The following is a 144179-nucleotide window of genomic DNA, read 5'->3' as shown; positions in this document are numbered from 1 at the left end:
TGTTTAATATTACATGGCAAATGCAAAGTAGCGGTAAATTACAAAGGCAGTAAAATAATGGGGCTGAATTTGCGGTCGGAGGCTTCCCGCGGGCGGATGCCTCCGAACCGCAATAAAACTACCCACCTACCCGATGGTCCAGGATCCACGGAGACTCACGTTCCTGGGCCTCTACGTGTAGGCCTGCGTAAAAACCCACGGATCCCAGGAGCGCAGGTGATTCACACGCATCCCTGGGATCACGTGAGCTGGCCCAACCAATGACAAAGGAGGATTCCCATCATGCTTATGGGGATTCCATATATGTACGGAATCCCCATAAGCTTAATAGGAATCATCAAAAAAATACATTTAACAACACTGAAATAAAATAATCATCACATCTTTAAAATTAATTAAAACACAATTTAATCAAACATTTAAAACAAAAATTATATTTAAAAAAAAATAAATGTTAACTAAAAATAACACCAACTTATTTTTCAGGTTTTTGAATGTTAAAATTATTTTTAAAATTATTTTAAGATGCATTTTCACTCTTATGCTGGTAATAGAAGGCCCCATGCCTGCTGTTACCAGACATAAGACTTTCACGGGCATTCGCTGGGCAAATCGCCCAACACTCCGTCAGCAAATTCTCTTTTCCAGGGATGCGGAGGATCTGTCGGAGGCGCTGTCTTTCTGATGAGACATTAAACCGAGACCTCCGTCTGCCCTCTCAGACGGACGTAAAAATTACCATGGCACTATTTTGAAGAAGAGCAGGGGAGTGATCCCCAGTGTCCTGAACGATATTTATCCCTCAATCAACATAGCAAAAACAGATTATCTGGTCATTATCACATTGCTGTTTGTGGGAGCTTGCTGTGCTCAAATTGGCTGCCGCGTTTCCCACATTCCAACAGTGACTACACTCCAAAGATACTTCATTGGCTGTAAAGTGCTTTGAGACGACCGGTGTTTGTGAAAGGCACTCTATAAATGCAAGTCTTTCTTTTTATTTTTCAACAATCCTGAACCCGACCTCTTTTCGCTTTGAAATTGGATCTTCTCGTGGATTTTCTCCCTAAAAGACCATTACCAATGTTTAATTTTACTGCACAATGTACATTTCTATCCACAGGTTAGCAGCAATAACAGCTTATTTGTTTAGTACATGCTCTCTTAGTCACTTATTTGGAAAAGCCTAAAGCAACTCATACAAGCCAAAGATTCCCATGTGCTCCACTTGTAGCTGTTACCTAGCTAGCATCTGCAAAGTACCATAATGTTCTTCTCGGCTTCACAATGTGCTTCTCGGCTAAGCACAGAACCATAATAGGCCATTTAAAACTTCTGCTTCACCTCTCACTGCTTTGCCTGTTGAAATATGCTCATGAAATCTAAAGCACAAGGGTTAGCACATGCAGCCGTGCGTGGCCTTTCTTGAACAGTTATGTTGGAAATCTTTTACGAGCCATTTAGCAAGGGCTCTCGGTTTTATTGTGTTCCTAACACAGATGAGACTGCACACAGGGAGGTTAAAGTAACAGTGACCTCAGTTTTTATTAAGACACTCCAGAGTGAGGAACAGGCCTTAGGGGCCGGCTTATATACAGTGCTCCCAAGGGATGCTGGGATCCCTTGGGACTTCAGGGGATGCACTCCCTGGTGGCGGAACATGGGAGTGCATGCTTTACAGATACACAACAGGTTTTGTAGCCAAGTTAGGTATATCAGTAAACATCAATGCAGTCAAATATTTTCAAGGTATTATTCAAGTAGGTTTTTCCACAGATCTCAAAAAAAACATATTGAAACACAACGACTGTTCCAATGTTCTCCTGGCCAGCCTCCCACGTTGCATTCTCCGTACACTTGACTATCCTAAACTCGGCAGCCCATATCCTAACTCGCACTAAGTCCCGTTCACCCATCACCCACTGTGCTCGCTGACCTACATTGGCTCCTGGCCTGGCAATGCCTTGAATTTCACATTCTCATCTTTGTTTTCAAATCCCTCTATGTCCTTGCCCCTCCCTATCTCCAGCCCTACAATCCTCCGAGATCTCCGCATTCCTCCAATTCTGGTCTCATGTGCATCCCCTATTGTAATCGCTCCAAATGGCGGCCATGCCTTCAGCTGCCTAGGCCCTAAGCTCTGGAATTCCCTCCCTAAACCTCTCCACTTCTCTCACCTCCTTTAAGACATTCTTTAAAACCTACCTCTTTGACCAAGCTTTTGATCGCCTGTCCTTATGTGGCTCGGTATCAAATTTTGTCTGATAACACTCCTGTGTAGCACCTTGAGACATTTTACTACGTTAAAGGAGCTGTATAAATGCCAGTTGTTGTTGTTGATGATTGTGTTTGGGTCTACTGTCTTGTCATACCTTGGCTTGAGGATCATAAAACAAAATCTCAGAGAAAAGAACTGGTTGGAAACCACGGGGTATGTTTCCCTCATCTGGACACCACAGCCATGTTGAAACTGGTTCCTATTGGCTGTTCCAGTGCTTTTTCAACTCTTTACTTGTGAGGGTTGCTCTGGTTTCTGCATAAACACCAGGCAGAGCGATTATATACAAAGAAAGAAAGACGTGCATTTATACAGCGCCTTTCACGACCACTGGACGTCTCAAAGCTCATTACAGCCATTGAAGTACTTTTGGAGTGCAATCACTGTTGTAATGTGGGAAACACGGCAGCCAACTTGCACATAGCAAACTCCCACAAACAGCAATAGAAACATAGAAACATAGAAAATAGATGCAGGAGTAGGCCATTCGATCCCTCGAGCCTGCACCGCCATTCAATATGATCATGGCTGATAATTCCCTCTGTATCCCTTTCCTGCTTTCTCTCCATACCCTTCATCCCTTTAGCCGTAAAGGCCATATCTAACTCAATCTTGAATATATCCAATGAACTGGCATCAACAACTCTCTGCGGCAGGGAATTCCACAGGTTAACAACTCTCTGAGTGAAGAAGTTTCTCCTCATCTCAGTCCTAAATGGCCTAAGCCTTATCCTAAGACTGTGTCCCCTGGTTCTGGACTTCCCCATCATCGAGAACATTCTTCCCGCATCTAACCTGTCTAGTCCCGTCAGAATCTTACAAGTTTCTATGAGATCCCCTCTCATCTGTCTAAACTCCAGTGTATAAAAGCCCAGTTGATCCAGTCTCTCCTCATATGTCAGTCCTGCCATCCCGGGCATCAGTTTGGTGAACCTTCGCTGCACTCCCTCAATAGCAAGAACATCCTTCCTCAGATTAGGAGACCCAAACTGAACACAATATTCCAGCTGAGGCCTCACCAAGGCCCTGTACAACTGCAGTAAGACCTCCCTGCTCCAATACTCAAATCCCCTAGCTATGAAGGCCAACACACCATTTGTCTTCTTCACCGCCTGTTGTACCTGCATGCCAACTTTCAATGATTGATGAACCATGACACCAAGGTCTCGTTGCACCTTCCCCTTTCCTCATCTGCCGCCATTCAGATAATATTCTGCCTTTGTGTTTTTGCCCCCAAAGTGGATAACCTCACATCTATTCACATTATACTGCATCTGCCATGCATTTGCCCACTCACCTAACCTGTCCAAGTCACCCTTGCAGCCTTTTAGCATCCTCCTCACAGCTCACACCGCCACCCAGTTTAGTGTCATCTGCAAACTTGGAGATATTACACTCAATTCCTTCATCTAAATCATTAATGTATATTGTAAAGAGCTGGGGTCCCAGCACGGAGCCCTGCGGCACCCCACTAGTCACTGCCTGCCATTCTGAAAAGGACCCGTTTATCCCGACTCTCTGCTTCCTGTCTGCCAACCAGTTCTCTATCCACATCAGTACATTACCCCCAATACCATGTGCATTGATTTTGCACATCAATCTCTTGTGTGGAACCTTGTCAAAAGCCTTTTGAATGTCCAAATACATCACATCCACTGGTTCTCCCTTGTCCACTCTACTGGTTACATCCTCAAAAAATTCCAGAAGATTTGTCAAGCATGATTACCCTTTCAGAAATCCTGTTACTGCTTTCCAAATGTGCTGCTATATCATCTTTAATAATTAATTCCAACATTTTCCCCACTACTGATGTCAGGCTAACCGATCTATAATTAACCGTTTTTTTCTCTCCCTCCTTTTTTAAACAGTAGTCTTACATTAGCTACGCTCCAGTCCATAGGAACTGATCCAGAGTCGATAGACTGTTGGAAAATGATCACCAATGCATCCACTATTTCTATGGCCACTTCCTTAAGTACTCTGGGATGCAGACTATCAGGCCCCGGGGATTTATCAGCCTTCACTCCCATCAATTTCCCTAACATAATTTCCCGCTTTATAAGGATATCTTTCAGTTCCCCCTTCTCACTAGACCCTCGGTCCCCTAGTATTTCCGGAAGGTTACTTGTGTCTTCCTTTGTGAAAACAGAACCAAAGTATTTGTTTAACTGATCCGCCATTTCTTTGTTCCCCCATTATAAATTTACCTCAAACTGACTGCAAGGGACCTATGTTTGTTTTCACTAATCTTTTTCTCTTCACATATCTATAGAAGCTTTTGCAGTCAGTTTTTATGTTCCCAGCAAGCTTTCTCTCATACTCTATTTTCCCCCTGCTAATTAAACCCTTTGTCCTCCTCTGCTGTGTTACAAAGTTCTCCCAGTCCTCAGGTTTGCTGCTTTTCCTGGCCAATTTATATGCCTCTTCCTTGGATTCAACACTATCCTTAATTTCCCTTGTTAGCCATGGTTGAGCCACCTTCCCCGTTTTATTTTTACTCCAGACAGGGATGTACAATTGTTGAAGTTCATCCATTTGATCTTTAAATGTTTGCCATTGCCTATCCACCGTCAACCCTTTAAGTATCATTGTGATAATGACCAGATAATCTGTTTTTGTTATGTTGATTGAGATATAAATATTGGTCAGGGCACCAGGGATAACTCCCCAGCTCTTCTTTGAAATAGTGCCATGTGATCTTTTATATCCACCTGAGAGAGCAGACTGGGCTTCGGTTTAACGTCTCATCTGAAAGACAGCACCTCCGATAGTGCAGCACTCCCTCAGCACTGCACTGGAGTGTCAGCCTAGATTTATGTGCTCAAGCTCCTGGAGTGGGACTTGAACCCACAATCTTCTAACACAGAAGCGAGTGTACTACCCACTGAGCACAGCTGACACTTTATGCATATAACTGACATATATTTGAGGAATATGACCCTGAAGGTAACTCAGCAGTGTTACTGCCAAGGGTAACCTGCTACCTCTTCACTGATGCCCACTCAGCCAATAATGGATCACGCTTTGAATGAAGCCTCAAATTGATTGTTTAGTTTTATTACTGGACTAGGTGTTGTAAAGCATGTGCAGCTGAACTCAAGAAGCTGGCACAGTTCCAGGTATGAAATTTAATATAATTTGCATCAATTTTACATCTAAAAGCTGTAAAAAAACACACACACACAGAAAGTCAAATATTTACTGTCCTCAAACCTCAGTAGAGTTAATTAAACTTAAGTAGAAGCAGTGGTCGGTATGGAAATTATTGAAATATCAACAGCATAAATTTAATTGCCCCATATTTTCATGGCGAACAATGTTTTTGCATGTTTAGTATTTCTGTTGATTATCAAGAAAAAGTCTTTAGAAACTTTAAAATGATTGCAGTTTAAATATGTATGAAGTTTTATTTCTATATAATTATAATTATCAAAGTATTACATAAATAATGAATTTATCTCACTTATCCGGCCTTCACATACAGAAGGGAATAATGATCAGGTCCTTTTTCATGAGGTCTAAAAAGACTCATTACTAAGTTTTTCCTTTAATCAATATATGCATGTCTGTACTTACCTTTGGTAGTCCCAACTTAACCCGGCAATAGCAAACTTTTGTAAATCATTGGGCTGATGGAACCAAAACGGTCAGTGATCTTTCTCAATTCAGAACCGCATCAATAAAAATATTGAACATTTCCTTCTCTATAATTTAAAGATGGAAATCAGTTCCGAGTGTTTGGTGCCATACTGTATGCTACAGAAAATAGTCTACTCCTTTTCATTCAAAGTTGTTCAATTCAAATCATCTAATGCTTCATGTTTTAGCCCTGAAGTTCCAATTTGCTCTGTTTTGACATTGCTTAATTTAAATTATGAGTTAAGTCCATTCTTTTAACACAAAAAGCAAGTACGAATGCTCAAGAGTTGGTTGTATCAGCCACTCATCATCACTTTAGTAATGGCAACATGTGTAAAGACTGCAATAACACATGTCTTGTTATCTCAAGGGGTCCCACTGTTATTCTGCAATGGGCTCTCTCGGAACTGCATATAGTTGGTGTGGGGAGGCTATCAGCAGTGCATTCACTTTCTATTTTATGGTCTAATATCGGGTGAGATATATTGCTGATGGGAACCTCTTCAAGCACCGTGCTGAGGCCACCATTTGACCTTCTAACCAGACAATGCAAAACCAGGGAATCCCAGGTTCATCATTATGTATCGAGGAAGGAAGAAAAAAGGAAGCAACTTGTAATTCTACAGCGCCTTTCATGTCCTCAGGCTGTCCCAAAATGCTTTACAGCCAATGAAGTACTTTTTGAAGTGTAGACACTGTTGTAATGTAGGAAACTCGGCAGCCAATTTGCGCACAGCAAGCTCCCACAAACAGCAATGTGATAATGACCTGATCTGCTGTTTTAGCGATGTTTAAGATTTGGATTACAGGTCACAAACAGATTACCCAAAAGGCCTTAGTAGTCATAGGTTATTACCCAAAAGGATCTTAGGATTCATAAGGCATTTTATTAAGCAGCAGTAGTTCAAATACAGTCAGGCACAACACACAATCAGTATAGACATATGATCGTAACAAGTAGCTGGTACGGTCCCGATCGGACAGACGGCTGTAGCACAAACAGTCCTTCTCTGCACCCTCTGCCCTGAAAAGCTCTTCAGATATCTCTTTTATTCTCTTTTTAGGGCTGGGCATGGTGTAAAATAATGGACAGGGCCATCTAACTTATGACATGTCAAGTTCTTTGTCTCAACTCTTAGGTGAAACCCTCCTCTCCACAACATCCGCAGAGAATTAAAAACTTGAGCAGGTTCTAAGCATCTATCCAATTATTCTAATACCAGCCTGAAGAGAGTTTTTTGGCTCGTTATTTCTTCCTATCCACAATTTCTTACAGATGTTAGTTGAAGGATGAATATTGAACACATCACCTAAGGACATGTAAGGAGAAAGCGACTCCAGGAAAGGTATTTGCAGGAATGAGGAGTGTGCTAATACCTCTATGGCCATGTTTATGCTTTCTTTTGTCAACCCTGTAAGTTATAATTAGAAAACAGAGAAGGTCCAAACCTTCAGTGCTGTTTAGTCTGCAGAAGATGGCTCAATCCGATTTTGGGAACTTAGTTTGGATTAGATGGTATACAGAAAGGGTGATGAGAGTAATGGGTCTGCATTGGAAGAGGAATCAGCTGATTTGACTTACTTAAATTGTTTTTAAAGAGTAAACAATTGGATAGCCCTGAGTAATTTGAAGAATATAAATTCATATTTGACATTTCAAGAATGATGGAGACAATCTTTGTAAACTGCAACATATTTGTGTAATATTTGTAATTTTTTCATGTTCGTTTGATTTATCTGTGTATTGTAGTTTGCCTGTGAATTAAATCTTCTGATTATTGCATTGGTGAAGCTTTTAAGTGATTGATAAAGATTGGTTGGTCATGTCAGTAATATACAAAGAACTTACGGCATTGAGAAAGCATAAATTAAGTCTCACAATGAACTCACACCAAAATAATCGGTTCACAAAATACAAGGGGGCAGAAATTGCCCTCCGCCCGAAACATGGCGCACGCACCCCGTTTCTACTGTTTTTACCGCTACGGTGGTTGAGGTGGCCTCTTGAGCGAAATTCCGCTTTTTGGCTTTTTATTTCAGGTGGACCGGAAGTAGCTCATAATGGGGGCGGAAGTGTGGCGGTGAGTACACCAGAGGGGCAGAATTGGGGGGAGTGTAGAGTCCGCCACTGTCACCACGGATCTCCCCTTCACTTTAAGGGGACGGCTTGTGCGGTTTCTAAGGTTTGGTCCACTGGACCACCAGGGAGGGTTTCGGCCAGGCCAGCGGCCTGGCACCCAAGAGCGGGTGCCAGACTGCCCCTTGGCGGCCCGGCCGAACACGGGGGCATAAGTGTCGGCCTGACACGGCAGTCAGCCGACAAAATAAAACATGGCGGCAGTGGCTGTAGGTCCTCCCCTTTAATGGGAACCGCAATGCCATTGCAGAAGGCCACAACTTCAGTGCACTGTTGGGAAAAAGCAGCTTTTGGCACCGCCCGGCAGGAGGAAGACTTCACGGCAGAATTTCACCATCGGGGGGAACATCGGTGGTGCGCGCTGTGATGACGCACTTAGCACAGGTCGGCAGCAGCGGAGCAGTAGGGGTAGAGCTGGTCACCGCCAGGAGCGGAATTTTGATAATGGTGGCCATTACACGAAAAGTTGGCGGCCATTGCATGCCGCTGCTTGGCTGCCGATTTCCGGTGTTAAGAGGCCTTAAGGAAAGGGGCAATTTCATCCCCAAGATAATTAAGAATGAGGGCGGCCATTCAATCCTTCTTATTTCACCCTTCTCGAAAGACCTGGCAGTCCGAAAATGTTAACTCTGTCTCTCTCTTCACAGCTGCTGCCTGACCTGCTGAGTATTGCAAAGATTACTGAGAGCATGCAAAATGTTTTTATATTAGATAACTGTATTTTCCATCACTTACTCCGTCGCAATGCTGGGCACAAGGAGTTCTTGGCATCCAACATTGCCAAAGGAGAGGAAGAGGAATTGTTAAGGGGAAACTAGATAAACACATGAGGGAGAATGGAATAGAAGAATGTGCTGATAGGGTGAGTATTTCCAGCATTTTCTGTTTTTATTTTATATAGGCATTACTATTACTCCTGTTTCCCCCCCCCCCCCCACCCCCCACAGCCACTTGAAAACTTCTCTACTCCATGTAAGTAAATTATTTATAGTCATAATTGTGTTTGATGTACTGTAAGATGGCAATGATCTTAAATCTAACAAACGCAAGTGCTTTCATATCTCCAATTAATGGTCTGTATTATTAGACTTTCGCTATCAATTTCGTAGGAATTAGAGATTTGTTCCTTCTGCTTCCCGGCAATGCTCTGACTTCTCCTGCTGATACCCAGAAAACAAAACATCGGCCTGCGTTTTGTAGTTGGAGGTTTCCCGCGGGCGGAGGCCTCTGCCCTGCAAAAAATCTCCAAACTTACCTGGTGGTCCGGGAGATTTGGTGACGCGCAGTCCTGGGTCGTTATGCGTAGGTTTGCGTTAGAGGCCCACATATCCCAGGAGCGCAGGCGCTTCGCAAGCATCCCTGGGATCACATGGGCCGGCCTAACCAATGAGTGTAGGAGGATCCCCATTCATACTTATGGTGAGTTCCGTGTTTCCACAGAGCTGCCATAAGTACGAATGGAAATACCCCCCAAAACACATTAAATAAATAGATAAAACACATTACATATTTAAAATTAATTAAAATGCAATTTATTTAAATATTTATACAAAAATTTATTTTGGGGAAACTATTTTTTATATGTTTTAACAGCTAAAAATGAACCTACCTTAATGGACACAGTTTTTAATATATAAACGAGTGATAAAATCTTACTTTTCTATAAAGGGGCCGAAATTTCCCTCTGCTGGAAACAGGGTGCACCTACCATAGTTTTGTGTCCCTTCCCGCCGATATGGATGCAGCGGTGTTAAGAGCAAAATTCTACTTTTTCGGCGGCTAAACGGAGTGGAGTGGTAATGACTGCGGTAATGGGCTGGTTTCAGCAGCGTGGCAGCAGAGTGGCGTTTGGACCGCAAAATCCCGTGCCTAACTAATTGGTCATCGTGATACCACTTTTCCCTGGCCTTCTTAAAGGGCAGCATGGACAGCTGTGTCTTGCCTTCGGTCTGACTTGCTTCAGAGGAGATGGCTGCAAAGGGGGACCTTTGAGGAGGGCCAGCAGCTTCAGCGACGCTGAGCTGGAAAGCCTGATGCAAGCTGTGGAGGAAAGGAGGCGGTTACTCTTCCCTGATACTGGTGGGTGACGAATTAGGAGCGTCTTCCTAAATGCCTGGAGGGAGATCGCAGCGGAGGTTTTGGGGACCTCCATTCACCAGCGCACCATAACTCAATGCCGGAAAAGGCTCACCGACCTTATTCGACGAATGAAAGTGAGTACACCTTCCCCCAACTCCTCACCTTACACCTGCGAGCCTCTCCTTCACCTTAACTTCTCTCTCACCAACACTATACAGTAGCTGAAGTAACTTTTGATTGCTGAGGCATGTATGTGTGCACATTCACAATGGAGGCTCCCTTGTATGTGAGATGCACAGCTGCATGTAATGGGCCCACACTTACACTAATTGCCGAGGCCTCAGAGAACTCCGACTTACCAACCCTTCTTTGTTTTCCAGGCCAAGGTGGCACAGAACCATGCCCAGCAACAAGCCACTGGTGGGGGCGAGTCAGAAAAATGTCAAGCTGACTGATCCGGAGGAAAGGGTGCAGCGGCTAGTGGGCACACATGTTGGCTTCCCTCTGGCTGTTGGTCACGCCGATCCTGCTGGAGGCAGCATGGGTAAGTGAAGGCCTTTGTGCAATGCCATCTCTCCCTGACAGTGCAATCGGTTACCTGGCTATTGCTTATGCTTGTGTGAAAGCTTCTTGCTGCATGGTGCAGCCTCACGGCACCCCTTGTCCCATTTTTGATTGCAGATGAGACCCCGAATGTCAGCCAAAGTGAGATGGACACCCTTGAGGCGACTGGCAGCCAGAGTCAGGAGCACACACTTGAGACACTGGAAGATCTTGGCGGCATGTCCGATGATGGAGATGGAGCGGGGGAGAGCTCTGCCAGCGTCATCGCGTCATTGCTTCCTACAGTCTCACGTGCCAGCTCAGATACTGGGAGTACGCGGTTGGCTATCTTAGATTTCGGAGAGGGATCTGCAACGGGGCCTAGCGGGCTACAGTATGATCAAGGGCAAAGGGAACCTTGGGTGACATCTCTCCGGGGAGGTGAGTGCGCAGGCGAGTCCTGCTGAGGAGGACTCAAATGAGCCCATCGATGTTGGGGCTTATGAGCAAAGGGTGGAGGCCATGCAATCGGAGCTCTTGGTGGTGCCCGCGAGTGTCGCAAGTGGTCAGGAGTGTGGAGGAGTCTGCCTTCCGCATTGTGGACAGCTCTGCGCACACCATGGAGCCCATCATTGCCAATGTGCAGACCATGGTGGAATCCCAGAGTGACCGTGCGGATCCAGCTGCGATGACAAGTCTCTTGGGCGAGGTGACAGCTGCCATTGCAGCACAGGTGTGAGGGAGCGAGCGTGGCAGTGCTTCTTTGGACAGGATGGCCGCTGCCCTGGAAGCTCAGAATGCGCTCATGCACTCTGGGCAACAGGGCACGGAGCGTCTGACTGCTGTCGTCTCTGGTGTCTTCGAGACTGTGGCTGCTCTCATACAGTCTCAGCTGGAGGCTACGCGAGATCTGACTGCTGCCATCGTGGTTGGGTCCACCACGATCCACCGGGGTCCTAACAGTGCCAGCACACTCCACCGACATGTGCTCCAGCAGCTTGGTGCGGGAGGTGGGATGTTGTGCAGGGGGATGACGCTGGCTCCTCGGATCAGGAAACTGATGTGGGTTCTCAACATCCTAGCAGCCTTGAGCCGAGACTTGCCACTCCACAATTGCTGCCAAGCATGGCTTCGCCCCAGCCACTTCCGAGTGAAGGCGCACAGGAGGATGCGGCCCAGTCTGCAGCTGGCCCTTCTAGGGCCAAAGCTGGTCGAGGGCATCCGAGAAGGACATCTGTAACTTCCTCTCCACACACAGCAGCCTTCCCAAAGCCATGAGGTAGCCACAGGGGAGACACTGCGGCGTAATGTAAGGATAGGTCTGTGTAAGAGGGGTAATAAGGAGTTGCACAAGGGTTATAAATGATAATGTTGATGTATTGCGCACCCATTGTTTGGGGTGTAATAAATGTTTATTTTGGTTTATTTTGGACATTTTTGAATAGGTCTCTCATTTAACTGTGCAGGAATGATGTGCAGCTCATAGGGTGGCCCATGGATATGGCCAGATGCAGGCTCAACTGGGCAGTCAATTATGTGAACCGCGCAGCAATGAGATCGCTTTGTGCTTCCCTTGCAGGGTCACGATATCCTGCTCCACCTCATGTGTGTCCTCGTCCCCCTTCTCCTCCGCAGGTGGCACTGCTGCCTCGTCCTCCAATGGCTGTGCCCTCATGATGGCCAGGTTTTGGAGCATGCAGCACACCACCACAAATATGGAGACACACTCAGGCGAGTACTGCAGCACACCCACTGAGTGGCCCAGGCTTCAGAATCACAATTGTGTGCTCGATGATGGCCCTGGTGGTTGAGAGAGTGTTATTATAGGTGTGCTGCGCCGCAGTTCGAGGATCTCGAAGAGGAGTCAAGAGCCAAATGCTCAGTGCGTAGCCCTTGTCACCGAGGAACCAGCTGCAATCTTGATTGGCCCAGTGAAGAGGCGTGGCACACTGGTCTGCCGCAGTATGAAAAACACAGAAACATAGAAAATAGGTGTAGGAGTAGGCCATTTGGCCATTCGAGCCTGCACCACCATTCAATATGATCATGGCTGATCATGCAACTTCAGTACCCCATTCCTGCTTTCTCACCATACCCCTTGATCCATTTAGCCGTAAGGGCCACATCTAACTCCCTTTTGAATATATCTGGCGAACTGGCCTCAACAACTTTCTGTGGTAGCAACACAGGTTCACCACTCTCTGGGTGAAAAAGTTTCTCCTCATCTCAGTTCTATATGGTTTACTCCTTATCCTTAGACTGTGACCCCTGATTCTGGACTTCCCCAACATCGGGAACATTCTTCCTGCATCTAATCTGTCCAATCCCGTCAGAATTTTATATGCTTCTATGAGATCCCCTCTCATTCTTCTAAATTCCAGTGAATATAAGCCTAGTCGATCCAGTCTTTCTTCATATGTCAGTCCTGCCATACCCGGAATCAGTCTGGTGAACCTTTGCTGCACTCCCTCAATAGAAGAATGTCCTTCTTCAGATTAGGAGACCAAAAGTGCACACAATACTCAAGGTGTGGTCTCACCAAGGCCCTGTACAATTGCAGCAAGACCTCCCTGCTCCTCTACTCAAGTCCTCTCGCTATGATTTCCAACATGCCATTTGCTTTCTTAACTGCCTGCTGTACCTACATGCCTACTTTCAATGACTGATGTACCATGACTCCCCGGTCTCGTTGCACCTCCCCTTTTACTAATCTGTCACAATTCAGATAATAATCTGCCTTCCTGTTTTTGCCACCAAAGTGGATAACTTCACATTTATCTACATTATATCACATCCGCCATGCATTAATGACTGCCTTTGCCTATCCTACTGATGTCATGCAGTATTACCCCAGTGTTAGTAGCATGGCTGGTGCAAGGCTGCTGACTTTCAGTGGTGGCCACTCCACGACCTCGATGAGCAGGTGGCAGGGAGTGTCAAATCGAGCTTCTTCAAATCGATGGTGCTTCTTCGTCTTCTTCTTCTTCACTCTTCTCTCCCTCTTCTTGGTCAAACACGGGCTAGGCAAGCTGCATTTCTTTGTGAAATGAGGAAGACACAAGGGTAGGGTTGTGGTGAGCAGAGCTGCATGCTTACACCATGCGCTCCAAGTAAATTAGAAGATATTGTGGGATGAGGGGGAAATGGGATGTGAGTAGGAGGTTAGCATATGAGGATACCAGCATATCCTTTCAGCTTCACCACAGGCCAAGAGCTCAACCATGCCCCTCCCAAGAATAGCCAGCACTATCTCCTCCAAGTGGGTGAGGTGCAGTTAGGAACGGGAGGCGAGCCCCATGCTGGTACAGATTGTTGGTAGATGAGTGATGGGCGGGTCATGCATGAGCAGTGTGAGAGGCAGTGGTGCATTTGTAGGAGACAGCTTTTAAAGATGCATTCACTGATCTTGACCACTGGTCTGAGGTCATGAGCACTGGAGCCAGGTTGTGGAGCGAGAATGCTGGCAGTGACGGCCTAGGTGATCTGGTCCCACATCATTCTTTCTGGAGGGCCAATGGCGCCTGTGGATAGAGAACCTCTCCTGCAGTGTTGAGCTCCTGCTCAAAGTTGGTGTGCTGCATGCAAAACCCTTCTTGCCCATTCTCTGGCTTTGATGAGCTGAAGCACTTTCACCATTTGTTTACGTCCAGAAGGCAGTTCAGCTTTAAGAGCTGAAGACTGCTATTTCGCAATTATTTTTACTGTTTATATTTTTTTTCACGAGACAGTTGCGCTCTAAGGGCTAAAGACTGCCTATTTTTAACTAATTTTTATTTTTTTATTTTAGAAGGCAGTTTCCCTTTAAGGGACTGCACTGCTTTCTGAAATGACAGGCTAGCTTTAAAAGAATGCTGAAATGTTCCATGGACACTACAGCTACACTACTTTGGGCCTCCTGCTGAGACTACTATCTGAAACACCGCATCAGACTGGAGGTTTTGTGCTGCCCTAAATTAAATCAGCAGGCAGCACCAAAGTACTGGTGCTGTCTGAGCTCTTTTTATGGGCGGCCATTAACCTCGACCCATGGTGGCACTGGCAGGTTTCCAGCCGACTTGAATTTCTCGGCCAAATGCTTTATACAATGCCTTTCACGACTTCAAGTCATCCCAAAGCATTTTACGCCCAATTAACTACTTTTGGAGTGTAGTCACTGCTGCAAGTTAGGAAACGCAGCAGCCAATTTGCACACAGCAAGCTCCCACAAACAGCAATGAGGCAGATAATCTGTTTTAGTGATTTTAGTTGATAAATGAATATTGGCCCAAGACACCAGGGAGAACATCCCTGCTCTTTTTCTTCGAAATAGTGCCATGTGATCTTTTATGTCGCCATAAGAGGGTAAACAGGGCTTTGGTTTAACATTTGGCCACATCTAAAGTACAGCAAGCAGCGCTCCCTCTGCATTGTACTGGGAGCATTAGCTTAGGTTTTGAAATCAAGTCTGTGGACCAGGGCTTGAACCCACAACTTTCTGACTTTGAGGTGAGGGTGCTACCCACTGAGCCACAGCTGACACCTATGCTTGAGGGACACTTAGCAACCTCAGTGAGGGAGCAGCCCCAGGATAAGAGAGCACATGGCTGCAGTTAAGGTGCAACATCTTCGGGTGCCTCCCAGGTTTAGGAACCATCACTCTGGTCAGTTTGTGGACATGGCTTGTTAGAACTTTACTATATATATTGGCTCATCATATGAATGTTATACTGAATGAAAGAAAGACTTGCATTTATATAGCGCGTTAATGACCACCGTAAAGCACTTTACAGTCAATGAAGCAATTTTTTGAAGCATAGTCACTGTTGTAATGCAGGAAACACGGCTCCTAATTTGGAAGCTCCCACAAATAGCAATGTAATAATGACCAGATAATCTATTTTTGTTATGATGATTGAGGGACAAATATTGGCCGGGACACCAAGGATAACTCCCCGACTTTTCTTCAAAATAGTGACAAGGGATCTTTTACATCCACCTGAGAGAGCAGACGATGCCTCGATTTAATGTCTCATCTGAAAGAGGGCACCTCTGACAATGTTGCGCTCCCTCAGCACTGCACTCAAGTGTTAGCTTAGATTTTTGTGCTCAAGCCCCTGGAGTGAAATTTGAACCTACAAACTTCTGACTCAGAGGCGAGTGTGCTACAGGCTGAACCACAGAATATAAAAATAAATTGTAAAGTCGACAAACACATTAAAAAAAAAAATCAGGATAGAGATAGGGCCACTAATGATTAGACAGGACAAACTCATAGGTAATGAAAGCAAAATGGCAGAAATATTAAATCATTATTTTAAGAAAATAAGAACATAAGAAATAGGAACAGGAGTAGGCCATATGGCCCCTCAAGCCTGCTCCACCATTCAATAAGATCATGGCTGATCTGATCAAGGGCTTAGCTCCACTTCCCTGCCCACTCCCCATAATCCCTTATCCCCTTATCGTTTAAGAAACTGTCTAATTCTGCCTTAAATTTATTTAATGTCCCAGCTTCCACAGCTCTCTGAGGCAGCGAATTCCATAGATTTACAACCCTCTGAGAGAAGAAATTTCTCCTCATCTCTGTTTTAAATGGGCGGCCCCTTATTATAAGATCATGCCCTCTAGCTCTAGTCTCCCCCATCAGTGGAAACATCCTCTCTGCATCCACCTCGTCAAGCCCCCTCATAATCTTATGCATTTCGATAAGATCACCTCTCATTCTTCTGAATTCCGATGAGTAGAGGCCCAACCTACTCAACCTTTCCTCATGTCAACCCCCTCATCCCCGAAATCAACCTAGTGAACCTTCTCTGAACTGCCTCCAAAGCAAGTATATCCTTTCGTAAATATGGAAACCAAAACTGCACGCAGTATTCCAGGTGTGGCCTCATCAATACCTTGTATAGCTGTAGCAAGACTTCCCTGCTTTTATACACCATCCCCTTTGCAATAAAGGCCAAGATACTTGCTATACCTGCATACTATCCTTTTGCGTTTCATGCACAATTACCCCCAGGTCCCGCTGTACTGCGGCACTTTGCAATCTTTCTCATTTAAGTAATAACTCGCTCTTTGATTTTTTTCTGCCAAAGTGCATGACCTCACACTTTCCAACATTATACTCCATCTGACAAATTTTTGCCCATTCATTTAGCCTGTCTATGTCCTTTTGCAGACTTTTTGTGTCATCCTCACACATTGCTTTTCCTCCCATCTTTGTATCATCAGCAAACTTGGCTCCGCTACAATCAGTCCCTCCTTCCAAGTTGTTAATATAGATTGTAAATAGTTGGGGTCCCAACACTGATCCCTGCAGCTCCCCACAAGTTACTGGTTGCCAACCAGAGAATGAACCAGTTATCCTGACTCTCTGTTCTCTGTTAGTTAGCCAATCCTCTATCCATGCTAATATATTACCCCAACCCCGTGAACTTTTATTTTAAGTGGCACCTTGTCAAATGCCTTCTGGAAGTCCAGATACACCACATCCACTGGTTTCCCTTTATCCACCCTGTTCGTTACATCCGCAAAGAACTCCAGCAAATTTGTCAAACATGACTTCCCCTTCATAAATCCATGCTGACTCTGCCTGACCGAATTTTGCTTTTCCAAATGTCCTGCTACTGCTTCTTTAATAATGGACTCCAAGATTTTCCCAACCACAGATGTTAAGCTAACTGGTCTATAATTTCCTGTTCTTTGACTATCTCCTTTTTTAAATAGGGGTGTTACATTTGCAGTTTTCCAATCTGCTGGTACCTCCCCAGAATCCAGAGAATTTTGATAAATTACAACCAATGCATCCACAATTCCTGCCGTTACTTCTCTTAAGACCCTAGGATGCAAGCCATCAGGTCCAGGAGATTTATCTGCCTTTAGTCCCAGTGTCTTACTGAGTACCACCTCCTTAGTGATTGTGATTGTGTTAAGTTCCTCCCCCCTATAGCCCCTAGACTATCCACTGTTGGAATATTGTTATTGTCCTCTACTGTAAAGACTGATACAAAATATTTGTTAAGAGTTTCTGCCTTCGTATTTAACAGAGAGATTATCATGCTGGACAGCATATTAGAAGAAGAGATCAAAAATATATAAATCATTTAAGATAGAAAGATGGAAGATGATTGATAAACTAATCAACCTCAGACAGGACAACACCCCAGTTCAGTGCTGAGGGAGCGCTGCACTGTCAAAGGTGCTGTCTTTCGATGGGACATTAAACCGATGCCCTGTCTGCTCTCTCAGGTTGATGTTAAATATCCCATGGCACTATTTTGAAGAAGAGCAGGAGAGTTATCCCCAGTGCCCTGACCAATATTTATCCCTCAATCAACATAACAAAAACAGATAGATTGCATCCGCTCATATTAAAAATAGTTGGGCAATAGATAGCAGTGGTCCTATTACATATGGATAAAACATTATTTGATAAGGGAATAGTGTCAGAGGATTGGCAGACAATTAATGTGATTCTTAAATGTAAATAGGGAAATAGAACAGGTCCAGGGAACTATAGACCAATTAGCTTAACGTCGGTGGTAGGAAAGATCATGGAATCCTCACTCAAAGATGTAATAGAAAAACATCTAGAAACTGAAAATATAATAAAGAGTAGTCAGCATGGATTCCAAAAGGGAAGATCATGCTTGACCAACCTTATTGAATTCTTTGATGCAGTAACAGAAAGGGTAGATAAGGGTAATGTAGTAGACATAATATATTTGGATTTTGAAAAAGCCTTCAATAAGGTACTGCATAGTAGACTCATGACTATGGTCAGAACATATGGAGTTAGAGGACAAGTCGCAGAATGGATAGCAAGCTGGCTACAAAACAGAAAACAGAGAGTTGGAGTTAAAGGTAGTTACTCAGACTGGCAAAAGGTGGGAAGTTATACTCCACAGGATCAGTGCTGGGACAACTGTTCTTCAACATTTAGATGAACAATTTGGACTCAGGAATCGGAAGTACAATTAAAAAATTTGCAGATGACACCAAATTGGGTGATATTGTTAATACAGAGGAAGACTGCAACAAAATACAGAAATATATTAATAAACTTGCAGAATGGGTGTGTAATTGGCAAATGAATTTCAATATAAATAAGTGTGAGGTACACTTTGGTAGAAACACTACGCCTTGGAAAATAAATGTCTAAATGACGTCGAGGAGCAGAGGGATCTGGGGTACAGAAAGCAGTAAAAGTAGCGATGCAGGTCAATAAGGCCATAAAAAAGTGAAGAAAGTACTGGAGTTCATTTCTAGAGGGATAGAATTGAAAAGCAGAGAAGTTACGTTAAACTTGTATAGAACCTTGTTAGACCACACTTGGAGTACTGTGAACCATTCCATATTACAAAAATTATATTGAGGTACTGGAGAAGGTGCAAAAAACATTTACTAGAATTATATTAGAAGTGAGAGGTTATACTTCTCAAGAAAGATTGAACAGTCTGGAACTCTTTTCTCTAGTAGAGAAGGAGGGGTGATCTGATTGAGGTATTTAAGATTATGATAGTGTAGATCTAGAGAAGTTGTTTCCACTTTTAGGAGAGACCAGAACTAGAATCATAGAATCATAGAAAGGTTACAGCATCGAAGAAGACCATTCAGCCCATCGAGCCCATGTCAGCTCTCTGCAAGAGCACTTCAGTTAGTCTCACTCCCGCACCCTTTCCCCATAGCTCTGCAATTTTTTTTTCTGCATGAACTTACCCAATTCTCTTTTGAAAGCCACCATTTAAATTGCCTCCACCACCCTTTGAGGCAGTGCAGTCCTCATCATAGCCGCTCATCACCTTTGATTCTTCTGCCAATCACCTGAAATCTGTGTCCTCTGGTTCTCGACCCTTCCGCCAATGGGAACAGTTTCTCTCTATCTACTCTGTCTAGACCTTTCATGATATTGAACATCTCAGTCAAATCTCCTCTCAACCTTCTGTGCTCCAAGGTGAACAACCCCAGCTTCTCCAGTCTATCTACGTAATTGAAGTCTCTCATCCCTGGAACCAGTCTTGTAAATCTCTTCTGTACGCTCTCCAAGGCCTTCAAACCCTTCCTAAAGTGCAGTGTCCAGAATCGGACAAAATACTCCAGTTGAGTCCGAACCAATTTTTTATAAAGGTTCATGATAACTTCCTCACTTTTGTACTCTATGGCTTTATTGAGAAAGCCCAGGATCCCATATGTTTTTTTAATCACTTTCTCAACCCTTGCCACCTTCCCTATGAATCCAATAGGGAATTGAGAAAAAACATCTTTACCCAGAGAGTGGTTTGAATGTGGAACTCACATGGAGAGTTGAGGTGATTAATATAGATGCATTTAAGGGGAAACTAGATAAGCACATGAGGCAGAAAGGAATAGAAGGATATGCTGATAGGGTGAGATGAAGAAGGGTGGGAGGAGGCTCGTGTGGAGCATAAACACCGGCATGGACTAGTTGGGCCGAATGGCCTGTTTCTGTGCTGTACATACTATGTAATACTATTTGGAATCATCCCATTCAACACATCAAGTTTGCTCCCTCTTATAGGTTTTGTTTCAGAATCTGATCTATTATTACATTGAAAATATTTGCTGTAGGACTGGGATATATTGCGTTGTAAAGCCAACAAACCAGAAAGCATAACATCTCTTGCATTCTTAGCACACTACATTTTAACTTACTTGCAGTAATAACGGATGATAGCAGCAGCTGACTGCGATCATCCTTTGCTGCTCTGTCTCTGCTTTACAATCATTGAGCAATTATTATATCAGCACAAATAAAGGCAATCTAATTACAAACCTTTCCCCATTATCTCATCTTTCAGGAATTAGAAGTCGCTTTGCACGGGACTAAAAAACACTTTGTGAAATTCTTTCTTGAAAATAGCACCTGGTTTTGCTCCAGCAGTCACCTTATCCATAGGAGCAATGTGGATCAAATGTGTAACAGCAGGATAATTACATTTAGCCTGTCATGAACTGAAATAAGGTTCCAAGTGGAGCCTTAATTCCACAGTGATAGGACTATGTCACAGTGGTAGGACTATCACACAGTGGTAGGACTATCTCACAGTGGTAGGACTATCTCACAGTGGTAGGACTATCGCACAGTGGCAGGACTATCTCACAGTAGTAGGACTATCTCACAGTGGCACGACTATCTCACAGTGGTAGGACTATCGCACAGTGGCAGGACTATCGCACAGTGGTAGGACTATCGCACAGTGGCAGGACTATCTCACAGTGGTAGGACTATCGCACAGTGGCAGGACTATCTCACAGTGGTAGGACTATCGCACAGTGGCAGGACTATCTCACAGTGATAGGACTATCTCACAGTGGCAGGACTATCTCACAGTGATAGGACTATCTCACAATGGTAGGACTATCGCACAGTGGCAGGACTATCTCACAGTGGCAGGACTATCTCACAGTGGTAGGACTATCGCACAGTGGTAAGACTATCGCATAGTGGTAGGACTATCTCACAGTGGTAGGACTATCTCACAGTGGCAGGACTATCGCACAGTGGCAGGACTATCTCACAGCGATAGGACTATCTCACAGTGGCACGACTATCTCACAGTGGTAGGACTATCGCACAGTGGCAGGACTATCTCACAGTGGCAGGACTATCTCACAGTGGTAGGACTATCGCACACTGGCAGGACTATCTCACAGTGGTAGGACTATCTCACAGTGGTAGGACTATCGCACAGTGGCAGGACTATCTCACAGTGGTAGGACTATCTCACAGTGGTAGGACTATCGCACAGTGGTAGGACTATCTCACAGTGGTAGGACTATCGCACAGTGGCAGGACTATCTCACAGTGGTAGGACTATCGCACGGTGGCAGGACTATCTCACAGTGGCACGACTATCTCACAGTGGTAGGACTATCTCACAGTGGTAGGACTATCTCACAGTGGTAGGACTATCGCACAGTGGTAGGACTATCGCACAGTGGCAGGACTATCTCACAGTGGTAGGACTATCGCACAGTGGCAGGACTATCTCACAGTGGCACGACTATCTCACAGTGGTAGGACTATCGCACAGTGGCAGGACTATCTCACAGTGGTAGGACTATCTCACAGTGGTAGGACTATCTCACAGTGGCAGGACTATCTCACAGTGGTAGGACTATCTCACAGTGGTAGGACTATCTCACAGAGGTGAGAACGGTGGAAATATCAAATCGAGATTCCACAGTTCGAAAAAACTTTGGAAAAAAATATAGGCGCTTTAAGAACTACAATTTTGATTTCTATTTTGGGAGATACTGGTTGGCTTTTGACAGAAAATGTCATGGAAATGTACAGAATTACAGCAAAGGCACTAATACTGTAGTCCAGATTTTGCTGGAGTGGGGCCTCTCATGGCTTGCCCCATTAGTTAGACTTCTTCATGCACGTTTAGATTTTAAGCAATTGTCCCTGTAACTTGCTGGCAGTATGAGCTGATAATGGCGCAGCGAGGGCAATGGGACATCTGGGACCTCAGTGAACGACGGGACCAACAGCCTGTCTCCTTAACCCGTGAGATTGAAGGGTTGAGAAACAAATAGGGAAAAGACGGAGAAGGAAATCAGGTAAATTAGAGTCAAATCAGATACAAAAAGAGAAAGAAAGTGAGGGAAAGAAAGGTTGGGTTAAGAGAGAGAAAAAGAGATAGAAAGGTAAAATAAGAATACAAATTTTACATTTCAGACTTTTTAAAATCTAAAACAATTCAGTCTGAAGGAATGAGACTCCACATTTATAATTGTTTACTTTCTGGGCCAGAGAGTCCTTAACAATTATCACATCGTTAAAAGGGTACTTATGCTGTTAATTACTAGATTTAACTTTCTGTGGCAAGTTTAATGGGACTGGAATCTCCCAATGTTGACTTCCATCCCTGCAAGGAAGTACCTTGCCTGTACTCACTTCCTCAGCTAACAGCACAACTGATATCAGGAACTCACTGTAGGAGTCATTTGACCCGTGCCCACTTCCTGCTGCCGGATCTTGCTGTGGGGTCTCCTGGGCCTGGTTCACTTCTGTTATTTCTTATGCCATCCCATTTCTTTCGTCATTTGTTAAATCTGTGATGATAATTGATTCTTATATTATTGCAACAGTGCATTCATAATAATTGTACTATCACTTACATCACTTTACGGGGTACAGTAGCATAGTGGTTATGCTGCTGGACTCATAATCCTAGAAGCCTGGACTATTGATCTGGAGATGTGAATTCATAATCCCACCACGGCAGCTGGTGAATTTAAATTCAGTTAGTTATATAAAATCGGGAATAAAAAGCTAGTGTCAGTAGTAGTGACCATGAAACTACTGGATTGTCGTAAAAAAAAACATTTGGTTCACTAACATCCTTTAGGGAAGGAAATCTGCCATCGTTAGCCGGTCTGGCCTATATTTGACTCCAGACCCACAGCAATGTGGTTGAAGCTTAACTGCCCTCTGCAGTTCAAGGCGGCTCACCACCACCTTCAAACGGGCAATTACGGATGGGCAATAAATGCTGGCCATGCCATGAATGAAAAAAAAATCACAGTTCCATTATGTTTTGCAATATCTGCCAGTAATATTTTCCTGATTTGACAAATAGCATTCTGTAAATATAAAGAGTAACAAGTACTGCTCTTGTCTTTCAATGTGAGGGGTACTGTCAGAAAGGTGATGATGTCTTTAGTGGTGCAGGAATTCCTGGATTGATTGATTTTTAATTCTTGGCCTTGAAATTATGGTCAGAAGTTTCCTAGGGCCGGGTGCCTCCGACTGCAATAATTTCTGCGAAAGTACCTGATGATCCCGGAGGTTCATCGACTTGTGGTCCTGGGGCTCTACGCGAAGGCCAGCGATCCTATGGGTTTCATACGGATCTCTGGGATCATGTGGGCCAACCCAACCTATCAAAGTAGGGGGAATCCCCATTCATACTTTTGGTAATTCTGGAGATGCGATAAGTATGAATGGGAGTACCGCCAAAACACACAAACACTGAAAATAATTTAAAAAACACGTCACATATTTAAAGTTAATTAACACCAATTTTAGTAAATATTTTAGACAACATTTAAAAAAAAATGTTTTTAAATATGTTTTAACAGGGCTAAAAATAAGCTTATCTTAATGGACAGGGCTTTAATATACACATGAGTGACAAGATTTTATTTTTCTATTTTTTAAATCTCTTATGCTGAATAAAGCAGGCCTTATGCCTGCTTTTACCAGCGTAAGAATTTGAAGGACATTTGCTGGACAGAAGTTGGGCAAATAGTTCAACTTTCCATCCAGGGGGCCCTTTCCTTCGCATGTGTGCAATCAATCAAAAGGATTTTTGACAGATCACATGTGCCGGGTTTAGCCACAGGTATCAGTGCTGGGACCACAACTGTTTACAATATACATAGATGACCTGGAAGAGGGGACAGAGTGTAGTGTAACAAAATTTGCAGATGACACAACGATTAGTGGGAAAGCAGATTGTGCAGAGGACACAGAAAGGCTGCAAAGAGATTTAGATAGGTTAAGCGAATGGGCTAAGGTTTGGCAGATGGAATACAATGTCGGAAAGTGTGAGGTCATCCACCTTGGGGAAAAAAAACAGTAAAAGGGAATATTATTTGAATGGGGAGAAATTACAACATGCTGCGGTGCAGAGGGACCGGGGGGGTCCTTGTGCATGAATTCCAAATAGTTAGTTTGCAGGTGCAGCAGGTAATCAGGAAGGCGAATGGAATGTTGGCCTTCATTGCGAGAGGGATGGAGTACAAAAGCAGGGAGGTCTTGCTGCAACTGTATAAGGTATTGGTGAGGCCGCACCTGGAGTACTGCATGCAGTTTTGGTCACCTTACTTAAGGAAGGATATACTAGCTTTGGAGGGGGTACAGAGACGATTCACTCGGCTGATTCCGGAGATGAGGGGGTTACCTTATGATGATAGATTGAGTAGACTGGGTCCTTACTCCTTGGAGTTCAGAAGGATGAGGGGTGATCTTATAGAAACATTTAAAATAATGAAAGGGATAGATAAGATAGAGGCAGAGAGGTTGTTTCCACTGGTGGGGGAGACTAGAACTAGGGGGCACAGCCTCAAAATACGGGGGAGCCAATTTAAAACCGAGTTGAGAAGGAATTTCTTCTCCCAGAGGGTTGTGAATCTGTGGAATTCTCTGCCCAAGGAAGCAGTTGAGGCTAGCTCATTGAATGTATTCAAGTCACAGATAGATAGATTTTTAACCAATAAGGGAATTAAGGGTTACCCGGGAGCGGGCGGGTAAGTGGAGCTGAGTCCACGGCCAGATCAGCCATGATCTTGTTGAATGGTGGAGCAGGCTCGAGAGGCTAGATGGCCTACTCCTGTTCCTAATTCTTATGTTCTTATGTTCTTATGCGCTTCGGATACCTAAACCTGGAACTTGTGGGGACCCCATGGGCGAGTGCGCACATCATATGCGCCCGTGGGAAGCACAAGTTCAGGGCCATTGTGCTTTTCTGGTGGCACTTTGAAAAAATAAATAATATTTGTGGTGCTAGATTATTATTGTAGGGTTAGTGGGTAGAAATGGAGCAGCGCCTGAAACCGGGCGCGATTCCGCTGCCGCACCGCGATGGTGTGCTAGAACGAAGAGGCCTGAAGATCGTCAGAAATTGCTCCTTGGGCTTCATCACTAGAATTCCGGTGACAAGGGCCTAACCCATTTCAGCCAGCGCAGAGGCCCACAGGTAAGTTCGAGATGAGGGATGAGGCAGGAGGGAGAGTGGGGTGGCAAGCACGGGTCGGCAGCGGCTCGCAGTTGTTTCGTGGAACCAAGAGGAGCCGCCTGCTCATTGTAACTCCAACCTTTATCAGGGCCTCGAACTCAAAGTTTTGTGGTCTTTTATATTGAGCGTTCCTTCACCAGTCCCTGTAAGGAATACTGGTTTCCATCACTCAAGACCCAGAAATACCAGTCAGAGTATATATTAATGGAATTTATGAATCCTATTTGCATTTTAAAAGTGGCCTCCCGCCTAAAAGCTGTGGCTCAGTGCACAGCACACTCGCCTGAGTCAGTAGGTTGTGGGGTCAATTTCCACCTAGGGATTTGAGCACATAAATCTAGGCTGACACACCACTGCAGTGCTGAGGGAGTGCTGCACTGTTGGAGGTGCCATATTTTGGATGAGACGTTAAACCGAGGCCCCGACTGCTCTCTCAGGTGGACGTAAAAGATCCCCTGGCACTCTTTCGAAGACGAGCAGGGGAGTTATCCCCAGTATCCTGGCCAATATTTATCCCTCAATCAACATAACAAAAACAGATTATCTGGTCATTATCACATTGCTGTTTGTGGGAGCTTGCTGTGCGCAAATTGGTTGCCGCGTTTCCGACATTACAACAGTGACTACATTCCAAAAGTACTTCATTGGCTGTAAAGCACTTTGAGACATCTGGTGGTCACGAAAGGTGCTATATAAATGCATGTCTTCCTTTTTTTCTTTTAAAACAGTGAGGCGCCCCTGCCACCCATCTAAAGGCCCCAACCAAGATGGTGGCAACTGGTCCTTTGGCCTGAACGGGGCTATAAATGACCTAACACAATTTTCAGGTTTTTACTATCCTAATTAAGCTGAGTGGCCACAGTTAAGATTGGCATGAGAGAGAGAGAGATAAAGCCACAGATGTAAAATGTGACGCAAACATAGGTTTTGATAAAATGCTCAATGCAGAAGATAGAGAAAGGTCAAGGATGCATTCAGACAGTGAAAAATAAAATTCATGAATTCTGCAGCTAAAGTAATGAATAAATCAAGTTGGACAAAAAAAAGGCATTAAAACAATTCATGGTTAAATGAAACACAACCAAAGAGGAAAAGAAGAACAGAAATTGAGAAGTTACAGATGAGGGAAGAAGTACAATGAAAACAATGAAGAGGTTGAGAAGTTAGAAAGGGCTACAACTTGATTCTCAATCCCATGCATACTTACCTCTGGATTATTACAACAACAACAACAGCAACAGCAACAACATATTTATATAGTGCCTTTAACGTAGTGAAACATCCCAAGGCTCAAAAAAATTGACAACGAGCCACATAAGGAGAAATAAGCACAGGTGACCAACAGCTTGGTTAAAGAGGTAGGTTTTAAGGAGCATCTTGGAGGAGGAAAGAGAGGTAGAGAGGCAGAGAGGCTTAGGCAGGGAATTCCAGAGCTTAGGGCCTAGCAACAGAAGGCACGGCCACCAATGGTTGAGCGATTATAATCGGGGATGCTCAAGAGGGCAGAATTAGAGGAGCGCAGACATCTCGGGGGTTGTGGGGCTGGAGGAGATTACAGGGATAAGGAGAGGCGAGGATTACATAGACTTACATCGAATGTACAGCACAGAAACAGGCCATTCGGCCCAACTGGTCCATGCTGGTGTTTATATCCACAAGAGCCTCCTCCCACCCTACTTCACAGAATGATATAGCGCAGAAGGAGGCCATTCATCTCACTCTTTCAGTTTAACCTTCTATTCCTTACTCCCTCATGTATTTATCTAGCTTCCCCTTAAATGTATCTATGCTATTCACCTCGACGACACCATCTGGTAGCGAGTTCCACATTCTAACCGCTCTCTGAGTAAAGAAGTTTCTGCTGAATTCCTTATTGGATTTATTAGTGAGTATCTTATATTTGTGGGCCCTAGTTCTGGACAGGGCCACAAGTGGAAGTATCTTCTCTACGTCTACTCTATCCTACCCTACAAATATATATGTCATAAGATTAATTGGGGAATAATAGGTTCTACGAACATAGGCCTGAGATTGCAGTTTTTTGAATGAATCATTTCTTGTTTGTAATTTCTAAATGAATGGGTCTGCACTTTGGTTGATAAAGTAGATAAGAGGTCCAGGTGTTGTAGCCTGTGCAGAGTGCCTTTCAAATGGAGTCACATAATTGGATACGCTCACACGATCAATGTCCGTCAATTAGAAATGATTTATGTCCAATTTTCAGATTAAAAGCTGTACGATATACTGGTATAAAGGGAATTACTCTAATGAGCAAGAATTTGCACAGGGATGCTGAGATCACCACAGGTAGCCTCTAGAATGGAGAACTCCTCTCTTTACTTGCTTTATGAGTGAAATGGATCTACTTCCTAGATGCCATGGGAAATTAGAAGAATTCTTTTTAACGCAGCGAGTTGGAATGCACTGCCTGAAAGGGAGGCGCAAGCAGATTAAATAATCACTTTCAAGAGGGCATACTTGAAAAAAATAATTACAGGTCTATAGGGAAAGAGCAGGGGAGTGGGACTAATTGGATCGCTCTTTCAACAATGGGCTGAATGGTCTCTTTCTGTGCTGTAAGATTCTACATAAGAACATAAGAATTAGGAGCAGGAATAGGCCATACGGCCCCTCGAGCCTGCTCTACCATTCAATAAGATCATGGCTGACCATCAACCTCAACTCCACTTTCCCGCCCGATCCCCATAGCCCTTGATTCCTCTCGTCCAAAAATCTATCGATCTCAGCCTTGAATATACTCAGTGACTGAGCCTCCACAGCCCGATGGGGCAGAGAATTCCAAAGATGCACTACCCTCTGAGTAAAGAAATCCCTCCTCATCTCGATCTTAAATGGCCTACGACTTATCCTGAGACTATGTCCCCTAGTTCTAGACAATCTAGCCAGGGAAAACAATCACTCAGCATCTAAAAGAAATCACTATTAATTTGTTATTAACTGGCAACCTCACCTCATGTGGCTCAGCTTCAAAGCTGGTTTGATAACACTCCTGTGAAGTGCCTGGGACGTTTTACTGCATTAAAGGCGTTTGGGTAATCCAAACACTCTCATTATGCTGTTCCATTTGATAGCTGATGTACTCTAGCTCTAGCAAACAATGAGAAGATAAGAATGGAATCAAAACAATTTACATTTATACAACACCTTTAATGTAGCAAAATATCCCAAGCCACTTCACAGGAGCGCTATCAAACAAAATTTGACACCGAGCCATATAAAAAGATATTAGGACAGGTGACCAAAAGTTTGGTCAAAGTGGTAGGTTTTAAGGAGCAACTTAAAGGAGGAGAGAGAATTATAAATGTGGAGATATTTAGGGAGGGAATTCAGAGAGTGCAGAGATCTTGGAGGGTTGAAGGGCTGGATGAGATCACAGAGATAGGGAGAGGGTGGGGCCATGAACTGTGATTAAGTTGCATTCTTATCTATATATGCAGTTGTTACAGTAACTAACTGGAAACATTTTACTTTTAGGTAGTTTGAATGTGCACTTTAAAATCAAATTGTTGCTGAATTTACAAAACTGTGATGGAAAATCAGATAAAAAATCGGGCCGCCTGTAAGAATCACTTGCCAAAGCGATCGACAATAATTTGTTTACGCTGAATGGGGAACTAGAAATAAGTTCTGTAAACTGTACTGTATTTGGCAAGTGGACAGGCAGTTGGTTTAAGGACCTGGAAGGCAAGGGTTCACAAACCTCCACGATTGTGCTGGAGTCTCCAGGAATTAAAGATTGATCACCTGGACAATTGCTGCGAGTAAACTCATGGGGCCATTAAAAAGAGTGGCCATAATTTGCGGCCCCTGTGTATGACTGTGTATGAGGTGCGCATGCACCCGTAGGGGGCGCTCAAGTTCCAGGTTTAGGCATGTGGTGAAACCCGAAACTTGTGACCTGTCAAGAATCCTCTTGATCGATCCACCGCATCCCCGGGAAACGGGCATCCGCAGACAGAGAGTTGGGCTATTTTAAAGAACATAAAAATATATATTTTTTCATTCATTTAAACATTAAAACACATGTACAATAAGATAAGGTTATTTTTCACCCCATTATAACATTTACATTTATTTTTCCAAAATATAAATTTTTGTTTTAAATGTTTAATTATATTGTATTTTAATTAATTTTAAATATGCATTAAAAATTGTATTTGTTATGTTAAATGTGATTCTTTATGTGATCCCCATTTATGCTTGTAGGAATTCTGTACGTACAAAATCCTCATAAGTATGAATAGGGATTCCCTTCTTTGATTGGTTGGGCCAGCCCACATGTTCTAGTGATCCTTGCGATCTGCCTGCGCCCCTGGGATACGTGGGCCTCCATGCAGGCCTACGCGTAGAGGCCCAAGTGCGCGAGCCTCCGTGGATCCCGAGGCAGAAGGTAAGTTCGTAGATTTTTTGTTGGTCGGAGGCTTCAGCCCACGGGAAGCCTCCGAATGCAAATTCAGGCCCAGTTTGTTTTTTTTCATTTGCGGGCGGATGCCTTCGACCGGAATTTTTTAAATGAAAGTACCTGGTGGTCCCGCGGGAACAAACACTTGCGCTCTGAGGCCTAGATGCACAGCCCAGAGCAGAGGCCCACGCATCCCAGGATCATATGTGCATCCTGGGATCACGTGGGCCGGACCAACCAATGAACATGGAGTTTTCTCATTGATAGTAATGGTGAGTTCTGTTTGTACGAGCTTCCATTACTATCACTGAGAATACCCGCAAAAACACAGAAACACAATAGATAAATAAAAAACACCTTACATATTTAAAATTAATTTAAATTAAATTAAATTAAGGGCTAGAATTTCGCCGAATTTGGGATCTTCGGGGTACCTTTTTGTGGTGGCGTTTCCACGTACCGCCGAGGAGAGGAGCCCCGACGTGCAACACTGGAAATAACGTTTGCGATGGATTTTTGGCTCTCTTGGGTCCCGTATTCTATGCTAGAATACCGACAGGGTCAAATCTGTGGTGCAGCCCTGCCAGCAGCGGTAAGTCTGAGTACCCTCAAAAAAGGTCAATTAATTTTTATTTTTTAAATTCTTTTACAGCGATTTAGTAGGTAAGGATTGTGAATTATTTTTTTTTGTTTTTTGCAATTTTTGTTGTTTTTTCTCCCCCCTCCCACAGCCTCTCTCGCAACGCTATCGGTCCCAGACTAAAGTTGCCCAAATTCGCAGTTTGCATCACGAATCCTCGTGCAATGCCGATTTTTACCAATGTGCAAATTAAAGGCCGAAAAGCGGGCCTAAAAATGGTAGCGAAGGGAAAATGGTAATTTTGCCGTAAAACTGCTGTTTTGAAAATCAAAATTCTAGCCCATGTTTGAGAGGGAAAACATTTTTTTTTGACATTTTTAAAATATGTTTTAGTAGGGTTAAAAATAAACTTACCTCAATGGACAGTGTTTTTAATGTAAAAATCAGTGATAAAATTCAAGTTTTCTATGCTTTAAAACTCTTACTCTGATAAAAGCAGGTCTTTTACCAGGCGTAAGAGTTTGAAGGACATTTGCTGGCAGGAGTGGGCAAATAGTCCAAATCTCTCCTCGTGAAGGCCCTTCTCCCGGGGATGCGTGTGACCTGTTAAAAATAAATTTTGACAGATCGCAAGTGCCGGGTTTAGGTGCATGCACTTCGCGCTCCTAAACCCAGAACCTGCGGGGGCCACTTCGGGGGCACTTTGTACGGGCCCGCAGAGGCTGCAATTTACGGCCCATTGCCCTTGAACGCTTTTGTTTATTCATTATAAAAATATTGCAGTGCAGAGTCCCTTCGGCCGGGGACAGAAGCGGCCGGTGCAGAGAAGAATTCCCAGCAGAGACACCGGGAGAGCGGGGGCTCCGGTCCAGTGGGGATGCCGGGGGGGCGGGAGCTCCAGCCTGGCGGGGACACTGAGAGAGCAGGGGCTCCAGCCCAGCGGAGACACCGAGATAGGAGGGACTCCAGCAGCCCAGCGGAGCTCCAGGGACACCGGCACCTTCAGCGGAATATCGACCGGAGGCGCGGCCCAACCTCAGCAGCTGAGCCGGAGACTTGACAAGTTTTAAAACTTACATTTTAGACTCTCAACCGAAATACTTTTAAACATTTATTATTAACCTACATCTTTGACTTTTAACAACTTTTAGAAACTTTTTACATTAGGGAAACTTTTATAATCTATTATTGATTTACATCTTAGATTTTTAACAACTTTTAGAAACTTCTTAAACCGTTTTAAGAACTCTTAGAAACTTTTGAAATAAATTGGAAACCTTATCAACTTTTAATCTTTTAAAATAACTTTGGAAGTCACCTTCCTAATGCCTGCCCCCCAAACCGAGCCTCGGGCCGTCTACCATCAATGGCACTACCCAGTGCCGAGCTTGCGGCCAACACTTCGCTGTAGGCAATTAGGTTTATCGAGCTGTGCCTGGTCTCCAGTTGTCTTGCACCCCCTTGCCACTGGACCAAGACCTTGCTCAGCTAAGCCCGTGTGGTTGCCGGTGTGCAGCGGCCACCTCACGTTAAAAGAACTCACGCACAGGCATCTTCCACTTCGTAGGTATGAAGTTCGGGACCTGGAACGTCAGGACCCTCATGGACAATCCCAACAGCAACAGACCGGAACGCCACACCACCATAGGTGCCCGCGAACTCAGACGTTTAGTCATTGACATCGCCGCCCTAAGTGAGACCCGGCGGGCAGGGGAAGGCCAGTTGAAGGAACGTAGTGGAGGTTACACCTTCTTCTGGAAAGGGAAACCAGAGGCAGAACACTGCTTTCATGGAGTCGGCTTTGCCGTCAAGAATGAGCTGGTCGACCGCCTCAAAGACTCCCCCTGTGGGGTCAACGGACGCCTCATGACTCTCAGTATCACCCGATCTCAGAACCAATGTGCCACAGTCATCAATGCGTACGCCCCCACACTCAATGCAACGGATGAGGCTAAAGAGGGTTTTTATTCTAACCTCGAGACATCCTAGTCCCATGTCCCCACGGGCGACAAATTGATCCTCCTGGGTGATTTTAATGCCAAGGTTGGCAAAGACACAGCCCTCTGGGGAGGCGTGATTAGCAGAGAGGAGGTAGGGAAAGCCAATTCCAGCGGTACCCTACTCCTGACAAGAGCTGACAACTGCTGGACAGACCACCGCCTAATCCGATCCATTATCAACATTAACATTGCCCCAAAGCAGAGGGAACAGCAGAAGCAGTTCCGCAAAAAAGTTAATGCCAGGGCACTTAGAGATCTATCTAAGAGAGCCCTATACAGACAGCGCCTCACAGCCAATCTAGCGTGCCTTGATGACCCTGAGATGCTGAATCCCCATAGCACTTGGTCTGCCCTCCAGGCCTCTATAACCAGTGTCTGTGAAGAGACACTTGGTCACGCAACCATAAAACATCAGGACTGGTTTGATGAAAATAATCAGGAGATTGAAGAACTAATAGATCGCAAGTGCAAAGCATTTCTGAGCCTTAAGCAACAGCCCAACTCGAGAGCTGCAAAACAACACTACAGACGGCTCAAGGCTCAGGTCCAACAAAAAACTCGGGACCTAAAGAGAAGATGGTGGATGGAGAAAGCACAGGAGATACAACAACTGGCCGACAGCCACGATATGCGAGGATTCTTCACTGCAGTCAAGGCCACCTACTGCTCAAACTCCCAAGGCCCCACCCCACTCCTGGCCAAGAATGGGGTAACACTCATCAAGGACACCGAGGCTGTCAGAGCCCAACGGAAGGAGCACTTTGTAGATCTCCTCAATCAAGGCTCCGCCTTTGACTCGAGTGTTCTCGATTCCATCCCGCAGCATGCCACCCGCCACCACCGCAGTGAAACCCCAACGTTGCACGAGGTAGGCAAAGCCATAAAACAGCTCAAGAATAACAAGGCTACGGGTGTGGATGGAATCCCTGCTGATGTGCTAAAATATGGCGGAGAGGCGCTGTTGGTGCGGATACATGATCTCAGCTCTCTCATCTGGAGACAGGAGAGCATGCCGGGGGATCTCAGAGATGCAGTGATCATGTCAATTTTTAAAAAGGGAGACAAGTCCGACTGCAGCAACTACAGGGGAATCTCCCTCCTTTCAGCCACTGGAAAAGTTGTTGCTCGAGTTCTCCTCAATTGGTTTCTCCCTGTTGCCGAGGAGCTCCTCCCGGAATCACAATGCAGATTTCATCCCCTACGGGGCACAACAGACATGATCTTTGCAGCGTGACAGTTGCAGGAAAAATGCAGGGAACAGCGCCAGCCCATTTACATGGCCTTTTTCAATCTTACAAAGGCCTTTGACACTGTCAACCGTGAGGGTCTATGGGGCGTCCTCCTCCGTTTCGGATGCCCCCAAAAGTTTGTCAACATCCTTCGCCTGCTTCACTATGACATGCAGGCCGTGATCCTTACCAACGGATCCATTACAGACCCAATCCACATCCGGACCGGGGTCAAACAGGGCTGCATTATCGCTCCAACCCTCTTCTCAATCTTCCTCGCCGCCATGCTCCACCTCACAATCAACAAGCTCCCCGCTGGAGTGGAACTAAACTACAGAACCAGTGGGAAGCTGTTTAATCTACGCCGCCTCCAGGTCAGGTCCAAGATCACCCCAACCTCTGTCATTGAGCTGCAGTATGCGGACGATGCCGGTGTCTGTGCACACTCAGAGGCTGAACTCCAGGATATAGTCAATGTATTCACTGAGGCATATGAAAGCATGGGCCTTACGCTTAACATCTGTAAGACAAAGGTCCTTCACCAGCCTGTCATCGCCGCACAGCACTGCCCTTCAATCATCAAGATACATGGCGCAGCCCTGGACAACGTGGACCATTTCCCATATCTTGGGAGCCTCTTATCAAAGGCAGACATTGATGTGGAGATTCAGCATCGCATCCAGTGTGCCAGCGCAGCCTTCGACCGCCTGAGGAAAAAAGTGTTTGAAGACCAGGCCCTCAAATTTACCACCAAACTCATGGTCTCCAGGGCTGTAGTAATACCCACCCTCCCTGTATAGGTCTGAGGCATGGACGATGTACAGAAGGCACCTCAAGTCGCTGGAGATATATCACCAATGATGTCTCCGCAAGATCCTGCAAATCTCCTGGGAGGACAGGCGCACCAACATCAGTGTCCTCGACCAGGTTAACATCCCCAGTAGTGAAGCACTGACCACACTCGATCAGCTTCGCTGTGCAGGCCACATAGTACGCATGCCAGATACAACTCTCCCTAAGCAAATGCTTTATGCGGAGCTCCTTCATGATAAACGAGCCAAAGGAGGACAGCAGAAACGTTATAAGGACACCCTCAAAGCCTCCCTGGTAAAGTGCGACATCATCACTGACACCTGGGAGACCCTGGCCGCATACCGTCCGAGGTGGAGAAAGTCCATCCAGGAGGGCGTTGAGCTCTTTGAGTCTCGACGTAAGGAGCATGAAGAGGCCAGGCGCAGGCAGCGGAACGAGCGTGCGGCAAACCAGCCCCACTGACCCCTTCCCTCGACAAATGTCTGTCCCAACTGTAATAGGGTCTATGGCTCTTGTATCGGACTGTTCAGCCATCAAAGAGCTCACTTTGGGAGTGGAAGCACGTCCTCCTCGATTCCAAGGGACTGCCTATGAAAAATGAAAATAAAAATATTGGAGATTGGGGTAAAAACGATGTTTGAGCGGGCAAGGCAGGGCAGTTGGTGGTGGGAGGCGATGTTCCCTCTAAGCCGTGTGGCCGTGTCGTAATGGGAAAGGTCCCATGAAGACCGCACACCGGCTTTTCCATTGTAAGCACCACGCATGCGCAGAAATTTAAATGGATCGCGCATTAAAACAAACAGGCTACACAGCTCACAGGGAACATTGGCAGGAGGTCAAGCGAGGAATCCTCCAGGAGAGAAATTCAACTGCTTTGCACCTCCCGTTAGCACTTGTGGGGGAGGGTACCGGGGCGCTAAGGGGTTACCGATCGGGCGCGGCGAATTCAGCGATGCACACAAACTTCCCTGCCGGTTTAGTGCTGGCGCTAGCACTGATCGCCTCGCTCTAGCTCCCCGCAGATTGTGACATCATCAAGTGTGCAGCGTCCCATTACCGCCCGGTTACCACCCTGGATGTGATATTCGCTCCCGCCCCCTGCTGTATCGCCGGGCATCAACAAAGGCAGGAAGAGAAGGCGTTGTCACCTCAGCTGGCAGTTTGGGGAGTGATAGTTAAAGGCAGTGGTGTTCAGGTAGGCCAAACGTTGTGCTTTGTACCAGTCTGGTGCCTGCTGAAAGTCTTTGAAGCCTCACTGCTGCGCGATGTTCAAGCCCTCCACTCTCTGAGTGGGGCTGTAATGGCAGTCGCGCAGATCGCATGGCCACCTAGAACTGACGACAAGAATGTTGTAAACCATCATTGGCTCTTTCCTTTAAGCGAGGGAAGCAGCCTCCGATGCCGTTAGCGCTGCACTGCACATTTTTCAGCGCTCCGCCGTTACCGCCCCACTCACACACTTTAGCGCTCTTACATAAGAACATAAGAAATAGGAGCAGGAATAGGCCATTTGGCCTCTCGAGGCTGCTCCACCATTCAATGAGATCATGGCAGATCTTCTCCCTCAACTCCCCTTTCCTGCACTATCCCCATATCCCTTCATTCCCTTAATATCCAAAAATCTATGGCTCTCTGTCTTGAATAGGCTCAACGACTGATCTTCCACAGCCTTCTGGAGTGGAGAATTCCAAAGATTCACAACCATCTGAGTGAAGAAATTTCTCCTCATCTCAGTCCTAAATGGCCGACCCCTTATTCTGAGACTGTGACCCCATGTTCTAGACTGCCCAGCCAGAGGAAACATCCTCCCTGTCAAGCCGTGTAAGTATGTTGTATGTTTCAATGAGATCACCTCTCATTCTTCGAAACTCCAGAGAATATAGGCCAAGTCTACTCAATCTCACCTCATCGGACAATCCCCCATCCCAGAAACCAGTCTGGTGAACCCTCATTGCACTCCCTCTATGGCAAGTATATCCTTCCTTAAGTAAGGAGAACAATACTCCAGGTGTGGTCTCACCAGGACCCTATATAATTGCAGTAAGACGTCTTTACTCATACTCAAATCCTCTTGTTATAAAGGCTTGATTTAGTGCTCCACTTCCCTCTTGGACTGCGAGCGCTGAATTTCTGAGGAGCAAAAAATGATTATCGCTGACCAATAATTTTCAGAGATTTCAAAAGTTAGCGCCCCGTGGAATTTGTAGCCCGAAGTACCTTGAGGCACCCTTGAGTAAAATGTATCACTGTTGAGGGTATAATAATCTTACAAAACAAAATGGAGCATTGGAATGAGACAGTAATTTATAATTTAGGAAGCATTATCTCCTTTTATTCCTGCCACAATCAATATTGGAGCCATTATTTTCATCCGTTTAATATATTTTATTAGTTTGAGGGGAATCCAAATTGCGGTGTTCTGACGTTCTGAAGAAAGGTCACACATGGCAATAATAAATGTGTCAGGTCAGTGTCATGCTCAAAAACATTTCTGTTTAGTTTAGGATAATGTAGTGACGTGGATAGAGAACTGGTTGGCAGACAGGAAGCAAAGAGTAGGAATCAATGGGTCCTTTTCAGAATGGCAGGCAGTGACTAGTGGAGCACCGCAAGGTTCAGTGCTGGGACCCCAGCTATTTACAATATACATTAATGATTTAGACAAAGGAATTGAATGTAATATCTCCAAGTTTGCAGATGACACTAAGCTGGGTGGCAGTGTGAGCTGTGAGGAGGATGCTAAGAGGCTGCAGCGTAATTTGGACAGATTAGGTGAGTGGGCAAATGCATGGCAGATGCAGTATAATGTGGATAAATGTGAGGTTATCCACTTTGGAGGCAATAACTCGAAGGCAGAATATTATCTGAATGGCGGCAGATTAGGAAAAGGGGAGGTGCAACGAGACCTGGGTGTCATGGTACATCAGTCATTGAAAGTTGGCATGCAGGTACAGCAGGCAGTGAAGAAGGCAAATGGCATGTTGGCCTTCATAGTGAGAGGAATTGAGTGGAGGAGCAGGGAGGTCTTACTGCAGTTATACGGCCTTGCTGAGGCCACAACTTGAATATTGTGTACAGTTCTGGTCTTCTAATCTGAGGAAGGACATTCTTGCTATTGAGGGAGTGCAACAAAGGTTCACCAGACTGATTCCCGGGATGGCAGGACTGACATATGAAGAAAGACTGGATCGACTAGGCTTATATTCACTGGAATTCAGAAGAATGAGAGGGAATCTCATAGAAACATATAAAATTCTGACTGGATTGGACCGATTAGGTGCAGGAAGAATGTTCTCAATGTTGGGGAAGTCCAGAACCAGGGGTCATAGTCTAAGGATAAGGGGTAAGCCATTTAGGACCGAGATGAGGAGAAACCTCTTCACTCAGAGAATTGTGAACCTGTGCAATTCTCTACCACAGAAAGTTGTTGAGGCCAGTTCGTTAGATATATTCAAAAGGGAGTTAGATGTAGTCCTTACGGCTAAAGGGATCAAGGGGTATGGAGAGAAAGCAGAAAGTTCCATGATCAGCCATGATTATACTGAATGGTGGTGCAGGCTCAAAGGGCTGAATGGCCTACTCCTGTACCTATTTTCTATGTTTCTATGTTAACATTTTAAAACTTTAGAAAAAGTAACTGGCATGAAACGACAGCCACTGCATCTTGTGAGGTAATGATTGAAAGAACGTCAATGTTTTTTTCATGGAATAGTTAGTCTTCATTCTTCCAGAAGAGATTTATAACAGTTAATCACATTGAGACGTTTTACTACATGAAAGGCGCGAAATAAATGCAAGTTGTTGTTGTTTACTGGAGCTGTGTGTCGATTGTACTTGGCTCATGGTCTCCCCTTTACTACTGCAATGGTTTTAAGCCTACTCGCTCAGCGGAAACCTGGCAGTTAAAATCACCCTGTCTCTTACCTGTCCGAAAGCAGCCATGATCGCAACATCTGCAAATTTAACCTGCTCTGCTGAGCACGCACGTGCCCGGAGCCAACAGGGTCCTTCTTTACATATGCACGTTGCAGCCCGATGACATCATTGAGACCCGACTGTAATTTTAACTTCGGCCTGAACGGGGAAGCCACCTGGAGTTAAAATCAGGGCCACTACAAGCATATCGTTTTCGATAGCACTGCCTGACAGGGTGATGGAAACAGAATCAATAGTCATTATTAGTAAGGAAATGATTAAATACTCGAAGGAGAAATATTTGCTGAGAAATGGGCAACGAGCGGGGCTGTGGGGCTAACTGGATTGCTCTTTGAAAGAGCCAGCGCAAACTCGATGGGCCGAACGGCCTCCTTCTCTGCCTCCTTGAGTATCAGCTGTGGCTCAGTGGGTAGTACACTTGCCTCTGAGTCAAAACGTTGTGGGTTCAAGTCCCACTCCAGAGACTGGAGCACATAAATCTAGCCTGACACTCCAGTGCAGAACAGAGAGAGTGCTGCACTGTTGGAGGTGCTGTCTTTCGGATGAGACGTTAAACCAAGTCTACCCTCTCAGGTGTTCGTAAAAGAACCCATGGCACTATTTCGAAGAAGAGCAGGAGAGTCATCCCTGGTGTCCTAGCCAATATTTATCCCTCAACATAAAAAAAACAGATTATCTGGTCATTATCACATTGCTGTTTGTGGGAGCTTGCAGTGCGCAAATTGGCTGCCGTGTTTCCCACATTGCAATAGTGACTACACTGCAAAAGTACTTCATTGGCTGAAAAGCACTTTGAGACATGTGGTGGTTGTGAAAGGCGCTGTATAAATGCAAGGCTTTCTTTCTGTACTGTTCAGTGATTCTGTGATCATTTTCTTTTTAAACTCTGCTGCTAATCATTAGGACACTCTTTAGCTAGATGTTCGAGTTAGAGTCTAACACAGAGGGAACACACATCCATATTCTCCATGTTCATTTCTCATTGTAAAAACAAGCTGTTCCATTAAGGTGATGAGTTTATAATCATTAAATTGCAACCATCGTTTCTGTCAGTCAGCCAGCCAGCACTCTGTCACGTAAATGACTCAATCCTATTAATCAGGTGACGTATCAAGATAGATTCTTCTGTTTAGACTTTAGTTGCACAGTGAGAATTTTTAGCGTTTCAATGGGGAGTCAGGGATTTTATTTGTTCCTTCTCCCATCCATTGTCAGTTGTTGCTTTGGTACAAAAATATATTTCCCTACAGTTTAGTTTGGCAGACATCGACTCATTTTTTTAACAGCCATCTTACTACTTGCTTAATGTTTAAATCATTCCGCACAATGTCCAGATGAATTTCGAGAATAAATTATGCCTTTGTGTCTGTACGTAACCCGACAGATTCAAGCCCCTTACGTTTCATCAGCTAAGGAAGAGGATAAAAAAGCAGAAAAAAAGCACTCAATATGAACCATTCTGCAATATCATCATAAAACCATACTGCAAGATCGTTGTACTTTTTGTGATAGCTGTGACTACATTTCAACATGGCTTTTGATTACTTTCCCCATTTACACAGAGCCTCACATATTTGTATTGATTGATGTGACAAGAAAACAATAACAAGTTGTATATTTATGCAGGAAAACTGCGTGTCAGAGGACTATTGAAAGGAATTGACAATAAAATGTGACAGTTGAGCAGCAAGCTGGATTATTGCCAAGTTACAGCAAGCTCTCTCTGGAACATCTTTAACTCTCAGTTTCTCTTGTTAATGGAAAAAAAAAATATTTATTTTCTAGATTTCTATTTTCTCTTGCTGAAGGTTTGCACCTACTGAGATCAACACGGGGCAGTTGAAAACTCTCCTATTTCAAACCCCCGGGGTCAGCAACAAGCGTTCGCACATTAAGGGGCCCGAAATTGAAGAACTTACCGTCCACTGCCGCGGACTGCCAGCGACATTCCTCTGCAACATCCGCCAAGTGCCACTTTCGACGTGGCCTGGAGCGGGCAGGATGGGAGAACCGCCCGGAACCGCCCGCTGACGTCAGTGGACAGCCGAGTGGTGCAACTGACTTCCCGTCGACCGAGCTGCGATATTGATACGGGCGGGAGTCAGCAGCAGTCAGCGGCAGAACGAGGGTGGACCACTGGCTGGGGGCTGGTCTGTCCCCGAGGCTAGGTAAGAAACATGGAAACATAGAAATTTACAGCGCAGAAGGAGGCCATTTCGGCACATCGTGTCCACGTCGGCCGACAAAGAGCCACATGGCCCCTGGTCAGCAGCCCTCAAGGTTACATGTAAACTTATGAACAATGACGGAAAGGCAAAGAGCACCCATCCCAAATCAGTCTGCCTCACAAAACTGCAACACCTCTTATACTGAACCATTCTACACTCTACCCCAACCAGAGCCATGTGATCTCCTGGGAGAGGCAAAAACCAGATAAAAACCCAGGCCAATTTAGGGAGAAAAAATCTCGGAAAATTCCTCTCCAACCCATCTAGGTGACCGAAACTAATCCAGGAGATTACCCTGACCGTATTCTATTCTCTGCAGTACTTACCATTATATCTGCACCGTCCAACAAAAGGTCATCCAGTCTAATCCCAATTACCAGCTGAAGATGGTGAAAAAAAGGTTAGTGCACGTTTTGTAATTTTCTTCTTTACAGGATGGCGTCCCCTGAAGGTCTTCAGATGTTTTTTTTTATGCTTTTGCTTTTCAGGTCTTCGACCCTCCGTGGGCACAACTCCATCCTCGGCGGCACTTGGGCGGCAAGTGCCTTTGTCGCTGAGAATGAGAGCTCCCGCCGGCTGCTGCCCAGATTGGCAGCGTAAGTCTCTCATTTGCTGCCCGCCGACCTTCGAAGGACCTCTCCGATGAAAATCCCGCTCAAAGTACCGTTAGGTACCTCGGCAGCCATCGGCAGTCCTTTGGGCAACACTTTGGACAGGCTCAGGCCTTCATCAAATTCAGGTCCATGATATCTCATGTCCAAAGACAGAGTAAAGCTCATCAATTCTATCCGAACAGCAGCAACAACTTGTATTTATATAGTGCCTTTAACGTAGTGAAACATTCCAAGGTGCTTCACAGGAGTATCATAAGACAAAAGAAAAATTTGACACCGAGCCACATAAGAAGAAATTATGGCAGATGATCAAAAGCTTGGTCAAAGAGGTAGGCTTTAAGGAGCGTCTTAAAGGAAGAAAGAGAGGTAGAGAGGTGGAGAGGTTTAGGGAGGGAATTCCAGAGCTTAGGGATTAGGCAGCAGATGGCATGGACGTCAATGGTTGAGCAATTCTAATCAGGGATGCTCAAAAGGGCAGAATTTAAGGAGCACAGATATCTTGGGGGATTTGTGAGGCTGAAGGAGATTACAGAGATAGGGAGGGCCGAGGCCATGGAAGGATTTGTAAACAAGGATGAGAATTTTGAAATCGAAGCATTGCCTAACTGCGAGCCAATGTAGGTCAGCGAGCACGGGGGTGAAGGGTGAACGGGACTTTGTGCGAGTTAGGACACGGGCTGCCGAGTTTTGGATCACCTCAAGTTTACGTAGGGCAGAATGTGGGAGGCCAGCCAGGAGTGCATTGGAATCGTCAAGTCTAGATGTCATCATCGCCATCATCATCATCATCATAGGCAGTCCCTCGGAATCGAGGAAGACTTGCTTCGACTCCCAAAGTGAGTTCTTTGATGGCTAGATGTAACAAAGGCATGGATGAGAGTTTCAGCAGCAGATGAGCTGAGGCAGGGGCGGAGACGGGCGATGTTACGGAGGTGGAAATAGGCGGTTCTGGTTATGCCGCGGATACGTGGCCGGAAGCTTATTTCAGGGTCAAATATGAAATCTAGTTTTCGAGCAGTCTGGAAAGAGTCTTACTACCAGGAAATATGCAGCCCTGAACAAGCGATTGAATAGGAACATGGGAACAGGAGTAGGCTATGCAGACCCTTGAGCCTGTTTTGCCTTTCAATGGCAGATCTGTATCCTCTACCCGCCTTGGCTCCATATCCTTTTATACCCTCGGCTAGCAAAAATGTATCAATCTCAGACTTAAAATTATTACTTGAGCTAGCCTTTTGTGGGAGAGAGTTCCACACTTCTACCACCGTTTGCGTGAAGAAGTGTTTCCTAACTTCTCTCCTGGCTCTGATATTACGGTTATGTCCTAGACTCTCCCTCCAGGAGAAAAGGTTTCTCGCTATCTACCCGAGCAATTCCTTTCAAAATCCTAAAAACCTGAATCAGATCATCCCTTAACCGTGTTCATTCCAAGGAATACAAGCCGAGCTTGTGTAATCTCTCCTCACAATTAACCCTCAGAGCCCTGGTAACATTCTGGTGAATGAGCATTGCACTCCTTCCAGGCCAATATATCCTTTCTGTGGTGCATTGCCCTGAACTGTAACCAGTGCTCCAGATGTGATCTAACCAGGACTTTGTATAGCTGCAGCAAAACTTCCTTCCGTTTATATTCCAGCCCTCTAGTTATAACGGCGAACGTTCCATTAACCTTTTTGATTATTTTTTTGCACTTAACTCCTTCATTTTAGTGCTCTGTGTACATGGACCCCTAAATCTCTTCGGGTCTCCACTGTTCCGAGCTCTTCCTCACAATTGGAAACATTCTCTCTGTATCCACTCTATCAAAACTTTTCATAAATTTAGAGACCTCTATTAGGTCACCCCTCAGTCTTCTTTTATCAAGAGAAAAGAGAGCCAGCCTATTCATTCTTTCCTGATATTTATTATGAGAGACTGCGTTAGACGACCTAATTATCTCTTCCCAGTTTTCTTCATGTGATTAAGGATTCAGTAGGGTTAATATGCTTTGAAAAATGGAGGGCTTGCTTGCCTTGAGGAACCTAAGCTTTCTGCTGATCTTAATTATATTTGCCATTTTCCAATGAGCTCTGCAATTGGTGCTGCCATGCATTGACTTAAAGAGGTCAAGTGCCTCATTTATGACATCTTCTGCTACATTACTGTGAAAATTGCTAAAGTCTTATGACTGCTTGTCTTACTTTCATACCGGTAGTAAGTTAAGAGGTAATATATCACAAAAAGTGTGCCTAATTCACTCTGTAGCAACTTAACAATGTAAGCATCTAATTACTAGCCATTGTCTTTTCATAGCTGGAAGTCCAAAAATTGAGCTCCTACGTGCAGTGCACATGTTCCAGTTTGTAAAATGTAAAATACCTTCAGCTGAAACAGAAAATGCTGGAATCACTCAGCAGATGGAAGGGAAGGAAAGCAAGGAAGAGAACGAAGGAGGACTTGCATTTCTATAGCGCCTTTCACTACCTCAGGACATCCCAAAGCGCCTGCTGTACCTGCATGCCAACTTTCAATGACTGATGTACCATGACACCCAGGTCTCGTTGCACCTCCCCTTTTCCTAATCTGTCACCATTCAGATAATAGTCTGTCTCTCTGTTTTTACCACCAAAGTGGATAACCTCACATTTATTCACATAATACTTCATCTGCCATGCATTTTCCCACTCACCTAACCTATCCAAGTCACTCTGCGGCCTCATAGCATCCTCCTCGCAGCTCACACTGCCACCCAACTTAGTGTCATCCGCAAATTTGGAGATACTACATTTAATCCCCTCGTCTAAATCATTAATGTACAAGGTAAACAGCTGGGGCCCCAGCACAGAACCTTGTGGTACCCCACTAGTCACTGCCTGCCATTCTGAAAAGTACCCATTTACTCCTACTCTTTGCTTCCTGTCTGCCAACCAGTTCTCAATCCATGTCAGCACACTACCCCCAATCTCATGTGCTTTAACTTTGCACATTAATCTCTTGTGTGGGACCTTGTCGAAAGCCTTCTGAAAGTCCAAATACACCACATCAACTGGTTCTCCCTTGTCCACTCTACTGGAAACAGCCTCAAAAAATTCCCGAAGATTTGTCAAGCATGATTTCCCTTTCACAAATCCATGCTGACTTAGACCTATCATGTCACCTCTTTCCAAATGCGCTGCTATGACATCCTTAATAATTGATTCCATCATTTTACCCACTACCAATATCAGGCTGATCGGTCTATAATTCCCTATTTTCTCTCTCCCTCCTTTTTTAAAAAGTGGCGTTACATTGGCTACCCTCCTCTCCATAGGAACTGATCCAGAGTCTATGGAATGTTGGAAAATGACTGTCAATGCATCCGCTATTTCCAAGGCCACCTCCTTAAGTACTCTGGGATGCTGACCATCAGGCCCTGGGGATTTATCGGCCTTCAATCCCATCAATTTCCCCAACACAATTTCCCGACTAATAAGGATTTCCCTCAGTTCCTCCTTCTTAATAGACTCTTTGACCCCTTTTATATCCGGAAGGTTGTTTGTGTCCTCCTTAGTGAATTCCAAACCAAAGTACTTGTTCAATTGGTCTGCCATTTCTTTGTTCCCCGTTATGACTTCACCTGATTCTGACTGCAGAGGACCTACGTTTGTCTTTACTAACCTTTCTCTTTTTACATATCTATAGAAGCTTTTGCAGTCTGCCTTAATGTTCCCTGCAAGCTTCCTCTCGTACTCTATTTTCTCTGTCCTAATCAAACCCTTTGTCCTCCTCTGCTGAGTTCTAAGTTTCTCCCAGTCCCCGGGTTCGCTGCTATTTCTGGCCAATTTGTATGCCACTTCCTTGGCTTTAATACTATCCCTGATTTCCCTTGATAGTCATGTTACTCACTTAAATCCTATTTCTTATAACTCTGTTACTACATCAGATGAGATTCCCTTGTTGACTGGTGTACAAGGCAAGACTCCTAGAGGTCTTTCGCTTGGCTTTATTTTACTTCTAGCCCTGGAGTCCTCAGAGCAACTTGTCTTCCCCAGGATTTATGGATTTGCGTTACTCTTTTTTTAACCATTTAATCTTTAGAACAAAAGAGAAATAATGTTGTAAAGATGCTTCATACGAATGACCAGCGAACGGATACGATAGCTAGTGTTCTACAAACATCAACATATTAGCAGATGATTAAAATGTCTATATATATATGTCTAAATGGAAACAAGCTAACACTTCTGGTTCGTCAAATTGTTGGGTGATTTCATTAATAGTTGGCGACATGAAATTACTTCCACTGGAGAAAACTCTTCATGGCCCTTCTTTCCTGCTCTTTTCCAGCACTGAATTCAGGTCTACAGCACAGTCCTGCTGTCTTTCGGCTGAAACGTTAAACCAAGGCCCTGTCTGCTCTCTCAGGTGGATGTAAAATAACCCGTAGCACTATTTCGAAGCAGAGCCGAAGTGTTATCCCCGGTGTCCTGGGTCAATATTTATCCTTCAACCAACACCACTAACACAGATTATCTGGTCATTATCACATTGCTGTTTGTGGGATCTTGCTGTGTGCGAATGGCTGCTGTGTTTCCGACTTAACAACAGGGATGACACTTCATTGGGTGTAAAACACTTTGGGATGTCTTGAGGTCGTGAAAGGCGCTATAGAAATGCAAGTTCTTTCTTTCATTTTCAACCTGGCAATCATAAAATCATAGAATGGTTACAGCATGGAAGAAAGCCATTTGACCCATCGAGCCCGTGCCGGTTCTCTACCGAAACACCTCAGCTAGTCCCACGCCCCCGCCCTTTCCCCATAGCCCTGCAAGTCTTTTTCTTTAAGGTACTTATCCAACTCCCTTTTGAAAGCCGTGATTAAGTCTGCCTCCAACATCCTTTCAGGCAGTGCATTCCAGATTCTAACCACTTGCTGGGTAAAAACATTTTTTCTTAGGTTCTTCTGCCAATCACCTTAAATCTGTGTCCTCTGCTTCGCCACTCTTCTGCCAATGGGAACAATTTCTCTCTATCTGTCTAGACCACTCATGATTTTGAACACCTCTATCAAATCTCCTCTCAATCTTCTCTGCTCTGAGGAGAACAACCCCAGCTTCTCCAGTCTATCCATGTAACTGAAGTCCCTCATCTCTGGAACCATTCTTGTAAATCTTTTCTGCGCCCTCTCTAAGGCCTTCACATCCTAAAGTGCAGTGCCCAGAATTGGACACAATACTCCAGTTGAGACTAAACCAGTGTTTTATACAGCTTCATCATAATTTCCACAATTTTGTACTCTATACCTTTATTCATGAAGCCCAGGATCCTGTAAGCTTTTTAAACTGCTTTCTCAACCCACCCTGCCACATTCAACTATTTGTGCACATATACCCCTAGGTCTCTCTGTTCATGCATCCTCTTTAGGATTGTACCCTTTAGTTTATATTTCCTCTCCTCATTATTTCTATGAAACACTTTTCTGCATTAAATTTCATCTGCCACTTGTCTGACCATTCCACCAGCCTGTCCAGGAGTAGAGCATGCCGGTAGATCTCAGAGATGCAATGATCGTGACCATCTTTAAAAAAGGTGACAAGTCCGACTGCGGCAACTACAGAGGAATCTCCCTGCTATCAGCCATTGGGAAGGTCATCGCTAGAGTCCTCCTCAACTGTCTTCTCCCTGTGGCTGAGGAGCTCCTCCCGGAGTCACAGTGTGGATTTCATCCCCTACCGGGCACAATGGACATGCTTTTTGCAGCATGATAGATTCAGGAAAAATGCAGGGAACAGCACCAGCCCTTATATATGGCCTTGTTCGACCTTACAAAGGCCTTTGACACCATCAACCGCAAGGGTCTATGGAGCCTCCTCCTTCGTTTCGGATGCCCCCAAAAGTTCGTCAACATCCTCCGCCTGCTCCACGATGACACCAACGGATCAATTACAGACCCAATCCACGTCCGGACCGGGGTCAAACAGGGCTGCGTCATCACCCCAACCCTCTTCTCAATCTTCCTCGCTGCCATGCTCCACCTCACAGTCGACACGCTCCCCGCTGGAGTGGAACTAAACTACTCCAGGACATAGTCGACGTATTTACTGAGGCGTACGAAAGCATGAGCTTTACGCCAAATATCAGCAAGACAAAGGTCCTCCACCAGCCTGTCTTTACCACACAGCATTGTCCCCCCAATCATCAAGATCCATGGCACGGCCCTGGACAACGTAGATCACTTCCTATATCTCGGGAGCCTCCTGTCAACAAGAGCAGGCATTGATGACGAGATGCAACACCACCTCCAGTGCGCCAGTGCAGCCTTCGGTCGCCTGAGGACAAGAGTGTTTGAAGACCAGGCCCTCAAAACTGCCACCAAGCTCATGGTCTACAGGGCTGTAGTAATACCCGCCCTTCTGTATGGCCCAGAAACATGGACCGTGTACAGTAGACACCTCAAGTTACTGGAGAAATACCACCAACGATGTCTCCGCAAGATCCTACAAATCCCCTGGGAGGACAGACTCACGAACATTAGCGTCCTCGACCAGGCCAACATCCCCAGCATCAAAGCACTGACCACACTTGATCAGCTCCGCTGGGGAGGCCACATAATTAGCATGCCAGACACAAGACTTACAAAGCAAGCGCTCTACTCGGAACTCCTTCACGGCAAACGAGCCAAAGGTGGGCAGTGGAAACATTACAAGCACACCCTCAAAGTCTCCCTGATAAAATGCAACATCCCCACTGACACCTGGGAGACCCTGGCCAAAGACTACCCTAAGTGGAGGAAACGCATCCGGGAGGGCATTGAGCATCTCGAGTCTCGTCGCCGAGATCGTGCAGAAATCAAGCGTAGGCAGCGGAAAGAGTGTGCGGCAAACAAGTCCCACCCACCCCTTCCCTCATCGACTATTTGCCCCACTTGTGACAGAGACTGTGGTTCTCGTATTGGACTGTACAGCCACCTAAGAACTCATGTTAAGAGTGAAAGCAAGTCTTCCTCGATTCCGAGGGATTGCCTATGATGATGTCCTCTTGAAGTTTATCATTATCCTCCTCACTGTTCACTATACTTCCAAGTTTTGTGTCATCTGCAAATATTAAAATTGTACCACGTACATCCAAGTCTAAGTCATTAATATATATCAAGAAAAGCAGTGTTCCTAGTCCCTACCCCTGGGGTACACCACTGTACACCTTCCTCCAGTCCGAAAAAAACATTCACCACTACTCTGTTTCCTGTCACTTAGCTAATTTTGTGTCCAGGTTGCAGCTGTCCCTTTTATTTCATGGGCTTCAACTTTGCTGGACTTGAGCTGCGCGAGCTCGAGGGACTCCTCGCTGGGCTGCGGAGGGAGCGGAGTTCAACAAAAGACTCCGCTCCCTCCCCCACAATAGGTTAAGGTAGAGGTTGCACTATGCTTTTGCCATGGAGATAACCATAGCCAGCCTCAACATCAACGGCGGCAGAGGGGCACGCCGTAGATTTGACAATTTTTCGCTCCTGCGGGAGGGGAAATATGCGGTGTGCTTCCTGCAAGAAACCCACACCGTTCCGGGAGACGAAGCCACGTGGCTCTTGGAATGGCAAGGAGAGGTCCGCATGAGCCACCTCACCGCCATTTCTAGTGGGGTGGCCATCTTGCTGGGCCCGCATTTTCAGCCGGAGATCTTGGGGGTCGAGGAGCCCGTGCCAGGCCGCTTGCTGCACGTAACGGTTCGCCTGGGGGACGTGCCGCTCCATCTCGTGAACGTGTACGCCCCTCAGCCCGGCCCGCAGCAAACGCGCTTCTTTGAAGAAGTGTCCGCTCTTCTTGGCTCCGTCGACGTCGGCGACTGCATTGTCCTCGGGGGGGATTTTAACTGCACCCTCGAGGCGAGGGACCGCTCCGGTGCCCCGCAGTGCATGACGGCGATGGAGAAGTTGAGGGACCTGGTCGGGTCCTTCGACTTGGTGGACGTCTGGCGAAATCTCCACCCCGACTCCAGCGCCTTTACTTGGGTGAGGCCTGGAGTAGGATGGTCTAGAGTCGACCGCCTTTACGTGTCTCGGGCGTACGTTTCCTGCGTCCCGGCGGCCTCCATGCGGCCGGTGCCGTGTTCGGACCACCACCTGGTGTGGGCGGAGCTCGCTTCGCTCCGCGCGAGGACGGGGTCCGCGTACTGGCACTTTAACAACCGGCTGCTGGAGGACGTGCGGTTCCAGGACTCGTTCCGTCGATTCTGGTCCGACTGGAGAAGGAAGCAGGGGGGCTTCCCCTCCTTGAGGCTATGGTGGGACGTGGGCAAGGCTAACGTCCGCGTCTTCTGTCAAGAGTACGCGAGGGGGTCGACCAAGAGGCGGGCGGCCAGAGTCGGGCGCCTAGAAAAAGAGGTGCTCGACCTGGAATCCCGTCTCGGTCAAGTCGTCCAGGACCCGGCCCTGCGGACGGTGTACGAAGCGAAGAAGGCCGCGCTGAAGGACCTGCAGATCGTCGGGTCCCGAGGCGCGTTCGTGAGGTCGCGGATCCGGTTCCTGCGGGATCTGGACCACGGCTCCCCCTTCTTCTACTCGCTGGAAAAAAGGCAGAGTGTCCGTAAGCAGCTCTTGACGCTGCTGGCCGACGATGGCTCTCTCGTCTCGGATCCGGAGGGCGTCAATAACAGGGCCCGTGAATATTACGGGGCTCTGTTCTCTCCGGATCCGTCCAGCGAGGAAGCGCGTAGAGTTTTGTGGGAGGACCTGCCGAAGGTCAGTCCGGAGGGCGCCGAAAATCTGGAAGCTCCGCTAAGCCTGGCGGAGCTGACCGGTGCCCTCGACCGGCTCTCGAGGGGAAAATCCCCGGGGCTGGACGGGCTGACCGTGGAGTTCCACAGGGCGTTCTGGGACGTCCTGGGGAGCGACTACGCGCGGGTCCTGGGGGAAAGTCTGGCGACCGGGGAGATGCCCCTCTCTTGGCGCAGGGCAGTCATCGTCCTGCTGCCTAAGGAGGGCGATCTCCGCCTCCTTAAGAACTGGCGCCCGGTCTCCCTCCTCAGCACGGACTACAAAATCTTCGCCAGGGCGATGTCTGCTCGCCTTGGTGCCGTGCTGGACCACATGATCCACCCCGACCAGTCCTACACGGTCCCGGGCCGGACAATCTACGATAACATCCATCTGGTCCGGGACCTCATCCATTGTTCCCAGGAGGCTGGTCTGTCGGTCGCCTTCCTATCCCTCGACCAAGAGAAGGCGTTCGACAGGGTGGATCACGACTATCTGCTCGGAACTCTGCGCGCTTTCGGGTTCGGGACGCATTTCGTCGCCCGGATCCGACTTTTGTACGCCTCCGCGGAGTGTCTGATTAAGGTTAACGGGTCCTTGACGGCGCCCCTTCGCTTTAGGAGAGGGGTGCGCCAGGGATGCCCCATGCCCGGCCAGTTATACGCCATTTGCGTGCAGCCTTTCCTGCGCCTCTTGCGGACGAGGTTGACGGGACTGGCTCTGCAAGGGCCGGGCGTGAAGGTCGTCCTCTCGGCTTACGCCGATGACGTGCTCCTTGCGATAGAGGATCCCGCTGACCTGCGGAGGATGCGTGAGTGCCAGGAGATTTACTCGGCCGCGTCCTCCGCCAGGATCAACTGGGAGAAATGTTCCGGACTCCTGGTGGGTCAGTGGCGGGTGGACTCCCTGCCGGAGGAGCTCAGGCCTTTTGCCTGGAGCACGACCCATCTCCTCTATCTGGGAGTCTACCTTAGCCCCGACGAGGGAGCCTGGCCGGCGAACTGGCAGGAGCTGGAGGCCAAGGTCGCCGCTCGCCTAGGGCGCTGGACAGGACTGCTCCGAGTGCTGTCCTACAGGGGTCGAGCGCTAGTCATAAACCAGCTGGTGGCCGCAATGTTGTGGTACCGGCTGGTCACTTTGACCCCTCCCCCTGCGTTTGTCGCCAAGATACAGAAGAAGCTGGTGGACTTCTTCTGGAACAACAGGAAGCACTGGGTCTCTGCTGCGGTCTTGAGTCTCCCGCTTGAGGAGGGCGGTCAGTCGTTGGTGTGCGTCAGCGCCCAGCTCGCGACTTTCCGTCTTCAGACCCTGCAGAGATACCTTTACGTCGAGCCCCCTCCTAGGTGGTGTGCTCTGGCGAGGTATTTCTTCCGCCAGCAGCGCGACCTCAACTATGACACGCAGCTCCTGTTTGTGAACTTGGGGGGTGTCAGGACCGCCCTCCGGGAGCTGCCTGTCTTTTACAGGGACCTCATCAGGGTCTGGAACAAAGTCTCCACCAAGCGCAGCTCTCCGCCGGCTGGAGTGGCGGCTGTCCTGCAGGAGCCGCTGCTCGGGAATCCGTACCTCCACGACCGAGGTTTTATGTGGCGGTCGGAAGAGAGGACTGTGGCTGGTGAGGTGACCAGGGTCAGGGACCTGCTCGATGGCGGAGGAGTGGGCTGGATGGCGCCAGACACGCTGGCGCGGCGCCTAAATTCTGCCAACGTCCGCCACGCGGCCGATGCCATCGAGTCGCTAAAAACAGCTCTGGGCCCTGACTCGGTTAGGTGCATCGAGGAGGCTCAAGCACGTGGGGAGATCCCGTCCGAACTGACCCCCGTCCGGACGGAATTCCTCATCGGCGCCAAACCCCGGAACCTCCCTCGGGGGCCGGCGCCTCACAACTTGAGCCGCCTCGGGGAAATCCCCTCCGTGCCTTTCAGTTCCGCGCGGAGGGGTTTCCTGTACGGGCTGCTCCTGCACACTCTCAACTTTGCCATCCTCGCCGGCCGTCCGGACACGCCATGGCGTACCATCTTGCCGTCCGGAGGAGGCGGGGGTCCCCAATGGAGGGCACTCTACGCAGGGGTCCTCCCACTATTCATCGGGGACTTGGCCTGGAGGGTGGTGCACGGAGCAGTGCCGTGCAACAAATTTTTAAGCCGGTTCACGGACTCCCAGGCCGCCTGCAATTTCTGCGGTCTGGAAGAGTCCCTGTTCCATGTTTTTATGGAATGCACAAGGTTGCAGCCCCTGTTTTATTATTTGAAGGGGCTGCTCCTGAAATTCTGGCTGCACTTCAGTCCCACTCTCCTGATCTTTGGGCATCCTGTGCGGAGGGGAGCGGGTAGGTCCGAAGGCCTCCTCGTAGGACTGCTCCTGGGCACGGCCAAGGGTGCCATCAGCCGGTCCAGGCAGCGGGCGGTCGAGGGGGTCGTTCAACCTGACTGCCTGCCTCTCTTCCGCTCTTACATCCGGGCCAGGGTGTCCTTGGAGATGGAGCACGCGGTGTCCACCGGTACGCTCGCGGCCTTCCGCGAGAGGTGGGCACCGGAGGGACTGGAGTGCATCATCACGCCCGGCAACCAAATTTTAATTTGATTTTACGTTTTAAAGTTTAATTTGTTTTAAATGCCGGTGTTTTTAGTGTCCCCTTCCCTTTTATAGGGGGCACTGGAAAATTGTGATTTTAGTGCCCAAAAAAAAAGGAAAAAAAGGGCCTTGTAAATGTCTGGTGTGTCACCCAGGTCGGGTGGCACGATATAATGTTTTATGTTTTGCAGGTAGACTCTAAAAGAGTTTCAACTTTGCTGGCAAGCCTATTATGTGGTACTTTGTCAAACGCCTTTTGGAAATCCATGTACATCACGTCAACCGCATTACCCTCATCAACTCTCTCTGTTACCTCATCAAACAACTCAATCAGGTTGGTTAAACATGATTTGCATTTAACAAGTCCATGCTGGCTTTCCTTAATAAATCCATATTTGTCCAAGTGACTGTTAATTGTATCCCTGATTATTGTTTCTAAAGGCTTCCCAACTACTGCAGTTAAACTGCCCAGCCCATAGTTGCTGGGTTTATCTTTATGCTCTTTTTGAACAAGGGTGTAACATTTGCAATTCTTCTGTCCTCTCGCACCACTCCCGCTTCTAAGGAGGATAGGAAGATTATGACCAGTACCTCCGCGATTTCTTCCTTCACTTCCCTCAGCATCCTGGGATGCCTCCTATCCGGTCATGGTAACTTAACCTGGTGAAGTCACTAGGTAGAAAACTGTCAGTCAAAATCAGCATCAAGGGAACACCTTGACCCTGGCCCCAATTTGATTGAATACTGCTTCGTAGCTCATCCAGGTCTTGACAAGGCATAATTGGATTCATTCCAGATTGGCTACTTTGTCGATCACAGCACTTGAGCTCTGTAATCCAGTCTCTCCTAGTTCCAGCATCATCGTATAAACAGTAGGAAAATTCCATCTAATACACTTATTTCAAAGACATTAGTATTTCCTCCAATATAATTCAAGATAGCAGAAGATACACCATTTTATTAGCTATAGATGAAAGATTCCGGGAGTGCTGAGCAGACACCAGAGTGGTGTCCGACTGCTGCTTGGGAACTCACATCAGAAAATTGGCAAGGAGTTGCATGCAATTTTTGTGCCATTAGCATAAAGCAAGCTTAAAGAGAAGACTTACACACAAATGCAAGGATAAGTAGAAATCCAATGGACTGGGAGAGCAATGAAGAACAGCAAACGGGCACTTAGTAAGAGGTGCAAGATGGGAATATGAAAATAAAACTTATAAGGAATATCAAAGCTAGCAGCAAAAAATTTTTATTAAGAGAAAGAAAGTGGTAGATGTGAATGTGGACCCATTAGAGACTGATGTAGGCAAGACTATAATGGATTTAAAGAAATGGATTTGTTAACTGAGAACTTTTTGTCGGTTTTCACAGTGGAGGAAGAGGACAAAATATCAACAATACATGAATCGGATTTAATAAAAGTACAAAAGTGATAATAGAGAAAATAATGGGATTTAAGATAGACAAATCTCCACAACATGATGATTTCCATCCCAGGACATTGAAAGTAATAGGGGAGGAAATTGCTGATGCATTAGTCATAACATTCAAAGATCTTTAGATTAAGGAATTGTGCCTATGAATTTGGAAACACAGTGTAATCAGTAAGGAACCACAAGAAAATGAGTTCTTAATAAAATTATTAGTTGTTATGTAAGGGAAGTGCATGAATGATAGTCACAACGAGATGCTGTACATGAATGCATCATTCTGGTGGGAAGTGATGGGGTATCGACAGGACTGTTAATGCAGTGGGAAAAATTGCAAGTCAGGAGAAGGGTAGTCCAAATCATATTGGCCTAAATATCTCTTGGGTGCATCATTCTTTGAGGCCCTCTATGAGGAAACCCTTGTTGCAAGGCAAAGGCAGCATGCAGCACACCGCCATGATCTTTGAAACCCTGGCTGGATAATGTAGCAGGGCATCTCAAGACTGATCCAAGCATCTAAAGCGGGCCTTCAGAATTCCAATAGTCAACAACAACAACAACAACTTGTATTTATATCGCGCCTTTAACGTAGTAAAACATCCCAAGGCGCTTCACAGGAGTTGATAAGACAAAACAAATAAATTTGACACCAAGCCACGTAAGGAGAAATTACGGCAGATGAACAAAAGCTTGGTGGAAGAATTAAGTTTTAAGGAGCGTCTTAAGGGAGGAAAGAGAGGTAGAGATATGGAGAGGTTTAGGGAGGGAGCTCCAGAGCTTAGGGCCCAGGCAGCTGAAGGCACGGCCACTGATGATTGAGCAGTTATAATCAGGGATACTCAAGAGGACAGAATTTGAGGTGTGCAGAGATCTCGGGGTGATTGTGGGGCTGAAAGAGATTACAGAGATAGGGAGCGTGAGGCCATGGAGGAATTTGTAAACAAGGATGAGAATTTTGAAATTGAGGCATGGTTTAACCGGGAGCCAATGTCGGTTAGCGAGTACCGGGGTGAAGGGTGAGCAGGACTTGGTGCGTGTTAGGACACGGGCTGCCAAGATTTGGATGACCTCAAATTTATGTAGGGTAGAATTTGAGAGACCAGCCAGGAGTGCATTGGAGTAATCAAGTCTAGAGGTAACAAAGGCATGGATGAGAGTTTTAGCAGCAGATGAGCTGAGGCCAGGGCGGAGATGGGTAATGTTGCGGACGTGGAAATAGGTGGTTTTAGTTATGCCGCGGATATGTGGCTGGAAGCTCATTTTAGGGTCAAATATGACAGCGAGATTGCGAACTGTCTTTTTCAGTCTCAGACAGATGCTCGGAAGAGGGATGGATTTGTTTGCTAGGGAACGCAGTTTGTGGTGGGGACCAAAGACAATGGCTTCGGTCTTCTCAATATTTAATTGAAGAACATTTCTGCTCATCCAGTATTGCATGTCAGTCAAGCAGTCTGACAATGTCGAGACCATGGAGGGGTCAAGAGTTGTGCTGGTGAGGTAGAGCTGGGTGTCGTCAGCATACATGTGGAAACTGACATCATGTTTTTGGATGGTGTCGCTAAGGGGCAGCATATACATGAGAAATAAGAGGGGGCCAAGGATTGATCTATGGGGGACATCAGAGGTAACAATGCCAGAAGTGGGATGAGAAGCCATTGCAGGTGATTTTCTGGCTACGATTAGATAGATAAGAATGGAATCAGACGAGTGCAGTCCCACCCAGCTAAACAATGGTGGAGAGGCTTTGGTGGAGGATGGAGGGGTCAACCATGTCAAAGGCTACAGAGAGGCCGAGGAGGGATAGTGTACCGTTGTCACAGTCATAAAATCTGTTTGATAATGACATTGTTGGAATAATACAATGTGGTCTCCAGGAAAAGTACACATGCGTTATCAGCCATCACTATAGAGAGTAGCTTTGACCTACCAGAACCAGCCCAGATACTTCTCTTTATGTCTGAAGAGATGCAAAACAGTGGACCTCCTTAAAATTTTTGTGGCAGGTGCCAGGAAGGTGAGCATTAGAATGCATGTTACGGTAGTCACAAATGAGATGTAGGTTGAGGGAATAGATTCATTTTCTGTTGTAGAAACTGATGGAATTGTTGAAGGGAGCACAAGAAAGGATGTTTCCACTGATGGGGAACTAGAGGGCATGATCTTAGAATAAGGGGCCGCCCATTTAAAACTGAGATGAGAAATTTCTTCTCTCAGAGGGTTGTGAATCTATGGAATTTGCTGTCTCAGAGAGCTGTGGAAGCTGGGACATTAAATACATTTAATACAGAAATAGACAGTTTCTTGAACGATAAGGGGATCAGGGGTTATGGAGAGCGGGCAGAGAAGTAGAGCTGAGTCCATGATCAGATCAGCCATGATCTTATTGAATGGCGGACAAGGCTCGAGGGGCCTTATAGCCTACTCCTGCTCCTATTTCTTAAATGGCCATGTGGTGTATGTAGCACACAAATCACTGACTCCACATGGTCTGGTGTTAATCTAACTACTGTGACCTTCGTCCTTTATTGAATGGCTCCAGAGTGACTCTCCGGTGTGGTGGTCAGCCTTTTATACTGCCTCTTGCAGGTAATTTCAGGACTCCCACCACAGCGCCCTCTGTGGTGTACCATTGTGCTTATTATACATTTAAGGTACCAGGACGATACACACATCAATACATAACATCTCACTTCCCCCCTCCCCCAGTCCCGAAGCCGCTGCCGGGGATCTCGACCTTGTTTGTCCAAAGGAAGGCAGGTATGCAGGTATGGTACATGTTATCTGGTACAGATGTTGCGTCAATGGTTGCGGGTACTGAGCAGTTACATTAAATAGTTATTAACTGGTAACGGATCCCTGATTTCCTTATTAGCTCTTATCATTAATTGTACTTCATATCCATTATTTTGGACAAACACGGTGACCATTCAGCATTAAAATATTAATTCTTATTATAAATCCGTCATCTCACATTAACATAGCTCAATTTAGACTCGCTCTTGCTTTACAGAAGTCACTTTGTGGGGACTACCACATGGTAAGGCCCTTTTAAGACTCCCGGATGCATTTCCTTTTTAAGGCGCCATCTTTGATGCAGCAGGATTCCACGAGGCTTCTCCTTGGGCGCCGCCATCTTGCTCTCCGCTGCTCCAGATGCCCTCCACCGCCGCAGCCTCCGCTCCCCTCCGCTGCCACCTGACTTGCCGCCTCTCCTGCGGCCGTCGTCGTCGCTTCTCCGGCGGCCACCGTAGCGGCCTCCTCTGCGGCCGTCATGGCAGTCGACCTCCAGCTGCTGCCGCCGCCCGACTCTCCCTCTGTGTGGGCCCCTCCGATCCGCCGGCCATCCTGGATCCCTCGCACCATGCCCGCAGCACCCTGCTGGCTCACCGCCCCCCTGCCTCCCCACTAGGCCCACCTCTGCAGGGCTGCTTGCCTGTGGGTGGATTGAGGCTGCAGCTCCAGCTCGGTCGGCGCTGCTCTCTGGGAACCCGGGGCACGGCAACACCCCGGGGAGCAGCAGCCTGTGGCCTTTCAGGTGGCAGGTATTGCACATGTATTCCGCAAACCTGCACCTGTGAGCCCCATGGCTTTGTCCACAGCGCCAGCATGGTGCTGCTTGATTGGCCCCCCTCAGCGGACTCTGAGTTCCAGGACCCCGAGATCCGTGCTCTCTGCCCCGGGCAGAACCACGTTCTGCATTTTTGTCCGTGGTGGGCGCTATCCTGTGAATAGTGCCTGCTGGGTTCGAGACTGTGTGGATTTTTTGCTTGGTGCTGCAAGCCGAGGTCATATATGCCTGGCTGATGGTGATGGCCTTTGTCAGGGTGACTGTGGGTTCCGTGGCTAGCAGCTTGTGAAGGAGGCCCTCATGGCCAATCCCCATGCCGAAAACATCCCGCAATGCCTCGTCAAGGTGTGCGCCAAAATCACACGGCGCTGCGAGTCTCCTGAGGTCCGCAGCATATTTGGTGACATCCTGGCCCTCGGGTCTGCAGTGATGGTAAAATTTGTATCTGGCCATGAGGATGCTCTCCTTCGGTTTCAACTGGTCACAAATGAGTTAAGTCAGCTCCTCGTATGACTTGTCCCTGGCGCTCCCGGGTGCCAGCAACTCCCTGACGAGAGAGTAAACCTCATCGCCACAACTGGAGAGCAATATCGCCTTACGCTTCTCTCTCAGTGTGTTCGTGTCCTCCGTCAGATCGTTTGCTGTGAAGTAGTACTCGAGCCTTTCCGTAAAGGCCTCCCAATCATTGTCCATGGTAAAATCCTTTAGCGAGCCCAGAGTAGCCATGGTTGCGTGGAATTCGTCCTCTTCCTTGTCGCCAATGTAGTGTATGTAGCACACAAATCACTGACTCCACACGGTCTGGTGTTAATCTAACTGCTGTGACCTTCGTCCTTTATCGAACAGCTCCAGAGTGACTCTCAGGTGTGGTGGTCAGCCTTTTATACTGCCTCTTGCAGGTACTTTCAGGACTCCCACCACAGCGCCCTCTGTGGTGTACCATTGTGCTTATTATACAGGACGATACACACATCAATACATAACAGGCCATGCGTATAAAATCTTGTAGTTTGGATAATCGAACCACTCTAGTTATGCTGGTCCACTTGATAGCTGATGTACTGTAACTTGAGCAAATAGTGAGAAGATGAAAACAGAATCAAAACAGCAACTTACATTTATACAGCACATTTAATGTAGTAAAAGTTCTAACACTTCACAGGAGTGTTATCAAACAAAATTTGACATCGAGCCACATAAGGAGAGCTAGGTTTTAAGGATCATCTCAAAGGAGGTGAGAGAGGCGGAGATATTTAGGGAGGAAATTCGAGAGCCTTGGGCCCAAGCAGCTGAAGGCACGGCTGCCAATGGCAGAGCAAAAAAAATCAGAGATGCACAAGGGACCAGAATTGAAGAAATGCAGAGATTTCAGAAGGTTGTAGGGCTGGAGGAGGTTATAAAGAAAGGGAGGGGTGAGGTGATGGAGGGATTTCAAAACAATGGGACTAAATTTGTGGCCCCTACGGGTGTGTACGGGGTGCACAGGCGCCCATAGAGGCCGCGCAAGTTCCGGGTTTAGGCATGCTCTGTGCATGCGCTGAAACCCGGAACTTGCGATCTGTCAAGAATCCTCTTGACAGATCGTACGAATCTGAAAGAAAAGGGCCCGCGGATGGACTATTGGACTATTTGCCCAATCTCTGCCCAGCGAATGCCCTTGAAATTCTTACACCTAGTAAAAGCAGGTATAAGATCTGCTTTTACCAGTATAAGGGCTCAATTTTCCCCAATGCCATTTTTTGGCATATTGCAAGAGTAACACCCTTTTTTTTGGGCCCCGACTACTCCAAAAAAATAACTAGCCAGTTTCTCTGTTCTATTTTTTGATATTGGTGCCATGCAGCCTGTCCTTTAGCTTCGGGGGGGGGGGGGTGGAACCTAATATTTGCACCAAAAAAATGAAGCCCCTTCCTTCTGCGCATGCGCAGGAAAAAAATTACGTTTTTGACGTGACTGCTATGGGCATACATGCCCAGTACAGCTCCCAGTCTGCATTCGGCCACTTTTAAACAGCCAGTTGTGTGTGAGAATTTTAATTATCATTGGAAAAATCGGAGCTGCAATACAAGATGCAACGCGGCTCAAGGACCAAGAATTTCTCACAGGATGAAGTGGAGGCCCTGGTTATTGTAATTGAGGCCAGATGGCACGAGCTGGACACCAGCAGAGGTCACATAAAAGTTTCACCAAAAGAAATGAAAAACACTAGAACCAAGTTGCAGAAGATTACAGCGCAATGGTGACCACCACAAGATCTGGAGCCCAGTGTAAAAAGAAGTGGCAGCACCTTGGTCAAGTAGTTAATGTAAGTAATATTTTCATTTATTCAATGGAATTGCAATTGTAAATGTGACCATCTGTTTATGTCCCACCCAGCAGAAAGACCCTCTCTAAAAAGTTATATTTCATCTTTGCAGAGGAAGGTGACACACAACAAAAGGGAAAGAACTCGAACAGGAGGGAGGCTTAGCAAATCTTCATCCGCTGACACCCTTGGAAGAGAGGGTCCTGCCTGGAGAAAAGCAAACACCACTGCATAAGCTGGGCCCACACTCGAGGGAGAGGGTAAGTCCTGCAAATTCCACAGTCAGGCTTTGCTAAATGTTAAGTACTGCGCGGGCTAGCCATGCTTCGGTTCATGGGGATGTCTCCGTCAGCTACGCTTCGGTTGATGCAATGTGCTGTCATTCATCGTGGTCCTTCAAATGAACCTGCTGCCTGCGCTGTGTGAGCCGACTCATGCCACCCAACCCTGCCCCCTCCTCTGCTGCTAATCATTTGTCTAGTTCTGTTATATTTTGCAGAACTTGAAGCCAACCCTGACGAGGCTGAAGCCGATACGGAAGATTCTGACACGGACGAGCCTGAAGAGGAGAACATCTTCCTATCCCACCTTCCAGACCAAGGGGCCGAAATTGGTCGATGTATAAGGTCTGCCCAGCTCTCGGCGGTATGCCAGGGGTGCGTCGTTTCACTCTGCCGGCATTCCGCCGAGACTGAAGAGGACAAAATTGGCCAACATTTTTTTGGCGGTATGCCAGCGGTCTGCAGAGGGCGGTATGTAACCTAGTAGTCGATCCAGATCAACTTTCTCTTTGATGGACGGTGCGGCACTGAACTGCGCATGTGCGATTTTTTCCCCCCGTTTTTTTCACAGGCGTGCTTTACCCGCGATTTTGGGGGTCAGGGGTCACCCGCACATGCGCAGTGAGCTGAAGAGGAGAAAGAGAGTGAGAAGGAGCAGCAAGCTAATCGACAGGCAGTTACTTGAAAAACAGATTGCAGAGTTAAAAAATATTCCGAACAACTAATAATTCTACAGTTTGAAGAATAAGAGGACATATTTTACAAAGCAAAAATCATAACAACAGAAATATTATGGATATGTAAAAAAAAATCAAAGCGCATGAACATCGAAAAGGACGGGAGTTTGAGGGTGCCCGCCTTCGACGAGACAGAGTTACCGGCCCTTCTCGAGAATATCACAGAGAGGTACTTCGAGCTAACGAAGGGTGGTCATGGAAAGCCCCCGCCTAAGGAGTACAACCAAATATCGGACGAGATCAGGAACACTGTGTCCTCCAAAAGTACCATGGTACGCACCGGGGAAAGGTGCCGGAAGAAGTGGAACCACCTGGTGGGGTAGCAAGAATAAGTAATGATTTTATTTATGCACCCCCCATGTGCTATGTACCATGTAAATGTAGGTTCGATGTTGTGTATGTATAACATAAGTATATTCCCTGTACACTCAATGTACAGTTACATAAGACTACTGGATGTACCCTCACACTGCATACACTGTGCTTGTACCACCAGAGGGTGCAACTGGTGGAGACCGAGGGGTCGCCTGTACACGACAGGTATAAAAGGGACTCACCATGCTGTACGCTCACTCAGGAGCTGCAAGAAATGGGCTGAGGTCACCACAGTTCAAGTACAATACCTTGCCTCGTGGAGTCATTACTAGAGTGCTTACAGACATAATATTTGGTGTCACACGGATGATGTTATTTATCTTAAGGTTACGGCGATGTATTTGTGCTTTCAGACAATGACAAGAGGATCAATGCAGTATTTTTTTTTATTTGTGTGTGTGTGTGTGTGTGTGTGTGTGCGATGTTAAATGGATTGAAGGTTTTTACTTGAGACACATAGAAACATAGAAAATAGGTGCAGGAGTAAGCCATTCGGCCCTTCGAGCCTGCACCGCCATTCAATGAGTTCATGGCTTTGATTTACTTTACTTTCTGCAGAAGAAGACATCTGCAATAGCAACCAATCAGCGGCGTGCAGGGGGAGGACCGACAACCCAGGAGCCTCTGACTGACATAGAGATCTGTGCCCTGTCCATGGTTGGGGATAGCAACCATGCCACCATCGACATTGGAGCTGACCCACTCATAGAAGATGGTAAGTTGAATAAAAGGCAGTCTGTGTTGCGGTCCTCTCATGTCATGTAATGTAACTGTAACTGTAATGTTGGCCTGATTGAATGTATGCAACTTTATCATCCTGTAATGTTGGCCTGATGTTATGTAATGTAAGTTTATTGCACTGTAATGTTGGCCTCGTGTGATGTGCTGCAATGTTGGGGGCATGTAATGCAATGCATATACGTATTGTCTGTCTGTCTGCGATATGTAATGCAGTAATACAGCAGTGGTAGACATTTAAGTAAGTCACTGTACTATGAACTCATGTAACCCTGACCCCTCCCCTGATGCTAAGCTTTTTTAAATGTTGTTTTGTACTTCCAGACTCGGACAATTCAGAACACACCAAAACAGACGACACACCCACTGCCTCCATCTCTGGCGTCACCCAGCCCTCTCCTGACTTCACCACTGGCAGACATGATGAAGACGAAGAGGAAGAGGAAGAGCCGCTGATCCGGCATTCAGTGGAGGTGCGTGTGGAGATGGAGGAGGATACACCAGCTCCATGTGGAATAGCTGGAACATCCTCCACCACCGAGTCTGTATTCAGGGGATTCCCCCATGGCTCCTCTGATTCTGCCAGACCAAGTGGTGTGTAGCAAGACATCCACAGTGTTGCAGCGCCTTTGCCGCAGTGACGGTGGTTGGTGCAGAATAGGTCGGTTGCTGCACAACAGATAGGTGTGTACCAGGACATGGTGCATCCGTCACAGGCCAGCGGCGACATAGGTCAAGAGCTGCTCGAGGCCAAGACTACGATAGCTGCAAACAGCACGGCTCCTATCAGAGCGGCAGTCGGAGGATATGTCGCGTATGATCACTGCGATGGAGCGAACCGCCAACGCCATCGAAACCATGCGGCAAAGGGCGGGATCAGGACATGACACGGAACCCTGTGCCATAGTAGTCAGGTCGACAGCACCTGAGGGTGGGGAGCTGACATCATCTTCCAGCCCTGAATTTGCACCTTCCACACTGCGAGCTTCTCCTGAAGCCCCATTTATTGTGCCTGCAATGTCTGACCCCCAATGACAGCAACAACTCTCGGGGTGCGGTGCTGCACACTGGTTTGGTACCAGCACGGGGAGGTCCAGGCTCAATGGCACTGGGAAAGGGAAGGGTGGGAGTAAGAAAGGGGGGAATAGTTCCAAGGGTGGTGTAGCACGTGGTTGAGGCTGGGGGCGAGGTCGTGACCAAGGCCAGTAAAGAGTCTTTTTGTTGTACTTATGCATTGAATCATTTAATTTGATTTGTAAAAAGTTTATTAAGGTTGAAAAGTTTTGTTAAAGTTGTTATTAAAGTTGATAATGTTTTGTTAAATTTGTCATTAAAGTTGTTAAAGTTATTTGAGTTGTTTTATAATTAAAAGTTTTACAACGTTTTAAAATTGTTGTATATTTTTGAGATTTTGACATAAATGTTTGAATTTAATTTAAGCACTCTTGTACAGTGTCAACCTTTAGTTGTAACAGTCATCAGGGTAAAGCCTCCTCCTCCTCATCAGTCTGCGACCTCCTGCATTACCCTTATAACTCTGCTCAATAAGCCTTCTCACATCTGGTTCCTCCATTAGACAGGTTGTCAGCAATACAGGCTGAGATAGTGTAGGCCCCATTCTTTTTAAATCTCCACAATATTTTTTGGTTAAAAAAACACAATTAAAATGCCTTCTATCTTAATAAATTACTCAGTAACAATAAAACTACCTTTTCCACCCTAAACTGTAAAATCACTGTTCGCCTCAGAAAGTGGATAGTCAAGGGGCTATAGGCGGGGAGGAACGTAACACAATCAAAATCACTAAGGAGGTGGTACTCAGTAAAATAATGGGATTAAAGGCGGATAAATCCCCCGGACTTGATGGTTTGCATCCTAGGGTCTTAAGAGAAGCAGCGGCAGGGATAGTGGATGCATTGGTTATTATTTCCCAAAATTCCCTGAATTCTGGAGAGGTCCCAGCGGATTGGAAAACTGCAAATGTTCCTATTTAAAAAAGGTGGCAGACAAAAAGCAGGAAACTATAGATCAGTTAGCCTAACATCTATGGTTGGGAAAATGTTGGAGTCCATTGTTAAAAAAGCAGTAGCAGGACATTTGGAAAAGCATAATTCAGTCAGGCAGAGTCAGCTTGGATTTATTTCTAAAGGAAGGATATACTAACTTTGGAGGGGGTACAGAGACGATTCACTAGGCTGATTCCAGAGATGAGGGGGTTACCTTATGCTGATAGATTGCGTAGACTGGGTCTTTACTCGTTGGAGTTCAGAAGAATGAGGGGTGATCTTATAGAAACATTTAAAATAATGAAAGGGATAGACAAGATAAAGGCAGAGAGGTTGTTTCCACTAGTCGGGGAGACTAGAACTAGGGGGCACAGCCTCAAAATACGGGGGAGCCAATTTACAACCAAGTTGAGAAGGAATTTCTTCTCCCAGAGGGTTGTGAATCTGTGGAATTCTCTGCCCAGGGAAGCAGTTGAGGCTAGCTCATTGAATGTATTCAAATCACAGATAGATAGATTTTTAACCAATAAGGGAATTAAGGGTTTTGGGGAGCGGGCGGGTAAGTGGAGCTGAGTCCACGGCCAGATCAGCCATGATCTTGTTGAGTGGCGGAGCAGGCTCGAGGGGCTAGATGGCCTACTCCTGTTCCTAATTCTTATGAAGGGGAAGTCATGTTTGACAAATTTGCTGGAGTTCTTTGAGGATGTAACAAAATGGGTGGATAAAGGGGAACCAGTGGATGTGGTGTATTTGGACTTCCAGAAGGCATTTGACAAGGTGCCACATAAAAGGTTACTGCATAAGATAAAAGTTCACGGGGTTGGGGTAATATATTAGCATAGATAGAGGATTGGCTAACTAACAGAGAGGAGAGTCCCGATAAATGGTTCATTATCTGGTTGGCAATCGGTAACTAGTGGGGTGCCGCAGGGATCAATGCTGAGACCCCAACTATTTACAATCTATATTAACGACTTGGAAGAAGGGACTGAATGTAATGTAGCCAAGTTTGCTGACAATACAAAGATGGCAGGAAAAGCAATGTGTGAGGAGGACACAAAAAATCTGCAAAAGGACATAGACAGGCTAAGTGAGTGGGCAAAAATTTGGCAGATGGAGTATAATGTTGGAAAATGTGAGGTCATGCACTTTGGCAGAAAAAAATCAAAGAGCAAGTTATTATTTAAATGGAGAAAAATTGCAAAGTGCTGCAGTACAGCAGGACCTGGGGGTACTTGTGCATGAAACACAAAAGGTTCGTATGCAGGTAGAGCAAGTGAACAGGAATGCCAATGGAATCTTGGCCTTTACTGCAAAGGGGATGGAGTATAAAAGCAGGGATGTCTTGCTATAGTTATATAGGGTATTAGTGAGGCCACACCTGGAATACTGCGTACAGTTTTGGTTTCCATATTTATGAAAGGATATACTTGCTTTGGAGGCAGTTCAGAGAAAGTTCACTAGGTTGATTTCGGGGATGAGGGGATTGACATGAGGAAAGGTTGAGTAGGTTGGGCCTCTACTCATTGGAATTCAGAAGAATGAGAGGTGATCTTATCGAAATGTATAAGATTATGAGGGGGCTTGGCAAGGTGGATGCAGAGAGGATGTTTCCACTGATGGGGGAGACTAGGGGGCATAATCTTAGAATAAGGGGCCGCCCATTTAAAACTGCGATGACGAGGAATTTCTTCTCTCAGTGGGTTGAATTCGCTGCCTCAGAGAGCTGTGGAAGCTGGGACATTGAATAAATTTAAGACAGAGACAGACAGTTTCTTAACCGATAAGGGATTAAGGGACTATGGGAAGCAGGCAGGGAAGTGGACCTGAGTCTCTGTGATCGAATCAGCTATGATCGTATTGAATGTCGGAGCAGGCTCGAGAGGCAGTATGGTCAATTCCTGCTCCTATTTCTTATGTTCTTATGTTCTTATGTAAATACAGAGGTGCTGCTTTAGCTGACAGTTCCAAATTTCCAAAATGGCGTATCTGTGCACTCCGCCCATTCCTGTCCACTGAACATCGCATAAAACTTTTCCAGGATGGTATGCAGCTTCGGTGGTATGTCGGTGGTATGCGATGAAAACGGACTTTTCGGGCATTAAGCAGGCGATCCTGCACGCCAGACAGTGTGCATACCGTTCGGCGGTATGTCAATGATGAATATTCCGTCGAGCATCATGTCGGCGGCATGTAGGTGATTTTTGACCAAAATCGCACTTTTGTGCGGTACACGGGCAGTAGGGACAATATTTTGATGAATTTTGGCCTCCATCAGCATGGGGGCGAGGGGGACGGCAGGGGGAGGGGATGGATGAAGCCCACACTGTTGTACTCACTCTGGAGGAGGTGCAGGTACTGCCCGTTGAGCTACCAGGCCCTTTCCTGAGTGTTACAAGTGTTGGGATATTCCATGGTTTCTGACAGTCTGAGGCTGGAGATTCCAGTGGGGTGCAGTGAGGCACAACCAGGGTCCCATTGTCCGAGAATATGGGTCCCACTGACATGCAGCGAGCCACACCCAGGGTGAGGAGGGGAAGGAGAGCTCGACAGCGCTCTCCTGAGGTGCAGGGTGGACCAGATGTGGTTCAGATGATGGCAATGAGTGCGGAGAGCATTGAACTTACCCGAATGCTCCTGGACACCATCAGTGGGGTGGGTGATGAGGTATCAGGACTGTCGGGAGAAGTAAAAACATTCTCACGAGAAATGGGAATACTGAGGGAGGGAATGTCGCAGATAGCTGATACACAGTCGGTGAACATGAGGGAGGGAATGTCGCAGATAGCTGATACACTGTCAGGGCACATGAGGGAGGGAATGTCGGAGTTAGCTGCTGCAATAAGCAAACATGCCCAGACCCGTGCCCTTTGGCAGAATGAACTGCCACTCCCACTTCAATTCCCAGACCAGCCTCTGAAGAAGCCCAAGCCGGGTCGTCCACACTACTGCCTGCCCACGGCCCTCATCAAGAAGAGCGCATTACCCGAGATGTTCGAAAGAATAAGCTTAGTACCAACCCAAGAAACGCTGCGCCACTGCCTGCAGGCAGGGATAGAGTCAACACGACCAAGCGTAGTGGGTGGTCTTAGAAAAAGGTGGAGGAGAGATGGGTGCAGCCTTTCTTTGCTGCTGCTGTTGTTGTTATTGTTGTTACTGTTCTCAAATTTTAAGTTTTTTGTAATATATGTAAATTTACAAGTTTAAAAGTTTATAAGTGATGCTAAAGTTTGTAAGTGATCTTAATTGATAACTTTAAAGTTTAATACAAGTATATTTTTATTAAAGTTAAGTTCAGTACAAACAAGTGTTAAACTTTTGAATAAAATATATTTTAAATTATAACTGAATCATTTACATTATTTGTTCGATTATTAACACAACTTTTTGAGCTAAAGAAGAATCATTTCCATTATTTGTTCCATTAACACAACACAACATTACGGAACAGATCCAAACAGTAAACATGGTCCATTTGGAATAGTTGCCGCTGAGCCTTCAGGCAGAAAAGCTTTCACAGATAAGCTGCTGGTGCAAGGCTCGAGCAATCGTTAAAGAGGCATGACGGCCCGCCCTCCTCCACTGTCGTGCTCCAGGTTCAGGTAGTTGTATGGCTTCCTCGTCATCCTCCTCGTCATCTGCATCTTCCTCCTCATCATGAGCCACTCACACCTCAGGTGGGTCTTCTCCTACCAGCTGATGCTGCCTCACGATGGCTATGTTATGCAGCATGCAGCACACAACAGTGAACTGACCGACAATCTCAGGGGAGTATTGCAAGTAGCCTCCGGAATGGTTCAGGCATCGGAAATGCTGTTTCAAGATGCCAATGGTCCTCTCTATTATGCTGTGCATCGCAATGTGCGACATGTTGTATTCCCGGTCAGCTTCCGTCTGGGCTACGTGTAAGGGTGTCATGAGCCAGGTGGTAAGGCTGTACTTTTTGTTTCCCAGCAGCCAGCTCTGCCCTTCTGGCTGCTGCTGAAGCATGGCAGATATAGTGCTCTCACGTAGGATGAACATATCATGGGTGCTCACAGGTATCTCGCATCAACTGACATGATGCCATGCATGTCGTCACACACAAACTGCACATTAACGAAATGGAAGCCCTTTCTGATCCTGTTGTTGTTGCTGAACACCTGACTCAATATACCCGATGTGGTTAAGGCCTCCTGCCCATCACCCTACATGCTCTGAAGTTCCTCATGCGATGACGTTGAATCAATCGTATCCTCTGCAGCACCATCATGCAGACGGCTTGCACGAGGTATGGCATTGTCAATATTGCCCCCATAATTAAATTGTACCTTTGTAAGAAGCTCAAAACAGCAGGACAAGGAGTTAAAGTTTCTCTGCTTTTTCTTTCCTCAACGTCAACGCCCTAGTATGGACCACATCCTGGTCTGCACATGCGCAATAGGCTTGCTTAGAATGGGAAGCTAGGCATTCAAATGAGGACATTTGGAGCAATGAAGTCTAATGCAATTCTTTAATTTTAGATTTCTTGCTAAGTACCACCCCACCACTGACCGAACTTCTCCCCACCGGGCTCGACGGTCAGCCGGCAGAATCGCTCCCTCGCCTGGCCACAGGGGCTCGGCAACCCCCCCACCCGCCCCGAGCTTCTTTTGAAACCGAGCCCCAAGCCCCTGTGTCCAGGTGAGGGAGTGATTCTGCCGGCCGCCGCAGCGACCCTCAAGCTCAGTGAGGAGACGTTCGTTGGTGGCGTGGCACTATGAAAAAAATCTAAAATTAAAGAATTGCATTTGACTTCCATTTTCCCCATTTTAACTTTGAAAAAATTAGGCTTTATGATGCATATTTAATGTCTTCTTGACTCATAAGAACATAAGAATTAGGAACAGGAGTAGGCCATCTAGCCCCTCGAGCCTGCTCCGCCATTCAATAAGTTCATGGCTGATCTGGCCGTGGACTCAGCTCCACTTACCCGCCCTCTCCCCGTAACCCTTAATTCCCTGATTGGTTAAAAATCTATCTATCTGTGACTTAAATACATTCAATGAACTAGCCTCAACTGCTTCCTTGGGCAGATTATTCCACAGATTCACAACCCTCTGGGAGAAGAAATTGCTTCTCAACTCGGTTTTAAATTGGCTCCCCCGTATTTTGAGGCTGTGCCCCTAGTTCCAGCCTCCCCTACCAGTGGAAACAATGGGCCCAAGTTTCGGACCGCGCCTAGAACGGCGCAGCCCCGACCTGGGCGCCCGTTTTTTGCGCCACAAAGTGCGCCTGAAAAAATCTTCCAGATTCTCCGGCTCCCTGCTGGTCCTCTGGCCCTCGGCGCGGCGCAGCACGAACTGTAGGGGGTGGAGCTAGGTCCCTGCGCTGAAAACAGTGCCGGGACCTCTGCACATGCGCGCCACAGTGGGCACACAAGTGCAGTAGCTCCAGGCGCCCAAAACTGTGTGGGTGGGGCCCGAAGTATGCAGCCCCTAGCCCTGGCCAAATGGTCTCACTGGGGCTGCGTGCATAAGGCTCCTCCCATGCCCAGCTCCTGCTTCCTCCAGACCCGACCCGACCCGACCCGACTCCCGCTCCCACCCCCGCCACCGGACCGCCCCCGCCCCCCCCCCCCGACCCGACCTCCGCTTCCCCCTCTCCCGACCTTCCCCCCCCCTCCCCGACCGACCTCCTCTCCCGACCGATCTCCTCCCCTCCGCCGACCGATCTCCCTTCCCCGACCGATCTACCACCGCGCCCCCCAACCGATCTCCGCCCCCCCCCACGACCGATCTTCCCCCCCCCCGACCGATCTACCACCCACCCCCCCGACTGATCTCCGCCCCCCCCCCCGACCGACGCCCCCTCCCCTCCGCCCCGACCCGCGCTCCCCCCGATCCGCACTCCCGACCCCCCCGGACCCCGGACCCGATGCCACCTACCTGTCAATCCGGTAAGTCTAAGCTCGAAGTTTTGGGCCTGGCCGGGCCCGGCCCGTTCAGCCTCCCTCTCCTTTCTTTCTCTCTCTCTCTCTCTCTCCCTTCTCTCTCCCTCTCTCTCTTCCCCCTTTCTCTCCCCCCTTCCTCTCCCTCCCTTCTCTTCCCCCTCCCCTCCCTCCCTCCCTTCTCTCACCCCCCCTCCTCCCTCCCTCCCTTCTCTTCCCCCCCCTCTCTTCCCTCCTTTCTCACCCGCCCTCCCCTCCCTGCCTTCTCACCCCCCCTTCCCCTCCCTCCCTCCCTCCCTTCTCAACCCCCTCCCCTCACCCCCCCTCCCTCATTTGTCATCCCACCTCCCCTCCCTCACTTGTCACCCCCTCCCGGCCCACCCCCTCTTACCCACTCCACCACCCCTCCTCCCCTCCACTCCCCTCCCCATCCTCCCCCTCCCCTCCACCCCGCGCTGTCAGAAACACAGACACAGACAGACAGAGAGATAGAGACACTGACAGAGACACACTGGGCGGAGGGCGGGGGGGCATCCCAGCATGCTGTTGGAGGGCTCCCGGTGCTGCAGTCGGTAAGTAGAAAATGTTTTATTTATTGATTTAAAAAAAAAATAATTACTTATTATTTTTTTTTGATTGGTATATTGGTTGATTTATTGATGTTTTTATCATTTATTATCGATGATGGCTCTTTATTTGTAAAACTGAAGTGTTTAATGTTTGTAAACTTCCCTTTAAACCCCCCCCCCCACCATTCCCTACGCCTGATTTGTAACCCACGCCTGATTTTCTAAAGTGTAGACAAGGTTTTTTCGAGCATACAAAAATCTTCACCATTCTAAGTTAGTTTGGAGTAAGCTTTCACTGCCGAAACTTTGAAAACAGGCGTAAGTGGCCGGACACGCCCCCTTTTGAAAAATAAATTCTCTTCCAAAGTGAAACTGTTCTAACTGACTAGAACTGGAGCAAGCTAGATGCCGAGAATTCAAATTTCTCAAATACTCCATTCTAAACCAGTTGCTCCAAAAAAACAGGAGCAACTCAGGCCGAAACTTGGCCCCTCTGTCTGTCAGTGTCTGTGTTTCTGACAGCGAGGGGAGGGGGAGGAGGGGGGTAGAGAGAGAGAGGGGGGGGCAGGGGGAGGGGAGGGAGGGAGGGTGAGAGGGGAGGAGAGGGGGAGGGAGGGAAGGGGGAGAAGTGGGAGGGAAGGGGGAGGAGGGGAAGGGAAGGTGGAGAAGGCGGGGAGGAAGGGGGAGAAGTGAGGGAGGAGAGGGGGGGAGGAGAAGGAAGGAGAAGGGGGGAAGGAGAAGGGGGGGAGGAGAAGGGGGGGAGGGAGGGAAGTGGAGGGAGGGAAGGGGGGGAAGGAGGGGGGGGAGAAGAGGGTGGAAGGAGGAGGGGGGGAAGGAGAAGGGGGGGAGGAGAAGGGAGAGGGAGGCTGAACGGGCCGGGCCCGGCCGGATTTACAGGTCGGTGGCGTTGGCCCGGGTTGGGTCCGGGGTCTGGTCGGGAGCGCGGGTCGGTCGGGGGGACAGAGGGAGGTCAGGTTTGGGGGGCGGAGGGAGGTTGGGTCGGGTCGGGTCGGGTCCGGTCTGGGGGGGAGGGGGGGGGGCGGTCGGGAGCACGGGTCGGGTTGGATCGGGTCGGGGGGTGGGGAGGGAGGGAGCGCGGGTCGGGTCCGGTGGGGTGGGGTGGGAGGGAGGTCTTGTCGGTTGGTTCGGGTCGGTGGGGGGAGGGACGCAGAGGGAGGTCGGGTCGGGTCGGTTCGTGTCGGAGGCGGGGGGAGGGAGGTCAGGTTGGGTCAGGTCGGGTCGGGTCCGGGTGCGGGGGGGGGGTGGCGTCGGGAGCGCGGGTCGGGTCGGGGGGGGTGGTGGGAGGGAGGTCGGGTCGGGTCGGTTCGGTTCGGGTCGGTGGGGGCGGGGGGAGGGAGAGGGAGGTCAGGTCGGGTGGGGGGCGGGAGTGCAGGTCGGGTCCAGTCCGGGAGGTCGGGTCCGGTCTGGGGGCGGGGGCGCGGCGGGGGGGGGGGGGGAGGAAGCGGGAGTCTAGTTGGGTCGGGAGGAAGCAGGAGCTGGGCGTGGGAGGCAGCCTTATCCATGCAGCCCCAGTGAGGCCATTCGGCCAGGGCTAGGGGCTGCGTGCTTCGGGCCCCTCCCACACAGTTTTGGGCGGCTGGAGCTACTGCAAATGCGCGCCCACTGTAGCGCGCATGTGCAGAGGACCTGGCACTGTTTTCAGCGTAGGGACCTAACTCCGCCCCCCCCCACAGCTCGTGCTGCGCCGTGCCCAGCTCCAGAGGACCTGCAGGGAGCTGGAGAATAGGTCAGTATTTTTTAGGCGTACTTTGTGGAGCTGGGCGTCCAGGTCTGGCGCAGCCCGAAGCTTGGGCCCATTAAGTGAGTTCTCAGGTGACTTTCCAGTCCAACACGGCAATTACAGTCTCTTTCACAGGTGAGACAAATGGTCGTTGAAGAAAGGGTGGGTGGGGAGTCTGGTTTATCGCACGCTACGTCCGCTGCCTTCGCTTGCTTTCTGCATGCTCTCGGCGACGAGACTCAAGGGGCTCAGCGCTCTCCCGGATGCTCTTCTTCCACTTAGGATGGTCTTTGGCCTGGGATTCCCAGATGTCGGTGGGAATGTTATCAAAGAGGCTTTGAGAGTGTCCTTGCCCACCTGGGGATCGCTTGCCGTGTAGGAATTCCGAGTAGAGTGCCTGCTTTGGGAGTCTTGTGCCGGGCATGCGGACAATGTGTAAGGCTCTCTTAACTGGGTCTTTGGATGCCCTGGCGTTGATTTTTCTGTGGCATTGATTCTGTTCCTGTCACCGCTTTGGGGCTATATTAATGTTGATGACGGAACGGATTAGGTGGTGGGTCGTCCAGCAGTCGTCAGCACCTGTCATGGCACAAGTGATGCGCACGTCCTTGCGATCCCTCACTCGGACGATAACGTAGTCGAGCAGGTGCCAGTGCTTGGACAAGTCCACTGGTCCTGATGAAATGCATCCCAGGGTATTAAAAGAGATGGCGGAAGTTGTAGCAGATGCATTCGTTATAATCTACCAAAATTCTCTGGACTCTGGGGAGGTACCAGCGGATTGGAAAGCAGCGAATGTAAGCCTCTGTTTAAAAAAGGGGGCAGACAAAAGGCAGGTAACTATAGGCCGGTTAGTTTAACATCTGTAGTGGGGAAAATGCTTGAAGCTATCATGAAGGAAGAAATAGCGGGACATCTAGATCGGAATAGTGCAATCAAGCAGACGCAACATGGATTCATGAAGGGGAAATCATGTTTCACTAATTTACTGGAATTCTTTGAGGATATAACGAGCATGGTGGATAGAGGTGTACCGATGGATGTGGTGTATTTAGATTTCCAAAAGGCATTCGATAAGGTGCCACACAAAAGGTTACTGCAGAAGATAAAGGTACGCGGAGTCAGCGGAAATGTATTAGCATGGAGAGAGAATTGGCTGGCTAACAGAAAGCAGAGAGTCGGGATAAATGGGTCCTTTTCAGTTTGGAAATCGGTGGTTAGTGGTGTGCCATATACATAGATGACCTGGAGGAGGGGACAGAGTGTAGTGTAACAAAATTTGCAGATGACACAAAGATTAGTGGGGAAGCGAGTTGTGTAGAGGACACAGAGAGGCTGCAAAGAGATTTAGATAGGTTAAGCGAATGGGCTAAGGTTTGGCAGATGGAATACAATGTCGGAAAATGTGAAATCATCCACCTTGGAAAAAAAAACAGTAAAAGGGTATATTATTTGAATGGGGAGAAATTACAACATGCTGCGGTGCAGAGGGACCTGGGGGTCATTGTGCATGAATCCCTAAAAGTTAGTTTGCAGGTACAGCAGGTAATCAGGAAGGCGAATGGAATGTTGGCCTTCATTGCAAGAGGGATGGAGTACAAAAGCAGGGAAGTCCTGCTGCAACTGTACAGGGTATTGGTGAGGCCGCACCTGGAGTACTGTGTGCAGTTTTGGTCACCTTACTTAAGGAAGGATATACTAGCCTTGGAGGGGGTACAGAGACGATTCACTCGGCTGATTCCGGAGATGAGGGGGTTACCTTATGATGATAGATTGAGTAGACTGGGTCTTTACTCGTTGGAGTTCAGAAGGATGAGGGGTGATCTTATAGAAACATTTAAAATAATGAAAGGGATAGACAAGATAGAGGCAGAGAGGTTGTTTCCACTGGTCGGGGAGACTAGAACTAGGGGGCACAGCCTCAAAATACGGGGGAGCCAATTTAAAGCCGAGTTGAGAAGGAATTTCTTCTCCCAGAGGGTTGTGAATCTGTGGAATTCTCTGCCCAAGGAAGCAGTTGAGGCTAGCTCATTGAATGTATTCAAATCACAGATAGATAGATAGCCATGATCTTTTTGAATGGCGGAGCAGGCTCAAGGGGCTAGATGGCCTACTCCTGTTCCTAATTCTTATGTTCTTATGCGAGGGTGTTGGCACGATGCATTGTACTTTTCACTCTGGTGGAACAAGGTGTTCATGAGTACAAGGTCGTGTTCTAGGCATTTTGTCAGGAGCAGGGTACCGCTGGAGTTGATTTTCCCGAACCCCTCTCTGCCGATCGCGCCTCCCCAGAGGTCTGTGTCCTTACCAACTCTGGCATTGAAGTCGCCGAGGAGGATCAGTTTGTCGTCCATAGGGACTCGGGACAGGGATTGTTCGAGTCTAAAATAAAATTCGTCTTTGGCGTCGAGTGTTGTGGCGTATGCACTGATAACTGCGGCGCACTGGTTCCAGGATAGGGTGAACTGGAGAGTCATGAGACGTTCGCTAATCCTGCAAGGGGAGTCTCTGAAGCGGCCGACCATGGAGGCAGCATTCTTTGTCTGGTTTGCCTTTCCAGAAGAAGGTGTAACCTCCATCTTGTTCTTTGAGCTGGCCTTCCCCTGCCTACCGGGTCTTGCTTCGGGCAGTGATGTCAATATCAAAGCATCTGAGATCCCGGGCAACGATGGCAGTGTGACGTTCTGGTCTGTCGCTGTTGGGGTTGTCCTTGTGGGTCTTGACGTTCCAGGTCCCGAACTTTATTTTGAAGGGTGGAAGATGCCTATGCGTGAGTTCTTTTAATGTCGGGTGGCTGTTGCACACCAGCTGTAACACGGGCTTAGCAGAGCAAGGTCTTGGTCCAGTGGCAAGGGGGTCCAAGATGACTGGAGACCAGGCTCTACTGTATGGGCCTAGTTGCCTACGGCGGATGCGAGCCATAAGCTCGGCGCTGAGCAGCACGCTTCGGTGAGCTGGTGAGAAAGCCGAAGTGTGGAAAGTGGGGTGAGAGATTTGAGGTAATGCTTCCCTCTCACAGGTATCAGCTCCTGACTGAGGGCAGGCATTGGGATGGCTCGAGGTCAGAGAGGTCAGAATGGTTACAGCCATTGTGCACATCACGTGACAGTGGCTCTGCAGTTGAGTGGGGCCAGCGGCTGGGGGAGGCCAGGACGTCGCCGGAGGGGTGGAGGCCTGAACTTCACCGGGGGGGGAGGAAGGCCTGTGTGTGAGGGTGAAGAGTGTAGGTAGGGTTCAAACCTGTGTCGGAACTGGTCAGTCGGAGGTTCACCGCCGTCGGGGATCGGGTGGAGCAGCTCAGTCAGTCACATCCAGTGGGGAGCGAAAAGCGAAGTTCCAGTTGGAAGGTTTTGGCAGCAGGGAGGTCGATCTGGAAGGTAAGTCTTGATTGGAGGATGTGCAGTGGACCCAGATAGCTGCCCTTGCAGCATGGGTTTTAGAGGTAAGGGATACACTTTATACTTCTCCAGTAAGGACAATGCAGTACCTGGACCATGAAGAAGGTCACTTTTGTCCTTATCTGCTGTCCATCGAGGATGGAATGATCGGCTTTCTTCACTGTTGCATATCTAGGAGCAAATCACCTGACAACTGCAGTATAGAAACATAGAAAACATAGAAAATAGGTGTAGAGTAGGCCATTCGGCCCTTCGAGCCTGCACCGCCATTCAATGAGTTCATGGCTGAACATGCAACTTCAGTACCCCATTCCTGCTTTCTCGCCATACCCCTTGATCCCCCTCGTAGTAAGGACTACATCTAACTCCTTTTTGAATATATTTAGTGAATTGCCTCAACAACTTTCTGCGGCAGAGAATTCCACAGGTTCACCACTCTCTGGGTGAAGAAGTTTCTCTTCATCTGGGTCCTAAATGGCTTACCCCGTATCCATAGACTGTGACCCCTGGTTCTGGATTTCCCCAACATTGGGAACATTCTTCCTGCATCTAACCTGTCTAAACCCAGGACATTATTGAGGAATGAGTTGACACATTCAATATTAACAGGGAAAAATTCAGTACCTCCCCCGAGAAGTCTCGTATCTCGCGAGAATCTGGGGTTACCGCCCCTGAAAGGAAATGGAGTGCTAAATAAAGAGCTCCACTACCTTTCTGGGGCAGCAGCCTCGGAAGCGGGGTGCAGAACTACACATTGGGCCGTGTAGCGTTGCCGTGTCGGACGGGCTCTTTCCTGAATTAAAGGGAAGGGCCCAAGCTGCATACTCTGCAGCAAAAATAGGGTCCCACCTAGACCACTGGGGAGTGGGGTTGCCGTGCCAATACCCTGGCACACAAGCAGAGTGCCAGGCTGACCGATTGCAGCATGGACCCCACGTTCCAAGCATCAACAGGGCATACAAAAAAATTGACGATTTTTTTTTTGAACAGCAACACACCTCCCCTTTAACTATCAGCCTGCGAGCGGCCGGCCGCTGGAACACTTCCCCTGACACTGTCGCTGTCATCGTCCGGCACAGCCTCCAGGGGGCGAGTCCCAATTTAGGGGCCGGGCTGCTAAGGAAGCACTGCGCACGGTGATGACATCAGCATTGCCGGTGCAATAGGGCGAGGGGCTATGGGTCACCGCCGTCACTAAACCCCCGCTGAATTTAACGGGAGTCATTTGCAGTGCCACGGCTGGTTGCAAAGTCGTTTGCACCCCGTTAGCGCCTCCTAGGAGCACTAATGGAAGGCACAAATGATCCGAATTTCTAGGCCTAAGTGATTCCAAGACAATTGCGGTAGGGTTCTCATAGATCAGTGAACATGCAAAGAAGAAAGCCCACAACATTACCACACGTGCACAGGCACAAGAGCAACCAGGAATTACTGGTTATGTTGTTTCTGCACAAAGACCCACACAGATGGCTTTCCATCATTCTTTTGAAAGCAAGGAGTTACAGGAAGGATACTCTTTGGTACTGATGAAGGCACGTTGAGGTGAGACTGTATCGCAGGCAGCTAACCACTTGGCTCAGGAGAGGCCAACAACTTCTACTCACTCATAGGTGGAATGACACAGAAGTCGCAGACAGTTGGGTATTTATGTAGAAACATAGAAACATAGAAAATAGGTGCAGGAGCAGGCCATTCGGCCCTTCGAGCCTGCACCACCATTCAATATGATCATGGCTGATCATTCACCTCAGTACCCCTTTCCTGCTTTCTCTCCATACCCCTTGATCCCTTTAGTCGTAAGGGCCATATCTAACTCAATCTTGAATATATCCAATGAACTGGCATCAACAAATCTCTGTGGCAGGGAATTCCACAGGTTAATAACTCTCTGAGTGAAGAAGTTTCTTCTCATCTCAGTCCTAAATGGCTTACCCCTTATCCTAAGACTATGTCCCCTGGTTCTGGACTTCCCCAACATTGGGAACATTCTTCCTGCATCTAACCTGTCCAGTCCCATCAGAATTTTATATGCTTCTATGAGATCCTCCCTCATCCTTCTAAACTCCAGTGAATAAAGGCCCAGTCGATCCAGTCTCTCCTCATAAGTCAGTCCAGCCATCTCGGGAATCAGTCTGGTGTACCTTTGCTGCACTCCCTCAATAGCAAGAATGTCCTTCCTCAGATTAGGAGACCAAAACTAACATAATATTCCAGGTGAGGCCTCACCAAGGCCCTGTACAACTGCAGTAAGACCTCCCTGCTCCTTTACTCAAAACCGCCAGCTGTGGAGATCAACATACCATTTGCCTTCTTCACCGCCTGCTATGCCTGCATGCCAACTTTCAATGACTGATGTACCATGACACCCAGGTCTCGTTGCACCTCTCCTTTTCCTAATCTGCCGCCATTCAGATAATATTCTGCCTTCGTATTTTTGCCCCTAAAGTGAATAACCTCACATTTATCCACATTATACTGCATCTGCCATGCATTTGCCCACTCACCTAACCTGTCCAAGTCACCCTGCAGCCTCTTAGCGTCCTCCTCACAGCTCACACCGCCACCCAGTTTAGTGTCATCTGCAAACTTGGAGATATTACACTCAATTCCTTCATCCAAATCATTAATGTATATTGTAATAGCTGGGGTTCCAGCACTGAGCCCTGCGGCACCCCACTAGTCACTGCCTGCCATTCTGAAAAGGACCCGTTTATCCAGACTCTCTGCTTCCTGTTTGCCAACCAGTTCTCTATCTACGTCAGTACATTACTCCCATTAACATGTGCTTTAATTTTACACACTAATCTCTCGTGTGGGACCTTGCCAAAAGCCTTTTGAAAGTCCAAATACACCACATCCACTGGTTCTCCCTTGTCCACTCTGCTAGTTACATCCTCAAAGAATTACAGAATATTTGTCAAGCATGATTTCCCTTTCATAAATCCATGTTGACTTGGACCGATCCTGTCACTGCTTTCCAAATGCGCTGTTATTTCATCTTTAATAATTGTTTCCAACATTTTCCCCATTACTGATGTCAGGCTAACCGGTCTATAATTCCCCGTTTTCTCTCTCCCTCCTTTTTTAAAAAGTGGTGTTACATTAGCTACCCTCCAGTCCATAGGAACTGATCCAGAGTCGATACACTGTTGGAAAATGATCACCAATGCAGCTACTATTTCTAGGGCCACTTCCTAAGTTCTCTGGGATGCAGACTATCAGGCCCCAAGGATTTATTGGCCTTTAATCCCATCAATTTCCCCAACACAATTTCCCACCTAATAAGGATATCCTTCAGTTCCTCTTTCTCACTAGACCCTCGGTCCCCTAGTATTTCCGAGGTTATTTGTGTCTTCCTTTTTGAAGATGGAACCAAAGTATTTGTTCAACTGGTCTGCCATTTCTTTGGTCCCCATTATAAATTTACCTGAATCTGACTGCAAGGACCTACTTTTGTCTTCACTAATCTTTTTCTCTTCACATATCTATAGAAGCTTTTGCAATCAGTTTTTATGTTCCCGGCACGCTTCCTCTCATACTCTACTTTCCCTCTCCTAATTAAATCCTTTGTCCTCCTCTGCTAAATTCTAAATTTCTCCCAGTCCTCAGGTTTGCTGCTTTTTCTGGTTAATTTATATGCCTCTTCCTTGGATTTAACACTTTCCTTAATTTCCCTTGTTAGCCACAGTTGAGCCACCTTCCCCATTTTATTTTTACTCCAGACAGGGATGTACAATTGTTGAAGTTCATCCATTTGATCTTTAAATGTTTGCCATTGCCTATCCACCGTCAACCCTCTAAGTATCATTTACCACCTTATTCTAGCCAATTCATGTCTCATACCATCGAAGTTACCTTTCCTTAATTTCGGGATCCTAGTCTCTGAATTAACTGTGTCACTCTCCATCTTAATAACGAATTCTACCATATTATGTTCACTCTTCCCCAAGGGGCCTGGGACAAAAAGATTGCTAATTAGTCCTTTCTCATTACACATCACCCAGTCTAGGATGGCCAGCCCTCTAGTTGGTTCCTCGACATATTGGTCCAGAAAACCATCCCTAATGCACTCCAGGAAATCCTCCTTCATCGAATTGCTACCAGTTTGGTTAGCCCAATCTATATGTAGATTAAAGTCACCCATGATAACTGCTATACCTTTATTGCACGCATCCCTAATTTCTTGTTTGATGCTGTCCCCAACCTCACTGTTGGCTGGTATGTTCACAACTCCCACTAGCGTTTTCTGCCCTTTGGTATTCCGCAACTCCACCCATACCGATTCCACATAGTCCAAGCTAATGTCCTTCCTTATTATTGCGTTAATTTCCTCTTTAACCAGCAACGCTACCCCATCTCCTATTCCTTTCTGTCTCTCCTTTCTGAATGTTGAATACCCTTGGATGTTGAGTTCCCAGCCTTGGCATAAAGCATGAACACAAAAGGGAGAAAGACTGAAAAAATACACCATCAGAGTGGAACGTTCACCTGTTATAGAACCCGCCCGATTTTCACCCCATTGATTTCGGTGAAACAAGCTATTAAACAAATAGGCCCTGAAATCCCGCTCCTCTGCTTCCTGCGGGCGCTCGACAGAAAATGGTTAAAAAGATCTGCACCTACCCTTTCCTGTTGCATCAACCAGCGATCGCAGTCCTGAGACCTCCTCTTCCTGCGCATCGGAGCGCGTGCACATCTGGACAGACGTATGCTGGAGCTGGAGTCACATGGCACTGGGCAGCCAATCCAGGTAAAGTATTTTCTTATTCATAATAATGGGAGCTCCGTAAGTAGGAGTTCTTACTATTATCATTGAGAAACCTCCCCGCAAACACCCAAACACAAATAAGAAAAAAATAGAAAAAATACATCACATATTTAACATTAATTTAAATTAAAATTAATAAATGCCTTGGGAAAAAAATATATTTTTCTGATTTTTAAAAAAGTTTTTTAATTATGGTTTAACATAAACTTACATTAGTGGGCAGGGTTTTTAACATTAAAATGTGTTTTTCAAATGTTATTGTTACATGATTTTGTATGTTTTAAATCTCTTGCACTGGTAAAAGTAGGCTATGCACCTGCTTTTACCAAGCGCAAGAGTTTTCAGGACAAGCGCTTGGCAAGAGATGGGTAAATACTGCAATCTTGCCCATGCGAATGTCCTGGCTGTGGAGGATCTGTCAATCCAGAGCGTGACAGATCGTAAAAGCCATCTTTTGGCGCATGCGCATTGCGCGCCAAAAAACGGCTTTTGCGATGCCTTCCCGGATCTGTATACACTCTGTATGGACACGGTGAGGCCAGGATTTCTACATGTTCTTATTTGTCTGTTATTTATACTTCAACACTCTGGGCTCAATTTTTCCCAGTGATTTGAGCCATTTTTTTTGAGCAGGCTGCTTTTTTTGGCCTAAGTTAAAAAACCACAGTTTCCCCAATCAATTTGCAACAGCATAACTCAGTTAGTTACGATTTTTTTAGGTTCATTTTTTTTTCAGCCAAAGGGGGCGTAACCTGCCACCCGCGCCAATTCTGGCCATTTAGGCAAGTTTGGCCAGCTGAGAGTTACTCCAGTTCTGCTTAGGCCAACGTATGTTTTAAATTGATACAATGTGTTTTAACGTGTTGGGACCTGGCTGTATATTTCACTTTGCAGCCTCAGCTCGCATTGTGTCCCTGGTTACCGTGGCAGCCCGATCCTTTTGCCGCAGATCAATGCTCCACCCCCAAAACTAAAGGACAGGTTAGGCCACACCAAAATGAAGAAATCTAATGGGGAAACTTAAAAGATTTTTTTTTTGGCGTACTTAGGCCCGCAAAAAACGTGCGTAACTCTTCAAGTACGTCAAAAAAAAGCTTTGGGGGAAATTGAGACCTCGAACACTTCAGAGGAAGCCAATGCATGGTGTTAGAAAGGCTGATTTCAATGTCTTTACCTGCAACACCAGAATTCCACTGTATTTAACTCACATCTAACAATTCTGAAAACAGCATGTCAACCTTGGCACGCTTGCCTCTGAGTCAGAAGTTTGCAGGTCCCAATTCCATTCCAGAGACCTGAGCACAAAAATCTAGGCTGACACTCCCAGAGCAGTACTGAGGGAGCACTGCACTATCGGAGGTGCTGTGTTTCAGATGCAATGTCTCCCCTCTCAGATGAACATAAAGATCCCTTGGCACTATTTTGAAGAAGAGCAGGGGATTTCCCCCGGTGTCCTAGCCAATATTTATTCCTCAATCAACACAACAAAAACAGATTATCTGGTCACGATCACATTGCTGTTTGTGGGAGCTTGCTGTGCACTAATGGGCTGCCGCATTTCGCGCATTACAACTGTGACTACACTTCAAGAGACATGGTCCAGGTGCCTTGGGATATTCTTATGTCATGAAATGAATTATATAAATGCAAGTGTTTCTATTTTAATTTGCCCAGATTAAAGGATCACCCCAGTATCCAGGATAACATTATTTCATTTAATTTCCACAATATTTTTGTAAATTTTCGTCATTGTTTTCAAATCCCTCCATGGCCTTGCCCCACCCTCTCTCTGTAACCTCCTCCAGACCCACAACCCTCTGAGATCTCTGCGCTCTTCCAAATCTGGCCTCTTGCGCATACCCAATTTTAATCACTCCATCATTGGCGGCCGTTCCTTCAGCAGCGTTGGCCCGAAGCTGTGGAATTCTCTCCCTAAACCTCTCTGCCTCTCTACTTCTCTCTCCTTCTTTAAGGCACTCCTTAAAATCTACCTCTTTGACCAAGCTTTTGGTCACCTCTCCTAATATCTCCTTATGTGGCTTGGTGTCAAACTTTGTTTGATATCGCTTCTGTGGAGCACATTGTGGATGATTTACTACATTAAAGGCGTTATCTAAGTACAGGTTGTTGTTGTGTTCCTCCAGCTTGTGGGAAATGATCTCCGTATTAGCTTGATTCCTTGGGTCAGCTGTGGCTCAGCGGGTAGCATTTTCGCCTCTGAATCAGAAGGTTGTGGGTTCAAATCCCACTTCAGGGGCTTAAGCACAAAAAAAAATCTAGGCTTACACTGCAGTGTTGTGCTGCATTGTCAGAGGTGCTATCCTTTGGATGAGACATGAAACTGAGGTCCGATCTGCTCTCTCAATTGGATGTAAAAGATCCCATGGCACTATTTTGAAGAAGAGCAGGGGTGTTATCCCCAGTGTGCTGGTCAATATTTGTCTCTCAATCAAAAAAACAGATTATCTCGTCATTACCACATTGCTGTTTGTGGGAATTTGCTTGTGTGCAATTTGGCTGCCGCGTTTCCTACATTACAACAGTGACTGCACTTCAAATGTACTTCATTGGCTGTAAAGTGCTTTGAGACATCTGGTGATCGTGAAAGGCGCTATAGAAATCTAAGTCTTTCTTTCTTTATACATTGTTGCAGTGAAGCAAATAATTAAGTGCAGCATGATAGCTGCCAATTTTGTATCATTTTACCAACATCACAATAGCCAACAATGATTGGTTACAAAAGCACAAAAGCACAGCTGTAATGTGGAAAAAATAGATCTAAAGAAAGACAACGTTTACCAAATATTCAAACTTGCACTGTCTTCAGAAATTTAGATTTCATCAACAAATATCGAATAACCTGCATGCTGAGTTTCAAGATGTTTCGGAGTGCCAGACCAATTATAGGCTGCTGATAGCAGTGAAGGTCACTACAACATTCGCCTAGCTACTGATACCTCTCAAAGCAACGCTATTCGTCAATCAGTCAGCAATCTTCAAAGTCATTTCTTAAGTTACTGCCGCTTTGCAAAACTGATCACCACATCATACTCATATGGGCCGAGATGTTCCAATTGCAAGGCCCTTGGTAACTCATGGTTACCATCGGTGTTACAATCGGAAAATCAAGGCCGTTGTCTCCTGGTAAAATGAGCTTGCGTTTTTGGAAGAATGTATTTACTAGAAATCTTTTGAGATTATATTCTGTCTCGTTACTTGCCTGTGCCACCATTTGATATGGTCCGTATGTGTCTTTTTCTAGTTCACACTGTTTAAGTGTCAGGCATTTTGTTCCATCTTGCATAGAACATGCGGAGAAACTGTTCGAAATCAGTATCTGTCCTCTCATTACGGAACATAGGAACAGGAGGAGGCCATTCAGCCCCTTGAGCCTGTTCCACCATTCAATTAGATCATGGCTGACCTGTATCTTAACTCCAGCTGCCCGCCTTGGCTCTGTAACCTTTAGTACTTTTGGCAAACAAAAATCTATCAATCTCAGGTTTGAAATTTCCAATTGACCCCCCAGCCTTAACAGCTTTATGCAGGGGAGCGAGTTCCAGATTTGCACTACCCTTTGTGTGAAGATTTGCTTCTGACATCATCCCTGAATGGCCTAGCTCTAATTTTAAGATTATGCCCTCTTGTTCTTGACTCCCCCCACCAGAGGACATAGTTTCTCTCTATCTATCCCATCAACTCTGCTGCTCAATTGATTGGAGACCTGAAATTTACTCAAAACTCTCTTTGGGCTAGAAGTTTGGTGCATTTGCGCCCCGTTACTGACCGGGCGTGGTGCTGGCAATGATTCCCGCAGTTTTGGGCGGGAGTTTAGCGGCGACGCTACAGCTTTGCGCCCTGATCTCCTGCACCCAGACATGTGACGTCATCGCCACGCGCATCGCCTCGGTCCCGAAATTGACTTTCGCCCCCTGCAGCAGCGCCGGGCAAAAGTACCGGCAGCTGCAGGAGGTGCGGATCGGGCGATCGGCCGCTACCGGGGCGATGATTGAAGGCGAGGTGGCCGATGGAAAATAAAAAATCTTACCTTGGTTTTCGCGATGCTGTTCCGTTTTCTTTGCGGGGTCATGGCCGCGATTGCTCAGCCCGGCATTCCGTTGATCACGCAGCACCCGCACTCCATGCTGGTCTAGGCAGAGTCGGCAGCGTGGGCCCTTTCCTTTCAGTGAGATAAGGGTCTCTCGGATGCAACAGCATTGCTGGCCCAGCGTGTGGCGCTGCTGAGGCGTCCGTCCTGTTAGAGCACCAGGAATGAAGTGAAGTGCTTCATTAACACTCTACTTCCTTCCGGGGGTGGTAACCTGAATTTTTTGAGAAGGGCGGGACTTCAACACCTGTTGCTAAGTATCGCGCCGCCCAACTGCTATCGCCCCCAAACGGGGCGATAATGAATTTCACCCCCCTTTGTGTGTTCCACGAAATATAGAAAGAAAGACTTGAATTTATATAGTGCCTTTCATGACCACTAGACATCTCAAAGCGCTTTACAACTAATTAAGTACTTTTGGAGTTTAGTCACTGTTGTAATGTGGGAAACACGGTAGCCAATTTGCACACACTCCCACAAACAGCGATGTGATAATGTTTTTTTGTTATGCTGATTGAGGGATAACTATTGGCCAGGACACCAAAGATAACTCCCTTGCTCTTCTTCGAAATAGTGCCATGGGATCTTTTACGTCCACTTGAGAGAGCAGACGGGGCCTCGGTTTAACTTCTCATCCGAAAGACGGCACCTCCGATAGTGCAACACTCCCTCATGACTGCACTGGACTTTCAGCCTAGATATTTTTGTGCTCAAGTTCCTAGACTGGGACTTGAACCAACAACATTCTGACTCAGAAGCGAAAGTGCTACCCACTGAGTCACAGCTGATACACGACAGATTGTACTGGGGATGTTTTAGGGGCTTTTGGAAACTGGTACATTAATCTCATAATTTTTGCACAACAATTAGAAATCCAAATTACTTCAGTCTTCCACTGGTTGAATTAATTCAATGTGATTCATTAGCATTGCCAGCGAAAAGCTGGCCAATCAGGACTTGCCAGCAATAATGATCATTTCATGCCTTTCAAGTGCCTTATCAGCCAGAAAACTGGTCAATAATAGCCAAGAATGTTAATCCAGCTTTGGAGATTGGGAAACTGTCGGGAATTAAAGCGGAGCAGCACATTTGTACAGCTCAATTCACTGGCACACATGTTTGTACTTCGCAAAACAGTTGTATGGTTCTAAAGAAATCAAATCCAAATTATTTATTCTTGTGTACACTATCAACCTTTGAGTTTCAACTCGGAAATCGAGTAAACTACAGGTTATAAAAATAACGTGCAACATCTGCTTGAGCGTTAACTGTGGCTCAGTGGGTAGCACTCACACCGCTGCATTGATGATGCTTGGGTTCACGTCCCACCCCAGAGACTTGAGCACATAAATCTAGGCTGACACTCCCAGTGGAGTGCTGCACTGTCGGAGGTACCATCTTTCGGATGAGACATTAAACCAAGGCCCCGTCTGTTCTCTCAGGTGGATGTAAAAGAACCCATGGCACTACTTCGAAGAAGAGCTGAGGGTGCTATCCCTGGTGTCCTAACCAATATTTATCCCTCCATCAATATAACAAAAAATATAATTATCTGGTCATTATCACATTGCTGATTGTGGGAGCTTGCTGTGTGTGAATTGGCTGTCACATTTCCTACATTACAACAGTGACTGCATTCCAAAAAGTACTTCATTGGCTGAAAAGTGCTTTGGGATGTCGTGAGGTCATGAAAGGCGCTGTAAAATGCAAGTTTTTCTTTCTTTTTTGTGAAGTTTGGCTATCTTGGTTAGCTCTGGCCTTCTTAAAGCTTGTGGTAATTCATTCTAAATGACCCAGACTTTTGGATCCTGGCATTCCTGCTCGATTGTGTTAGTATTTTCAGCACAATTCACCCGACATCAGCCAAGCCAGCGCAAAAGATGGCAACATTTTAAGCGCAAATTACATCCAGCGCAAAACGAGTTTCCACGATGTATTGCGCTAGTTTAGAAAAAGTTTGTGCTAGAAGTTGGCCCCGCCCACAAAACTGGCCATGCCCCCTAGTCGAATTGATCACCTTGGAACAGCTGAGTAAAGACAGGAAGACTTGAATTTCTATGGCGCCAATCAAAGTTAATTTGATGGAAGCACTTAGCAAGGAGTGGAAGATTCTTTTGGGAGTACTTTACGAGCTACCATCTGCTGATAATCCATCCTACTATCAAACATCCTTGATGGAATTTAATTATCCATCACAAAATGTGCATTCTGCTTCTGTTGGCTTCAAGGGTGAGCATGAGGATTGGCTAAGAAGAGAAAGAATGCTCAGACCACGCGGTTGATTTTCTTTTGAACTAAAGGTAATATCTATTTGGATCTAGCATTGACTGACTAATCTGATCACCTGAAAGTAATCGGTGTTGATGCCAAATCACATGCCAAGTGACAACTTAGGGGGGATAATTGTAACCTAAATTCACCGGGCGGGAAACCCACGGGATCAGGTGCAACAGAGGTTTTACACTCTGCCCAATATTACTCTTCGTTGACTTCAAGGCTCTTAAGCTTGTGCACAGCAAGATCCCATGAAAAACAATGTGGTAATGACTAGGATATTGTGTTTTGATGATATTAGTTGAGGGATAAATATTGGCCACCTTCCACACTAGTGCCTCTGACATGTTTTCCTTTTTCCTCAACTGAGGATTCCCCTCTGCCGTGGTTAACATGGCCCTTCTATTTTCTGCACCTGTGTTCTCAACCCTTCCCCACCCTTTCAGAACCACGATAGGGTTCCCCTTGTTCTCACCTTTCACCCCACCAGCCTCCATGTTCAACGGATCATCCTCTGCCATTTCTGTCACCTCCAGTGTGATCCCACCACCAATCACATCTTCCCCTCCCCTCCCTCTCAGCATTCCAAAGGGACCGCTCCCTCCGTGACACCCTGGTCCATTCCGCAGTCACCCCAAACATCCCCTCCCCTTCCCATGGCACCATCCCGTGGAAGCGCAAGAGATGCAACACCAGCCCTTTTACCTCCTCCCTTCCCACTGTCCAGGGCCCCAAATACTCCTTCCAGGTGAAATAGCGTGAAGATTTACTTGTACTTCTTGCAACTTAGTATATTGTATTCACTGCTCATGATGTGGTCTCCTCTACATTGGGGAGACCAAATGCAAATTCAGTGACCGCTTTGCTGAAAACCTCCATTCAGTCCGTAAGCGTGACCCCGAGCTTCCGGTCGCCAGTCACTTTAATTCCCCGTTCCACTCCCACTCCGACATCTCCATCCTCGGCCTCCTACACTGTTCCAACGAAGCTCAACGCAAGCTTGAGGAACAGCACCTCATCTTTCGTTTAGGCACTTTACAGTCTTCTGGACTCAACATCGAGTTCAACAATTTCAAACCATAACCTCTGCCCATATTTGGCTCCCTTTCTTTTTTTAAACCTCCACCCCACCCCCTTCCCCCTACAATTTTATGTATTTTTTCTCTCTTCTCTGTTTCCCATGGTAGCTGGTAATTATTCCCTATCACACCCTATCTAGACTCATCTTTTTCTAACTTCTGCCTTTACCATCTCAAGTCGGCCCATCACCCCTTTTGTCTCTAATCTCTCCTGTCTTCCACGCTAACACAGCCCTTCCCTTTTGTTCTTTCCTCCCCTCCCCCTTTCAGTGTTCCTTAAGAATCTGTTCATTTTGAACATTCACCAGTTCTGACGAAGGGTCATCGACCTGAAACATTAACTCTGTTTCTCTCCACAGATGCTGCATGACCCGCTGTGATTTCCAGCATTTTCTGTTTTTACAGGAGAACTCCCCTGCTCTTCTTTGAAATAGTGGCATGGGATCTTTTACATCCACCTGAGAGGGCAGAGGGGGCCTCGGTTTGACGTCTCAGCCAAAAGACAGCACCTCCAATAAAGCAGAGCTCCCTCAGCACTGCATTGGAGTGTCAGCCTAGATTTTCTTTGTGCTCAAGTTCCTGGAGTTAGGATTTGAACCCATGACCTTCTTACTCAGAGGCGAGGGACACCGGAGAGAACTCCCCTGCTCTTCTTCAAAATAGTGCCGTGGGATCTTTTATGTCCACCTGAGAGAGCAGATAGACACAGGTGGACAGTACAATCCCTACAATTCAGTTCCCAGTTAATGAGCTCAAAGGTGTAAACACTTACAGTTCGCATGTGGTCCCTCAAGAGTACAGCAGAATAAGATTGTCGAACTGTTAGCATTATTTATTATACTCCATTTCCTATGACGATGTGGCAGCTGTGGCCAATTACCCGTCTGAAAAATGATTACATAAGACGGAATTATGAAAGTTCCCTGCAGTCTTGTTCCTGCCTCCTTTCCTTCCCACAGACATTTCACTTCTGACAGGTTTACTATATTATCGTGCATTGTAATGCTGAGCGTAAACGACTAAACTAGCCATCTGAGCCTGGAGTTTCCGCTCGGTTGCGCTGCTTTTTCAAATCAATCAAACCAGCGCAAGAGATCGCGGAATGTCAAGTGCAAATTACGTCCAACGTACTTCATGTTTCCGTGATCTTTTGCACTGGTTTAAAAACACACCGTGCTGGGAGCTGTATCAATCAAACTGCACCAAGTTACCACTCTTAAATATATATGAAGGAATATTATTTTAAAGCAGAACTTTTTTTTTTAAAGGTGACGTTCTATAACACTGCCTGATTTGGGGATGAGCAACAGGCCAGAATTGGGGGAGCGCAGAGAACTTGGAGGGTTGTAGGGGTGGAGGAGATTACAGAGTTAGGGAGGGGCGAGGCCATGGATAGATTTGATCACAAGGATGAGAATTTTAAAATCGAGGTGTTACCGGACCGACAGCCAATATAGGTCAGCGAGCAAAGGGGTGTGATGGGTTAATAGAAACATAGAAACATAGAAAATAGGTGCAGGAGTAGGCCATTCGGCCCTTCTAGCCTGCACCGCCATTCAATGAGTTCATGGCTGAACATTCAACTTCAGTACCCCATTCCTGCTTTCTCGCCATACCCCTTGATCCCCCGAGTAGTAAGGACCTCATCTAACTCCTTTTTGAATATATTTAGTGAATTGGCCTCAACAACTTTCTGTGGTAGAGAATTCCACAGGTTCACCACTCTCTGGGTGAAGAAGTTCCTCCGCATCTCGGTCCTAAATGGTTTCCCCTTATCCTTAGACTGTGACCTCTGGTTCTGGACTTCCCCAACATTGGGAACATTCTTCCTGCATCTAACCTGTCTAACCCCGTCAGAATTTTAAATGTTTCTATGAGGTCCCCTCTCATTCTGGGACTTGGTACCCGTTTTTATGAGCTCAGGTTTACAGAGGGTGCAAGGTGGGATTTTAGCAAGGACAGCATTGGAATAGTTGAGTTTAGGGGTAACAAAGGCATGGATACGGAAGAAGGCATCAAATCGCAAAGGTCCTTTGGCAAATGTGTATATACAGCTGTGGCTCCGGTTCTCGACCACAACAACTTGCATTTATATAGCACCTTTAACATAGTAAAACATCCCAAGGTGCTTCACAGGAGTATGATAAGACAAAAAATTTGACACCGAGCCACATAAGGAGAAATTAGGGCAGGTCACCAAAAGCTTGGTCAAAGAAGTAGGTTTTAAGGAGTGTCCTAAAGGAGGAAAGAGAGTTTGCGAGCCGGAGAGATTTAGGGAGGGAATTCCAGTCCTTAGGGCATAGGTAACAGAAGGCACGGCCACCAATGGTGGAGCGATTAAAATCAGGGAAGCTAAAGAGCACAGAATTTGAGGAATGCAGAGACATCGAAAGGTTATGGGGCTGGAGGAGATTATAAAGATAGGGAGGGGCGAGGCCATGGAAAGATTTGAAAACAAGGATGATAACTTTGAAATCGATGCGTTGATTAACCGGGACCCATTGTATGTCAGCGAGCACAGGGGTGATGCAACCAGATGTGCAAGATACAGTAAAGATTAAAATGCACTCATATAGTCAGACTCCAATAGGCTAGCTGTTCAAACATCCATTATTCCCTTCGAGGGTCACACAATTCTATATGTGCTCCTCCATTGTGCATTAGAAATGATCGCCATATTTTGCTTTGTGCCTTCAATCACCAGATCCATTCAGGTCCTTTGAAGATATTCGGGAAGAACAATAGCGATGCAGATCTGAGGCAGAATGTATCTGTCGGCTTGAACTTGCATTTCACAGCTCCAATTGAAATGGATTAACCAACTCCCTTGAAGCACTGAAAGTGAGAATGTATTATGCGCACAACTTAACAAATCAGCCTATATATTAGCTTGCCAACGTCTCTGCATTAGCAACAATAACACAAAGTGGCATTCTTTGCGACTGTTGTCTTTCCTAATGTTTTGGTCAACTATAACCACCCACCCATCAGCTGCGACTGTTTTGTGTCTCAGCTGCCCGTGTCCTAACTCGCACCAAATCCGCTCACTCATCACCCTCTGTGCTGGCTGACCTACATTGGCTCCACCATTGGTGGCCGTGCCTTCTAGTGCCTAGGCCCTAAGCTCTTGAATTCCATCCCTAAACCTAACCGCCTCTCTACCTCTCTCTGCTCCTTTAAGATAATGCTTAAAACCTACCTCTTTGACCAAGCTTTTGATCACCTGCCCTGATTTCTCCTTTTGTGGCTCGGTGTCACACTTTTTATCTCATAATACTTCTGTGAAGCGTCTTGGGACGTTTCATTACATTAAAGGTGCTATATAAATTCAAGTTGTTGTTGTCCATTGTAACACTGGGTGGTATTATCGTAAACCCGTCAACAGCTGGAGCTAAGGGAAGGGTGCAGGAGCAAGACTGCATAGGACCGTTCATAATGCCATCATCTGTAATCACTTTTCAAAAGGGTAGTTGGGCACAATTGCCGCATTATCATAGGAAATGTAATATAATAAATAAGGATAATAGTTACACAATCTTATTCTGCTATATTCTGGAACTGTACACGCGAACTGTAAAAGTGTGCAGCTGTAAAATCTTTAACTGGACACAGAGTACTGAGGAAGAAGAGGGTTGCAAGGGAAAAAATACAGTTTTTCAAGGATTTGAACTTGTTATTTCCTAGATAAAAGCTCTTCCAAAAATGACAGAGAATAAAAAGCAAGACCATTTCTGACTGTGAAGTGCCAATGTTAGGTAGCTTTACGATTCAGGATTTTCAACCAAGCACAGTGTCCTCAGCCAGCAGGCCAGTCACCACACCTCAAAATGGAAGAGTGCAAACCAATTATTCTCAATTCTGCAAAAAGAAATGGGGCCTGCCATCGGAACTTAACGACTGATAGAAGGAAAGTGAAAAGGAAGGCCAATTAAGACCTACGCTTTACCGATAAAAAAATTGTGTGAATTTGTTTTGAGTAAAAAAAATCTAGGCTGACACTCCAGTGCAGTGCTGAGGGTGTGCTGCACTGTCGGAGGTGCCATCTTTAAGATGAGATGTTAAACCGAGACCCCATCTTCCCTCTCAAGTGGACATAAAAGATCCCATGGTCACTACTTTGAAGAAGAGTTATCCCCGGTGTCCTGGCCAATATTTATCCCTCAATCAACACAACAAAAAAACAGATTATCTGGTCATTATCACATTGCTGATTGTGAGAGCTTGCTGCTGTGTTTCCTACATTACAACAGTGACTACACTCCAAAAGTACTTAATTGGCTGTAAAGCGCTTTGAGACTTCTGGAGGTAGTGGAAGGCGCTATATAAATCCAAATCTGTCTTTCTTTCTTCTTCTTACATGTTGGATAAGATTTTATTTTAATTCATTGTTTTGAGATCCGTTGTGGAATTTTCTTAGCATTTTTGCTTCAATTGGGGCATTTTGGAAATGGTTTTTGTATTCGGAAAGTGTACCATTTTTTCAGCAACTACACTGTGAATAGTTTGCTTTTAGTATTTTAGAACTTGAGTAAGAGCGAATTAAAATGTCAACAAGATGTAAGTAAGTCCCAATCCCCACCACTGCTACTCCTGAAAGACATTTCACGTTAGCTGACCAGGCTGTTAGACTTGGGATTGTTTGGTTCTGAATCAATGTGTGGGAAGTGGGGCAGGTGGCCTTGGTTAACCAGATGCTTCTTGCTGTGGGGTTAGCTTGCAAAGAGAACTTCCATGCTTCCTTTGAAACAGTGCCATGACATCATTTACATCAACCCGAGAGGGTAAACTTGGCCTCGGTTTAACATCTCATCTGAAACAAGCCACCTATGACAGTGTGGCACTCCCTCAGTACTGTACTGGAGCACCAGCCTGGATTATGTGCTCAAGTCTCTGAAGTTGAATACATGACCTTCTAACTCAGAGACAAGAATGCTACTACCACAGTGTACCATCTACAAGCCAAGGCTTCTTCAGCAGCATCTCCCAAACCTCTACCACGTAGAAGGACAAGGGCAGCAGGCACATGGGGCACCACCACCTCCAAATTCCCCTCCAAGTCACACACCATCCTGACTTGGAAATATATTGACGTTCCTTCATTGTCGCTGTGTCAAAATCCTGGAACACCCTCACTAACCCTCACAGTTCCTTCACCACGCGAACTGCAGCGACTCAACACCACCTTCTCAAGGTAAATTAGAGATGGGCAATAAATGCTGGCCCTGCTAGTGACACCCACATCACAGGAACGAATATTTTTAAAAGTCTCAGCTGAAACCATTGCATACAAATAAAGGTTAATACAAGTGACACAGTGCCTTGAACTTTATCTGCTAATTTAATGAATTCTTTCACACAATGACAGAGGGCTGCTAACTTTTCAATAAGCCCAAGTGTTTCTCCATTTTGCTTTGTAACCTCAGTATAGTTAATAAAATTAACAGCATTTTTTGACAAAGTTAAGCTCAGGAAAATCTAATTAGGTGTGGATCAGCCCCTAGGATTTTCATTAACTAAAGCCTAGAAATTGCTGATTGTATGGTATGTGGAGGTCACCATGGGTTACTACATGTTTTTGGTGGATGTTACTCCTTCTGGTTTATATACACTTTTGCCGTGATTGCATGATTGTACAATAAAACCCATACTACAACCAGAATCATTATCAAAATTCGCCATGGTCTCTCCACCGTTGTCCAGCTTCATGGGACCACTCTTGCATAGTTCCACTCCTATCTGCTTTATCGCTGCTTTGGGCCACAGGGAACCAATGACTATCAGAGAGCAGAGTGGTGATGGGTGAGCATGATTTATTGCAAATTAGGGTATTGGAGTTTTGAACAAGTTGAGGTTGATGGAGGAAGGAAGTTGCAGGGGGTGGGGGGGATTGTGGGGGATGGAGGGATTGGGTGGGTGGGGGCAGTGGCAGTAAGGACTATATTATCAAGTCCTGCATGGTCTCTCCACCATTGAAAGAAAGAAAGACTTGCATTTATATAGCACCTTTTACGACCGCCGGACGTCTCAAAGCACTTTACAGCCAATGAAGTGTTTTTTTGAAGTGTTGTCACTGTTATAATGGGAGAAACGCGGCAGCCAATTTGCACACAGCAAGCTCCCACAATAGCAATGTGATAATGACCAGGTAACCAGTTTAAGTGATGTTGATTGAGGGATAAATATTGGCCAAGACACCGGGGATAACTTCCCTGCTCTTCTTCGAAATAGTGGCATGGGAACTTTTATATCCACCTGAGAGAGCAGACGGGATCTCGGTTTAATGTCTCATCCGAAAGGCAGCACCAACGACACTGCAGCAATCACTCAGCTTCGACAGTGTCTGGAAGCAAGTCTTCCTCGACTCTGAGGGACTGCCGAAGAAGAAGAAGACTCCCTCAGCACTTCACTGAAGTGTCAGCTTAGATTTTATGTGCTGATCCACCTTGGTGACATCAATGCCAGAGTCGGAAAGGACACTGACCTCTGAGGAGGTGTGATCGGTAGAGAGGGGATAGGGAAAGCCAACTTCAATGGCACCCTCCTCCTGACAAAATGCTTAAAACACGGCCTCGTCATAACTAATACCCTGTTCCGTCAGAAGGACAAATATAAAGCTTGATGGCAACACGTTCGCTCCAAGCAATGGTAACTGCTAGACTACGTCATCGACCAAGCAAGGGACCGTAAAAATGTACCCATCACCCACACCATGACAGGAGCTGACGACTGCTGGGCGGACCATCGCCTAATTCACTCTGTCATCACCATCGACATTGCCCCAAAACAGCAACGACAACTGAAACAATGCAGCAGCAAAATAAACGCTGGTGCACTCAAAGATCCTGCGAAGAAAGCCCTATTCAGCCAGTGCCTCTCGACCAACCTGATGACTCCCAGTGACCCAGAGATGCTGAGTGCCCACAGCACCTGGTCAACCTTCAAGGTTTCCATAATCAGCACCTGCGACGAGACGCTCAGTCACTCGACCAGGAAACACCAAGACTGGTTCGACGAGAACGACCAGGTGATCCAGGAGCAAATATGCTGCAAGCGCAAGGCATTCTTGGACTGAAAGCAGCAACACAACTCGAGGGCAAGAAAGCAGCTCTACAGATGTCTGAAGGCCGAGGTCCAACAGAAAACCGGTGACCGGTGGAGAAAGCTCAAGAAATCCAGCAGCTAGTTGATAACCATGACGGGTGAGGATTCTTCAGCGCAATCAAGACAACCTACGGTCCAAGCACCCAAGATCCTACCCCACTACTGGCCAAGAACGGAGAGATACTCATCAAGGACAGAGAGGCAGTCAGTGCTTTCTGGAAGGAGCACTTCGAGGATCTCCTCAACCGAGGCTCTGTCTTCGACGTGAGGATTCTCGACTCAATCCCACAGCATCCCACCCACCACCATGTCAGCACAACCCCAGCCCAGCATGAGGTTGAAAAGGCCATCTGACAACTGAAGAACAAGTCATCAGGAGCAGATGGAATCCCGCCGAAGCACTAAAACATGGCGGAGAAGCATTACTGGTGCAGACCCATGACCTCATTTCTCTTATCTGGAAGGAGGAGATCATGCCAGGATATCTCAGAGATGCTGTAATCATGACCATCTTCAAGAAAGGTGACAAGTCTGACTGTGATAGCTACAGAGGAATCTCCCTGCTGTTGATCACCGGGTAAGTCATCGCAAGAATCCTCCTGAATCACCTTCTTCCTGTGGCTAAATAGGTTCTCCCAGAGTCACAATGCAGATTCCACTAAGAGGCACAATGGACATGATTTTCACTGCGCGGCAGATACAAGAGAAATGCAGGGAACAGCACCAACGCCTGTACATGGCCTTCTTCGGCCTCACAAAAGCCTTCGAAACTGTCAACTGTGAGGGATTATGGAGCATCCTCCTCAGATTCGGCTGCCCTCAAAAGTTTGTCACCATTCTCCGCCTGCTCCATGATGACATGCAATCCGTGATCCTGACCAATGGATCCATCACAGACCCAGTCCACTTTCGGATTAGGATCAAGCAAAGTTGTGTCATCGCACCAATGTCTTCTCGATCTTCCTTGCTGCAATGGTCCATCTCACTCTCGGCAAGCTCCCCGCTGGAGTGGAGCTAAATTACAGGACAAACGGAAATCGGGTCAACCTCTGCTGCTACCAGGCGAGATCCAAGGTCGTCCCATCCTCCGTCATTGAACTACAGTACACAGATGACGCCTGCATCTGTGCACACTCGGAGGCCGATCTCCAAGCCATCGTCAACACCTTCGCCAAGGCGTACGAGAGCATGGGCCTTACACTAAACATCCATAAGACAAAGGTCCTGTACTAATCTGCCCCCGCGACGCAGCTCCGGTTATCAAAATCCATGACGAGGCCTTGGACAACATTGTCATTTTTCCATATCTCGTGAGCCTACTGTCAACAAGGGCAGACATCGATGATGAGGTCCAACACTGCCATCAGTGTGCCAATGCAGCCTTCGGTCATCTGAGGAAGAGAGTGTTTGAAGACCAGGGCTTCCAACCTGGCAACAAGCTCATGGCCTACAGAGCAGTGGTGATACCCACCCTCCTATATGGTTCAGAGACATGGACTATGTACAGCAGGCACCTCAAAACATTGGAGAAGTACCACCAACGCTGCCTCCGCAAGATCCTGCAAATCCATTGGAAGGATAGGCGCAACAACATCTGTGTCCTCGCTCAGGCCAATATCCCCAGCATCGAAGCACCACGCTCGATCAGCTCCGCTGGACGGGCCACCTCGCCCACATGCCTGACACGAGACTCACAAAATAAGCGCTCTACTCAGATCTCCGCCATGGCAAGTGAGTCCCAGGTGGGCAGAGGAAATGCTTCAAGGACACCCTCAAAGCCTCCTTGAAAATATGTAACATCCCCACCAACATCTGGGAATCCCTGGCCCAGGACTGCCCAAAATGGAGGAAAAGCATCCAGGAAGGTACTGAATACCTCGAGTCTCTTCACCGAGAGCAAGCTGAAGCCAAGCATCGAGAGCGGAAGGAGCGCACGGCAACCCAGGCACCCCACCCACCCGTTCCTTCAACCACCGTCTGCCCCACCTGTGGCAGCAACTGTAGGTCCCGCATTGGACTCTTCAGTCACCTGAGAACACATTTCTAGTATGGAAGCAAGTCATCTTCAATTCCGAGAGACTGCCTATGATGAAGGAGCGTCATCCTAGATTTTTTGTGCTCAAGTCTCTGAAGTGGGACTTGAACCCACAACCTTCTGACTCAGTGGCGAGGGTTGTACCCACGGAGCCACAGATGATTCACCCCACTCTACTATTGCAATCTCCTCCAGCCTTCCGTGCGCTCCCTCACTCCTTCATACTCCAAGTCTGGCCTTCGGTGTATCCCCCCTCTCTTTGCCCTTGCACAGTTGCGGAGCTTCAGCACTCCTATCCGGAACTTCCTCTCTGAAACTCCATTCCCTAACTCATTTGCTTCTCTTGTTCTCTGCTTGCTATCAAAAGTCTTCTTAATGCCGTCCTCCACTTGCATTCTTGTAAAAATGCTTGCAAGAACCAGTCTGTAACGTTGTCTGTCTTCGCACAGTGACGCCAAATTATGCAGCGTTTTTTGCTGAGCAAGCATTCTACTTTGCTCTCCCAGTGGTGTTCCAGGTGCTCACCTACTTCCGAATTGCAAATCACAGATAATTAAGAAGATTAGTGCTTCTACCTTTTAATTAGTTGCCCAACTGCGTGGGAGATTGGAGCTCACATTTTAACCCACAGACTCAAACTCGTGAGGAAACTTTTGTTTGTCACCTCTGAAAACTGTGGTGACTGAAGACTAAACAATTAAATAGGGCACCAATAGCAATTCCTGGGCAACTGGCTCAGCAGAAATGCATGACAAGTGAGGCATGGTGAGTGACTACATTATGTGACACTTTCGGCGTAGAAATTTGGGTCATTTGTGCCTCCTGTTACCATCTCTAGGGGGGTGCTAATGGGGCGCAAACTAATTTTCTCCTGGGCGTGGCACCGCAAACTACTCCCGCTAAATTCCGCAGGAGTTTAGCGGCACCAATAACCGGTAGCGTCCCGCTCCGCTGCACCACCAACGACAACGTCATCACCGTGCGCAGCGACCCGTATGCGTCCCGGAGCAGAAATTTGGTATCACTCCCTGAAGCTGCGCCGGGGAGTTGCGGGTCGCGAGTTAAAGGAGAGGTGGCGTGAGCGTCAATAAAAAATCGTCTGACTTACTTGCCGCACATCATTGCCTCCTTGAACGTGGTGTCCGTGATGCGATCTGGCAGCCCGCCAGTCCGCTTGAGTGCCGGGTTGATTCCACAGCACCCCGCTCCCCAGTGGTCCGGGCACTGCCCCGTAGAGTCTGCAGCTTGACCACGCTCCCTCTGCTTCCGCCCCCTTCGTGCCCCTTAAAGGAAGTGGAGTGCATTTGTTTGTGCTCCACTTCCCCTTGGGGGCAGTGTCCCCAATTTTGTGAGTGCGACGGGACTTCCGCACCTGATGTAGGAACTCCCGCCTCGCGGATATTACTGCCCCCAAACGGGGCGCGACGCAGTTACTCAGCCTGTGTCTTTGTGGGTCAGTACCTTTGCATGATATTGCAGGAGAAGCCAGTGTTGATCAATACAGGATGATTTACAGCGTGTACCTTTCCAGCAGACGCAGAGCCCATACTTTGTGCTGACAGTGCAAGTTTGTCCACTAGCAGCGTACTGACCATATGGAGTCGTAGCACCAGAGAGCCAGGGGAATCAATGCAAGTGGAGGGGCAACGACTGACGACAGAGGCCATGTGTGACTGTGGGGCAGCTCAGCAAATGGCAACGGAAGTAAACACCACGCCCCTCAGAAAGCAGGCACCCTTCCTCAGATAGTCTACGCTTCTGAGGTGTGGGGCTATATTACCTGGAGTGCACAAATAAAGAACATTTGTTTAACTAAAGTGTTATAATGAACATTTAGTAAAAACATTTTTCTTTAACTTTACATACAGGGAAATATGGTGTGTACATTTACATCAATTGACTTTAATGGAAAAAATCACATAGAGTGTAATAGAAACATAGAAAGATAGAAATTAGTTGCAGGAATAGGCCATTTGGCCCCGCGAGCCTGCACTGCCATTCAATAAGATCATGGCTGATCATTCAACCTCAGTACCCCTTTCCTGCTTTCTCTCCATACCCCTTGATCCCTTTGGCCACAAAGGCCATATCTAACTCCCTTTTGGATATATCTAATGAACTGGCCTCAACAACTTTCTGCGGTAGAGAATTCCATAGGTTAACCACTCTCTGAGTGAAGAAGTTTCTCCTCATCTCGGTCCTAAATGGCTTGTCCCTTATTCTTAGACTGTGACCTCTGGTTCTGGAACTCCCCAGCAATGGGAGCATTCTTCCTGCCTCTAACCTGTCCAATCCCGTCAGAATTTTATCTGCTTCTATGAGGGACCCTCTCATCCTTCTGAACTCCAGTGAATACAGGCACAGTCGATCCAGTCTCTCCTCATATGTCAGTCCTGCCATCCCAGGAATCAATCTGGTGAACCTTCACTGTACTCCTTCAATAGCAAGAACATCCTTCCTCAGATTAGAAGACCAAAACTGAACACAATATTCGAGGTGTGGCCTCACCAAGGCACTGTACAACTGCAGTAAGACCACCCTGCTCCTTTACTCAAATCCTTTAGCTATGAAGGCCAACATGCCACTTGCCTTCTTCACCGCCTGCTGTACCTGCATGCCAAACGTCAATCACTGATGTACCAGGTCCCCTTGCACCTCCCCTTTTCCTAATCTGTCACCATTCAGATAATATTCTGCCTTCCTGTTTTTGCCACCAAAGTGGATGAGCTCACATTTATCTACATTATACTGCATCTGCCATGCTGTTGCCCACTCAACTAACCTGTCCAAGTCACCCTGAAGCCTCTTAGCATCCTCCACCCAGCTTAGTGTTGTAGAATTTACCAATATTTCGCAAAGATTCCTGGTACCTTTCCCCTGCAGAGGAGATGAATCCCTATGAATCCTTCCAGCACCCATGTATATGCAGATAACCCAGCTACCTCACCTCTATCGAACAGGGTCCCGTACAGTCTAGTGGGGTTCACAGGCAATGAGCAAACTGGTTCGTTTTCCATCCCGCTCACCATTCAGTTAGGGACACTCAAAACCAAATGGAAGTGTGGCCTGATGAAATGGGAGCAGAAGGGAAAAGGGATCCTGGAGACTGATTTTATCATTAGCCACCAGATCCTAGTGGATCTCAGGAACCACTGTCTATGGGGAGCCATAGGGGCTGACAAGGAAGGTGAGGTGGTGGTGATCCCAGGGGCCAAGGGAACGTTGTGTACCGTGAAGCCAAAGGAGGGTTACAACTTGGAATTACTGATCAGTAACACCCCAGTGGAGTACCAGGCATATGTACGGGCACACCTTGCAGCATTCGTCACCCACAAACATGACTGTGGTAGGGTAACGGGGGTGGAAGTTAGTATAGTAGGGGACCCCATGACCCGACCACAAAAGCAATATAACTTCCTCAGGGAGGCAGAGGCAGACCTGATCATTGGTAGAGCAAGGGGTGTTAAGACCGATAGCTACCAATGTGAACTCTCCTCTGTGGCTGGTTAAGAAACCGGACAACTCATGGAGGGCCACTGTGGACTATCGAGTACTAAATAAGAATATCCCTGCCTGTGCACCCACTGTAGCAGCCGTAGCGGACCTCAGAGGGAGTATTCCAGCATCCGCGACCACTTTCACGGTGCTGGATATTTCAAATGGGTTCTGGTCCATTCCTTTAAAATGGGAGGACGAGTACAAGTTCACCTTTACCTTCAAGGGCCAACAATACACGTGGAACTGTCTTCCCCAGGGCTTCCACAACAGCCCCAGCATTTTTCAACAATGCATGGCGAACTGTTTAAAGGGCTTTAGCAGACCCCAGCAGTTGGTGCAGTATGTGGATGACCTGCTCCTGTTCACCGATCAGGGGGTGGAGCATGGCCCACTGCTGGCTGAGCTGCTGGAGCTGCTAAAAGAAGAAGGGTTTAAAGTAAAGAAGGCACAGATCGGCCAGAAGGAAGTCAACCTCATGGGGCTGACTGTGCGCGCTGGAGAAAGGGCCATAGACAAGGCTAGAAGGGAAGCAGTACAGGAGTTACCAGCCCCCAACACAGTGACAGGGGTAAGATCCTTTCTTGGACTCACCGGGTACTGCAGAGATTTTATTGAGGATTATGCAGTCACCGCAGCCCCTCTGCTCAGGCTCCTAGACAAGGGTGTAGCATGGGACTGGGATGAGGGTTGCGAGGCAACATTTAATCAGCTCAAGAAGGACTTGCAGACCGTGCCAGCCTTAGGAGTGATAGATGTAGGAAAGGAGTTTTTCCTGGAGGTGGCAGCCAGCGTGAACAGTTTGAGCTCAGTGCTGCTTCAAGAGCGGCACGGCCAGCTGAGACCGGTGGTTTACTCCTCCAGGATCTTCACGGATGTGGAGAAGGGGTACTCCAACTGTGAGAGACACCTCCTAGCCACACATTGGGCAGTGAAAAGATCCTTGATCTTCACGGGAGGGTCTCCTCTAACACTCCTAACCCACCACATACCAACTCAGATGCTCCGAGATGAGAGGATTAAGGACAGGACGGCGAGCAGTGTCCGCATTGCTTGCTGGACCCTGCTCCTCTCCCATGTGGACCTCAAAGTAGAAGGCCCCCGCGAGCCAAGGCTCGCAGCCAACCTAATCTACCCAGGGAAAGCCCACATGTGCTCCATAGAAGGGGTATGGGAGGTGACCATTGGCCTTCGGGCTGGGTTACACCCTACAGGCCGGGACATCTACGTGGACGGGTCCAGCACGGTATCTGCTGGCGAGCGACTCACTGGGTGCGGAGTCTATGACCCAAGGGCAGGTATTGCCCTGGCAATCAAGCTCCCCAGCACCATGAGCGCCCAGCATGCTGAACTGTCCGCCGTAATGTACGTGGTGACCCACCCCGAGGAATTCCCTACCCCGTACACGATTTGCTCGGACAGTATGTTCACCTGCGATTCATGTACAGAGTACCTGGCTATCTGGTCCCGTCGCGGATACACGTCCGCTGACGGGAGACCTCTGGCAATCAAGCCCCTGCTGGAGAAAATCATGACAGCGGTGGGGGAAGAGGGAAAGGTCTACATACATAAGGTGAAGGCCCATTCAAAAACCGAAGCCCATGCAGAGGGAAACCAACAGGCTGACAAACTGGCCAAAGAAGGTGCCCGCACGGGAAAGTTCTGGGATCCCTATGACACCGGCCACATAGCAGCGGTCAAGAATAAGAACAGGGCAGCAGAGAGTACAGGGATAGCTTTGGCTCCAGACTTAAAAACAGTTCAGGCACAGGACCCAGTCCTGAAAGCTGTCCTGAATGCACTAGCTAGAGGAGAGAGAGTAGAAGGTCCATACGGCACAGCAGCCATTACCATTAAGGAAGGCATGCTGTTTAAAGAGGGACAATGGGTCGTGCCACAGCAGCACCAGAGGGAATTCCTAAAACTGGCCCATGAGGGTCCAGGAGCGAGACACCCCGGGCCTGAGACCACCTGGCAACGGGTGGAACAGCCAGGATGGTGGCTGGGACTCAGGGAGGACGTCTGCGAGTTCTGTGCGAACTGCCTGGTGTGTGCTGCGAACAACCCTGACCCCCAGAAAAGGAAGGTGTCCCAAGGAAGGTAGAGGGACCATGACAGTCAATCCAAATTGACTACATCGGGCCCCTACCCACCGCCCAGGGAGGCTACAAATACTGCCTAGTCCTGGTGAACGTGTTCTCAAAATGGGTTGAGGCCTTCCCCTGCCGAACAGCCACTGCACTAGGGACAGCTAAGATTCTAGTGAGGGAAGTGTTCTCCCGGTGGGGACTCCCACAGTATGTGGAGTCGGACCAGGGGAGTCATTTCAACAGGCAGGTAATGCAGGCAACCCTTAAGGTGCTCAGCATTGAGGGGAAATGGCACGTTGCCCACAATCCACAGTCATCGGGCATTGTAGAGCTTTTAAACCGCACCATTAAAGAAAGGCTGCAGAAGGAGACGGGAGACTCACCCCAAAAGTGGGTGGAGGTCTTACCGTTGGTCCTAATGGGGATCCGAGCCAGCCAGTCAAAGAGCACCGGGTATTCTCCATACGAGCTCATGACTGGACGGCTCATGCGGACCCCCACCCATATCCTAGCCCCGGTGCTCACAGAAGGTCAGCTCAGAGAGGTGAACCCGGACCGGTTTGTCAGGAACCTGTTTGAACACCTCAAGCAGATTCACTGGCAGGCTGCTAGTAACATGGGCAGACAGCATCGGAGTAACCGATTGCTGCTAGAACCCAGCAAATACCATGAATGGGAGATAGGGGACCAGGTAATGGTGAGGAATTATGCTCGGGTAGGGGTTTTTGAAGCATTATATATGGGGCCATACAGCATTGCGGACAAGGCAAACCCGGTGGTCTATGCCATAAAGCTGCCCCGCCGTACTAAGTGGTTCCACATCAACCAGTGCAAGCTGTACAACCCAGGGTCAGCCAAGCACAGAGGGCAGCCGGGAGGGGAGAACCGTCCTCAGGACGGGGACCCTCCGTTAGCCGCCCCCAACGGTGGAGAGCCCACAGGGAATGTGGCAGGCTCAGAAACCGTGCCTATAGGGGCGGTGAATTGCACCACTGGAGGGGCTATCTCACCCATCGTTTGGGATTCGGACACACCCCCAGTAACCCAAACCCTGAGAAGGACCCTCCATACACCACGGCCAAAGATACCATGTTCACTGGCATCTGAGCCTCAGCGATTATACCCTAGGAGAAGGGCAGCCCGACAGGGAAGGCCAAAGGTCAGAAGTACAGAGGTCGCTCAGAGTTGGGATCCCCAGCCAGCCGCCTCCAGCGGTGAGGGTCTCACAGGAGCAGTAGCAACAAGCTGTCCAAGAGACAAGGGTCTCCAGCTCACCGGCTGCGGGGAAACCCTAGCATCCAGGCGGCTATCAGGCCGCACAAGGCATGGGCCTGACAGGGATTAACCACGCCACTCGGAGACGGGTGGCGGTTGTACATAGCTCTAATTTTTAGTTTAAGGCAGCTGACTGCACCATCTTACATTTGAATTGAGGGTAATGTTGCAGTAATGTTTAGGTGATTGTTTTGAGTTTGTCTTGTGTGTCAGCCAGTCTAAGAGCAGTTCTCAAGGGCAGGATCCAGACATTACCGGGTGATGGACAAACCTCAGGAGACCAACTGATGTTGTTTAATTTTAATCTATGTTCTTCCTTCTGTAATGTGGTTGTACGTTGTCTACATGCTGGTGAATATAATGTAACTGAAATGGAATGTAACTGTGCTGAAAAGCAATTGTAGTGATGGAAACCCCTCCAAGATGGGAGGGTGTAAATGTAAAAGGTTTGTACCTGTAAAGGGAAAAGCTTGTATCTATGGTGATATTGCACAAGTGTAATGCATATTATGGATATTAGTTTAGTTAATTTACGGGCAATGTTATCTCTTGGGAGTCAGGAACTTTGCTCACCTGGAAGATGATACCATAAGTGATATGGTATCACAGGGGAGAATGTAGAATTTACCAATATTTCCCAAAGATTCCTGGTACCTTTCCCTTGCAGAGGAAAAGAATCCCTTTCTGGACGTTTAAAATGGGTTTAAAGGGGGAGACGAAGTCTGCAGGGGATAAAAGGGGATGCATTCATGGAGACCCCCCCCCCCCCGCAGTGTTTGGACTCATAGGAAAGGGAATTTAATTTGAACTATCTACCAGAAAGTCTGAAATCCGAAAGTGCACATGGAAGAAACTACGAACTTTAATCAAATTTGGGATGTTTAAAAGCTGAATGTTGGGTTGGCAAGAAAAGGGGTGGGGTCCATCTCTAAAGGGCCAGTTTGGACATTGGAGCGAATCAAATTGTCTGGGAACTGCTTACTCTCGAAAACTTGCCCCTGGAAAACATTAGCATTCAAACAACTGACCATGGAAGAAAGAGTATCACCCCACCCAGAGGACCCAAATGTCACATATATATTCCAACACCTTTTCAACAGGCATAGAAATATCTGGCTCAGGCCAGACTAGCACAATGGACGAGAGCTCACCAACTTCGAAAAGCCTATTAATGCCAGACTAAAACCACTTAATCAAGTTTCAGTTAGCTGGGCTGCAAAATCGACAAAAAGAGCTGAGCTAGATTTGATGGAAGATAAGGAAGCCTGTTTTAGTATAATTGAAGCCTGTTCTGGCAGTTAGGTGTGCTTCTAGAAACACTATTAAGTTAGCAGTCTCGTTGCATAAGTTCTACACCAGCCTCGAAAAGTAGGACCTCGACACATCGGCGAAAGGAGTCTCTAAAACCCAGAAGGACAGCACCACGACAGCAAACAGGCTGTCAAAACAACTATCGGAAAGTTGCGAGCCATCGTGACCAACCAAACAGTCAACCGGAACCAACCCGACAAAACCGAAGAAAAAAACAAAGATTTTTCCACTCTACAAGCTGGTCCTACACTACCAAGGGGTACAGACTACAGAACGTAGACAACTAAGGCGAACCCCAGGGACAACTAAGGTGAACCCCGGAGTTAGAACTGTCAAAAGGGGATTGGTGAGCATAGGCCCTGAACCCCCCAGAACTATAACTTAGTTAGTTAGGGGAATTGGGACGGGGGAGGCTGGGATAACTTGTGTAAATGTATCTGCATTCTCCTCTTTACCCCATTTAGAGTTTAAGCTGTATTCTTTTCCCCACAGGCTATAATTTGACATTTTATTCAATGTGTTGTACCCCTCAGTGTGTAATGGTATTCCTATTCTGTGTGTGTTATTAAAGGTGTGCCTTTTACTTATTTTTAAACACAATAAAGCCATACCTGCTTCCTACCTTGAAACCGATTGTCTGTCCAAGTCTGTCACAGTCCCTTCATAATTCCAGTGTCTCGAACCAAGGGTGTGGGAACGATTCAAAACTGCTCATATAAGGTCAGAAGGGAAAGCTGACCGCCTGAAAACCACCCCTTCCAGTGTCATCTGCAAACTTGGAGATATTACACTCAAATCCTTCATTTAAATCATTGATGTATACTGTAAATAGCTGGGGTCCCAGCACTGAACCCTGCGGCACCCCACTGGTCACTGCCTGCCATTCTGAAAAGGACTCATTTATTCCGAATCTCTGCTTCCTGTCTGCCAACCAGTTCTCTCCCTGCGTCAATACATTACCCCCAATACCATGTGCTTTAATGTTGCGCACTAACCTCTTGTGTGGGACCTTGTCAAAAGCCTTTTCAAATTCCAAATACACTACATCCACTGGTTCTCCCTTGTCCACTCTACTCGTTGTATCCTCAAAAAATTCTAGAAGATTTGTCAAGCATGATTTCCCTTTCATAAATCCATGCAAACTTGGACCGATCCTGTCACTGCTTTCCAAATGCGCTGCTATTTTATCTTTAATAATTGATTCCAACATTTTTCCCACCACTGATGTCAGGCTAACCGGTCTATAATTCCCTGTTTTCTCTCTCCCTCCTTTTCAAACTGTGATGTCCGAATTAAGTGATGCCTGATGTTAATTTACTTACTGAGGTGGAACTATCTGAGATATATCGGGGGTTATTTGTGTCTTCCTTTGTGAAGAAATGCAAGCTGCTGTTTCACCATTTTACTTTCTTGCCCAAGATAGCTTATCTCAGATAGTTCCACCTCAGTAAGTAAATTAACATCGGACGTCACTTAATTCAGACATCACAGTTTGATTGTTTGTAAATTGAGGAAAGTATCACTATTTACATAGAATTATATAGCATTTTACAGCTCAGAAACAGGCCATTCTGCCCAGCAGATCCATGCTGGTGTTTATGCTCCACATCAGCCTCCTCCCGCCTTACTACATCTTACTGCACATCAGCATATCCTTTTATTCCTTTTTCCCTCATGTACTTCTCCAGCTTTTTCTTAAATACAGTCTATACTATTTGAACAACAACAACAACTTGCATTTATATAGCGTCTTTAATGCAGTGAAACGTTCCATGGTGCTTCACAGGTGTATTCTAAGGCAAGACATTTGACACCAAGTCACATAATGAGAAATTAGAGCATCTGATCAAAAGCTTGGTCAAAGAGGTCATTTGACTCAACTACTCTTTCAAAATTCTCATCCTTGTTTTCAAATTCCTCCACGGCCTCGCCCCTCCCTATCTCTGTAATCTCCTCCAGCCCCACAACCCCCCGAGATATCTGCACTCCTTAATTCTGGCCTCTTAAACATCTCTGATTTTAATCGCTCCACCATTGGCGGCCGTGCCTTCAGCTGCCAAGGTCCTAAGCTCTGGAATTCCCTCTCTATACCTCTCCGTCTCTACTGCTCTTTCCGCTTTTAAGACGACCCTTAGAATCTAACTCTTTGATCTGTCCTAACATCTCCTTATGTGGCTCGGTGTCAAATTTTGTTTGATAATGTTCCTGTGAAATGTCCTGCGACCTTTTACTATGTTAAAGGCGCTATATATAAATGCAAGTTGTTGTTGTATTGAATTCCACATTCTAACCATTCTCTGGGTAAAGGTGTTTCTCCTGAATTCCCTAATGGATTTATTAGTGACTATCTTATGTTTATGGCCCCTAGTTCTGGACTTTCCCACCTCAAATGAAAATTAAAAAAATAATAAAGGAACTCATTATTTGGATGGTCAGAAGAATGCCTTATTATCAATTCTGTACTTCTGTAATCATTGGAACAGGAGGAGGCCATTCAACCCCTCGGACATACTCCACTGCTCAAGTCGATCCACCGACCTGCCTTGGTTCCATAACTACTTAATATCCTTACACAACAAAAATCTATCATTCTCACTTTTCATTTATAATAAAAATGCTTCTTAAGGCTTTGAGATGAGAAAGAGTTAACTCTAGTCCACTCACACAAAGTGGTAAGATGTTGACTGTGCGATGGTGCAAAACGGGTGATAGCGAGTCAACAGCCTGTTTCACATTTCTCCCCATTTTTATTTCCAGTCCCTTCGATGTCGGCCAGGCTGCCGATTCACTAGCACCCATCTTACACAATCACACAAAGTCCAGATCAAGCCCATGAGTGTGTATTTCTGATACCTGTCTTAAGTTTAATACTCCAGGAATTTATAGCACAGAAAATCTCGGCTGACAATCCAATGCAGTACTGAGGGAGTGCTGCACTGTCAGAGGTGCTGTCTTTCAGATGAGACGTTAAACTGAGGCTCCATCAACCCTCTCAAGTGGACGTAAAAGATCCCATGGCACTATTTCGAAGACGAGCAAGGGACTTATCTCCTGATGACCTGGCTAATATTTATCCCTCAATCAACATAACAAAAAAAAAGATTATCTGGTTATTATCACCTTGCTGTTTGTGGGAGCTTGCTGTGTGCAAATTGGCTGCCGCATTTCCTACATTACAACAGTAACTACACAATCAAAAGTACTTCATTGGCTGTAAAGCACTTTGAGATGGCTGGTGGTCGTATAAGGTGTTATATAAATCCAAGTCTTTCTTTTTTCTTTATTGCCTATTCTGCAGTGTTGCTGCATGATTCCGCTGGCACAAGGCATGTGAGATGGGCCAGAAAGAGACAAGGTTGTCATTTCCCTGACACCAGAGGTTACCCGTCGACCCATGATTTAGACGAGACGGGAACGATCACACCTATTGCTTAAGCAGCTGAGAGTGCTGGCAACCATTGATCTGATTCAAACGTGTAACGAGAGCCAGTGAACTCCAAACGCCCTCCAGGAAAAGGCAGTCCCACAGGATGCTTCAAATAGTTTGTTAACAAGTTGCAACTTGTTTAATGCAATTTAACTATGACAATTAGCTAATCAAGCAGATCAACCGTAAGGGTCTGCAATTGACTTACAGTAAGAAGGAAAGACTTGCAATCTGTAGGACGATGGTTTCATCCCGGATTAATTTGTAGTGGGCAACAACAATTAATTTACACTACCGGCTACTTCTCAGAGTTCGACACTGGAAAATAATGACAAGACACCAATAAGTATTGTTCCCACTGTGCGTGGCAGTCTTTACTCAGTCTGATCATCCTTTTATCAATATTACACCTATCAGTCTGTCCCTTGAGCTGCTAAGCTACGTTATAGTTACTGGTTCCTCAGTTCCCTGCGTGCTCACGATCGGCCCAGTGGTCCGCTGACGTGTCGTGATGCGCGTCTTCTGGTGAATGATCGGGTCACCCTTCCTTGACGACACCCGTGTTCCCACTCACCTTTGCTGAGACTCTGCCTCAGTTTCCCTGCACATTCACCATCGACCCGGTGGTGTGACGTGTTCGTGGAGCACAGCTTCTGATGACCGACCACATCACCCCTCTCTGACAAACTGCTGCTTTCTGTCCCCTGTTGTCTGTGTGTTTTTATCCCCTGCCATTTCTCAGGTGTTGTTTCCATGACTACCTGTCCCTCATTGAATCCTTCCTTTGATCCATTGATGAATTATCCTTCTTTGTGAGCACACATTTAGCACTTCAGAACCTGGCCAATTGCCTAGCCTAGCGTTATCGTGGACCTCATTGTTTTCAGTATCGGTGATTAGATTTCTACAAAGGTTTGGTCAGTATCAGTATTTACATATCCACAAAAGGTTAAGTATCATTTCAATTGTGTTTGGGTTTCTCTACAAATTAACATTAAGCATTTTAAACAGGAGTCTCCAAGGGTTCATACACCTTACAGGAAGTCAGTATTTATAGCTTTTGTGTTTTATGCATTTTATACAAAATGTTTAAAAAGATCTATCACAGAGTTCGATTTCCTGGGCCTTACACTGGGTTCAAGCCCTACAATTTATACAGTGCCTATCACGACCACCGGGCATTTCAAAGCACTTTGTAGTCACTGTTGTAATGTGGGAAACGTGGCAGCCAATTTGTGCACAGCAAGCTCCCACAAACAGCAATGTGACAATAACTAGATAATCTGTTTCAGTAATGACCAAGGTAACCAAGGCTGGGAACTTGCAAGGTGACCAAGGATGGGAACTAAATATTATGGTGTATTTGCCATTTCATAAGGATAGGCAGAAAGGAAAAAGAGGTGGGATAGCTCAGTTAATAAAGGATGAGATCAGTACAGGAGTAAGAAATGATATTGGCTCAGAAGATCAAGATGTAAAATCAGTTTGGGTGGCGATAAAAAGTAATAAGGGAAATAAGTCACTGGTGGGAGTGGTCTATAGGCCCCCAAACAGTATCCACCCTGTGGCACAGAGCATAAATCAAGAAATAATGGAGGCTTGTAAGAAAGGTACAGCAATAATCATTGGTGATTTTAATCTTCATATTGATTGGATAAATAAAATTGGCAATGGTAATCTTGAGGAAGAGTTCATAGCATGTAGGTGGGATGGTTTCTTGGAACAATACATTGTGGAACCAACCAAGGAGCAAACTTTTTTAGATCTAGTAATGTGTAACGAGTCTGGATTAATTAATGATTTTGTAGCGAAGGATCCTCTTGGGATGAGTGATCATAACATGGTAGAATTTCAAATTCAGTTGAAGGTGAGAAAGCTAGGTCTCAAACTAGTGTCCTTAACTAAGCAAGTAAAGGATGGTATCATATTGAAAACAAAGGCATACCATGTTGCAATGGGCAGTGGAAGGCTAGAGGATTGGGAAATTTTTAGAAATCAGTAGAGGATGACGAAAAAATTATAAAGACAGAGAAAATAGCATATGAGAGTAAACTAGCAAGAGATATAAAAACAGGTAGTAAGAGCTTTCACAGGTATGTAAAAAGGAAACAAGCAGCTCAAGTAAATGTTGGTTCCTTCGAGGATGAGACTGGAGAATTAATAATGGGAACCAGCGAAATGGCAGAGATATGAACAAATATTTTACATCAGTCCTCACGGTAGAGGACACTAAAAACATCCCAATAATTCATAATCAAGGAGCTATTGTGAAGGGTGGGGGGGAACTTAAAACAATCAATATCACTAGAGATAATGGCCCCAAGTTTCGTGCCGCGGCGAAAACGGCACACCTCCGATCTGGGCGCCTGTTTTTCGCGCCGAAAGCTGCGCCTAAAAAAAAGTCCGATATTCTCGAGCTCCTTGGAGCTCGATGTCTGCTTGGCGTGGCGCACTCTTCGCAGCAGGGGGTGGAGCCTAACACTCGCGCCGATTTTCTAAGTAGCAGGGGGCGGGTACAATTTAAATTAGCCTTCATGGTGCCAGCAACCCTGCGCGTATGCATTGAAGCGTGCGCAGTCTCACACAAACATTGACACTCGCCCATTTTTAAAAGGACTGCAGAAAAAGTGAAGATTTGTTTCTTGGACCCCTGCAAAGGCTTGTAATTTAATTTTTTTTAATATTTCTGTGTGTGAGGGAGTGCTTTTAGCAGCACTGCTGAATAAATCACCTGCTGAAATCAGTGAGTTCAGCTTTTCACTGCTAAACTTGCAGAACCGGTGCTGCATTGGTGCATGCAAATTAAGGACTGTGTGTTTGGAGAAATAAGAGTGCCAATTCAACTTTGCAATGGATCAACGTCCACCAAGAACAAAGAATTTCTTGCATGAGGAAGTGGAGATATTAGTCAACGTAATTGAGCAGAGATGGCAGGAGCTAGATACCAGCAACAGAGGTCACATAAAAGTGCCACCAAAAGAAATGAAGAAACGCTGGAACCAAGTTGCAGAAGATTACTGCGCAGTGGTGCATACCAGGAAATTTGGAAGTCAGTGTAAAAAGAAATGGCACGACCTTGGTCAAGTAGTTAGTGTAAGTAATATTTCCCATTTTTTAGTTAATCGTAATTGTAACCTGGCTATCTGTATGTCCCACCTTGCAGACTGACACACTCTGTAAAAAGTTATATTTTACTCTTTGCAGAAGAAATTGGCCCACAACAAAAGAGAGGCAACTCGGACTGGAGGAGGCACGCCCAATCTGCATCCACTGACACCCTTGGAACAAAGGGTAGCTGCTATGATGAGTCGTACATGGAGAAAAGCAATCAGTACAGCACAAGCTGGGCCCGCACGTGAGGAAGAGGGTAAGTCCTGAAAATGCATCATGGCCCTTTAAATCAACCTGCTGCCTGGCCTGCTATGTGTGAGAGTACTCATGCCACCCATCCGGCCCCCTCCCTTGCTGTTAAGCATTTGACTGTTCTGATGTATTTTGCAGAACATGATGATGATGATGAAGATGCTGCTGCTGCCAACCCTGAGGATCCTGAGGGTACAGAACAAGAACCAGTACAACCAGCTGCGGACGATCCAGACTGGATGATGGCAGCGATGACTGAAATGTCTGCAGGGGAGAGCTTCCAAATTAATGTTTATGAGCCCCCATCAAGGGGCATCAGAGTTTCAACCCCGAGCATAGGTCTTGGTTCCACCTTCCATGGTTTCGCTTCCGATGTTGCGGGTCCCAGTGGTACTGCTGGTATAATGCAGCATTCTACAGTCAGTGCATTACCGTCCGAGCCTGCGCCTCCCTCTCACATAGGTTCTGGTTCCACCTACTATGGTTTTGATTCCGACGCTGCGGGTCCCTGTGTTGCTGCTGATATCATGGAGCAGTTTACACCCATTCGTCCAACATCCCAGCCCACGGCTCGCACTCGAGTGCTGTCGTCTGGAACACCGAGCGTCCTACCGTTCCAGCCCGAGCCTCTCCCTCCAGTTCAGCCGTCTGGAACACAGAGCGTCCCACAGTCCCAGCCTGCGCCTCCCTGTGTAGTGGTGCCGCTTGCAACACCGAGCATCCCACCGTCCGTGCCCGCACCTCCCAGTGTAGTGGTGCCACGAGGCAGACCCAGGCAGAGGAGAAGGAGATTGGAGACACGCTCTCCTGAGATGCAGCGTGCAACAGATGCGACTCAGGTTGTGGCATTGGGTATGGAGACCAATGAGCTTACCCGATCACTCATCGGTGGCGTCAGTGCAGTGGGTGAAGAGTTGACGGTCCTGACGGGAGAAATAGCAGTAATGACACGGGAACTTAGGGAGGGAATGTCCGAGGGAGTGCAATCGACGGCACAAACCGTCAGGGAGGACATGCAAATGATGGCACAGGCCATCAGGGAGGACATGCAAATGACGGCACAGGCCATCAGGGAGGGCCTGGTTGAGGTAGCTGCTGCAATAAGGGCACACAGCCCAGCCAATCAAATGACACCCCCATGAGGAAGTGAACATTCACTGAGATATGGATGAGACATGGTTGCAGCCTTTCTGTGCTCTTTTGTTCTTGTTCTTGATGTAGCTGTAGTAGCGTTTTTCAAATTGAAATTGTTTTGTAAGTTTTGTAACTTTACAACTTATAAGGGATCTTATGGTTTTTAAGTGGTCTTATAGTGTAAATGCTCTCACATTCTGTAAATTATTTAATTTTGCATCTAAAAAGTAATCTTGAAGTGTAAGTGATCTTAGAGTGTAAAACTTTTCACATAGAAAGTGTTTTGTAACTTTTGTAACTTTACAAGTTTATAAGTGGTCTTAAAGTTTTTAAGTGATCTTCAAGAGTCATATTAAAAAGTATAGTTTGATACAACAAATATTTTATTAGAATGACGTTAACTTTTCAATAAAATATTTTTTCATTAAAACTGTTTCATGTTCCATTAACACAACACAATGTAGGAACAACTGCAAAGAATAAACATGTCCATATGCAAAAGTGGTCGCAGAGCCCTCAGGCATCAGTAGTTGAAGTGTTCACGGATGAGTTGCTGGCGCAGGGCTCGAGCAATCGTTAAAGGGGCACAATGGACGGCCCTCCTCTGACCTCGTGCTTCACATCAGGCACTTGCATGCCTTCCTGATGGTCGTCATCATCCACATTCTGCTCTTCCGTAATACTATCATCATGCACTGGACCCTCACGTCGGTCTTCGGGTTCCACTACCAGCTCCTGCTGCCTCATGATGGCTAAGTTGTGAAGCATGCAGCACACAACAGTGAAGTGACCGACAATCTCAGGAGAGTATAGCAACTGTCCTCCAGAATGGTCCAGGCATCGGAATCGCTGTTTCAATATGCCAATGGTCCTCTCAATGATGCTGCGCGTCGCAATGTGCACCATGTTGTATTGACGGTCAGCTTCTGTCTGTGTCACGCGTCGGGGCGTCATGAGCCAGGTGGTCAGGCCGTACCTTTTGTCTCCCAGTAGCCAGCTCTGCCCTTCTGGCTGCTGCTCAAACATGTTAGATATAACGCTGTCGCGTAGTATGAACGCATTGTGGGTGCTGCCAGGGTATCTCGTATCGACTGACATGGTGCGCTGCTTGTCGTCACACACGAGCTGCACATTGATAGAGTGGAAACCTTTCCTATTTCGGTACTGCTCAGATTCCTCCACAGGTGCTCGCAAGGCTATGTGGGTACAATCAATGCAGCCCTGTACCTTTGGGAAGCCGGCAATCCTGAAGAAGCCCACAGCCCTCTCATGGATCGCTTGTGCGGTCATTGGGAAATTGATGAAGTCATTCCTTCATGCATAAAGTGCAGCCGTGACCTGGTAAACGCAGGCATGTATCGCACGTTGAGAGATGGCACACACATCTCCAGTTGTAGCCTGAACCGATCCCGAGGCATAGAAAGAAAGTACAGATGTTACCTTCACTGCAACAGACAGGGCAGTTGTCCTTCTGCTTCTGGGCTGCAAATCTGCTCTCACCATATCACAGATCTCAGTGACAACTTCTCTGCAAAAACGCAGCCTTTTCACACAATCAGCCTCGCTCATGTCCAGGTACGAGCGCCTGGTTCGATATTGTCGACATGGGTAAGGTCTCCTGCCCATCAACCTATGGGCTATGACGTTCCTGGTGCGGTGAGCTCTAATCAATTCTCTCCTATGCAGTGAATTGATGGCGAACCATTGCATAATACGTGGTGTTGACAATGCAGCACCCATTCTGCAAAGTTAAATATAAAACTGTCGATGTGGCTGCCTCTCCCTGTCTAAATGGCCTCAGTCCCCCTCACAGCTCGAAGGCTGCTGCTGTATCTTCGGCTGCCGTCGAGCCACTGACGCCGCTGATATCTCATGGCCGAATGGCCTCGGGTCCGTCCGGTGCTGCTTCTTCGCGGCCAGCCACGAAGAAAATGAAGGTCTGCCTCAAGCACTGCAGCTCAGCTCGAAGCTTGCTGCCGCTGCCGTCGAGACACTGACGCCACACCGCTGCCTGTCTCCAACATGAAAGGCCTGCCTGAAGCACAGCAGCTCGAAGGCTGATGCTATTTCACACAGGTAGGAACATGGTTTATTTAATCTTTTCTTTGCTTATAAATTTTTATTCAGGTTGGATTTATTTGTATAATATTTGTATAAATATAACTAAGGATTGATTGTAGAATGTAATGACTTCCCTTCCCCCCCCTCCCCCCCCTCCCCCCCCCCACCTAGTTCCCTAAGCCTAATTTGTAACCTACGCCTGATTTTCTAAAGTGTAGACAAGGTTTTTTCGAGCGTACAAAAATCTTCACTTACTCCATTCTAAGTTAGTTTGGAGTAAGTTTTCACTGATGAAACTTTGAAAACAGGCGTAAGTGGCCGGACACGCCCCCTTTTGAAAATAAAATTCTGTTCCAAAGTGAAACTGTTCTAACTGACGAGAACTGGAGCAAACTAAATGTCGAGAATTCCGATTTCTAAAATACTCCGTTCTACACCAGTTGCTCCTAAAAATCAGGAGCAAATCATGTGGAAACTTGGGGCCAAAGTACTAGGCAAACTAATGGGACTCAAGGTGGACAAGTCCCCTGGACCTGTTGGCATATATCCTAGTGTTTTAAAAGAAGTGGCTGCTGAGATAATGGATTCATTGGTTGTAATCTATCAAAATTCCCTGAATTCTGGAGAGGTTCCAGCGGACTGGAAAACGCAAATGTAACACTCCCTATTTAAGAAAGGAGGGAAACAGAAAGTAGGAAACTAGACCAATTAGCCCAACATTTGTCATTGAGAAAATGCTGGAGTTATTAAGAAAGTAGTAGCAGGACATTTAGAAAATCACAATGCAGTCAAGCAGAGTCAGCATGGTTTTATGAAAGGGAAATCCTGTTTGACAAATTTGCTGGAGTTCTTGGAGAATGTAATGAGCAGAATGGATAAAGGAGAACCAGTTGATATTGTATATTTGGATTTCCAGAAAGAATTCGATAAAGTGCCACACAAAAGGTTACTACACAAGATAAAAGCTCACAGGGTTGGGAGTAATATATTAGTGTGGATAGGGGATTGGCTAAATAACAGAAAACAGAGATTCGGGATAAATGGGTCATTTTCAGGTTGGCAAACTGTAACTAGTGGGGTGCCACAGGGATCAGTGCTGGTGCCTCAACTATTTACAATTTATATTAATGGCTTGGATGAAGGGACCGAGTGCAAAATAGCCACATTTGCTGATGATACAAAGATAGGTGGAAAGCAAGTTATCAGGAGGACACAAAGAATCTACAAAGGGATATGGATAGGCTCATATAAGTGGGCAAAAATTTGGCAGATGGCGTATAATGTTGGAAAATGTGAGGTTATCCACTTGGTCGGAAAAATAAAGAAGCAAATTATTATTCAAATGTGGAACGATTACAAAATGCTGTAGTACAGAAGGATCTGGGGGTTATTGTACATGAAACGCAAAAAGTTAGCATGCAGGTACAGGAAGTAATTAGGAAGGCAAATAGAATGCTGGCCTTTATTGCAAGGGGAATGGAGTATAAAAGTTCTGCTCCAACTGTACAGGGCATTAGTAAGACCACACTCAGAGTACTGCGTATAGTTTTGGTCTCCTTATTTAAGGAATGATATACGTGCATTGGAGACAGTTCAGAGAATGTTCACGAGGTTGATTCCTGAGATGAAGTGGTTGTCATATGAAGAAAGGTTGAGCAGGTTGGGCCTATATTCCTTGAAGTTTAGAAGAATGAGAAGTGATCTTATTGAAACATATAAGATTCTGAGGGGGCTTGACAGGGTAGATGCAGAGAATATGTTTCCCCTTATGGGGGAATCTAGGGGGCATAGTTTCAGAATAAGGGGTCACCCGTTGAACACAGAAATGAGGAGGAATTTCTTCTCTCAGAGGGTCATGGATCTTTGGAATTCTCCACCTCAGAAGATCTGTGGGGGCTGGATTTTTGAATATATTTACGGTGGAGATAGACAGATTTTTGTATGATAAGGAAGTGAACGGTTATGGGGAACGGGTAGGGAAGTGCAATTGAGGCCAGAGTCAGATCAGCCATGATCTTATTGAATGGCGGAGCAGGCTCGAGGGACCAAATGGCCTATTCCAGCTCTTATTTCTTATGTTCTTATATTCTTATGATGTTGATAAGGGAAAAATAATGGCCATGACACCAGGGATACCTCCCATGCACTTCTTCGAAATACTACCATGGGATCTTTTACGTCCACTTGAGAAAGCAGATGGGGCCTCTTTGCTGTGTCCAAATTGGCTGTCACTTTTCCCACATTACAACAGTCACTACACTTCAAAAGTACTTCATTGACTGTAAAGGGCTTTGAGATGCCCTTTGTCATTAAAGGTGCTATATTTATGTCACTCAGAGATTAAAGCAGGCAAGAGTTTAGATTGTCAAAGCTTTGCCCAGATCTCTCATCACATCAAACCGTTTCCAAAATTATTTTGTATCATTTTAAGGCCCATGCAGCGGAGCCTGGTCTCCAAACGTCTTGGATCCCCTTGCCATTGGAATAAGACCTTGCTCTGTCAAGCCCATGTGGTAGCTGGTGTGCAATGGCTACCCCACGTTAAATGAAGTCACACACAGGCATCTTCCACACTTTAAAAATGAGGTTCGGCACCTGGAACGTCAGGACCCTCATGGACAAGCCCAACAGCGACAGACCGGAACGCCGTACTACTATTGTTGCCTGGGAGCTCAGATGTTTTGACATAGACATCGCTGCCCTAAGTGAGACTTTTCAGGCAGAGGAAGGTCAGCTCAAAGAACAAGGTGGTGGTTACACCTTCTTCTGGAAAGGTAAACCAGAAGAAGAACGGCGCCTCCATGGGGTGGGTTTCGCCATAAAAAAAAGATCTAGTTGGCCGTCTTAGAGAATCCCCTTGCAGGATAAACGAACGCTTACTGACCCTTTGGCTCACCCTAGCCCGGAACCAGTGCTCTACGGTCTACGGCTTATGCCCCAACACTGGAAGCTACAGACAAGACCAAAGAGGAATTCTACTCCAGACTTGAACAATCCCTGACCTGAGTTCCACCAGGCAACAAGCTGATTCTCCTTGGCGACTTTAAAGCCAGAGCAGAAATGGACATAGAACTCTGGGGAGGTGCGATCAGCAGAGAGGAGGTAGGGAAAGCCAAAACCAACGGTACCCTCCTCCTGATGAAATGCTTAGAACATGGTCTTGTCATAACCAACACGTTTTTCCATCAGAGAGACATGTACAAGGCTTCATGGCAACACTGAAGGCTTGTGGGAGAAGAAAACTCATCTGTAGCCTGTTTGAAGAAAGTGGTCTTGGGGGATGGACCACTGCAAGTTGGGATTCAAACAAGTGGAGTGAAGTTTGAATTCAAACAGGAAGATGCATCAAACAGGAAGATGCATGTTGAAGGACATTCGAGTTGGCCAATCAGTGGAAATGGTTACGTGATCTCAAAACAAACAGAACTGGATATTTGGCTGTTAACCAGGATCAGGTTGTTTGAGAAGCATAAGAAATTCGAACAAAGTAATTTTCTTTCTCTAGAGCTTGGAACAGGAACAGTGGTAGGGAGGTGTTGGAAGATGGCCATCGAACACGTAGAAGGGAACATGTGGAAGGTATATATTCGGATGGACTGATCACCCATTGAATTATACTGAGCCAGTTTGAGCATAGTTATTGCTGAATTTATGACCAGTTAATGTAGGTTTTATTTGTACATAACTAGGGAAATAGGATAACTGTAAACAGTTGGATATATACATTGCGAGAGAATTGTGCATAACCAATTAACGTAGGAGCATATACATTGCGAAATTTAAGGTTTAAATTGTAAGCAAGTGGGAGAATTGGGGTATGTGAATCTAAAATCGGTAAGCTAGAGATTTGTGGTTTTGGATTTTGATTTTAAATCTATATGTGGTCGTGTTGAACTCGGAACTTATAGTCCTTTTAATCTTTTTTGTAAGTCCATTGCATTGGAAAATCTCAGTGGTCTTATGTCTTGATGTTCGCACCCCATAGGAAGAAATCGTACAACACACTCGCTCCAAGCACTGGCATCTGCTAGACTACGTCATCGTCCGAGCGAGGGACTGCAAGGACATCCACATCACTCATGCCATGACAGGAGCTAATGACTGCTGGACTAACCTCCGCCTAATCCGCTCTGTCATTTCCATCAATGTGGTCCCAAAACAGCGGCAGCAACAGAAACTATGCCACCGGAAAGGCAATGCTGGAGCACTCAAAGACCCTGCTAAGAAAGCGCAATTCAGCCAGCGCCTCACAACCAACCTGATGACTTCCAGTGAACCAGAGATGCAGAGTGTCCACAGCACCTGGTCTGCCCTAAGGGGACTCCATAATTAGGACCTGTGAAGAGACGCTCAGTCACTCCACCAGGAAACATCAAGACTGGTTCGACGAGAACAACCAGGAGATCCAAAGGCTGATAAGCTGCAGCGCAAGGCATTCTTGAACTGGAAACAGCAACACAACTCAAGAGCAAGACAGCAGCTCTATTGATGTCTTAAGGCCGAGGTCCAACATAAAACTCGCGACCTAAAGAACAGATGGTGGGTGGAAAAAGTGCAGGAGATCCAGCAACTAGCTGACAATCATGATGTGCACGGATTCATAGAAACATAGAAACAGAAAATAGGTGCAGGAGTAGGCCATTCGGCCCCTCGAGCCTGCACCACAATTCAATAAGATCATGGCTGATCATTCACCTCAGTACCCCTTTCCTGCTTTCTCTCTACACCCCTTGATCACTTTAGCCGTAAGGGCCATATCTAACTCCCACTTGAATATATCTAATGAACTGGCATCAACAACTCTCTGCGGTAGAGAATTCAACAGGTTAACAACTCCCTGAGTGAAGAAGCTTTTCCTCATCTCAGTCCGAAATGGCTTACCCCTTATCCTTAGACTGTGACCCCTGGTTCTGAACTTCCCTAACATCGGGAACATTCTTCCTGCATCTAACCTGTCCAGTCCTGTCAGAATTTTATATGTTTCTATGAGATCCCCTCTCATTCTTCTAAACTCCAATGAATACAGGGCCAGTCGATTCAGTCTCTCCTCATATGTCAGTCCTGCCATCCCAGGAATCAGTCTGGTGAACATTCACTGCATTCTCTCAATAGCAAGAATGTCCTTCCTCAGATTAGGAGACCAAAACTGAACACAATATTGCAGGTGAGGCCTCACCAAGGCTCTGTACGACCGCAGTAAGACCTCCCTGCTCCTATACTCAAATCCCCTCGCTATGAAGGCCAATATGCCTTACGACTTCTTCACTGCCTGCTGCACCTGCATGCCAACCTTCAATGACTGATGTACCATGACACCCAGATCTCAATGCACCTCCCCTCTTCCTAATCTGCCGCCATTCAGATAATATTCTGCCTTTGTGTTTTCGCCCCCAAAGTGGATAACCTCACATTTATCCACATTATACTGCATCTGCCATGCATTTGCCCACTCACCTAACTTGTCAAAGCCACCCTGCAGCCTCTTAGCATCCTCCGCCACCCAGCTTAGTGTCATCTGCAAACTTAGAGATATTACACTCAATTCCTTCATCTAAGTCATTGATGGATATTGTAAATAGCTGGGGTCCCAGCACTGAGCCCTGCGGCACTCCACTAGTCACTGCCTGCCATTCTGAAAAGCACCCGTTTATCCTGACTCTCTGCTTCCTGTCTGCCAACCAGTTCTCTATCCACATCAATACATTACCACCAATACCATGTGCTTTAATTTTGCACACCAATCTCTTGTGTGGAACCTTGTCAAAAGCCTTTTGAAAGTCCAAATACACCACATCCACTGGTTCTCCTTTGTCCACTCTACTAGTTACATCCTCAAAAAATTCTAGAAAATTTGTCAAGCATGATTTTCCTTTCATAAATCCATGCTGAATTGGACCAATCCTGTCACTGCTTTTCAAATGTGCTGCTATTTCATCTTTAATAATTGATTGCAACTTTTTTCCCACTACTGATGTCAGTCTAACCGGTCTATAATTTCCTGTTTTCTCTCTCCCTCCTTTTTAAAAAAGTGGTGTTACATTAGCTACACTCCAGTCCACAGGAACTGATCCAGAGTCGATACACTGTTGGAAAATGATCACCAATGCATCCACTATTTCTAGGGTCACTTTCTTAAGTACTCTGGGATGCAGACTATCATGCCCTGAGGATTTATCGGCCTTCAATCCCATCAATTTCCCTAACACAATTTCCTGACTAATAAGGATTTCTTTCAGTTCCTCCTTCTTGCTAAACCCTCGGTCCCCTAGTATTTTCAGAAGGTTATTTGTGTCTTCCTTCGTGAAGACAGAACCAAAGTATTTGTTCAATTAGTCTGCCATTTCTTTGTTCCCCATTTTAAATTCAGCTGATTCTGACTACAAGGGACCGACATATGGCTTCATAATCTTTTTCTCTTCACTTATTTATCGAAGCTTTTGCAGTCAGTTTTTATGTTCCCAGCAAGCTTCCTCTCATACTCTATTTTCCCCCTCCGAATTAATCCTTTGTCCTCCTCTGCTGAATTCTAAATTTCTCCTCATCCTCAGGATTGCTGCTTTGTCTGGACAATTTATATGCCTCTTCCTTGGATTTAACAATATCCTAATTTCCCTTGTTAGCCATGGTTGAGCCAACTTCCCCATTTTATTTTTACTCCAGACAGGGATTGTTGAAGTTCATCCATGTGATCTTTAAATGTTTGCCATTGCCTATCCACAGTCAACCCTTTAAGTATCATTCGCCAGTCTATTCTAGCCAATTCACGTCTCATACCATCGATGTTACCTTTCCTTAATTTCAGGACCCAAGTCTTTGAATTAACTGTGTCACTCCCCATTTTAATAAAGAATTCTACCATATTATATTCACTCTTCCTCAAGGGGTCTGGGACAAAAAGATTAGTCCTTTCTCATTACACATCACCCAGTCTAGGATGGCCAGCCCTCTAGTTGGTTCCTCGACATATTGGTCTAGAAAACCATCCCTAATACACTCCAGGAAATCCTCCTCCACCATATTGCTACCAGTTTGGTTAGCCCAATCTATATGTAGATTAAAGTCGCCCATGATAACTTAATTGCACGTATCTGTAATTTCTTGTTTGATGCTGTCCCCAACATCACTACTGCTGTTCGGTGGTCTGTACACAACTCCCAATAGCATTTTCTGCCCTTTGGTATTCCGCAGCTCCCATATAGATTCCACATCATCCAAGCTAATGTCCTTCTTTACTATTGCGTACATTTCCTCTTTAACCAGCAACGCTACCCCACCTCCTTTTCCTTTCTGTCTATCCTTCCTGAATGTTGAATAGCCGTGGATGTTCAGTTCTCAACCTTGGTCACCTTGGAGCCATGTCTCCGTAATCCCAATTATATCATATCCATTAATAGCTGCCTGCACAGTTAATTCATACATCTTATTATGAATACTCCTTGCATTGAGGCACAGAGCCTTCAGGCTAGTCTTTTTAACACATGTTGTCCCTTTAGGATTTTGCTGTAATGTGGCCCTTTTTGATTTTTGTCTTGGGTTTCTCTGCCCTCCACTTTTACTTTTCTTCTTTCTCTCTTTTGCTTCTGCCCCCATTCTACTTCCCTCTGTCTCTCTGCATAGGTTCCCATCCCCCTGCCATATTAGTTTAACCTCTTCCCAACAGCACCAGCAAACACTCCCCCAGGTGCAGACCGTCCGCTTTGCACTGGTCCCACCTCCCCCAGAATCGGTTCCAATATCCCCGGAATTTGAATCTTTCCCTCCTGCACCACTCCTCAAGCCGCGTAATCATCTTAGCTATCCTGCAATTCCTACTCTGACTAGCACGTGGCACTGGTAGCAATCCTGAGATTACTACCTTTGAGGTCCTGCTTTTTAATTTAACTCTTAGCTCCCTAAATTCAGCTTGTAGGACCTCATCCCATTTTTTACCTATATCTTTGGTACCGATATGCACCACGACAACTGGCTGTTCACCATCCCTCTTCAAAATGTCCTGCAGCCGCTCCAAGAAATCCTTGACCCTTGCACCAGGGAGGCAACATACCATCCTGGATTCTCGATTGTGGCCGCAGAGACGCCTATCTATTCCCCTTACATTAGAATCCCCGACCATTATTGCTCTCCCACTCTTTTTCCTGCCCTACTGTGCCCCCCCCGCCCCGATTATCAAGATCCATGATGAAACCTTGGATATCGTGGACCATTTTCCATACCTTGGGAAGATATCAAGGAAGATAACAAGGGCAATATCGATGACGAAGTCCAACACTGCCTTCAGTGTGCCAGTGCAGCCTTCGGTTGCCTGAGGAAGAGTGTATTTGAAGACCAGGACCACAAACCCGGCACCAAGCTCATGGTCTACAGAGTATTGATACCTGCCCTCCTATATACTTCAGGGACATGGACTATGTACAGCAGACACCTCAAAGCACTGGAGAAGTACCTCCAACGCTGCCTCCGCAAGATCCTGCAAATCCATTGGCAGGATAGGCGCACCAATATCAGTGTTCTCGCTCAGGCCAACATCGCCAGCATCGAAGCACTGACCACGCTCGATCAGCTCCGATGGACGGGCCACATCGTCCGCATGGCTGATACTAGACTCCCAAAACAAGCGCTTTACTCAGAGCTCCAACACGGCAAGCAAGCCCCAGGTGGGCAGAAGAAATACTTCAAGGACACCCTGTAAAGAGGTGGTCCTGGGGTCAAGTTCACCTCTGACCAACTTGAGCGGTTCGAATCGCTCCCACTCCCTTGGGTTCTAGACTCTGGATTTATTTGGGGGATGTGATAAAGTGCAAAGAACAATTGGTTTGGTGCAAAAGAACTTTGATTTTATTACAGATAAGAAAATACAATGTCAAAACTGATAATCACTCAAATAAAGAACAATATATTACACATTCAAAAGGGGGTACAGTAAAATTACACCTCCCACCCCCCAATACCTAATTCTAGCTAGGTTAGACTCCAGGGCAGGCAGGGACTATGCTTACCAATCCTTTCTGGTCAGTTAGCGGTAGTTTGTGATTTTGGGGTTCGTTGAAATCTGTAGGTTCTGCTTGCCGTACCCCGAACGTCGGAGAAGACTTCTAGCTGCGCAATCTTCAGTTGGGTTGAGTCCGCTGATGCGGTAAGGCGCGTTTTGGATCTCTGGGATAAGTACCCGGTTTTCTTCATTAGAAATAGGTTCAAAGTCTCTTTAGGTAATGTTTTCACCTGTTGGTAGTCAGGCCTTAGATTGTAGAGTGGATACTTTTCGATTCTTCAGTTTCTTCCAGTTGGAGTTTTGTTTCGAGTTTGGTCGATCATGGTGTTTTTTCGTTGAGACCACGTTGGCTGTGGTCAATTGCTGTCGCAATGGTGATGTTCTTCCTTCCTTCAGGACTTCAGGACTTCAAGGCTGGAGAAGTTAATTTACAACTGTCGTGTTGGTTTCTCTCCTTGTTTCGATGGCATACTTGCAGTATAGCATCTGGTGTAGTATGGCATGGTATGTCATACCCTCTGTTGAAACAGGGGGCCAGTTATACAGTTTGAATTGTTCTAACCTTGGCGCCAAATCAGTTCAGAATTTTTTGTTTAAATTTGGTGGGCTTGACTCTTTGTAATATTTTGGCGGGCTCATTAAAAGTTCATATGTTTTGATGTTCAAAAACTGTTCCTGATGGAAATATTAGCTTGGTAATCGCAATGTCCTTTTGTGCTTAGTTTTTTCGCATACAGGCTGAATTGGGCCTCTTTGTGATGTATATACTGAAATGGTTTTCCAGATTTAGGTTGATGGTTGGCTATCTCTGGATTATTTGTTGTAATGTAAATGTCTCTTGTGGAGAAGGGATCTCAAATACCCATTTCTCCAAACAAGTTAACTTAGTCCCAACACCCACACAATCCTAATAATCAAGTGGGCTTCTTGTGTTCCCTCGGCCCGCACACAACCTTGAATTTGTCTTGCAAAATTCGATTAAAGTTCATAGTTTCTTCCATAGCACTTTAGGATTTCCAACTTTCCGGTAGATAGTTGCAAATTAAATTTCCTTTCGAATGAGCCCAAACACCGGCGGGGGGGGAGGGGGGGGGGGCGGCGGGGGGGTTCTTGTGAAATTTGCATATTTTCACCCTCAAAGCCTCCTTGAAAAACTGCAACATCCCCACCGACACCTGGGAATCCCTGGCCCAAGGAGAAGCATCCGGGAAGGCGCAGAATACCTCGAGTCTCTTCGCCGAGAGCACACAGAAGCCAAACTCAAAAGACGGAAGTAATGCACGACAACCCAAGCAACCTACCCACCCATCCCTCTAACAACCGTTTGCCCCACCTGTTACAGAGATTGTAGATCCCGCATTGGACTCATCAGTCACCTGAGAACTCATATTAGTGTGCAAGCAAGTCATCTTCGACTCCGAGGGACTGTCTAAGAAGGGAAGATGTATCATTTTTATTTTAAATGGAAATAGAAAGGGAGGAATACAATTAAGGGACTAGCCTATTAGACATACTGTAGTTGATGATGCATAGCCACCTATGCATTTTCAAGCAAAAATAATGAAATTAGGAGCCCCTGAAGGATTGGTAATGAGTCTCCATTTACTTTTATTCAGAGCAATAAAGTTAAGTAGTTTATGAACCTTGTCAGTAAACTAAAGGCCACTTGATGTAATGTTTGGGACTCTATGTGCCCTATTTTTAGATATTATGTTGTACTGCAACCAACATTATTATCCGTACTGATTCCAATCATATTACATTCGTACAATTACCACTAGTGAGTGCCATAAAAGAAACCTTGAGTGAAAATCTTTACTTCCATAACATTATACAATGGAAAACCATGGTTACAGGAGCTGTGGTGAATCTGGCCATATCAAGGATGGGGATGGAAGCCAGCAAATGGATGACTTTAATACATGGCACCCTCCTCCCAACCACACACATACACACAGAAAACTACTCACGCTTATACACACACTCACCCCCACACACTCATGCTTACATACACAGACACTATTATGTATTAGCTTCATGGGATCTTTGCTGAAGAATTCATAGCAACTATTAAGAAACAGTCAGTTTATTAACAAAGGTTTACCAATCAAACTACACATTACCAGTTCATCCACTAGGCTCACAACTGCATACCTCATTGTGGATGACCTAGACTCAACTGATTGGGGTTTTATTGATGTTTATGAACATCAGATGACTGGCTAAGCCACTCACAATGCAACAGCTCTACAAACCTGTGAGCATATTCACTGGTGCATACATTACAGACACTCATCCCCTCCCGTCCCCCCACACAAACACACGTGCTTATACACACAGACACTCACCAGCCCACTCACATGCACTTACATACACAGACACATCCCCCACACATATATACAGTCAAGTTTACATACACAGAAACATCTCCCCCCCACATGCACATATACGCACTTATAGACACAGACAATCCCTTACACATGGACAAACACTTGCGCTTACACACAGACACCCACCACACACACACACATACACAAACACACAAAAACAAGGCACCTCCAACAGTGCAGCACTCCCTCAGTAGTGCAGTGAAGGAGTTGAATCTGTCACCGACAACACCACCACAGCATCAAGCACGAACAACACAAGTAAGCGTCTGGATAAAGGATTTGGCACTTGTATCCGACACAGCATTGCTACTGTATCAGACCTACAGGAAACTTGTGATGCAGCATATGAGCTAGACCCGTTGTGGACCATAAATGTTTCTGCTCTCAGCCTCAAGAAGAGAAGCAAGTGCTACCAGGCTCTATAAGTTCAGGGCAATATTACTGGTGCAATTGCATTCAGTGGATGTTTTAATTAGACAGCTACAGTACTCTTTCAATCATGTTATAGAAAACTCCATCAATGAAGAGCATACTGTGCTGGGCTCCAGGTATCCTGCAATCCATTTATTATGGATCATTTCCACCAACATAGGGATGGAATAGTGGTGCATGGTGGAAATAACAAAGAAACATAATTGACAGAGACTCAAATAGGGGGTGAACTCTTCAAGTAAGGTAGGATTGATAGAAACCTTGAGGCATAATTGACAGATCTTAGACGGAACTATAGGCAGCTATTAAGGAGGTTAGGACTGTCATTCAGATTGATTTTAGCAGTTAATGGCTCCATTCATCATCTCTAAGACATGATGGAGCAGAACTTGAGATTTCATAAGCAGGACCATGAGTGTCTGTTGCAGTAATTTATCTGTTGTGGTGTACACCTCAGGCACCAAGCACCAGTAAAGACTTTGAGCTCAGATATCAAACAAAGACTTGCATTTATATGGTGCCTTTCACAACCTCAGGACATCCCAAAGCACTGTATAGCCAACTAAATACATTTGAAGTGCAGTCACTATTGTAATGTAGGAAAGGCGGCAGCCAGTTTGCACACAGCAAGTTCCGACAAACAGCAATGTGATAATGAACAGTGATGTGAAATGAGGGAGAAATATTGGCCAGGATACTGGGTAGAACTTCCCTGCACTTCTTTGATATAGTACCATGGGACTGTTTACGTCCACCTGAAAAAGCAGACGGGGCCTCGGTTTAACGTCTCATCCGAAAGACGGCACCTCCGACAGTGCAGCACTCTCTCAGCACTGCACTGGAGTGGGATGTGAAACTTTGAGTCTGAGACGAGAGTGCTACCCACTGAGCCACGGCTGACATTCAATGTGCATCACCACATTAAAATTGTTCAATGAGGCTGATTCTTCTTTAGCCAGCACAGTTACAGTTTTCAGCAGATTTACGGGTACATGAAAGGGGCATTGTAAAATGGACATTCTGATTTCCTCTGAATATTGGAAGTGAATTTTATATAAGCACATAAGTAATATAGGATGCAGTCAATACTTTCAGGAACCCGTGGCGCCTCTTTCTGCTTCGATTACCCAATGGTAGAGCCCCTCTGAAAGTGCCATGTTGTCGTTATTGGGTTGGTAAGTTTATTAACTCCATTTTGTGGCCATTAATGCCCAATTGACGCCAATTTTGGCTATTTCAAATTGACCGCATGATCTGTCTAAGGATGCAGCATTTCCAAAAGAACACAAGAACACATCGCTTAAGATTATTCAATGTTCCCACAGTCCCAGGGTTTTGGGAAGATGGCTATGCCTAGAAAGATGTACCGCAATTGATGGATTGTACATAGGTTAACTACTATTATTTTAATGATGATTAGCTTAATCTGGAAGCTCAGCCTCAAATTGGATGGATCACTGAACAAATGTGACTTGACTATTCCAACGCATACCTGACTGGCCTTCCACAGTCTACCCTATGTAAACTTGAGGTCATCCAAAGCTTGGCTGTCCGTGTCCTAATCGCACCAAGTCCCGTTCACCCATCACCCCTGTACTCGTTGACCACCACTGGCTCCCAGTTAAGCAAAGCCTTGATTTTTAAATTCTCATCCTTGTTTTCAAATCCCTCCATGGCCTCACCCCTCCCTATCTCTGTAATCTCCTCCAGCACCACAACCCCCAAGCTATCTGCGCTCTTCTAATTCAGCCCTCTTGAGCATCCCTGATTATAATCGCTCAACCATCAGTGGCTATGCTTTCAGCTGTCTGGAATACCCTCCCTAAACCTCTCTGCCTCTCTACCTCTCTTTCCTCCTTTAAGATGCTCCTTAAATAGTATGTCCTTGACCAAGCCCTGCCCTAATTTCTTGTTATGTGACACTGTGCCAATTTTTTTTGTCTTTTAACATTGCCATGATCAGCCATGATCTTATTGAATGGTGGTGCAGGCTCGAAGGGCCGATTGGCTACTCCTGCACCTATTTTCTATGTTTCTATGTTTCTATTCCTGTCAAGCGGCTTGAGATGTTTTACTATGTTAAAGGAACTATATAAATGCAAGTGGTTGCTGTTGTTGTTCATGCTGAGCACCAAGGAGCAAAGTAGTCACAATCTTTTCCTGTTAACAAACACAAAGTGCTGTTGATTCACAGCATTAATCCTTTGGGAGAACATAATAAAACCAGGAAGCAATGCTTGCATTAGTATTGAACAGATACAGATTTACTCCATCCATCGCATCGTGATGCTGTTCTTGTTTGCATGCAAAAGCACAAGATGGTTTTTTAATTCAGATGGATTGCCAGAAGATATTTACTGCAGGGCATTGGCAAGTGGTGGCCTCACACCTCTGCATATTCTGTACACGTTAGCCCTTGGTTGACCTTTAGAAAGGCCTTTAACAAGCAATCTATCTTTGCAAGGGGAGCAAGGCCCACCACTAATGGATGAAAATCGTCCTGCCTGTTTCATTAAAATGAATACCCTCAGGAAAATAATAGGCCTGACCTTGCTGGAATGGGGCATCTCGCAGTGTCTCCTGTTAGTTAGACTTTTTAATGCACCCTTCAGAAAGACTTGGAATAGCACCTTTCACGACCACCGGACCTTTCAAAGCGATTTACAGACAATGAAGTGCAGTCACTGTTGAAATGTAGGAAACACGGCAGCCAATTGCACACAGCAAGCTCCCACAAACAGCAATGTGATAATGACCAGATAATCTGTTTTTGTTATGTTGATTGAGGGATAACTATTGCCCAGGACAACGGGGATAACTCCCCTGCACTACCTTGACATAGTGCCATTGGGATCTTTTACGTCCACCTGAGAGGACAGAAGGGGCCTCGGTTTAATGTCTCATCTGAAAGACGGCACCCCCGACAATGCAGTGGCTTGTCAGCCAAAATTTATGAGCTCAAGTCTCTGGAGTGGGACTTGAACCCATGACTTTCTGACTGAGTGACAAGAGTGCTACCCACTGAACCACAGCTGACGCTGTAACTCGCTGGAAGTGCGAGCTGATAACGATGCAGCAAGGACAATGGAACATCTGGGGCCTCAGTGATCGATGGGACAAAGGAGGAGAAATTCGGTGCATTTGCACCTCCCTTTAGTGCCCCCCGGCGGTAAATGCCTTACCACCCAGGCGCGACGCTGGCAACAACTCCTGCCATATTCGATGGGAGTTTAGCAGCTGCTACTGCATTGCGCCCTTATTTCCTGCACCCGGAGATCGTGACGTAATCGCCATGCACATCGCCCTGTTAGTGCCCCTGCCCCTAGATTGGGCATTGCACCCTAAAGCTGCACGATAGCAACGACAGCTTTAGGGGATGTCTACCTTGCAGCCAGCAGCGGCCAGGGTGATGTTTAAAAGGGTGGTGGCCGGCTGCTAAGAAAAAAAATCTGACCTTTTTGTTGCCGCTCCGGTTGCAGTTTGTTTGCGGGATAGGCCCCGTTGTTGCTCTGCCTGGCACTCTGCTTGCATCCCAGTGTGTAACGCTGCTGAGGCATGCACCTTGTTACCACCCCAGAACGGAAGTGGAGCACTTTCATTCTGTTTCCTTCCGAGGGCGGTAACACGAATTTATCATGCGGGGCGGGACTTCCGCTCGTGGCGCAAAGCATCGTGCCTTCCAGATGTTATCGCCCCGGGGTGGAAACGGAATTTCTCGGCCAAACAGTCTATCTCCTTAATCAATGAGATTTAAGGAGTTGGAAAGGGAGGGAAAGATTAAATTGAGAGAAAACAAAAAGTCAGAACCTGTCTCTCTCTTTCCCTTTTCCTCACCTTTCTCTCTCTCTCTCTCATTCATTCCTTCCTCATCTCTCTCTCTCTCTCTCTTCCTCTTCTTCACCTGTATCTCTCTCACTCACATCTCTCTCTCCCCCAATCCTCACCTGTGTGTGTGTCTCTCTCTAGTGCTGCCTCACCTCTCCCCAACTCTCTCTCTAACTCTCTCTCTCTCTCCCCTCTTCCTAATCTGTCACTCTCTCTCTCTCACTCACAGAAACTTATAAAATTCTGACGGCACTGGACAGGTTAGATGCAGGATAAATGTTCCCGATGTTGGGGAAGTCCAGAACCAGAGGACACAGTCTAAGGATAAGGGGTAAGCCATATAGGACCGAGATGAGGAGAAACATTTTCACCCAGAGAGTTGTGAGCCTGTGGAATTCTCTGCCACAGAAAGTTGTGGAGTCCAGTTCGTTGGATATATTCAAAGGGAGTTAGAGGTGGCCCTTATGACTAAAGGGATCAGGGGGTATGGAGGGAAGGCAGAGGTAGGGTACTGAAGTTGCATGATCAGCCATGATCATATTGAATGGTGGTGCAGGCTCGAATGGCCGAATGGCCTACTCCTGCACCTATTTTCTATGTTTCTATGTAAGAAGAAAAAGATGAATAAATTAAAAAATTGACATTTTTTAAATCCTTAACAAATATTTATTACCTGCAGGAATGAGACTCAATGGTTAAATTGTTCCCTTTCTGGGCCAAATAGATTGGTTGGCATTGCATTAACAATTATTACATCATTAAAAAGGTACTTATGCTGTTAATTTCCAGTCCTAACTTTCTGCGGTGAATTGAATGGGCAATTGATGTGCACATCCAGAAAGTTCTTAAAAATAATGGGGAGGCTGAGGACGAGTTGCCGTGTGTGCGAAGCGAACTTTGGAGCGACGTAAATCCACCAGCAAGTTCTGGAGATTCACAACTCATGGTGGATCTCCTCACCCCCTGACCTTGCTGGCCAATTTGCGCATTAATAACGACGTACACCGTTAACGTACCGTTGTTGTTCTAACAAGTTGAAGCCAGTTGTCCCATGAGGTTTGACACATCAGGGGTGGTTTCTCTCATTACTGCTCCTTTTTGCACTCAACAGTGGGGCAGTAACAGAGGCAAAGCCAAGCAGCGGCAGATTGGCCAGAGCTGAAAAAGGCAGGTGCCTCATGAAAGCATGCAAATAGGGATCAAGTGGCGTAACTTTGACCGCATTACCATTTATGTCTCTGCCTGCCTGACGACCTGCCAGCAACTGCTCCCACCCACCAATCACAGGCGATGCACGTTGCCACTGTAGGCTCTGTACTCATCTTACTTGCTGTGCCAAAGTCTTGTTTCTTTCTGTTCCTGGAGCTAAATACATGTTCCCCTTAAGCTGTTGAAAATTACAAAAATGAGGTTGATAGATGTTTATTAGGTAAGGGTATTAAAGGATATGGAACCAAGACGGGTAAATGGAGTTGGGATACAGACCAGCCAGGTGTAGGGTTGTAAAATTCATGGAAAACCTCGCGCAGTGTTTAGACTAATTGGAAAGGAAATTCGATTTGGGACTATCAGTCAGAAAGTTGGGGATCCTACTATGCATGTGGTAGAAACTACGAGTTTTAACCAAGTTTTGGATTTTAAAAGACATATTGGGTCCGTGTGGAAAAGGACTGCAATGAGGGACAACTAGCCTCTATAGAAGCCAGTCTTTGGGTATTGAAACCATCTGGGGTATTGAAGCTAAGCAATTTGTCTGGAGAATTGTGTAAACTCAAAAACCCTTCTCCCCAGGAGACATTAACATAGCAACAATCGACCCAGAGATAGCCAGCCATAGCTCTAAGCACAAAACCCATCCAGCGCATGCATAATGTCAACAGGCCATCCAGCCCGCGTGGAAAACCCAGGCCAAGGCAGACAACGTAAATACCAAAACTCAATCTCCCAAATCAAAAATGAATGAGACAGATCGGCACATCCGAAACAGGTTACCATTAATGAGCCCGCCAAAATATGACAAAGAAATATCAAGCCCGCCAAAATTAAGACAAAGAATCAGGGTGGATTTGGCGCACAGAGTAGAACGATTCCCAAAGTATCACTGGGGCCTTGTTTTTACGGGTTAGAGCGAGCAGCCTTAATCAACATCTTCAGCCTCGACGACACTCCTGGGCCATAGAAACATAGAAAATAGGTGCAGGAGTAGGCCATCCGGCCCTTCAAGCCTGCACTACCATTCAATAAGATCATGGCTGATCATTCCTTTAGTACCCCTTTCCTGCTTTCTCTCCATACCTCTTGATCCCCTTAGCCGCAAGGGCCATATCTAACTCCCTCTTGAATATATCCAATGAACTGGCATCAACAACTCTCTGCGGTAGGGAATTCCACAGGTTAACAACTCTCTGAGTGAAGACGTTCCTCCTCATCTCAGTCCTAAATGGCTTACCCCTTATCCTAAGACTATGTCCCCTGGTTCTGGACTTCCCCAACATTGGGAACACTCTTCTTGCATCCAACCTGTCCAGTCCCATCAGAATTTTATATGTTTCTATGAGATCCCCTCTCATCCTTCTAAACTCCAGTGAATACAGGCCCAATCGATCCAGTCTCTCCTCATATGCCACACTGCTCTGCTACCGAAGAAGAAGGAAGAACATCATCAAGGCAGAGAAAAGCAGTTCCCAGTAACTTCGGACATCACCATCGCGGCATCAACTGACCACAGCCATCGTTGTAACATCGAGACCACCAGGATCAACAAATTCTAAGAACAAAATTCCTCAAGAAGAAATCGAAGATTCGAAAGTTTCCACTCTACAATCTGTTCCTAGCGACCAACAGGGGAAACATTACCTAAAGGAACTTTAAAACCTACTGCTGACGGAAAAAAGTGGGTACTCACCCCATAGATCCAATACACGCCCGACCGCATCAGCGGACACCACCCAACTGAAGACTACGCAGTAAGAAGTCTTCCACAACATTCGGGATACGGCAAGCAGAACTTACAGAGTCCAGCGAATCCCAAAACCAGGAACCACTGCTTACTGACAATAAAAGGTTTGCTGAGCATAATCCCTGTTTACCCTGGAGTTCAATCTAATCAGAGTTAGGCATTGGGAGGTGGGAGGTGTGTTATTTACTGTAACCCCTTTTGAACGTGTGATAAATTGTCCCTTATTCCAGTGATTGTGTGTTTTGACATTGTACTTCCTTGTTCTTATTAAACTCAAAGTTCTTTGCACCAAAACCAGTTGTCTCTTGCACTTTGTCACATCCCCAAATAAATCCAAAGTCTAGAACCCAGGGAGTGGGAGTGATTCGAACCGCTCAGAAGGTCAGAAGTGAACCTGACCCCCGAGACCACCCCCTGCACAGGATCTCATTGAATGGCGGAGAAGGCTCAAGATGTTCAATGGCCACCTCCTGTTCCTATGTTCCAATTGAGCTGTGATATACTCAGTGTTAAAGCTCACTTCTATATGACCCAAACAAAATACTGCCTCTTTAAACATAGAGGGGGAGAAATTCGAGTTGCGGTGCCAAGGAGCGCCAATGGGGCACAAACAACTTTTTGCCCGAGCGCGGCACCGCTAATGATTTCCACTAAATTATATGGGAGTTAAGCGGCAGCGGTAACCGGTAGCACACCGCACCACTGCGTCAGCGATGACAACGTCATTACCATATGCAGCGCTCCATTTTCACCCCGGAACAAAAATTGGCCCACGTCCCCTGAAGCTGCGCCGGGCAATGCCAGCGATTTCTTCAGGGGTCGTGAACGGGGCGACAGGAGGCTCGCGGGGCGATACTTAAAGGGGAGATGTCGGCCACATTGGATAAAGATGTCGTCATTTTCCTGAGCGCCCTGTTAGTGCTTTGAATGCGGGATGCGTGCCACGATCTGGCAGCCCGGCACTTCGCTTGAGTGTCGGGCAAATGGCACGGCACCCTGCTCCCCAGTGGTCCAGGTAGGACCCCGCAGAGTTGGCAGCTTGGGCCCTCCCGTTTAATGAAGGGAGAGCCCCTCCTATGCGGAAGCGCCCATGCAGCCCAATGTTTGGCGCTATTCCCCACGCCCTCTGTTTCCGCCCAGTTAGTGCGCCACAGATGAAATGGCGCATGCTATTTTGCGCTCGACTTCCATTCGGAGACAGTAACTCCAATTTTGAGAGCGGGGCGGGACTTCCGCGCCTGCCAAAAAATGTCCTGCCTCGCGGATGTTGCCGGCCCCAAACCGCGCTACGCAATTTTTCACCGAGACTTTCTCAGTCGGCACATGTCAGACACTGATCACTCAGAACAGATGACTGGGCATTCATGACGTGTGCTAATTTCAGTGTTTTTCATATTCCGTCCTGTTCTGGGTGGCGTCACTGGAGGAAAACCTAAAAGATTGGCCAAAAATTAGCATAGGGTGGGCAATGGGCAGGGATCTGCCAAGAATGGTCTTCGTCCCATTAACCGGTCTCTGCTCTTCCGTTCTGTGCAGGCACTGCTGGCCATTGTGAATGGAAAATCTACCTGTCTGTCAAAGCCTTGATAGCCTTTCAGAAGTGTTGAGTGTTAGTGCCACTTTTGTCACTAGTGCCATCTTTTGTATTTTTTTCTTCTTCGAGGATGACTTGCTTCCACACTAAAAATGAGTGTCCAACGTGGGACCTACAGTCTCTGTCACAGGTGGGGCAGACAGTGGTTGAAGGGACGGGTGGGTGGGGTGCTTGGTTGTCGTACGCTCCTTCCACTATTTACGCTTGGCTTCCACTTGCTCCCGGTGAAGCAACTCGAGGTGTTCGGCACCTTTCCAGATGCTTCTCCTCCACTTTGAGTGGTCTTGGGCCAGGGATTCCCAGGTGTCGATGGGGATGTTGCACTTTTTCAAGGAGGCTTTGAGGGTGTCCTTGAAGCATTTCCTCTGCCCACCTGGGGCTCACTTGCCATGTTGAAGCTCTGAGTAGAGCGCTTGTTTTGGGAGTCTTGTGTCAGGCATGCGGACGATGTGGTCCATCCATCATAGCTGATCGAGCGCGGTCAATGCTTTGATGCTGGGGATGTTGACCTGAGAGAGAACACTGACATTGGTGCGCCTATCCTGCGAACGGATTTGCAGGATCTTGCGGAGGCAGCATTGGTGCTAATTCTCCAGTGCTTTGAGGTGCCTACTGTACATGGTACAAGTCTCTGAAGCATATAGGAGGGCGGGTATCACTACTGCTCTGTAGACCATGAGCTTGTTGCCGGGTTTGAGGTTCTGGGCTTCAAACACTCTTTTCCTCAGGTGACCGAAGGTTGCACCGGCACACTGAAGGTGGCGTTGGACTTCGTCATCGACATCTGCCCTTGTTGACAGTAGGACCCGAACTATGTGAAATGGGATACGTTGTCCAAGTCCTTGTCATGGATTTTGATAATCGGGGCGCAGTACTTTGTGGCCGGGGCAGGTTGGTCGAGGACTTTTGTGTTATGGATGTATAATGTAAGGCCCAAACTCTCATATGCTTCGGTGAAGGTGTTGACGATTGTTTGGTGTTCGATCTCCAAGTGTGCGCAGACGTAAGTGTCATCTGCATACTGTAATTCAATGACAGAGAATGGGACAACCTTGGATCTGGACTGGAGGCTGCGGAGGTTGAACAGTTTCCTGTTGTTCTGTAGATTAGCTCCACTCCAGCGGGGTGCTGACTGAGGGTGAGGTGGAGCATTGCAGCAAGGATGATCAAGAAGAACTTTGGTGCGATGACACAGCCTTGCTTGACCACGGTCAGTAAGTGAATTATGTCTGTGGTGGATCCATTGGTCAGGCTCACGACTTGTATGTCATCGTGAAGCGGGCAGAGGTTCGTGACAAACTTTTGAGGGCAGCCGAATTTGAGGAGGACGCTCCATAATCCCTCACAGTTGACAGTGTCGAAGGCCTTTGTGAAGTCAAAGCAGGCCATGTACAGAGGTTGGTGCTGTTCCCTGCATTTCTCTTGAGTTTGACACGGGGTGAAGATCATGTTCATTGTGCACCTTAGTGGGCGGAATCCGCATTATGACTCTGGGAGGAGCTCTTCAGCCACCGGGAAAAGGCGATTGAGGAGGATTCTTGTGATGACTTTCCCTGTGGTAGACAGCAGGGAAACTCCTCTGCAATTGGACTTGTCACCTTTCTTGAAGTTGGTCATGATTACGGCATCCCTTAGATCCCCTGGCATGCTCTCCTCCTTCCAAATAAGAGAAATGAGTTGATGTATTCGCGCCAATAGTGCTTCTCTGCCATGCTTTAGTGCCTCGGCAGGGATTCCATTGGCTCCTAAGGCCTTGTCGTTCTTCAGTTGTGGTGTAGCCTTTTCTACCTCATGCTGGGCTGGGGTTGTGCTGAGATGGTGACGGGTAGCATGCTGCGGGATGGAGTCGAGGCCAGAGTCTCAGTTAAGGAGATCTTTGAAGTGCTCTTTCCAGTAGGCACTGACTGCCTCTCTATCCTTGATGAGTACCTCTCGATCTTGGTCCTCAGTGGGGTAGGACCTTGGGTGCTTGGGCCGTAAGTGATTTTGACTGCCCTAAAGAATCCATGCAAGTTGTGTTTGTTGGCTAGTTGCTGGATCTCCTGCGCTTTCTCCACCCACCATCTGTTCTTTAGGTCGCAAGATTTTTGTTGAACCTTGGTCTTCTGTTGTCTATAGAGCTGCTTTCTTGCTCTTGAGTTGAGTTGTTGTTTCAAGTTCAATAATGCCTTGCGCTTGCGGCTTATTACCTCCTGGATCTCCTGGTCATTCTCGTCGAACCAATCTTGATGTTCCCTGCTCAATAACCGAGTGTCTCTTCACAGGTGATTGTTATGGAGGCCTTGAGGGCAGACCAGGCTGTGGACACTCTGCGTCTCTGGATCACTAGGAGTCATCAGGTTGGCAGTGAGGCACTGGCTGAATAGGGCTTTGAGTGCTCCAGCGTTGATTTTCCTGTGACATCGTTTCTGTTGCCGTCGCTGTTTTGGGGCAACGTTGATGGTGATGGCAGAGTGGATTGGGCGGTGGTCCATCCAGCAGTCATCAGCTACTGTCATGGCGTGGGTGATGCGGACGTCCTTGCGGTGCCTCACTCGGATGATGATGTAGTCTAGCAGATGCCAGTGCTTAGAGCAAGGTTGTTGCCGTGAAGCCTTGTACTTGTCTCTCTGACGGAAAAAGGTGTTGGTTATGACCAGGCCATGTTCGAAGCATTTCATTCGGAGGAAGGTACCGCTGGAGTTGGTTTTCCATACCCACTCTCTGCCGATCACACCTCCCCAGAGGTCTGTGTCCTTTCCAACTCTGGCATTAAAGTCGCCAAGGAGGATCAGCTTGTTGCCTGTTGGGACTCGGGACAGGGATTGTTCAAGGCTGGAGTAGAATTCCTCTGTGGTCTTGTCTGTAGCTTCCAATGTTGACCGTACTGATGCACTGATGACCGTAGCGCACTGGTTCTGGGCTAGGGTGAGCCCAAGAGTCATGAGGCGTTCATTTATCCCAAAAGGGGAATCTCTGAGATGTTTAACTAGCTCCATTTTTTTGCCGAAGCCTAACTCATGGAGGCGACGTTCTTCTTCTGGTTTACTTTTCCAGAAGAAGGTGTAACCTCCACCTTATTCCTTGAGCTGGCCTTCTCCTGCCCGCCGAGTCTCATTAAGGCGTCGGTGTCGATGTGGAAATGTCTGAGTTCCCGGACAACAATAGCAGTACAGCTTTCTGGTCTGTCACTGTTGGGGTTGTCCATGGGGGTCCTGATGTTCCAGGTCCCGAACTTCATTTTAAAGGGTGGGAGATGCCTGTGTGTGAATTATTTTATCATGGGGTGGCCGTTGCACACCAGCTACCACACGGGCTTGACGGAGCAAGGTTTTGGTCCAATGGCAAGGGGATCCAAGACAATTGGAGACCACGCTCTGCTACATTGGCCTAGTACACACACACAAACATACTCCTACTGGCCTCCTCCCTTCTTGCTCCATTACTATCTCATTTTGCCTTACACCCTCATCCCTTTTTTGTCTCTTAATCTCTTCTGCCTACCATCCTATCGCAGACCTTCCCTTTTGTTCTTTCCTCCTCTGCCCTTTTCCCTGCCCCTGCACTTACTTAAAAACCTGTTACATCTCTATCTTTTTCCAGTTCTGACGATGGGTCATCAACCTGAAACATTTGGGGGAAAATTGAGGTCAGAGGCTTCCATCGGACGAACGCCTCCAACCCGAAACAAAGTCCCGGAGGCACTTTCGATTGCGGTCGGAGGCCTTCATTCGATGCACAGCATGCGGGAGATGACTTCTCCATACGTACGGAAATGCTGGAGCTACATGGGCCTAGACCACCAATCATTAGGTAGTATTCTCATTGATAAAAATGGGACCTCTGTTTGTATGGTCTCCCATTACTATCAAAAACACACAGCATAATAAATTTAAAAAGCACCTCACATATTTAAAATTAATTGAAATTAAATGTAATTAAGGGCTAGAAATTCAACAGGTTTACGCCTGTTTAGTGCCATGGCGAAGCTAAAAAGGTAATTTTTGTGGCGCTTAACGAGTTGCACAAAATTTCGAGCACGGGCGGAAAATTCGGCAGCGCTAAAAATGATTGCCGGCCCAATTTTTAACCGTTTTTTACATCATCAATCGGCATGCAATACCGTGCTATCGCTGGGCAAAATTTGCCGATATGGCCAGTTTTATGGCCAGCCCAAAAACACGCCCGAAAAAAATCAAGTCTGACCAGGTCGGACCCAGAGCACACTCGGCGCCAACAGCACCATCTGGAGAAACAGAGCAGAAATTCAATGCATAAAAGGATTTGGAGGGAAGGCTGCGTTTTACACAGTGAGCATTATGTTAGTTCATAGATTGTTTTTAAGGATATTTAAGGACATGTAAAAGAATGGGGCTATACCATCTCTGCCATTATTCCTGGCTGCTTTTTCTATGCAACGTCGAGCTGGAAGAAGGCTTATTCACAAGCATTTTGAGCGTAATCGAAGAGCTCGCAGGTATATGGTGAGGAGGCCTTACCCGCCATGAGTTTACAGGGAACAGCGCTCATACCTGCAGCTCTCTGAGGCACAGTGCGTTCGAAGGCTGTGCTTCTGAAAAGAGGTGGTCGCAGAGAGATGCCAGCTCATAAAGGCAGGCCTACAGTCTACCAGCAGCAACAGAACTGCACTGCCCGTCAAGGTGAAGGTGACTGCGGCACTTGCCTTCTATGCTCCGGCTCCTTTCAGGGGGGAATATATGCTCCATCTCGCAGCACACTACACATTGCTGCATACGCCAGGTGACTATTGCACTGTATGCACACAGAATGGACTTCATAAACATCCCAATGAGCAAGGAGGCACAGAATGAGAGGGCTATTTTGCACGAATTGATGCCTTCCCCAAGGTTCAGAGTGCCATTGATTGTGCGCACATCACCACGCGAGCACCTTTGGAGGAACCAGAGGCTTACTGAAACCGAAAGGGATTCCACTCCCTGAACGTACAGATCGTCTGTGACCATCAGGGCGGTAAATGCCCAATTTACAGGGAGCATCCATGATGCTTTCAGCTTGCGTGAGAACACTGTCTCATACCTTTTCGAGTGTCAGCGCAAGGTCAGAGCTGGATACTGGGAGACAAAGGTTACGGCCTTGCCACCTGGCGCATTGACCACCCCTCCGGAACCCTCAGACAGAAGCTGAGCATCGCAATAATGACAGCCATATAGCCACACGCAACAGCATTGAACAGGCAATTGTAGAGCTCAAGCAGCGCTTCCGATGTCTGGACCACTCTGAAGGCTCCCTGTAATACTCCCCTCAGAGTAGTTTTTCTTTTTCTTTATCAGTAGGTAAACTTTATCATTGTTGTTGCCAAGTTAAGTTAATCTAAGGGTTAAGTCATGGCAGGAGAGCTCGGACATGTGTCATGCTCCTCCTGTGCTATGTGGGAAGTCAGGGGCACTTCCAGTGTCCTTGACGACTACACGTGCAGGAAGTGTATCCGGCTGCAGCTCCTGACAGACCGCATTGCGGCACTGGAGCTGCGGGTGGATTTACTCTGGAGCATCCGCGATGCTGAGGATGTCGTGAATAGCATGTTTAGTGAGTTGGCCACATCTCAGGTAAAGGGTACAAGAACAAGATAGAGGATGGGTGACCAACAGGAAGAGCAGTGCAAGGAAAATAGTGCAGGAATCCCCTGCGGTCATCCCCCTGCAAAACAGATACACCGCTTTGGGTACTGTTGAGGAGGATGACTCATCAGGAGAGAGCAGCAGCAGCCAAGTTCATGGCACCATGGGTGGCTCTGCTGCACAGGAGGGCAGAAAAAAGAGTGGGAGAGCAATAATGGTCGGGGATTCTATTGTAAGGGGAATAGATAGACGTTTCAGTGGCCACAATCGAGACTCCAGGATGGTATGTTGCCTCCCTGGTGCAAGGGTCAAGGATGTCTCGGAGCAGCTGCAGAATATTTTGAAGGGGGAGGGTGAACAGCCAGTTGTCGTGGTGCATATAGGTACCAACGATATAGGTTAAAAAAGGGATGAGGTCCTACGAGACGAATTTAGGGATCTAGGAGCTAAATTTAAAAGTAGGACCTCAAAAGTAGTAATCACAGGATTGCTACCAGTGCCACATGCTAGTCAGAGTAGGAATCGCAGGATAACTCAGATGAATACGTGGCTTGAGGAGTGGTGCAGAAGGGAGAGATTCAAATTCCTGGGACATTGGAAGCGGTTCTAGGGGAGGTGGGAGCAGTACAAACCGGACGGTCTGCACCTGGGAAGGACCAGAACCAATGTCCTAGGGGGAGTGTTTGCTAGTGCTGTTGGGGGAGGGGTTAAACTAACATGGCAGGGGGATGTGAACCTATTCAGGGAGACAGAGGGAAGTAGAATGGGGGCAGAAGCAAAAGATAGAAAGAAGAAAAGTAAAAGTGGAGGGCAGAGAATCCCAAAGCAAAAAGCAAAAAGGGCCACATTGCAGCAAAATCCTAAAGGGGCAAAGTGTGTTAAAAAGACAAGCCTGAAGGCTCTGTGCCTTAATGCGAGGAGTATTCGTAATAAGGGACGAATTAACTGCACAGATAGCTGTTAATGGATATGATGTAATTGGCATCACGGAGACATGGCTCCAGGGTGACCAAGGCTGGGAACTCAACATCCAGGGGTATTCAACATTGAGAAAGGATAGACAGAAAGGAAAGGAAGGTGGAGTGGCGTTGCTGGTTACAGAGGAAATTAACGCAATAGTAAGGAAGGACACTAGCTTGGATGATGTGGAATCAGTATAGGTGGAGCTACAGAATACCAAAGGGCAGAAAACGCTAGTGGGAGTTGTGTACAGACCACCACGCAGTAGTAGTGATGTTGTGGACAGCATCAAACAAGAAATGAGGGATGTGTGCAATAAAGGTACAGCAGTTATCATGGGCGACTTTAATCTACATATTGATTGGGCTAACCAAATTGGTAGCAATGCCGATAAATCCCCGGGGCTTGATAGTCTGCATCCCAGAGTACTTAAGGAAGTGGCCCAAGAAATAGTGGATGCATTGGTGATCATTTTCCAATAGTCTATCGAATCTGGATCAGTTCCTATGGACTGGAGGGTAGCTAATGTAACACCACTTTTTAAGAAAGGAGGGAGAGAGAAAACGAATAAATATAGACTGGTTAGCCTGACATCAGTAGTGGGAAAAATGTTGGAATCAATTATTAAAGATGAAATAGCAGCGCATTTGGAAAGCATAGACAGGATCGGTCCAAGTCAGCCTGGATTTATGAAAGGTAAATCATGCTTGACAAATCTTCTAGAATTTTTGAGGATGTAACAGGTAGAGTGGACAAGGGAGAACCAGTGGATGTGGTGTATTTTGACTTTCAAAAGGCTTTTGACAAGGTCCCACACAAGAGATTGGTATACAAAATTAAAACACATGGTATTGGGGGTAATATACTGATGTGGATAGAGAACTGGTTGGCAGACAGGAAGCAGAGAGTCGGGATAAACGGGTCCTTTTCAGAATGGCAGGCAGTGACTAGTAGGCTGCTGCAGGGCTCAGTGCTGGGACCCCAGCTATTTACAATATACATTAATGATTTAGATGAAGGAATTGAGTGTAATATCTCCAAGTTTGCAGATGACACTAAGCTCGTGGCGGTGTGAGCTGTGAGGAGGATGCTAAGAGGCTGCAGGGTGATTTGGACAGGTTAGGTGACTGGGCAAACGCATGGCAGATGCAGTATAATGTGGATAAATGTGAGGTTATCCACTTTGGGGGCAAAAACACGAAGGCAGAATATTATCTGAATGGCGGCAAGTACAGCAGGCGGTGAATAAGGCAAATTGTATGTTGGCCTTCATAGCTAGGGGATTTGAGTATAGGAGCAGGGAGGTCTTACTGCAGTTGTACAGGGCCTTGGTGAGGCCTCACCTGGAATATTGTGTTCAGTTTTTGTCATGTATGTAACCTTCATGTAACTGTAACCTTCATACCAACACTGCATACTGTATACACCTAAGAAATGCACACCTTGTTCACAGGCGGTGAACTTGTGGGAGACACTCCTCACCTGGTCATCTAGGTATATAAAAGAAGGTCCAATGCAGAGTCTTCACTTCTTGGTCTGGTGAATAAAGGTTCAGGTCACAGAGTGACATTGTGTGCAGAATGTGCCTTGTGTGAATTTGTAGTAGTGTGTAAGGACATTACATTTGGCGACGAGAAATGGGAATCAATGACTCATGAGAATGGCCACCGGTAGCACAGAGGAATAGTACTGTGTTGGTGAGGACTGGGACAATTTCGTTGAGAGGGTCCAGCAGAGCTTTGTCACGAAGGACTGGCTGGGAAATGCAGCGGCTGACAAGCGAAGGGTGCATCTACTGACCAGCTGTGGACTTAAGACGTACATGCTGATGAAAGACCTGCTCGCACCCGAGAAGCCAGTGGACAAAACCTTTGAAGAACTCAACAAACTGATCGGTGAGTACCTCAAACCAGCGAGCAGTATACACATGGCTCAACAGCGATTCTATACACACCGACGTGGGAAGGAGGGTTGCCGCAGACGGGATCCGGCCTACCGAAGCCAAAATGGAGGCGATTTGTCGTGCGCCCAGGCCCGGCAACACATCGGAGTTGCGTTTATTTCTGGGACTCTTGAACTATTTTGGGAACTTTCTGCCGAACTTAAGCACATTGTTGGAGCTGCTACATATGCTCCTGTGTAAGGGTTGCGATTGCTTTTGCAGGGACTGTCAGGAACGGGCTTTCAATCAGGCGTGGAACCTGCTTTGTTCTAATAAGCTGTTGACTCTGTACAACCCCTGTAAGAATTTGGTTTTGACATGCAATGTATCATCCTATGGGGTTGGGTGCGTGTTGTAGCAGAGTAATGATGTGGCTTATGCCTCCAGGTCGCTCTCCCAAGCAGA

This window comes from Pristiophorus japonicus, chromosome 10 (assembly GCF_044704955.1).
Source record: "Pristiophorus japonicus isolate sPriJap1 chromosome 10, sPriJap1.hap1, whole genome shotgun sequence".
In the NCBI taxonomy this organism is placed as follows: domain Eukaryota; kingdom Metazoa; phylum Chordata; class Chondrichthyes; family Pristiophoridae; genus Pristiophorus; species Pristiophorus japonicus.
Note: the sequence above shows the minus strand (reverse complement) of the source record.